We start from the raw sequence: 122,085 nt of genomic DNA on the forward strand, positions 1-122,085 counted from the left end.
AGTCTAACTCCAAGTCAGCTATCTTTTGGTTTTGATTGATGTTTTTTCCCTTATCTTGCATGTTATGGCTTGATCACTAACTAAGGGTTGTGGTTCTTTCGGTGTTTCTAGAGGTGGTGTTTTCTTGTAGTGTGGCTCTTGAGCTTCTCTCTCTTAGCAAGTCATCCATGTGTATTGCCTCTTTAAATACCATGGCTAACACCTCCCTTTGCAAGTTCGAGTTACTAGCTAAGGCCTTATAGATTTCTTCATTTTGGATTCCCTTGATAAACATGGTGGATATTGATCTCTCATTGGGTCGCTTCATCGATGGGATCCCCTTATAAAAACTTCTCACGTGAGTGACATAGTCTTGGATTTCCTTCTTGTCTTTTTGTTTGACATCCATCAACCTGATAATGAGGTTGTCTGAGTATCTAGATTTGTAAAATCTCTTAATGAAAAGGTCCTTTAGGCTATTGAAGTCATTGCATTCAGCATTGTTTAGGCTAGTAAACCAAGTTCGTCCCTTATCTCCTAGGCAAAGTCCAAAAGCTTGTGTACATTGAGTGGGGTCCATGAGGCTGTTTGCCTCACACACTTGCTCAAACTACTCAATGAAGTTATAAGGATCATTACTTGCTTAATACTTCTGAAGTTTCTTTGCAAGTATAGATATCTTGGTTTGGCTTCTAGCATTTGGGGTGATTACCAATCCAGCTAGCAATGAAGTTGCTAGGGCTGCTCCGCTTTACTCTGCAGAGGTAGTGCTATCTAACAGTTGCTTCATGAGAAGCTCACTCAATGTAAGATCTATTTCTAATGCTCTCTCCCTATTGACATTTCCTCCTACTCTTTTGCTACCTGTGATGGATAGGACTCGTCGGATCTCATTTAGCTCTATCACCTGGTGTAGCCTTTGAGCATGTTGCTCCTAGTTGTAGCTAGCTATGTGTTGCAGGGTGACTCTTTCTAGCCTCCTCTCCTTCTCGATATGAGCTATGATTTCATCTACAGATCTCTCATGGTGTGCTATTTTTGTTTGACGGTCGTATCATGATATGAGTTGTTGTATGTCAATTGGGAAATCTCCTAGGTCAAGGTCTTGGTTGTATCTGTTTGTGCTAGGACCTACCATCCATGTTGGCTGTCTCTTGAACCACTAAAATGTCAATGAGGGTGGTAAGGTCAGCTAATGATATGTCTCTAATTGTGATTCGTTCCTTTCTTCACTCGGTTATCAGGTGGTTTGAGGCTTTTCACTTCTTGGTGTTGGGTTTCTTGGTTTTTTTCCAAGGTCCCAAGGGTTTTGTAAGTCCTATTGGTGGGTTCATTTCTTATCTTAATTCCCCTTTAGTGTGTTCCTTGTTAATTACATCACTTCACAAGTTTACACTTACTCACACACTTGGATAGTGCAATGCAAGGTGACATGTGCACAATCAGACTTTCAACTTTTCTCATGCGCCTATGCCTACAATTCAATGTGCAACCTTCAATGAAATCATTCCCACTTACTTGCACACTTGGATGGTGCAATGCAAGGTGACCTATGCATAATCAAACTTTCAACTTTTCTCATGTGCCTATGCCTACAATTCAATGCGCAATCTTCAATGAAATCATTCACACAGACACCTTGCCAGTCAATTGTTCGGTATTGCTATATATCTTTTACACAAGTTGCGATCACACTTGGTATTCAATTTTGATCCTCTATATGGGGTCTTGATGGGTGGTCAGCCTAGGCAGTCAAATAGTGTCTCTATTGGAAAGTAAATTACAAGTGATCAGTTGATTTGGTCAATTATTGGGATTATTAGGATAAATTCCAATATTGGTTAGCTCTATGTTCACACTTGCAAGTTTGAAATCTAGTTAGGGTCACTTGGTAATTAGCTCATAGCCTTTGGTATGTTTGGGGGCTTGAAAGAATGACCCCTAAAAATGTATTCTAGTTCAGGTTGTCTACAAATTTAGGCATCCAAGTTGCAAGTTTTTGTTCATCTGAGTTCTAGACTCAATTGTTTGAGTGGCAAATTTGGACTGTTCGAGTGGTAGGGTCCGACTAGGACAGGGGTGCCCATTCGAGCTTGAGAGAGTGCATCCTAGTGGCCAATTCAACTGTCCAAGGGCCATCTGAGTGAGAGTTGTTTGAGGGGACTTTTCAATGTCTTACTGGACCAACTCAATCATCCTACTGGGACTGTTGTCTAAGTCCGAGGTGTGCTCCTTGAAGGTTGTTTGAGTGAGAGCCGTCTGAGGCCCCATTTGAGGCCATCCGAGGCTGCCATCTGAGGCTTGGGATGCCATTTGAGTGGCCAAAAAACACATCAAATGAAGAAAAACAATGATGAATGACTCAATAAACCACAAATGCACCCAATGATGATTCTACCTTTATTCTTCAATCAGCAACAAGGAAGGTTTTGAGCATAGCTAGAATCACCGAGAGTGATGATGTGATGGATTTTTGCTACTGTTGCTCTCTTGATCTACTGCTCTCTGTGCCAATCTCTCACTTGCTAAAATGAGCTCTTCCCCTCCTTCTTCTTCTTTTAATGCTTTCTCTTTCTTCCCTTATTGATAACCCCCCAAAATTGTGCAAATTTAAGAACACAAGTATGATCTTCATTGAGACAAATCTTATGTAGTTTGATAATTTAACCTTATAACTTCATTGTAAAATCTCAAGACAAGCATTGTAAAATGTATGACTAGATATTATAAAGTCATGACCTTAAAGTACATGTGTGTTTCTTCTCCAAATTTGGAAGGTTGAGAAGTTCCTTTATTGAAAATAAAGAAAATGAATCTTCTTGTAAGGTGCAAGTAACCATGTAAAACAAAAGTCTCAAAGAAATGAAAAGGTGGAAATGAAGAGTCGTGCAATTTGTGGGAAAAGGTGCTTTGGGGAGTTACAACTTCTCTTCCTCTCCTTTATCTAGCTTCTTACACGTATCTTCTTTTCTCTCTAGCATTGGCACAACTCTTGCTCTCTTTCCTTTCTTGTGCTTTCTTGCTTTATCTCTTCCATGGAAGTCAATTTCTTGTTAAGAGGAAGGGCGTTTCTTGCATGTTTTTGAGAGCATGGGCATTGTAGATGCCACCATGAGGCCTACTCTCTTGGTAGATTAGGTGCTATCCTTGGGCTATTCACTTACTCTCTATTTTCCTTCTAAGATATCCAAAATCTCTTTTCTTTTCTTTCCCTGCTTTTTGGTTGTTATAGAAACTTACATTTTCTTTTTTTTTTTCATTATTTCCTCAATCTTAATACATCCTACTAATGAAGAACACCATATCATTGATCTAACTAACATTCTAAATCTTTCAAAACCTAAACTATTTGACAAAGGAGATGGAATACCCTCCGATTCCCTCGCTTCCTACCTACAACAAGCAGTGTTTCGGAGGAGACCAACTCCTACTCCATTGCTCCATTTGGAGCATGCAAGCAATCAAGATTGAATCCATTTGTTCTAGCAATGAAACTAAAATGTTGTCACTATTACTAGCAACCACTGTCAAAACCCTATGGACCACTTATCAAGTCAAGTGTTTCAAGTGAGTGGCAATAGCTACCTCTCACATAGCTGTGCATGCTCTCACACAAGGATGTAATGAGCTTATCATTGAATCCAATCATTGTAGTCCTCTTTCTCAAATCCTTCGATGGCCCCACAATTCAAGGCTGCTCTAGCTCAAGAAAGCTCCATCTCCACGCTCCAAACCCCAACCTCCATAGCCACACATGCAAGAAAAGAGAAGAAAGGAAGGACAAGATGAGAAGAGGAGAAGAAGATCTCCTCCATGGTCCCTCACTCTCACACACTCACACTTACACTCTCCCTCTCTCCCACTTCCTCTCTTATGCACAAGCAAGAAGCAAGAACAAGAACAAGAAGAGAGCTAGTTTTCCCATACACCAAGAATGAGCTTATCCATTAATTTTTGGCTTTTATACATGTCCTTCTCCCCTTCGAGCCCCAATCCATTTCCATGACCAGTCATCTAGCCTTGGTTCTCTTTTCCACTCTTTTCCTATTCTTTCATATTCTCATGACTTCTTTACATGCACCTTTTCATTTACAACTTGCACAGGAGGGAGCCTAACGCTCTTTTACAAAGGACTAAAATGCACTTTATCTCTTGTGTGCCTTGTTCTTGATTCTAAAAATTTCCCAGTTCTTCTTAGTCTTCCTTTTCCATTGGGTTGTCTTCTTATGCTCCTTCTTAAGCCTACTTTGCACCTTGTGTCATTCCAAGGTTTAACAACAATATGGTTTAGATAGTTTGTCCAAGTATGGTATGATAGCATGTAAGTAACTTTCAATGCCATCGGAGCAAGGTGTAAAGTTGACTGTTGATGTTGGGGATGAGATAGAATACCCTAGTATGGTTAGGAGGATAGTACAAAGTTTGATTTGCATGACTAATGAGGCCAAACTTGAGCTGTATTGTTGGTCTTATCTATCAATTTATGCAAATTCCTAAAGAGCCTCTTCTTGATGCAGTTAGATTCATATTGAGATATGTCTTCCACTTTTTATTATGGAAATTTTAATGAGGTAAGAATATACATGTATTTGGATACATAGATGCATATTTAGTTTGTAGCATGTCTAATAGAAGATCTATCAATAGATTCATGCTTTCCCTTGGTAGTGCAATAGCTACATGGAGTAGCCAAAAGCAAACTACAATTAGTTTATCAAATTCAAGGTAGCAAAAAGTGAACTACAATTAGTTTATCAAATTCAAGGGTTGAGTATATAGATGTTGCTATGGTAGTATGTGAGGTGATATGGCTGGAGAACTTATTGGGTGATTTGGATGTATAGATAGATGGTCAAGTTATCATTCATTGTGACAACATGAGTAGCACACAATTGGTTAGGAGCCTTGTATTCCATGCTAGGACAAAAGACATTGAAGTGCATTACCACTTTGTAAGACATTGAATTGCATTACCACTTTGTCAAGGAGAAGGTACTTGCAAGTGAGATCGACTTGGTATATGTCAGCACATAGGATTAGATAGCTAACATCTTCACAAAGGCATTAGGTGAAGAGAAGCTTCAAAAGGTTCGAAGCTTACTTGGAGTTATAGAGATGTAGTTGAGCACAAGGGGGGTTGTTGAGATGGGAAGCTCAACATGTGCAAACATTGATGATGGACTACCTGGTTAGATGGGTTTGCACATCTACACAGCATATTGGTGGTTATTATGACTCTTAGATGGTCACTAACTTATCACTTATTATATTTGGTTTGTTACACCTATCTGTAGCTAGCATAGTTATAGCGCCAATCGATTACTATAGTTTATTATGCACTATTTGACTTAGTATGCCATGATAAAAATCCTAGAGACATATTGAGAAAATTAAGAAGATCAAGTAAAAGAATATGCTGGTTGAAGATTATGGTGAAGAATTCAAGAATCTACTTAATAAGTTGGATGCTGCAAATGAACCATTAAGAGAGATATACATTACTTATTTCATTAAGGGTTTGAGGGATAAAATGAGGAATCTAATTGCTAATGTGGAGATTGGTCAAAATGATACACTAGATACCATGATAAGAGTTTCTATGAAGGTGGAGAGAAGGCTTGGTACTTTTCGATCAAAAATCTGTAAAGATGATGGTTCCTCAGAATTAGATTCAAACTTAGATTCAGATTTAGGATCAAAAAGTGATAGTAAGCATAAGGATAGTGAGCCAAGTTCATGATCAAAAGACAACTCCAATGATTTGGATGATGAAGAGTCTAGCAAGAATAAGCTTAGGGAGAAGAAGAAGAAATTAGGTTCATCTAAGAGCAAGAAGAAGAAGTCAATGGAGAAAATCAAGAAAAAGATAGAGGACAATACGTTGGATAAGAAGATTAAAGAATTGGGTCTTTCTGAAACTAAGACTAAGGACAAGTACTATGACATGTGCTTGAGGAATGGTCATCATGAAACCAAACTTGGTGGTACAATCCCAATGTCCAAATGGCACAACAAGTGCCATTATTGCAGCTTAGGCCAAGAGTGGTGCAGCCAACTATAGTTAATTAGGTGATTACTAATATAATACCTCATAGACCCATTAGGGGACCTAGAAGAATGCTAGTAAGATAACTGTGGAAAAATTTTCATGCACAACAACAAACTACTCAAACAAGAGCATGCCATTACTGTGGAGGTCAAAGACATTTTGTAGGGTCAAATTGTGATCTATGGGCAAGGCACATGACTAAGAGAGGAATGCCAGTAGCAAGGACCCACAATGATAGAAGACGTGCATGAGCACCTCATCAATTTTATCCACCTACCCCAATAATAGTAGTCTTGATAGAGCTACCTAACCAAGATGGGCAAAGGCAACCTCCTAACAAAGTAGAGGCTGTTGACTATAAGAGTATCAATCAAGTGCAGTACAAAGGAAGGATAGAGGAGATGTCAAGTATCCCAAATGTTATAAGTATGCATGTTAATTTGATTGTTTTATTTGCATTAAAGTAGAGGATTTTCCCAAAGAAGCTATGGTATTAGTAGTTACTAGAAGCTAAGCTGGTTTGAAACTTGATTGGATAGAACATGAGAAAGCCAAGAAAAAGGCAATAAGTAAGTCAAGAAGCTACAAAAATTGGAAAGAAAAGTAGTACTTGAGGATTTTAATGATCATAAGATGCAAGGTACACTGAATCCTAATCAAGAGGATCATCATCCTAAAGATAGGGCTTAAGAAAAGTTTCAAGAAGGATGTTCAAAAGATTTATTTCAGGCATTAGCAACATGTTCTTTGCAATTAACCTTGGATCATTTTTTAGATTTGATATCTAGGTTCAAAGAAAAGTTACTCCTAAATATTAGACAAAAGAAGCAAGAGGTTCTCAAAGGCAATTTCTTTCAAGATCAAAAATTTCTTGAATGTCTGCTAGTAATAGCCACATAAAAGGAAGTTGTAAACTATCAGGTTCTGACTATTCAAGTTGAATATGCAGAAAAGAAGCATGATGGTGTTCTTTCTAACGGAGGTTCAAGAGTTAATATACTTCATAAATAAACATATTTGGCAATAATTAGGAGGAATTGCTACTAGCCTCATTTCAAGTTAGGATGGTAGACCAACAAGGTTACAACCATTGGGTATCCTTAAAACCAACAAATAAAAGTGGTTGACTTGAAGTTCTCAAAGTAAGTTTTGTGGTGTTAAGGATTGTTACCCCTCAGAAGACCAAGATAGAACAAATCCAAAAAATCAAAAGTGAAAGACAATCTAAATGCAAGAGAAAGACAGAGGACAAAGGTGCACTCAGGAAAATCTGAAGACATTCTAAATATAAGAGGAAGCACACAAGAATAAGTGCACCTTAATATTTTAGCAATAAGATGTGAGACAGATTGTAATTGATTTTGTAAAAGAGCATCGAGATTTCTTGTCAAAGTTTTTGGGGGAGAGAGAAAGACACAAGCATTGAGAGAAACCCACACATAGAGAGTAGAGTACTCTCATGTTCTTCACCTTTTTTTAAAAATTCAAAACCCCATAGACTAAAGTCTAGTCATAACTACATAATAGTCTAGGTCACTAACTGACTATGTCACTAACTATGTTTGAGTCTCCAACTCCTTTATTACAACACACATAGCAAATGATGACAACTAACACTATAGTTATCAAGATAGAGTTGGTGATGGTTATCATGAGCTTGAATCTTAACACTCCCCCTCAAGCTCAAACTAACTATTCTATTCCAAGTAGCTCCTTGAAATGCACAACCTTCTCTTTACCAAGTGATTTGGAAATATATTTGCTACTTGGTCTTCTGTCTTCACATGGAGTAGATCAATCTGTCTAGAAAGTACCATCTCCCTAATGAAGTGGTAATGAACCTCACATCACACTACTAAGATTGTCACAATGCAATGTGACCTTCCTATCTAAATGTATACCTGAGTCATGTAGCAATTTCAAAAGCCAAACTACTTTGCATGCTGTTAAGAGACTGCACCCTTGTATTCTACCTCTGTTATTAGATCAAACAATGGTCGATTGCTTCTTACTACTCCAGCTTATCATACTACTACCTAGGCTGAAAGTATAACCACTGATTGACCTTCTATCATAGGCACAACCAGCCCAATCTGCATCTGTATAACCCGTTAAGTCAAGTGACTTTCCATGCTCATAAAACAACCCATAATTAGTAGTACCCTTCATGTACCACATAATACTCTTGTGACTACATCTAGATATGGCTTACAAGGCTTTTGAAAAAATTGGCTAATGAGCCCCACTACATAGCTGAGATTAGGAGAGTTGATAGTGAGATAAATCAGGCTACCCACCATTTGTCTATGCATAGTGACATTCTCTATTTCATTCCCAACATCAACTACAAGTTTTACATTCTAATCCAATGGTGTTTCCATGGCTTTCCACTCCATCATGCCATATTTAAGCAACACGTCATGAGCATACTATTTTTGCAACAGTCATATACCTTGAGGTGTAGACACAACTTCAATCCCAAGGAAGTATTTTAGCTTTCCAAGATACTTCACCTTGAATTCAGCCTGTAACCATGACTTAATTTCAGCAATGCCATGATCATAATCTCCAGCGATGATCAAATCATCCACATAAATCACCAAGAAAACATAACCATTCTCTGTCTTCTTTGTAAACAAGTTATGGTCTACATGACCCATTTGAAAAACAAGATTTTGTAATAAATAAGTACTGATACAAGCATTCCATGCTCTCAGTGCTTGTTTTAGCCCATACAAGGCCTTTTTCAATTGGCATACATGTGTTGGATAGTCTAGATGTACATAGCCCTCAGGCTATTCCATATACACCTCCTCAAGCAAGTCACCATTCAAGAATGCATTTTTGACATCCATCTCCCATAACTTCCATCCCTTAGAAGTTGCTAATGCAATGACAATTCTTATGATTGCCATCTTTGCAACCGGACTGAAAATCTCCTCATAGTCTAAGCCATATTGATGTGTAAAACCCTTTTACAACCAGCTGGGCTTTATATCTTTCCAATGAGCCATCTGACTTGCATTTCACATTATAATCCCATTTACGCCAAAGTGTGTTTTTCCTTTAGACACTAACCAAATCCCATGTTTCATTTTTAGCCAGTTTGCATATTCTTCCATGGCAACACACCAGTTTTCATCTACTGCCTCACTGAACTTTGTAGGGTCTCTGCTATAACCTAACACTTTAATCATATATGCATAATATCTGACTGAATACCCACTATATGTCAGCCTATCAACTAGTTGTCTGCCCCTTTTAGTCCTTCTTAGCTGCAATTCACTCTGTGCTTACCTCTCATGAGGTGGCATATACTTGCTTTTCCTTACACCAAGCATCATAACTAATGGTATGCCCAATTCACTGTCAAGACTAACACTTCCATGTGACTCATAGCTAGCTGTAAGTGGGCTAGTTACATCATCAAAAATCTTCTCTTTGCCTTTATCTAATCTCCCTCCCACTGACATATCCATGTCAATGGTGGATGTAGAAACATGATTGTGTAGTCGTCCTGTCCAAGGACTAACATTATAAGAACCATCACCTGTAGGTCTACTCATGGTAGTACTAGCTGAAGGAAATTTTTTAGCATGAATAGGGATAGCTTGTCCACCAAAAACTATTGCATTTGAACCACCACACTATGGTGTAAGCTCATCAAACACTACATCCCTTGCTGATCAAGGTCTCTTGAGTGGATGTATTATAACACTTGTAGGCCTTTCTATCCTATGCATAGCTAAGAAAGACACTCTTTACAGCTTTCAGATCTAAATTCTTTCTCTTTTCATCAGGTACATGTACGTAAGCAATGCAACCAAACACTTTAAGGTGGTTGATATCAAGCTCGTGCCCATACAATTTCTCATACAGAGTCAAGTCATGAATTCCAACTGTAAGTATTCTATTCAGTACATAAACAAAGGCGACAACTATTTTAGCCCAATAAGCATTTTGCATGTTCTTTTCATTGAGCATTGCCTTGGTGTCTTCCATACATACACAATTCTTTCTCTCTATGCCACACCATTTTGTTATGGTGTGTAACTACATGTGAGCTGCTTTTTTATGCCATATTTTGCCAAGTATCTATCAAACTCTCTAGAGACATATTCTTCACCTTCATTAGATACCAAACATGAGATGTAACATCCAAACTCATTTTTATCATGTCTTAAAATCCTTGAATATGTCAAGTACCTCATCCTTATGCTTCAGGATATACAGCCATATATATCTACAAAAATCATTGATAAATGACATAATGCCTAGCATCACCAAAAGATGCATTATGGGCAAGACCTCATACATCCGAATGTATCAATTGCAAAGGCCAAGAACTATTTCTAATATGCAACATAAACAGAAACCTTGTTTGTTTCCCAAATTGATAGGCAAAACAGACATGTCCTAGATCAGTGTAAAACTTTGGCATACCAAGTATAACCTGCTTTTGCTGCATAGTTTTCAACCTGTGAATATTGACATGACCAATGAGTTTGTGCCAAATTTCTTCATTATCATGGGCAAACATGCTTGCTTTTAATTCACTGATAGATGTATCCAAAGTGAACATTCTACAATCTCTCATGCCTTTAGCAATCAATTTGCAACCATTTTCATATTCTTGAATAAAGCAACCATCTCTGTTGAATCTAACTTGCATATTTTGTTTTGCCATTTGTCCAATCGACAATAAATTCCTAGTAGTAGAAGATGCATATAGTCCATCATATATACTCTTCTTTTTGCCATCAGGCATTATTAGTGGAACCACACCTGTATGCTTAATATCATGTTGTGTGTCATCACTAGCGTATACATGTCTATGGGAACTTGATGCCAACTCATCAAGCCACTCACCATGCAGAGTCATATGATTGGATGCTCTTGAGTCTATATACCACTTGTCATCCTTGCCTTGCTTAATGTATTCTTAGAAATATACTGCATAGCAAACAACCTATCTCCTTGATCTTCCCGTGTACCACTAGAAGATGCATCATTTCCATGTTGTTTGCCTTTTGCTTTCATATCTTCTTGATTTTTATGAAAATCCTTTGCTATGTGTCCATATCTTCTACAATTTTGATAGTCTTTATCATGGTTAGATTGCTCACGCGACTATCAAGAGCCACCTCTACCTCTAAGTGATCTCCCACTGCCTAGAAAGACTCTAGATCCTTGCTGTCCTTGCACATTCAAGCTTTGCCATGCATTCTGTTGCTACTGTCCATATGTACTTTGAGTGTCCCCATGACCTCAAAAAGCTCCACGAGCTCTACCACCTCTAGCTTGTTGACTAGAGTAAAAGACAGTATCTCTGCTCTCTAAGAGGTACTCAAACTTGTATTCAAGCCAAGCTTAACTTCCTCAAGTAGCAGCAATGCAAGTAACTCATCCTAGAAATGGGGATCTACTCTCACATAAATTGAAGTATCAAATGCTTTTTACTCCTTGCCTAATCCATTCAATGTAACTGCAATCATGTCATCCTCTAAGACTTTGGAACCAATAGTAGCAAGCTGATTTGCTATGTTTTTTTATATCTATCGTATAATCTTGAATGCTCCTACTGTTTCTAGATATATTATTAAACTACTAATTCAGTTATATCTTCCTTGCGTGAGTAACATTACCATAATTCTTCATGAGAATATCCTAAGCATCTTTTGGGAGACTGATAGCTTGTAATTTTCATAGCCATCACATCAAAAATGCATAAAGAGAACTAGTGTAACACTTTGCTTGCTCTTTCCAATCACTGTTGATGAGCTCTCCATTAATCATGAGTTGGATTTCATTCAAGAAATTCAATCAGCCCCCGTACACAAATCCCAATAGCCTTTGCCAATCAAGAAATTTTGCATCCTCAGCTTCCACAAAGCAAAGTTTTTAAGATTTTCTCCCACAATTTAAGTGATATTGTTAGTGCATTGAGCATTTGCCATATTTGCAGCTATAGTATTCAATGTCGTATACAAGTTGTAAGTGCCTAACTCTCTACAAACCATTTAGTTGTGTATGACATTTTTAGTCCAAGAACCTATAACAGTAATCTTTGCAGTAACTAGTGTGTCTCAACTTACATACATGTCAAATACATCCCCAATCATGCAATAGAACATCTAGATGTAATAGCATGCCAAGTAGATAGCATTTGTAGCATATAATTGATGTAGATATCTTCCCAAAACTTATGACAAATAATAGTCTGTGAGCAACCAGCAAAAAATTCTCTTCATAAATTGATGAAGGAGACTTGCATCTAGGAAGTTGTGTCTTATGATTGCAAGGCAGGACCTTAAGTATCTTAGTTAAAAAAGAAATATTTTCATCTATTTCTGCAAGAAATAAATGTATCCATAAAAAGCATTAAATTCTTGCATCATTGCATGTGCAAAGAGTTAAGTTCTTCTTCACTTGTATAAATAGTATATTCAATTTCTACTTCACTTGCAAAGAGAAAAGAATTGGAGGAGATATAAGTGTTATTTTTTTTCCATAATATTGCATTTACATCCCATGGTTGCAATGTGCATGAATTAGGTTACTTGCAGCATTAAAAAATGTATCTACAATAATGAATACTTGAAAGACATACAAGCTCTGATCTGCTTGAGATAATGATGAAGATAATTAGACTATTTAAAATTGTCCAAGTAAGAAGGTCAACTTACTTAGGCGATCCCAAGGATTATTGATCAATAGGTAAACCTTAGAATGATAGTTGTGACACAACTACCAAGACGATGGAAACACTGTCTAACCTGTAAGACCACTAATTTCTCTTTCCACACTCATTGATGAGAGCATAGTTGCCCACAAACATGCAACTATTCATAGCAAACTTGCGTTTGCTATCGTGGAAAAATAAAACCCCATGATAGTGGTGATCATCCAAACTATGGTAGAGTTATTCTTATTGAACATGAGGTAGTTGATAGTGATCTCTGCAAGGAAAACAAAGGAGTGAGATAATGAGAATAGAAGGGACCCTAGATAGAACCTAGAGTGATCTAGGATGACTTAATCTGACTTATGCAAAAACCCTAAACCTAGAGGATCGGGTAGGGTTTTGTGGGGATAATAATGGGGATGGTAATGCCTACTAAAGGCCAATTGCAATTCCTATTGCAAGGATAATCAAGGGATGAAGCATAGATTACTCACCCAGGAGTAAGAGGACTTGTATCTAGGATACATTTGTCATGCAAGGGATATGGATGATAACATTGAGGATTGATTGCAAATGCATCATGGCCAATCTCATCAAGGCAAGGAAAATTCAAAGGTTGAATGCTAATCATTTAAAAGGAACTCCACCTTAGCAAGTGTTTTGAGCACCCGCCCACATTATTGGTTGTGATTGTAAATTTTAAGAGTAGTGTTTGTGAAAGGATTGTTAGACCAAAGCTCTCATAAGAATCTTGTAAAATGAATCAGGTTAGATTCTTGGACAGGTGTGTCAAGCCACTCCCAGGTGGCCACCAACCCTATCCAAGGGGGGTTCTAAATAACTGTGATGGGAATGTGGACCAAACCTGCCACGAGAGGTCTCTTCATGGATTAGTTTAATCGTAGGAGGATGCTTGGATGCCAGGGGGGCTCTGGCTATAAATTCCTTGCCTCTGGGTCCTACTCAAATGGTCTACGTGACTCGAGATGGATTCTTGAGGCCCTATTACTAGTGCAAGGGTGGAAACTTGGAGAAAATAAGAGCAATCCTTATGGATTGGGGGAATCATCCTAGGGACAAGATTTGTATCTCAGTTAAAATTTTAATATAAAGTTAAATTTTAATATAAAGTTTACTTTGAAGAAATTTACGTGAACTGTTTTCATGTCAGTACATAAGATTATGTAGAGAAACATATGACTAACGGATTAATTAAGAAAGTTGATTGTATGTGTTACCACTAATGTGCCCTTAGGTAAGTAGAAAACTAAAGTTATCAAGGGAAGCGGGTGGGTGGAACCTCTGACGGGTTTGTCCTACGGTGGGGTGGTCCCAGAGAACTAGGAGGCTTCTCAACATTCAAACCATGATGACATATTGACTATAGTTAATGCAGGATAGAACATTGGCTCGTATCATTTTAGGGGACCAGAATGAGATTTTACCCTATGGGTAGAGAGGTTGAGCGATGATGCAGCCCTCTCAGTTTCCATTCTCTTTGAACCAACTGTGATACGATTCAACTTTGGTTTAGATGCTCTACACAAAGGAGATCATTTGGAGACCGAAGACGATGCTCTCGAATGACTTGACCATTAGAAACCTAGTAAAATTCAGGTCGATCCTAACAAGGTTGATTGATATGTTTCGTTGCAAAGTAGAATCAAAAGTCTCTAACTGACAAATCTTGTGACATTCCATGGGTGTGCCAAGCAACGACTTTTAGATCAAACTACTAAAACATGTCAACAAGGACCGGACGCGTTACAGTTGGTATCAGTTACAACAAATAACACAATCAAGATAAGAATAAATCAGGTAGAGTGAAGTGATGTTTTCACTAGAAAATATTTTACTTTTACTCGCTTCTGGATTATTGTTACTTTTAGACCTATGAGGCATGGAGTAGGTTCCTCATATTTCATATCATGTTCAGAACTACTATGAATTCTTCAAGTTATCATAGAAGAACCGACATGATGGGGATCCTAGATCACCTCTACAACTCTTCATCACTGTATGGGGGAAGGTGTTGGACTTGGAGTGCAGGTTACTGTTACATAAATGCCAACCAATTTGACTATCTTCAAAACAATCTAAAGAGGCTAAAATGGTTGGAGGACTTGAAGATTATTAAGTTATTCATCTTCCATGAGGCACATGTGAACTCCATCCTACACGTCGGACGCCGGCAAGTAGAACAGACTTGATACATCTATGAGGAGGTGGTCAAAGTCTTGCCGATAGATAGAATTAAAGTAATGAGGTGATACAAACGTCATGGCTATCAAAAGTGGAGATTTCCTGAATTTTCCATGACTTACCGCTTCCTAAGAATCCATTTTCCAAACCCATATTACTATTATGTCCCCGTAATCCAATAAGGAATTATTAACATGGCACTGATGTATCTCTTGAAAGAAAAATCATCCCAGCCTATCTCTACCTATCCATGAATAATTGTACTTGAGGCGTATGCCTCTTTATGAATAAATGAGAATTTTATGATTATCTAACTTATTGCACAATATTGATGAAAAATAAACTGTGCATTGAGACCAGTTGTTGTGAAGAGATGTGTAAAAGCAATCTTAACATGAATGTTTAAATTGAACCAGATACAACCTTAAACGTAGAATCAGAACCTTGCTCCCACCGACCAACAAAGGCACAAGAGAAGAAGTTTATTCTCAAGTAAATCAAACCACCAGAATTTGATGGAAAAGGAAAGATTGTTGAAGTTAATGCCGAAGTATGGATTGAATCCATGGAGGATTACTTCAGTGCAACAGGAACAAAACCTGCAAACCAAGCTATGATTGCTAAGCTTAAACTCACCGGCGAAGCTAGGCTCTGGTGGAAGCAGTGGTGTAAAGATCAAGCAATCAAAGAAAGGATGGTAACTTGGGTTAAGCTAAAAGAATTAGTGCAGGGAAGGTATATGCCACCTGCATACAGAACTCAAAAGATGAATGAGTTCTTTAAGTTGAAACAATTGGACCTATCTCTGGAGGCGTACAACTCAAAATTTGTCTCCTTGTTAAAATATGCCCCAAAAAATGAGTATTTTCCAACAAGTCTCTAAGTTTTGTGATGGGTTAAATCCATCAATGAACACTCGATTGGAATCAATGCATCCTTCGAATTTACAAGATGCATTGATAAGAGTGGGACCCATTGCCCTAGAAGTCTAGCCAAAATCTAGGAATAATAGACCCTGGTCTTACAAAGACTAGAATCTAGGTATGTTGAAGGCTCAATTTAAAAGGCCGCAAGGACAGTGTCAAGGCCAACGCAAGAAGCCAAAGGCAAATGCAGTTAGTGACTTTGTCCCCACTCAAATAAATGACTAGAATCTACGACGTTTTTACTACAAGGAACCTAGGCACTTCAAAAGAGAATGTCCCAAACTTGGTGAAGATCGTCGTCAAGGAAAATTTAGTGGGCAAGCCAGGGCTACATGTGGTCGGGGTCGCCCAGCAATGTGAAGGGAAAAAAATTCCAACATCACCATTAAGGAAATCAGCGAAGAAGAACCCACCCACGGAAGCTAAGATTGAGAGGGCATCAGTTCATGCCACTCTCCATAAAAAGGGGCCAAACCGCCAATTTTTGATGATCCAAACTCCATCGGATTACCAAGGTAAGAAATTCAAAACCTTGATTGACTGTGGCAGTACTCATTCTTTCATTTCACCTGCTTATGCAAGAAGGTTAGGAATAGCAACTGTAGCTGCACCTTCCTTACTTGTCAAATTAGCAAATGGGTGAGAAATTACTTGCACTAGACAAACTACTATGGTGAAATTTCTACTTGGAAAAGAGTCCACATTTGTTAAGTTTGGGGTAATGGATCTAGGGGTCCATGAGTGCCTACTCATGATGGATTGGCTAGTCCCCAACAATGCTCACATCTATTGTGGAAAAGGCCAAGTTTCCTTTCAGAGTCCTAAAGGTGAGTTAGTTACAACTCAAGGAGAAGCTAGTAAACTAAAGATCCAACTAGCTAAGGCAACACGAATAACTCAAGGGATAAGGAAAGGATTATCTGTCTATCTGATCAAGTAAACAAGCCAGAACAAGTAGAGGACTCCAATGAAGAACCTCATGGTTGAAAAAGTATGCGGATGTATTCCTGGAAGAATTGACAGAATTACCACTACCTAGGGAAGTTGACCATGAGATTAAGCTGATGCCAAATGCTGCACCACTTGCAAAAAGGCCTATAAGATGTCCATTCCTAAAGCTATCGAGTTAAAAGAACAACTCAAATAGATATTGGACCAAGGGTACATACGCCCTCACAATTCTCCTTGGGGACTCCAATCTTGTTCCAGAAGAAGAAGGGCAGAACACTTCACCTTTGCATCGATTATAGAGGCCTGAACCAAGTAACCATGAAGAATAAATATCCTATCCCAAGGATAGACGAGTTACTTGATCGATTGCAGGGAGCAAAAATATTCTCCAAAATTGATTTGAGGTCAGGATACTACCAAATTCGCGTCAAGGAGGAGGATATTCCTAAGACAACATTCAATACTAGATATGGCCATTTTGAATTCATGGTAATGTCCTTTGGATTGACTAATGCCCCTGCTACATTTAATAGGCTAATGTAGGACATTTTTAGACCATATCTCGATGATTTTGTACTTGTCTTATTTGATGACACCTTGGTTTATTCCAAGGAAGAGGAGGATCATGAACCCCAAGGTCACATCGTCCTTGAGACCATGAGGACACACAAGCTATATGCTAAGAATAAAAAGTGTGCCTTTCTTAAGAGACAGATCGAATATCTTGGGTTTATTGTGTCAGAAGAAGGAATCTATGTAGACTGTACAAAGGTTAAGGATGTCCAAGAGTGGCCTCCACCAACCACTATCAAAGAAGTGCGTAGTTTTCTTGGCCTAACAAGATGGTACAGGATCTTCATTAAGGACTATGCCTTAATTGCAGCACCCCTCACAAATCTTCTAAAAAAGCAGGTTGCCATAGTGTGGACGCCCATCGAACAAACAAGTTTTGATCAACTCAAGCATAGCTTAGTGACAACACTGATTCTAAAACTCCCTGACTTGAACAAGGAATTTGAAGTTGTCACGGATGCTAGCTCACTTGCACTAGGTTGTGTACTAATGCAAGAAGGTCATCCTATAGCATATTCTTCGAGGAAGCTAAAAACCTATGAAAAGAATTATGCTACTCATGACTTGGAGTTGCTAGCAATTATTCATGCTCTCAAACTTTGGCAACACTATTTTCTTGGCAACAAGTTTTCCTTGGTCACACGGACCACAAGAGCCTCAAATGGATCTTCACCCAGGATGACCTCAATATGAGGCAACATTGCTGGATTGAAGTTCTGCAACAATATGACTTTGATATCAGGTATAGACCTGGTCACTAATTCCTTAAGTTGCAAGGCATTCCTCAATTCTCTTATTATGGAGGAACCTTCAATGGCAGAACCATTAGCGACTTTGGTGTCAATGCCTAGTAACCCTATCCTTAAATTAGCTAAGGAGGAAGCTAGCCATGACCCAAAATATCTGAAGATGATAAAGGAGATTTTGGAAAAAGAAAAAGAAACCTAAACTTAAGATTAATTATCAAGAATTCTCTGTCGATGGAGGACTTGTCTATTTTAGGACAAGACTATGCATCCCTCAAGTAAGAAACCCAAATAGAGAATACTCTGGGAAAGCACATGACTCCCCCTTTTCAGGCCATCCCACATATGTTAAGACCCTCAAAATGGTCAAAAAGAGCTATCACTGGAAAAGGCTTAAGGAAGATGTACTAAAATATGTCATGGACTGTTTGTCTTGCTAGCACATTAAGGCTAAGCATGCCAAGATACCTTGAAAGCTACAATCTCTTGACATTCCTCAAATGAAGTGGCAATTTATTAGCATGGACTTTGTTGTTGGGTGGAGCCCCAAGAGGGACACCAAGGAAAAGGGAATTATCTTGCAAGAAAATCTATCTTGTAACATCGACAAGCTTTTATTTCATTCTTTTGTTCATCAAAACAAAGAAAACAACAATTCTTCACGCAACATCATAGTAGATATCTCCCATGGATTTGATAGAATCAAGTATAATCTTCAACATCTTCATAGAATTCTTCAATATAACAAAGAAAATAAAAGAATACACCATCTTTGAATGGAAATCAATCACATATTATTCATCTTCAATGTCTTCATAGTTCTCTCTCTCAATCTCTCATATACAGTTACATTATTTTGATAGAATTGACTATCTCTGGCTCTCTCTCTCTCTCTCTCTCTCTCTCTCTCTCTATCAATAGTACATTATCTCCTCACTATAATACTCTCATAATAACTCTCAATAATCCTTATTAGGTCATGGATGCACCTCCCAAGAGGTATGTTTGATATGAAGAGTCACCAGAGCCACTACAGTGTCTTTTCATATCTCACTACTATCACTGTCACTTAGTCTTCTCTTCAGTCTCTTCAGTAGCTGCTTCTTCCATTTGTTTTAGCTCTTTTGAACTTAGATTCATCCTTTCCAAAGGTTAGAAAACTTCCCCAAATTCACACATACTTTCTACAAAACACTTACAAAAGGTCTACAGAACAGTTACAGTACAGTACCAGAGCAGCTACAATACAATTACAGTACAGAGACAGAGCAAAGACAGAGGCTCTACAGAAGGTCTACAGAGGGTTACAGAAGGTCATCAGAACCTCATAACTCATACTCAAACCATTCCATACTATCAAAAACTATCCAATAGGCTTCCAAAAGATCTCAATCTTCATCAATCATCAATCCATGCTTCATACAAAAGAAAATCAGAACAAAACAGAAGCTATACAGAGGGTATACAGAACCAATCAGAAGCTCAACAGAACCTATCAGAACATCATAGAGCTTCATATCTCCACTAAGAATCATCATGAACTTCCAAAATATAATCAATATCATCCAAAACACTCTCAAATACTTCCATTATCAACCATATATCACTCTAAATCCATCAAAAATAAATCATTCAGTCCTCAAAAACAACAAAAATCAGTCAAAAATTCAGTCTTTTTCCACTCTCAAAATATCCCCATACTTAGAAAGGAAGCATCCTCGAAACCTAAGGAAAAGAAGAATATAAGTTCATTAAGAGCTTAATTTTATCTTTCGTAGGATCTTCAATAATCTCATCAAACCACGACCCCAACTTATTACCTGTATCTTTAGAAAAAACTACTAAAGGAAAACTTCCGTTATTCATTGACTCATTTGATTAATCATTTAAAAAGCCATAACAAATTTGTAAAGGATATAAGAGGTTCTCTTTAGCTTTCCACCATAGACTTTCCATCCACCATCAATAGTTTGAAAAGAGCTCTCGAACAAAGTATTCTCAATCAACACGATCTCATCACATACAATTATTACAAAACACACACAAACACTAACACGACCATTTGAATGACACCTCCAAAAAGAGATATATATCATTAAGAATCTTTCAAAATACATTTCAAAGGCATCAATGAAGATGATTCCTTTTGAAGGCTTGGTGGTTTCGAAAACGATCCATAGAGAAGGATTCATCTACAAATGTCTTTGGAGGATTTTGAAAGAACTGCAGGCAACACATCCTTTCTAGCAAAACAAGGTATCTGCTAGGTAGACATAGGGCATGAAAATACAGGACATCCAACTGGTGGGAATCAATGTTCACATTGACATTCATACAAAGCTTTGGAATGGCCTTTTGATCATTATGGAAATGCCTATGCATGTATGCTAGATACCAAGCAAAATGAGCTGTCAATCTCACTGAAGGATCTAGAGATTGTGAATATTGGTGAGCAAAATGAAGGTAGTTCTGGTATGCTTGACTGGCAGTTGTCCAATCTCTTGGAATTATTGGCCAGTTTATCTGAGGTCCCGTAAGAGAATCAGTCGAGCTCCATCCTCGTCTTCTGGGAATCTGCTGATCAAACCCTTCGTATTCACTAACCAACTGAGGGGGTTGAGAGATAGAAGTGGTAGGAGATGGAAGTGGAATAAGTGAAAGAGGATAAAGAGATGGATAGGAAAAATCATAAAAAGGAGGAATAAGCTAAAGGAGTGGCTGAAAATTTTAGGGAATCAGTTAGGAAGGGTGTTAATTGATAAATAGGAAAGATAGAAGGTATATGGATAGATGGAGAAGGGCATGGTGGAGAAGGGGAAAATACTCTATCTTCGATAAAAGAACAATAGGTAAATATGGGAATTTGAGGAAAAGATTGAGGTTGGAAAAGAAGGGTTAAGATTACTGTTGAATTGGTTTGATAAAGGGAAAAATAGGCATCATAGGGATGAGCCATTTGTTGGTAGTACAGTAGGCTAGGAACAAAGGAACCTAAGATGGATCTTCTATGATAGGCATAAAAAAAGGTTGAATCAAATGGATGGTTTTTGGAAAGGTGAGCTAAGAGATCCACCCTTAGTTGGTTAGTGCTCAGTACATAGATAGAAGCTCTGTTCTGACGTTGATTTAGGACCACAGAATCAATCATTGAGTGCCAAGAATTATCAGGGCAAGTAGCCACTTTTGAAGAGTAACTCTGGAACATGTCATCTATCCGCAACTCCAAATAGTTGACATATAAGACAGCTTGCAAAAACACATCTCCCACATACCAGGCCATATCTACTTCATTTGGAATCAACATGTCACCTCGTAGATACATGTATGACAGCAACATGGTATCTGTCGTCACACAATCTTCAAACACCATACGGACCACTTCTATCAGTAACTAAGGAGACCAAGCCCCAAACCATCCTCTGGAAGAGGAAGATCCATCGTTGAAAGCTTCATGTAAAAGGCCAACTTTTGCAATTGATAGTGGACAAAGAAAGAATGGTCTGGAGGAACATACTCCTAGAAGTATTCAAAGGTAGACCAAAACAAATCCATCCTGGACTGCAATCTTTCCACTTTATCTTGGAACAATGGACACAAGGTAGCATATCTCTGAAGAACTGCCAAGTCCTGCTTTGAGAGAGAAGGGATCAGAGGAAGATTGGGGCTTGGAGGAACAAACCGTGACTGTGCCAGTTGGACTTGCAACTGCTTGATTTGGGAAGCTTGTGATTCCACTGTGTCATGAGCAGTCTGTAAGGCTGAGAGTTTTAAATCTAAAAGAGTTTGAAACTCTTGCGCTTCTTTGGACATCCTCTCCTTCTCCTCTCAGATTCTAGTGACCTCTAATTGAGCTTCTGTTAACTGAATTTTCAAAGAAGATATCTCTTCTCTTTGAGTCTCAATCATTTGGGTTGTTGCTCCATCTGCTTAAATAGATCTACAAGTGTGTCTTTAGCAGAGGCTAACTCTGATGTTGCCTTATGCAACTGGTCTTTGAATTGCATCAGTTCTTCATAAAAGGAAGCATACAACTGTTGAACACAGGCTGTCTCACTGAAAGTTCAATCAAACTCTTGATGTCTTTACAAAGGAATGGAATGGCATCTCCCGACACTAGACTGTTCAATGAAGGGACTGATATGTCCAAGGAACCCTCTCTATGTGCTCTGAACAGGTTGTTACATGTGAGGTACGCAGGGAGGTCACTGCCAAATGTAGTAGGAATTGTGATTGAAGGAAGAACTAAAGGAGCTTTATCTGCCACACGCTTCAAGCGCTTTCGCTGTATGACCAATGGAGGAGGGGAATCAAGATCCTCTATATCAATAGGTTTTGATTCCTCTGAAGGTGGAGGGGGATGTACTGGATCAGATGGAGGAGGTGGTAGCACACCCTTCTTTAAGCCTGAGTATGTCAAGAAAGCATACATGTAGGATCCATATGTGACGTTTGTGACATTTCCTCTGGTTACTTTGGCAAAATGTTGATCCATCTTTGTGAGCAGGTAAGTACTCCAATCAATAGCCACTCCTTTTAACACCATCCTCGAAGCTGTGAAGAGATCTTTGGACAAGTAATGGGATGGTGTTTTGGTAGGCATAAACCTATCTTGTAGAAACTGGCAGAACAACTTCCACACAAGATCAGTGATCTTGGAAAAAGAGACTCCTGAAGTGTTGATCACTTTCTTGACATCCATAATTTCCTTGGTTTGCTTCTTTAACAGCTTGAAAATCTCATTGTTGGAGAATAATTGTCTAGCTGTAACAAAGGGCTCTCCTTTGTAGGGAAGAGACAAAGCCTTCCCTAACCCTCGAGCTGTCAATGTCATGGAAGCACCATGGACCAGTCCCCGACTTCATGCTATATGAGGCAAGGAACTCATCACACAAGGATGGATCATTTGGAATCAAGGGGAATGAAGTAGCCATGAAAGTCGCAAGTCCTGCTTTCGCTATAGGCTCAAAAGTTAGTAGGGAAGAGTAATCCCTACTAACCAGCGGGACATACTGAATAGGAGGAGGAGTGTGAGGCGCCATTCAGATGGAAAACACACACACCACAACACAGACAATCAGAAAGAATGCCTGCAAAATAACCAAAGGGCTATCAAAAATAAATCAATAAACAGAAAGACACACAAACATAAACGTAACTAACCCATTTACCACCCCAAACAACCCACATCCTAGAAAAAATTTGGCATGACCTCTACACATATGCGACCGAAAACTTCATGCGATGCAACAAATAGGCATCCAAATCCCCGTATCAAGCAAGAAAGAAAGAACTACACACCGTACCCGTAATCGTAGCACATAGACAAATCATAATACCATAAAAATGTACCTCAAGACCGGACCATAACCTTGACCATCAGTGTCAGCTAAAAGACGTTTACGCACCCATCCCACGAAGCGTGTTTATTAAAAAGGGGAAAAAAGTGCAGTGAGGGGGAATTTTTTTAATGAAGGGTTCATTTTAAGAAATTATTAACAATGGGTGACATTTTATTAGGTTATAAACCTTAATAAGAAAACTGCGGTTCCTTCTTAAAATTTTAATTACAATTTATTAGGGTGAAACGGTGCTTTATCGAAACCCGAACTACGATTCCCAGACTGGGTCTCTAAATGCAAATTTCTTAATTAAAAATTAATAGTGATGTGGAGCGTTTTTTTACCAGCGCGGGCTTTTTTGTGACGGCTGGTTCATTTTTATTACAAATTAAGGTGCCTCTTAAGCGCACGTAGCGCGTGCAAAGTGAATGGCTGGTTGATTTTTAAATTATTACATTGTATGTTTAGCGCGAATGCGCATGGAAAAGGTGGGTGAATAAATAGTTCATTTTAGCTATTAATTATGGTTAAGAGTTAATGAAAATAAATAAATCTCACAAAATAAATACCTTGTAGGGGTGTGTATGCAATGGACTGAGGCGTACGAAGTAGTCCCCCAAAAGCAATGAATCCAGTCAAACAAAAACAAAGACCACTGAGACTGAAAAAAATAAAGCACCTTAGTGTTTTGGTTTTATTTTTATTTTTTTATTTTGTATTTTGTTTGTTTTGTATTTTAGGTGTGTTTGTTTTGTGTACATTGTTTGATTTGGTTTATTTATTATTATTATTATTATTATTATTATTTTGTTTTGTTAAAAATAAATAAATCAAGATATATAACACATGGATATGTTATGAAGTGTAAGAATGAATTTTTAGCCATCTTGCAAGTGTCCACAATGTATGTTAATTCAGCCATGATTTTCAGCTGATTTGTTAGGATTTAAAATGAATTTTTATGATGTGTAGTATTTAAATTAGGGTTTTTTAAACTACAAAGAATATTTTTGCCTTTTATGGAAATATTTTTAATTTAAAAATTAATGGAAAAATGATAGGGGATTTGTGGAATTTTTTGGAATTTTTAAAATTTATTTTTTTATTTTTACTAATTTTTAATGAATTTTACTCATTTTTCATGTAATTTTAAATTAATTTTTAGATTTTAAAATTTTTAAAATTTTTATGTTTTAATTTTCACTTTACAAATATTTCAAATAATTTCAGCAATATTGGCAAAATTTTCAAAAAAAATTCTCCAATTTTTTTTGCTTTTTAAATGAATTTTTGGAATTTTTTGATTTATGTTTATGTATATTTATTTATTTATTTATTTTTAAAATTTACGGATTGGAAAATAGGAGGTGGTACTCGGGCTGCGTGTAAAGAGCGATGACTGCGTGTGAACGGCGGGTCTGCAATACTCCACTACACGGACAAGTTGGAAGCACGTCCTTGCGCGTGAACGCCCGCGAGCACACCCGTACTCAGTAGGAAAAAGAACGGAAGAAAACGGGCAGGAACGGGGGCTAACTGAGTAGTTTAAGTGAATTAGGTTAGCCTAGTCTGATAAAGTTAATTAAGTTAAGTTAGTTGAATAAATCAAGTAAGTGAGTTAAATTAAGTTAGTTGGTTAAGTGAGGTCAAATCAGGTCAATTAAATCTGGTTAGTTTGGGCAGGTGAGGTAAGTCGGGGTAAGTCAAGTTTGGATTGGTTAGGTTAGTCAGGTCTAGTTAGGTTAGTCTGAGTTAGTCTAGTCTAGTGAGTTTAGTTAAGTTAGGTTAATCTAGTTTGGTTAGTCTAGTCAGGGTAGTCAGTCAAGTCTAACCAGGTGTGGTTAGACTAACTAACCATGGTTAGTTAGTGGGTGGGTCAACTTAACTGGGGTTAGAGTAGTGGGGGGGTAGTCAACTAACCAGGGGTTAAGTTAGTAGGGTTAACTAACTGTAGTTAGGTTAGTAGGTTAACTAACTGGAGTTAGGTTAGTGAGGGGGGGTCAATTAACTATGGTTAGGTTAATGGGGGGGAGGGTCAATTAACTATGGTTAGGTGAGTGGGGGTTAACTAACTAGGGGTGAGTTAGTATTAGTAACTAAGGTTAGAGATTAAGGTGAGATTAATGTTAGATTATTGTTAGATTAAGGGTAGATTAATGACTAACCAGGGTGGTGGAGGAGGAGGAGGAGGAGGAGGAGGAGGAGGAGGAGGAGGAGGAGGAGGAGGAGGAGGAGGAGGAGGGAAGAAGAGGTGGAGGTGGAGGTGGAGGTGGAGGAGGAAGAGGGGGAGGAAGGAGATGGAGGAGGAAGAGGGGGAGGAAGGAGGTGGAGGTGGAGGTGGAGGTGGAGGAGGAAGAGGGGGAGACGGTGGCGTGGCGGGCGACGGAGGAGCGGCGGGCCGCAGGCGAGGTGCTGGCAATGGGCGTCACTTCCAGCGAGCGGGCGAGGGAGAGAGAGAAGGAGTCAGGTGCAGAGGGCGGCCGAGGGAGAGAGAGGAGGAGGAGGAAGAGGTGGGGAAGAAGAAGAGAAGGGGAAGGGAAAGAAGGAGGGAGGAAGGAGGAGAGAGGAAGGAAGGAGGAAGGAGCAGGGAGGGGACGCGACGGGAAATAGGTACGTTTTTTTTTTCTTCTTCTTCTTCTTTTTTCTTTTTGTGGTTTTCTTGGTTTTTTTTCTTTTTTTTTCTCTCTCTTGCTCTCTATTTTTTTTCTTTCTTTTTGTTAATTCTTTATATATATATATATATTATATATATATATATATAGTTTTTCTTTCTTTTTTCTTTTTTTAAAAAATTGTTTTTGCTGTTTGTTGTTGTTGTTTTTTTTTTCTATTGTATATATATATATATATATAGTGGTGTTGGTGTTGGCTGTGGGTGTTGTTTTAAAAAAAAGGAAAAATAGAAAAAATAAAATGAAAAAAAGAAAATGGAGGGGCAAAAAACACACCCCTGGCTCGTGCGCATGCACGGGCAGGGATAAAAAAATTTGTAGTGACGGGGTCAAACGGGCAATGACGGTGACGCGCAAGCCAGGGATGCCACGGGGGCGTCCCGAGGCACGTAAAACCAGAAACATGCGCGTTCATGCGCGAGGCAAGAAACGCGGTCACACGGAAAAAAGGAAGAAAAATTAATAAAATCCAAACCATTTGTCGGATCAAAAATCTGTAAAAAGGAAAAATGTGTCGGGAGACGAGGGAAAAATGTTGGAAACATGCAACATGGGTTCCAGACAAAATCAGGGTGTTCACATGGAAAAAATGCAAAAAACAAGCCCAAAAACACATACGTGTATTAATATCGGAAAATTCGCGCATCGAAACGAAGTGCAAAAAGAAGGAAAAGTGTGCAGAATAAGGTTGCCAACAATCCTATCATGAGATAAAACACAGTTTTGAGCGAGATAGGATGAGTTCACATGGGAAAAACCCTAAAAATGGGCCTAAAAATGGACTCGAAAATTAATACGGGAAGAACCGTGCGTTGGAATAGCGGGCGATAAAAAGAAAAAATGTCCAAAAGAAAGGGATTCACAGGGCTAGCACATCGAAACTCAGTTTAGGAGAAACCAGGAGGGGTTTACATGGAAAAAAACACAAAAAATGTATCAAAAAACGCTCGAAAAAATTAATAACTAAAAATCCAACAGTCAAAAGAGGGGGAGGAAAAAGGAAAAAGTGGGGGAAAGGCTGGCAGGACACAACTGTCAAATCAAACTAGAATTCCGGTGAAAATAGGGCAGGTTCACATGGAAAAATGTGAAAAATAGGCACGAAAAAGATCCCAAAACCTATAAAAATTAATAACGAATAAACCGTGCATCGGAAGGACATGGAATAAAAAGGAAAAGGGTCAGGGGGAATGGGTAGGATAGGGCTGGCACATCAGATTAGGGTTCCGAAGCAATAAAGAAGCGTTCACATGGAAAATCGTCTATTTTACGGGAATTATTTCAAAAATTAATAACTTGAGAACCATCTGTCGGAATCGGGGTTGGTAAAAAGGAAAAATGGGTAGTTCAAAGGGACAAACAAGCCTGTAAGGTTGGATTAGGATTCCGGTGAATCTAGGGTACATTCACATGAAAAAATCATAAAACAAAGAATAATGGCAAACGATCAAAGAACAACCCCAAGGATAGGGTGAAATAGGACGAAAGGGTGGGGAAGGGACCCCATCAAGGTAAAATAAAATCACGGCATAGATGCATGATAAGAACAGGGTATATGCATAGGGGTATGCATCATCGACGCGCAGGGATGCGTCCCCACACTTAAGACCTTAACAGGAAGGGTAAACCGAACATCAAGGACCGGGTACCTCACATCAGACCAACCACGACGTCCCCACACTTAAGACATAACCATCACTGAGAAGCAGAAGGTGTAGGGTTAGAAAAACTTGGCCCATATTACTGAGGAGGAATGTCGACTATCGAGGTTGCGTCTGGTGTTGTTGTGCCGGCTGGAGGAGGTAACAAGGTATCTTCACAGTACTTGTCCAATGTCCTTTGTGGCAGGGACCATGCGACAGCACCCAAGGAGATGGCTGGTTGAAGGAATCACGGGAAAATTCGTCGATGAGCAAGGGATATTGTGCTCAACTCACGATCACTCAAATGGATTGAAAGAGTAGTCACTCGCCCCATGACTAAAGTCACTCGAGGAAATAATAATGAAACCCATAGCTCACACCCGGTTTAGGAATCAACAAGGGAATGGTGTGAAGAGAGTATGCCAGGGTGCACAATTGATGGTGCATCAGTGCGTCCAACCCGTCTAGCATAGGTGCAAGGAGGAAGGCCATGGAGCCTGGTAGTGCAGTGTATAGAACAGAATGACATGTCATGCGCTGATGGAAAAGACCCAACCCACGGGTGCATAGGGGAACGGGAACGTACTTGACTCCAATGGTCGCAACGTCCCTCAATCCTCACCTCTTGATAATTGATGGAAGAATACCAGTCACACTCAGCCCACCCTTTGTCTCACGCTCCATTGAAAGATACAGAGGGAATCCCTTTCTTGAAACCCATTGATATAATTCTCACGGTCACTTGTGCAAAGGTTATATGCCTTGTGCGCTTTTGATGGTGCAATTGTGCATCCCACCCTGTGCCAGCATACAGTGCAAGAAGGAAGGCTAGGGAGCATTATGGTGCAGTGCACATAAACAAATCGTGCTTTGTGCATTGAGAGGCCCATTCCATGCGTGCAACACTCTATTCACACATCTCACCTCTCATTTGATTTGAAGGGAAAGACTGGTCACTTACCCCACCCTTTGTCTCACGCTCTGATAGATACAAAGGGCAACCCATGCTCACATCCCCATCCTATTAGGATGAAAGCTCGCATCACTCAAGGGGTTAGTGATGAAGATCATGTCGGCTGTTGTTGTCATCAGGATCTTGAGACAGAGGCATACCTAGGGAGGCAACCTACCAATCTCATACTTCAATGATTTGTAAGAAGAGTCATCTGTTAAGAAGGGCAGACGGACTGATATTGCAGAGATAGTGCACCAAAGGAGGTGGCTTTAAATTACTTGCTAGAAAGATTCTATTGGTGAGTTAGCTATCCTGAACGGCAAGGTGTTACCACCTTTTCCACAGTCAGCTTCCTGCCCAAGGGTGTTTCCACCTTTTCTTGGAACGAGGCCTACTATGACAAGGAATTTCTTCTTTTTCTCCCATAACAGTTTGTTTGTTTTTTTTTTCTTTTTCATTAAGAAAGAGAATGGTAGAAATACCATATGTCAGGACCAACGTCACCACCGTTGTTGGATCAGACGAGAAGAGAACAATGTCGGGTCGAGATGTTTCTGTGAGGGGTTAGCAGAACGAGACTGCCTCATGAGGAGAATCATAAGGGCTATCGGAAGCACGACAAGAAGGACAAAGTAATGCCCAAAAGGGAGAGGGTAGGTCGACTGTGATTGTCAAGATCCCCAAGGAGGGAAGTACATCTTCAGGCGATAACCATTGATGAGGAAAGGATCATCAGAGGCATCAACGATATGTACCTGAACAGGATCGTTAGGATTGACAGCAAGTACCTTGTACGGACCCATCCACCATTGTTGAAGCTTACCAAGAAACTTGCCAATTCTCGAATCATAGGCTAGAACAAGATCACCTTCTTTGAACTCCTTGTGCTTGATGAAACTGTCATGATAGGCCTTGTGTCGCGCTTGAGTGGTTTCCATGCACTGTAGGGCCATCCGCCAGCTGTATCTCATCCAAGCATTCCAAGTGCAGGAGACGGCATTGCAGTGACCATCATCTCCCAAGAGTTCTTTAACTGCCACTCGTAAAGAGGGCAATTCCAGCTCAACAGGGAAGACGGCTTCTGTACCATACACTAACTGGAAAGGGGTCTATCCTGTAGCTGCCTTATGAGAGGTTCTGTACGCCCAAAGGGCCTCTGTAAGTTGATAATCCCAGTCGTGACGATGTGCGGCAATCGTTCTTGTCAGAATTGAGCAGAGGATACGATTGGTGACTTCAATTTGGCCGTTGCCTCTGGGGTAATAGGGAGTGGACTTGCGATGGCAGATCTTATACAGCTCTGTCAGCTCCTCCATGATTTTGTTAAGGAAATGAGTACCTCTGTCACTTACCAACTCGAGTGGACTACCAAAACAGGTGATGATATTCTTGTACATAAATAGGGCTACGCTATTACCATCATCCTGCTTCAGGGCTTTAGCTTCACATCACTTTGTGACATAATCTATACACACTAAGATGTATCTATTCTGCTTCCGTCTGGTAGGTGGATCAATGGGACCCACGAAATCAATCCCCCACTTCTCGAACGGCTTTAGGGGAAGAATGGGTTGCAGTGGCATGGCACTTGTTTTGGTGGGTTTCCCCATTCGTTGACAAGCATCACATCTCTTGCAGTAATCGTATGCATCCTTGTGGAGGGTCGGCCACCAATATCCTGCTAGCAGAGCCTTCCTGGCTGTTGCTTCTTCCGTGAAGTGTCGCTTTCAATACTATGCCAATTTCATCCCTTGCAACACATCTTCGCAATACTTCATCTTTGTCTCTCTTGTACAGTGCACCGCCTAGCAAGGTGTAGGGGGCTGATTCTAACAGAAGCTTCTTCTTCTCACGGCTTGAGATGCCAGGAGGATACTGTTGAGTTGCCAAGAGGTTGGCTATGTCTGCATACTAGGGAATAATTGTTTTAACTAGAAACAAGGAAGCATCAGGAAGGTCAGGATCATCCTGTCCCTCTTCTTCTGTTTGAGGGATCCATGACAGATGATCGGCTAGGACATGGGAATGGCCAAGCTTAGTGACTACTTCAAAATCAAACTCTTGGAATAGGAGCAACCATCTCATTAGTCATCCTTTAACATCTGCTTTGTTCATCAAGAAGGATAGGGATTCATGATCCACATAGAACTTGAAATGCGTTGACAGTAGATAGTGTCGAAACTTCTTGAGTGCAAACACCATTGCCAAGCACTCAAGCTCTGTCACTGTATAGTTTCGTTCCCTATCAGTGACATTTCGGCTTGCATAATATATTGGTTGATCTAATTTAGAGGGGCCCTTTTGACATAGGATGGCACCTAGCCCTTCAACTGATGCATCTGTGTGCACATGGAACTCCTTCGTCCAATAAGGAGATTGTAAAATAGGTGCTTGGATCAGGCACTGTTTTGGGGTATTAAAGGCTTCTTCATAGTCATCAGTCCAAAGGAAATCCACTTCTTTCCTTAGGAGCTTGTGCAGAGGAGCTGCCTTGGTTGCAAAATGTGCAATAAATCTTCTCTAATAGCCCACATGTCCAAGAAATCCTCTTAATTGCTTGAGGTTTGTTGGTGCTATTAAGGTGGCAATCTTCTCAATCTTCGCAGGGTCTATTGCAATCCCTTGTGTATAGACAATATGGCCCAAAAGAACTCCCGAGGAGATGCCAAAGACACATTTGTCGGGGTTGAGAGAAATCCCATACTCTCAGTATCTGTCAAAACATTGCTCTAGGTGTCCCCAATGCTCTCGGATCAAGCTATAGACACAAAAGTCATCAAGATACACCTCAATGAAATCATGTAGATGATTCTGGAAGGTTGCCATCATTACTCGTTGGAAGGTGGCAGGAGCATTACAGAGCCCAAATGGCATCACTCTATAAGCATAGGTCCCCCATTCTGTGGTGAAGGTTGTTTTAGATTGGTCCTCTTCTGCGATTTGGACTTGGTTATATCCGCTGAATCCATCCAAGAGGGAATAAAGCTCATGGCCTACCATTGTGCCCAATAGTTGGTATGTAAAAAGGATAGGGAAATGATCCTTCTTTGTCATCGAATTGAGCTTTCGAAAGTCGACACATATTCGAAGTTTCCCGTTCTTCTTGGGTACTACCACAATGGGCGAAACTCATTCACTATTAGCCATGGATAAATGAACTCTGCTTCAAGAAGTTTCAATAATTTGGCCTTCACCAAAGCAGAATAATTAGAATTCATACGTCTTTCTCTTTGCCTTACAGGTTTGGCATCAGATTCTAGGTCAATGTGATGATGGCATACTGTGGGATCAATCCCCTTTAGGTCTTTATATGACCAATCAAACACATCTAAGTTCTCTTTTAGTAGATCTCGCAGGACCACTAGTTCTTCTTCTGAAAGATTGAGACCCACTTTTAGGTGACGTTTAGTACCGTCAATATCCAAGAACGTTACTTGTCTTTCACCTTCCACTTCATGGATAAATGTCCCACGGATTGCTTCTACATAGAGGTCTGAATCTTTCAAGAGAGTAGAATCCTCGTCTGATGTTCCACTAGAACCAGTGTCCTCCTTCTGTACAGATGACTCATTCATTTGTTTATGTTGCTGGAAGGGTATCAGAGCTTTGTTTGCTTCTGTGTGAGTGGTGATTTCTTTTGGACTTAGGAATTCATCTTCAGAGGATGCATCCAGGAATGTCACATAGCACGGACCTGCTAGAGGTTGACGGCTCTAGCTTCTATTAGCAGGGGGCATCATCATCATCTTTTCTTTGGACTGAATGGTGCGACAGGAGTCACTAGTGAACTTAATTTTTATGCCTTTAATCCATTGCTTATACAGATTCTGCATACTTTGTGGTCCATTGATCAACCCAAATAGAACCATAGTCATTCCATCCAGTACCCGGAGATCTTCGGCCTCTGAGGTCTCTGTAGGGACATCAACAAGATCATCCTTTATTAGAGGAAATTCTTCATCTACACTTTCATAACCTGCTTCATTTTCTTCCTCATCATTTTCATCCTCTTCCTCTTTAGGCTCTGTCTCTGCTTCTGTAGAGGCTCTGTAGGAGAATAACAGATCTTCTGCCTCTGCATCTGCATCTGCTTCTGTCACAGCTTCTGACTCTGGCTCTGGCTCTGTTACTGTCTCTGTATCTGCTTTGTCTTTGTTCTGTAGTCGCTCTGTATCCGTTCTGCCTCTGTACTGTCTCTGCTCTGTAACTATACTATCTCTGTACTGTCTCTGCTCTGTCTCTGCGACTGTCATGTAACAGGGAGAGTAGTACATCCATGCTTCTATTTCACTATCAAATGTGATTTCAAAAGTTAATTCTAGTTGAGGCAAGAGGTATTCACCCATGGGGATAAGGATTTTTCTTCCCTTAGCAGTTGGCTTATAGTGCCCACTATTAGGGACTGTGCCTCTGTTTTCTTAGGACAGTTTTGCTTAACAGCCTCTTCATCTCCTGGTGTGCCATCTGTTACCTTCTTAGAGGAGTCAGTTATGGCTTCAATGGATGTGGATCCATTGCCTTTTTGCAATCCATATAGCTTTAACACCGCTTTTTGGGTCCTCTGCGTAGGGTTAGGGTTCCTTTGAACCAGTCCATCCTGGCTCTTGCTTCAAAAAGCCAAGGTCTACCCAACAACAGAGGGCATGAGGTCCCATAAGAATTTGGTTTGACCACCAGGTATGTCAGCCAATAGTCTCTTCCTGCAAGGTTTTTTTTACGTATGGGAGGATGCCCAACGGTTTGACTCTACTTTGGTCTGCCAATCTGATAAGCCACCGTGTAGGTTGAATTCCTTGCAATCCTAAGTCCTTCATTGTCGCATCCATCATTATGTTTACTGATGAGCCTCCATCAATCAATGCATCTGAAATAAAGCATCCTTCTATCAATACAATAATCTCTCGGGTTCGAGGATCTAGGAAGGCATTAGCCACATCTACTTCCTTTACAGGCTTCGGAGCCTTATTGGTCTTGGTCGTTGTTGAAGGAGCGATCCTTAGTCCATGCCTTCTTGTCAAGATGCTTTTAAATTTCTTTCGGTAGCTGGGAGACAACATCAGAAATTGTCGAAATGTTAAGTTTGGTTTAAAAGTGTCTAGGTCTTTGACCAAGTCATAATCTTTGATAGGATCCACAAGCTTCTCTAGCCTGCTAGGGAACAGGGCTACACCCATTTTCATCTTTTCGTTTTCTTCTAATCATTGCAACATTGTCACTTCCTCTATTTTTGGAAGTGCTTCTATATCATCTATCTCCTTGGCCTCTGGTCATATCTCTGGGACTGTCTCTATAGCTCTCTGTGGCGCTACAGTGCTTTGTACTGCACTGTTCTGTTCTGTACTACTCTGGCCCTCTGTTGGCAGGTTAAAATTCACAATCTTGGCAGGAGAGCTATTTTCATTCTGAACAACTGGTTTCTTTTTCTTACTGTGCATAACAACAGCAACTTCCAACTCTACCGAATTGGAGGTAGGCTCTTGTACCTTCTATTGGTTATCAGTGGCATTGGCCTTTACAGGGGCTGGACTTGGACATTCCTTTGTAGTGTGGCCTTCACCATTGCATTGACTGCATAAGGGTTTGTAATCCACAGATTGTCTAGGGTTTAGACAATTCAGGAAGATATGTCCCTTTTCCCCACACCTATAACATTTCACCTTTGATCTCGGACCACCACCAGACTGTCATCCTCTGTAACTTTGAGAGGGAAACCTCCTCGGACCGAAATTAGGACGAAATTCTCTAGGCTTTGATCCAATATCCTATGTTGTCATTTTAGATTCTAGCAAGTTGAATCTTGCATTTTCATCCTTTTGTCTTCATTCATGCATCTCTTTCAGAGAGCAAATATCCTCTGTATGGTTCTTCCGCAAACAGTAGGAACAGAAGGCTCCAAGAATGGTTGGTTTTTGGGTACATTCAGTGGCTAAATGTCCTGCTTGATGACACTTTCCGCATCATGTATTAGAGCGCATCACATCTCTTCCAGCTCCTATATGAGTGGATATATTGGTGGTATTTACCTTCAACGTCTGTAGCTGCTCTATAATCACATCCAAAAGCTCTTTCTTGATACTTGCAACTGAGTTGGATAAGTAGTCCTTCAGATTTTCACCTCCTGAAGTACTTGTAGTAGGATTTTGGGAAGCGTTTGTAATTACTGCATAAACTAGTTGGGTCGATCCAAGAGGTCCTCTGTTCTGGCTCTGATTCAGAGCTCCTGTTGAGACTTGGGGTTGTTGATTCCAGTTGGTAGGGTTCCACTGTTGTTGAGTCGCCATTGGAGGAACTGTTTGAGGCAACTGTTGCTGTGGTTGAACCATCATTTTAGGCACTGTCGTCTGTGGTGACCACAGTGGATTAGGTGCATTATAATGCGGCACTGTTTGCATCTAGAGATAGGGGTAGGGAACTATCCCTAGGATTGCATTTGGTGGGTATACCATTCCAGGCATGGGAGGAGGTAAGACTCCTCTTCCTGGAGTCATTGACAGCCTTGCTTCAACTTCGTCATACAATCTTGCACCTTCCACTACAGCTTGCAGATTGACTGGTCTTCTCAATTCCATGAACTTGCGAACTTCTAGTTGTAGGCCCATGAGAAACACTCCTTTTTGGATTCCTTCGTCCAAATGATGGTTGGTCCATCTCTTCAAGATGGATTTCATTCGCGAGACATAAGCTTCTACTCTTTCTCTAGAGGACAGACTTAAGTTCATGAACTCCTCTCACATCCGCTCTTCAAAACCTTCATGCTTGAATTTAGTGAGGAAGGCCAACTTCAGGTCGTCCCATGTACCAAAGGTTCATGCTGCTTATCTCTCATACCACTGAAATGCCGCGCCCTTGAAAGTGGCGGGGAATATTGCTAACCAATACTCAGGGGTTCTGGCATTGTTAGCCACACATGCTACCATGAACTCTACTACATGAAAATCAGGGTCTTCATTGTACTCTCCCTTAAAAACTGGCAATGGGACTACATTTGTGGCCTCTCATCAATATTTCCAGGAAAAATCTGACTAGGAAGGGGACCTTGAGTTGCCATGGGGACTTCTGTAAAGAGTGCTTTTAGGGCGTCAAAGGAGGCTTCTATTGCAAGCTCATTCTCAACTTTGATTTTTGCCTTCTCTCTTCTCACATACCTCTGGACTCGTTCTAACGCTTGCCTCTTTATTGTGTCATTCATCAGGGGGTTGGATTCAACCAGTTGGTTTGTGCTCAACAAGATAGTATCAGAGGGGGCTTCAGTCTCTGGAGGATTCTCTGGCCAACATCTCTTCTACTTCCTTCTTTTCAACATCTCTGAATTCGGCTTTCAAACCACTACAGAGGGGAAGATATTTTGTTCTGAAAGTATCAAAACTCATTCTTCTTAGGATTGTTGTTGCGTCATTATAATAATGCCAGCTTTTGAGGGTTTCAATAGTGTATGTTGTAAAAAACACTATGTCTATCAACTTCCAGTGGGTTGCTAATTGGACAAACAGAAGATTATCAGTGCACCAAGCATCCCATGTATCTTACTGTTGAGCATCCACGAACAAATTCCAACTCTTTTCCTTCTTGTTTTTGTGAACCTCAATGTATGTTGTAAAAAACACTCTGTCTACCAACTTCCAGTGGGTTGCTAATTGGACAAATAGAAGATTATCAATGCACCAAGCATCCCACATATCTTGCTGTTGAGCATCCACGAACAAATTTCAATTCTTTTCCTTCTTGTTTTTGTGAACCCCCACAAACCACGACTCCTGAAGCTTCTTCACAATCTCCCACTTGATGATGTCTAGAAACTTCTCAATGAATGCCAAATCTTCCATGGATGGTCATTCTCTCTGTTTCTTCTCTTCAGTTTGTTCCCAAACAAATTTCCACCAAGATGCAAGTTTCTGTTGCTTCAACAGGAAGAGGAAATAGTCCACCACATAGAGCATGCATCATGATGGCAATATGTTTCCGCCATTGTGGGATGAACTTCTTGTGGAGATTGGCTTTGATAATGAGAATTTCCAACTCTTCAATGGAAGAAGGAACTTTGCAAACATCCATTGAATTTTTCTCTTCTTGACAATGCCATTTCCTTCATTTTTAGCCTCTTCTGGTGCTTGTTGATGGCAAGTTTCCCCGGCTGCGCACCAAAAACATGGAGCCCCAAGAGGAACACCAAGGAAAACGGAATTCTCTTGCAAGAAAATCTATCTTGTAACATCAACAAGCTTTTATTTCATTCTTTTGATCATCAAAACAAAGAAAACATCAATTCTTCTCGTAGCATCATAGTAGATATCTCCCACGGATTTGATAGAATCAACCATAATCTTTAACATCTTCATAGAATTCTTCAGTATAAAAAAGAACATAAAATAATACACCATCTTTGAATGAAAATAAATCACATATTATTCATCTTCAATGTCTTCATAGTTTTCTCTCTCAATCTCTCATATACAGTTACACTGTTTTGATAGAATTGACTATCTCTAACTCTCTCTCTCTCTCTCTCTCTCTCTCTCTCTCTATCAATAGTACATTATCTCCTCACTATAATACTCTCATAATAACTCTCAATAATCCTTATTAGGTCGTGGATGCACCTCCCAAGAGGTATGTTTGATATGAAGAGTCACCAAAGCCACTACAGTGTCTTTTCATAGCTCACTACTATCATTGTCACTTAGTCTTCTCTTCAGTCTCTTCAGTAGCTGCTTTTTCCATTTGTTTTAGCTCTTTTGAACTTAGATTCATCATTTCCAAAGGTTAGAAAACTTCCCCAAATTCACACATACTTTCTACAAAACACTTACAAAAGGTCTACAGAACAGTTACAGTACAGTACCAGAGCAGCTACAATACAATTACAGTACAGAGACAGAGCAGAGACAGAGGCTCTACAGAAGGTCTACAGAGGGTTACAGAAGGTCATCAGAACCTCATAACTCATACTCAAACCATTCCATACTATAAAAAACTATTCAATAGGCTTCAAAAAGATCTCAATCTTCATCAATCATCAATCCATGCTTCATACAGAAGAAAATCAGAACAAAACAGAAGCTATACAGAGGGTATACAGAACCAATCAGAAGCTCAACAGAACCTATCAGAACATCATAGAGCTTCATATCTCCACTAAGAATCATCATGAACTTCCAAAACATAATCAATATCATCCAAAACACTATCAAATACTTCCATTATCAACCATACATCACTCTAAATCCATTAAAAATCAATCATTCAGTCCTCAAAAACAACAAAAATCAGTCAAAAATTCAGTCTTTTTCCACTCTCAACATTGGGTTACCTTCAGAGTTCAAGGAGGATACAATTCAATTATGGTTATAGTAGATATGCTCACCAAGGTTGCATATCTCATTCTAGTTAAGAAAAACTATAAAGCTTGAGCTATTGCTAGATATTCATTAAGGATATATTCAGACTCCATGGATTGCCTAGAAGGATCATTAGTGACCACGACTCCCTCTTCACATCTCACTTCTGGAGAGGGATATTTGAGGCCATTGGGACTCAAGAGGGATATTTGAGGCCATTGGGACTCAACTCTATTTCAGTATAGCCTATCACCCTCAAATTGATGGCCAAATGGAAAGGGTCAACCAAGTCATCGAAGATATTCTTAGAGCATATTGTTGCCGCAAACCCAAGAAATGGATCCAATATCTACCATTAGTAGAGTTCACCTATAATGCTTCTTACCAGTAAAGCATCCAAATGACACCTTTTCAAGCATTGTATGGGCATGATTGTCGTACTCCATTGAATTTTTCAAATCCTACTTTAAGGATAGAGGCTTCCGAGAAAATGCTAGAGGAAATGGATGAGCAGGTCAAGGCTATCAAGCAAGACATTAGAGCTACCAAGGATAGATAAAAAGCCTATGCAGATCTAAATCAATAAGAGCGGCTCTTCAAAGAAGGAGATATGGTTTTTATTCATAGGCGACCTAAGAAGAGCTCCTTATCATTGAGAGAGTTTAAAAAGCTAAGTCCAAGGTATTGCAAATCCTACAGGATCCTCCAATGCCTAGGGCCCAATGTCTACAAACTCCAACTCTCCGAGAATGTGAAGGTTCACAATGTATTTCATGTTATCCTGCTAAAGAAATATGTATCCAATCCTAGCGATGTACTCAATGATCAACAAGTTATAATGCCGAGCCAAGGAGTCCTTAAGCTCTGGCTAGATAGAATCCTAGACATTCGAAAGAAGTAATTGAGGAGTAGAACTCTCAGAGAGTACCTCATCCAGTGGAAGGACTATCCAGAAGAAGATGCCACATGGATTGATGATAGTACTCTCAACCAACAATACCCCCAATTCCTTTCGAGATGAGGACATATCGATCCCTTAAGGAGGGAAGGATGTAATACCCCTCCCTTTTTTTTCATATCCCACACAATCCCCTCCCAATATAATTAAAATTATTTCAAAATTTTTACTTCCCCTTGTTGATGCCTCCAAGTGGTGGGAGGGAGGGAAAGTAGAAGATGACGATGATGACAATGGAGATGATGATGATGATGAGGGGGAGGGGCACACGTGTGCCATGTCCCTCCCCCTCCCCCACTATCTCTCCCCCCAACTTGCAACGACAGCTACACAGTGGCGGCCCCGTTTTGGACTGCCCAGGTGGCGGGTGGAGAGAAGGCCACCACCACCCCTATACCACTCCTCCTCCTCCCTAGAAAGCTCTCCCCCCCCCCCCCCCTGTGGGATGAGCGGTATCCTTCTGCCCCCTATCAAACTGGGCAGAGAGAGAGAGAAAGAGAAAGAGAAAGAGAAGGAGAGAGAGAGAGAAGAAACTTCTAGAAATCCCTATCATAACAGCCCCTCACACGCCTTCCTTCCAAGTCTATTTTACCTATAGATATCACGTGCTACTCACCTGAGAGTGTGTAAGGACCATCATAGTGCTGAAAATTATGTACTGGTTTGCAGAAATTTTCCGCAATCCAGGCCAGTAGCTACCTTACAAGAGATGCGTGTGCCGGAGCAAAGAACACCTTAGGTCCGTGAGCAAGCTTTCATGCGCACATTTGTTGAAGAAGGTCTGAGATAAACAATGGCTCCAAAGTGAGGGAAGATTCAAGTGAATGCTAATCCTGCATCAAATGATGGAGCTACGGGTCAAGGAACCACAACACTTAGTAACCAGGTGCATTCAATTAATTTCACTCCAATAGAAATCATCTTAAAGGAACAATAAACACATATCGATTACATTAAGTAGAAAAAAATTTCATGCTAAAATTCATGATAGCAAGTCACCAATCATGTTGCTTTAAAAATCATGTTGGAGATTGTATTTATATTCACCTTAGCAAAAATTATGGATTGTATTGCACTTAAGGCATGTTATAGAATGTTACAATTTGCATAATAGACTTTGCATTGGTGCACACAGAAATTAGGCAATTTTGTATTGGTTTTTTTTCATGGAGCATTAAATTTTATGCACTAGCATTGGCATGCATGAGAGATAAAAGGAACTGATAGATGTTTACACTCGAGTGTGTAGAAAAATGATACGGACTGTGTAATATCCCCCGTGGTGTCCCTCCCCGGTACCCCCTTAAAAAAATTCAAAATTTTTTAAAATTTTTTTACTCTCACTTTCTCTTCCCCTACCGATTGCATGGCGGGGGAGAGAGAGAGTGTGTGTGTGAGTAAGAGGTTGAGAGCAGAGTTTTGAGCCCGGGGTGTGCCTAAAATTTGCCAAAAAGTCCAGAAATTAGGGGAAAAATATTTAACATCGAAGGCGGCGGCTGCAGCTAGGACGATTTTAAGCACCAAGTGAAAGACGACTTTTAAAAGGCGCCCGAGCGACACTTGTGGATTTTTGATAATTTTTTGGACTGCCGTAAGGGATGCCAGGAGTTACCAGTCAGTGCGGGATGCCGAGACGGACGCGCATGATTTTTCAGAGGCTGAAACAGAGTCCGAATGAGGAAGAGGCCAAAAATTAGCCAAGATTTGAAAAGATGGACATTGAGAGGACCAAAGGGGGGGTGCCCTTTGGGGACTTTAACCCCCCCCCCCCCCCCCCCCCAATTTTTATGAACATTTCGTGGAGAAAACGTGGAGAAGATGGCGTGAACAGGGCGGCGAAAAATGCGTCCCCCCTCATGGATCTTGAATTTTGGGATGTGAGCAACCCATCCAACAGAGACTGGGCCTCAACTTCTCCCTCTTGGTTGACTCTATTACCGGTCTTCGCACGAGATATGGCTGTCTGGATGAAGAGATCAGAATCTAGTCTTTCTCTCTCCCCCCTCTTTCTCTTCCCTATGGGCTGTTCATGTGTACCATCTTGAAGGAGGAATCAGGGAAGGAGAATGAAGGAAATGGTGATGGAGATTGATGGAGATGCTGAAGATTGAGGTACAACATTGGATTGAGAGCAATGGAGGCTCCATCTGCTGGTTATGCAGTCATTCAAGGCGTCTTGGGTTACGTAAAAATACGGTATGACCATTTTTATGAAGGAAATGAAGGATTTTTGATAGTTTATGATGATAATTATGTTCTTATTGGATGAAAATTTGTTTGTGTGCTGGTTGCATCATGATTAATTACTGTCCATTAGAAAATTCTGATTTTGCAATGATTTACATGCTTTATTTAATTCCCATAAACCCGAAATGTGGATTTTAAGTGGCAAAATGGTAGTTTTTCCGTTTCGGGTGGGTAAAATCTATTCCCATGGGGAAAAAATGGAAGATAAATTGAATGGTAGTACGTTGAAGTGATTGGAACAAGAAAAATCAGAAAATAGCATATTTTATTACCAAATAAATCAAGAAAATAGAGAAAATAAGGGAAAAATAGAAATACATCTTGGAAAAATAAGGAAAAATATAAGGATTGTTTGTGGATGTATGGTAGTGGCAAAACATGAGGTTTAGCTTTATTTTGCCTATCTCTTTGTCAAATTTTGTGATTTATTGCTTTTTATACATCAAAACATGACAAAACGAACCTCTACACCTATGCAATGAAAGAAATACCTAAACGTAGAGGGTTGGGATGTTTGAATGGTGTGATTTGCGTGTTGATTGTTGTTGATTTTTTGATGCATATCATGACATAGAGTTCGTTATATTTTAATTAAGAGGATAGTAGTACAAGTGTTATCTCGGTGCTATCGTTACATCGCCGCAACGAGTTAGGGAATAAGCATTTGAAAAGCCTGGTTGTGCATACCACGTGTCTCATTGAAAATTATGTTTGAGCACTTTAGGATCATCCATCTTTGCATGTGCATGTAAACCATGGTATCAGAATAAAAAGGACTAGGTGCATAGCACGTGTTTTCAATGACAAGGACCCACGCTTGAGTGTGGAAAGACATCCTAAGCCGTAGGATAGACATTTGTTTCTTGGGGGATTATTTGGTAAGGACACATGGTATCTCCTGGAGTACTTTAAAAGTGAAAGAGTGAAGTTTGTTCGTTTGGTTTATATATTGAGCAGCGCATCAAGGGGCCAATCCCTGCGATGTAGGAGAGCTGCAGTGGGGCCGCGGTGATTCCACCGAGAGGTTGCCTCCCATGTATGTGATTATCGTGGCATTGCCAATGTGTATGGGTTCTCCCTCTGTGGAGTTTATAGAAAGGGAAATGTTGGACTATAAAACTATAAACACATAGATTAGGCTTTAGGACAGTTTGTCCTTTAGCAGTAGATAGATGCTCCTGGCCCGTGAGGCCGTGAGGGTGTGTTTGCCTGTTATGAGCATGAGATCCGGCTAGTGCCATAGCTAGTGCCGGCCCATTTGAGGTCCCATCAATGGTGCATCTGCCGGGAGCTGCCAACAAGTGGTGGTTCCTGAATTTAGGGTCTTTAGGGACCAAAAAGTTGGTTTATGTCCTCTGACAAGGACCGTCAAGCCGAAATACAAAAAGCAGAACGTGCTAAGAGGGCTAGATGGCGGTTGAAGATTGTAAGTCGCTATTCTTCTCAAAGGAATGGCCTTAGTAACCCAATACTACACATAGTTTTTTAGGTGCAGAAGGAAGCGCAAGTTCTTCCTCTCCCAAGTTAACCCACTTCAAGTGGGGGTGTGATACCATTAGTCCAAACTCCTATTGTTAATCCGATTGTCGTCATGGCACAACCCATTGCAATTCCTACAGGGACGCCGTATTTGCCAGCTTTAGGAGTTCCTTTGCCCATTTTTAATGGTTAGCCGAAGAAGATGCGGAGTTTCACATTTGTGAATTCCAAAGATTAATGTTTAATTACCGCATCCAAGATGAGGGACATCTTATGATGTTCTTTAACATGACGTTAAAAGGAAGGGCTGCAGTATGGTATCATAGCATAGAGACTGGAACCATAACTAAAATCGACCAATTTTATGCAGCTTTCTGAGGAGAACATGCCCCTGAAAGAGGTGGCCAATACTGGTTACGTGTTTTGAATGTAACACGCCAAGACTCCCATGAGAATGTGAAAGCCTATGCCAAGAAGCTTAAGGAAGTATTTCGTAAGTTACAAACTTACATTCCCATTCCGCCGGCTGCCCAATTGCAATACTTTTTGCATGGATTGGATTTCAATATTCAGGTGCAATTGAGCAATGTGGCTTTGGCTGATATAGACACCGCCATCACGCGGGCATGAGTAGAGTCACGATTACAAACGGCCTACTCCTCTCGAATAAATCTTAATGCGGGTCTAGTACCTGGAAGAAATTTACCATTGATAAATGGAAGTCAAGGGATACCTATGAATAGCCCTAATGGGAGAGGAAGCATGGTTCAAAATATACATTTGCTGCCAGCTCCTCCCAGTGTGACTATGCCTATGGCTAGTCAGTTGGCTCCACCAAGTGTTGGAGGCCAAGTTTCGAACCCTAATATTATTCCTGTGAGTCAACAACCAATGCCCAATCAAATTGTTAGGCTAATGGAACGATGAATAGACGATCAAGGCTATGAGTCGAGTGCCTCTAATATCCTTGGTGAAGTTAAGGATATGATAAAGCACTATACGGACATGATTTCTGAACAATATCGGAAAATAGCTGTTGATGTCAATTTCTTGAAGAAGCAGCAGAATCTCATAGGGAGTCAACCCCCTGAAGAGGGTGGACCCTTAAGATTCAGTTGTAAGTGGTGTGGCAGACAACATTTTCCTAGAAACTGTCCAAATGTTAAATGTGATATTTGTGGGAAGTTGGGCCACTTAGCTGCTACCTGTTGGAGTAAGATTAGTTCCCTCCAACAAGGGATTAAACAACCAAGTCCAGTTAATCATAGAGCGCAAGGTAATAACCTCCAGCAAAATGATGAACCAAGACAAATACTGCAAAGGGGAAAGACCTCTATAGAAGAGTTGCCACAAGGCAATGGAGTCAGCCTTATCGAGGTTGTACGCGTCAATGGCACTGAAACCTCTAACCTAAGATCCGTGACAAGAGGCCAAAAGGCTAAAGAGGGTGATAGAGATAATGCAAAACCGGTCGAGGGAAACCCTAAGCAAGGGGGTAAGGGGACGCAAGTCCTGAATCCTAGTGTGGAAGGTGGACCTCTAAGGCCTATTGACAAAAAAGTCGATCCTAAGAAGGATGAGGAAGTGCCAAGAAAGAAGGCAAGAGCTAAAAAAGAAGCACCAAAGTCGGTCCCGAGACCAAAAGAAAGGATGGTTTGGCAAGAAAAGAGAGCTTTGGCTACCTATCATGATTTGGATTTAGCAAGTTCTCTTTGCGAAGTCAAACTAGATGTAAACTTCTTACAGTTGATTAAATTATCTCCAGGAGTATGCAAGGAATTCAAGAAGATCCTGTGTATTGGGTATATTGTAGAACCTTTGGGCATAGCACGAGTAGGGGAAGATTGGTTTGATCATGCTGAAAAGAATTGCCCTAGGGTTCCAGCATACATGGATGGAATATTAGTGGAGCATGCTATCGTAGACACTGGGTCCTCCGTCAATATCATGAGTTCAGAGTTGATGGAGAGGTTGGGTCTAGACATCCAAAAAGACAGCTCCACCCTTCTTAGTATGGTTGATGATAGCCTAAGGCAACCAGAAGGTTGCGTTACTAAAGTCCATGTTACAGTCGCAAGTGTAGAATGCTTCTTGGACTTTAGGGTGATAAGATTTGTAGGACTTCCTAGGTATCGAGTCTTGCTAGGTAGGCCTTGGATCTTACGAACAGACTCTCAAGTCGATATACATGCCGGTCGAGTGGTTCTAGGTAGAGGTGCTAATCAAGTAATAATCGATGCTTACCCTAAGTCTCCTCAGAGAAGTGAGAGAGCTCCTTTATCCTCTACTGAATTAGAAACAACAGATGATCCGTCTGGTAGTGAGACTGTTGAGATATCGAGCTCCACTCGTGATACGCCAGGGTGGCCGTTGTGTATTTATGTCACCAACTTGTCAGTTGCAGACGCGGTTGGTACACCGCCCATGAATAATAGCTACATGATAGCTATCCTTATCTACTCTAGTTCGTGGCTTAGTTAGTATGCCACCTTAGTTAGTTGAGTTTGGTTTGAGACCCATATATAGGGTTCTTCTATTTCTTTGTACTTGAGTTCTTTTGGGTTACACAACTAAGAAGAGGAAAACTGTTTTCAGCCTCCACCCTTGTGTGTCTTCCCCCATTGTGCAAGCAAGAAAGCTTCAAGCGAGACTCCTTCCTTCTCTCCCAAAATCTTGACATGGTATCAGAGCCTTGTTCGTGGTAAGGAGCTCAAGAAAGCAAGCCAAGCTCGCGGTGTTCTAGTAAGAGCAGCAGTGTTGCTTTCATCTTCTGTTTTGGGAGCAGATCTCTGCAGGTAGCACAGCCGGAAAGTGCAGGAGTGCATTGTCTCAGGTTGAGACGCCCTTCGCGGTGAAACAAGAGGGCAGTATATGCTGCGGGAAAAGGCTTTAGCCCTAGGCGACCTTGTTTTTTTTATTTGAGGCCATTTCGGGGCCTGTTTTGGAGGCGGAAGTTTTCTGCGCGCACTCAGGAAAAGGCTCAGTTTTATACTGTGCAGCCACTGTTCTACGGGTCGGTGAATAGTTACTGTAAAAATTGCATTGTATGCTTGTGCGCAGAGACATTGGGAGTTACAGAATCATCCCTGTTGCCTGTTGTTGCAAAATCGTCACTAGGAAGTGACTGTGTAGTCAAATACCACTTTCGCCAGTTTTGCAGATTTTCCCTTGTGAGGGTGAAGCTGTGGTTTTTGCAGTGACAGAATTTTTTGCAATCTTCTGTAATGGCATCTGATTCTCTTTCACAGATTGTCACTGAAAAGCTTGACAAGAACAACTTCCAAGCATGGAAGTTTAGAATGACGAATTTCCTTATGGGAAAAGGATATTGGGAATTCGTTGCAGGAAATGAAGAAGAACCAGTTCTTCCTGATGTTCCCAATCAACAGCAAATGCAGGCATTCAAAACATGGCATGAGAGGCTTGTGGGTATCTTGTCTAAAATAGTCTCTGAGAAGAAACGAGACTGGGACAGGAAGTTGTATGTGGCAGTATGGGTGTACAATATAACGTTCAAGCGAGCTACCGGCCATACTCCATTTAAATTAGTTTATGGGAAAGAATGTGTGTTACCCCTCGAAATCGAGTTGCCAATCATACGATTTGCAATTAACCACTCTTTGGGAGACGAGGATTCACTCTTTGAATGGTTTACGATCATAGCCCACCTGGATGAGCTGAAATTGCAGAGCTTATTACACCAGGAGGTAGCTAAACGTTGGATGAAGAAGTTGCACGACCTTAAAGCAAAGAAGTATACCTTTAAAAAAGGGCAATTAGTTCTGTATTACGATGCGCATAGGGAGCTGTTTCCAGGGAAGCTGGAACCTAGATGGGATGGCCCCTACAAGATTGTTAGGCTAGGGAAAAATAGGTCTACGGCTCTACTAGCTGATCTGCAGGGAGTAGAATTTAAAAATAAGGTTAATCTTAATAAGATTAAACCTTATTATTTCTAAGTATGCAAACACAGAAAAATGCATTGCAGGTCCATGCTGGGGCTGATTTGAGACCTAAAAAAGAGCTTAAAGCTAGTTGATGGGGCGGTTAATTCCTTATTTGGAGCACCCATATCTGGAACAGAGATACCATCAGGGGAAACTTATCTGTGGAGCAAAGGATACAAAGTGATTGAGCAAGAAGACGGAACCTTTGTGTGGGAGATCAAAGTCTTCTGCCATCACTGCTTATTACGACTGTTGACAAGTATCCCTATTGAGTTTAATGAAGAAGGTGGGATGGAGCCGTCAGTTCATCCTCTAAACATGTTAAATTTTGACTATCATAATTACGAGTAGAGGAGTTCATGATGGCAGGCTGTGTAAACCCATTGTGGACGTACACATTATATTTTGACGGAGCGTCCAGGGACCCTAATAAAAAAGGGAGTGTTGGAGTAGTAATCCGAGATCCCCGACATAGAGTTATGATGAAGTTAGCTACTTATCTCGGGGTAGGATTCACTAAAAACATGGCGGAGTATAAAGCCTTGATTATGGGACTGCATATTGCCAAGCAAGGTGGTATTTGGCGGTTGTTAATAAAAGGGGATTCCCAGTTGATCTTGAATTAGCTAGATGGGACATACACAGTGCGGAATCCCATCCTTTCTATGTATCATCGAACTGCCATGACCCTACTTGAGGAGTTTGATAGAGTATCTCTTCAGTTGATTCCACGTTACTGGAATCAGTTTGTAGATTCATCACTGGCAAATCTTGCTTATGAAGAAGACCTTTTCTTCAACTGTGGTCCCAGTTTGGATATTGCTATCAATAATGAGATAGGACCCGGTTGCTTGTGGGGAATGTTATCAGAGCATGCATATATATGGCAGGCGATAGTTGATATGGGTGATGCAAAGAGTAGACGAGACCCATCTATCGTTGTTATCCTGGACCCATAGGCTGATTAGACAACATGTTATGCGTACGCCTCTTGCTATATATGCAGGAGGGATGGGTCATAATCTTATGCATATAGCTTAGGGTTGTGAGCCCTATTTTTCCTCCTTGGAAAGGAGCATATTATTGTATATCTATACTATTTTGGGGAGGGATGTGTAGGTGCTATTTTGTTTGATCTCGTTAGGCCAAGAGGGCCAGTTTTATGAGGTTTTAAATGTTTTATTTCGTTAGGCCAAGAGGGCCGATCAGTTTTTTTTAGTAAAATGTTTTATTTCGTTAGGCCAAGAGGGCCGATCTGTTTTCTTTAAGTGAAAGGATTTATTTCATTAGGCCAAGAGGGCTAGTTGTCTATTTAGTACAGGTGCGGTTAATGGTTTCTTGTTTTAGTCCTATGCTAGACAGGTTTAAAGAAGAGCTTGGAAGGAGCCTATGTCGCGCGGAAACTTCTCGTGGCCCTATCCAGGTGATATCTCTCCTTTACGAGTACCGTATTTTTATGCTATATGTGTCTGTTTACTTGTAGGGGATTTTCTTTTCTTGATTGGGGACCGGCGTCCAAGGCATGAAGTCCCAGGTTTAGGTTAGGTATGTCTGAGGGAGGTCTGAGTAGTTGTTGCCTCCTGTAACGACATTGCCAGACATCGAAAGACCTGTTTTAGAAGGCAGTCCTAGTGACCCTGTTCTGTTAGCCTGCTAAGCAGCCGTTCTAGGAGTTCTTGTTAGTTGTGAGGCAGTTAGAGAAGCCTGCCAGAAGGAAAAACTGATGATAGATAGAGAGGGAAAAAAAAACCCGAATATCTCAAAGACAATAAATATATACAAAGGTGTGTAAAAAGGGGTTCTAACCCCTATACAAATAGAAAAGGAAAGAAATGAAAAATTTATAAGTAGTTGATCATCGCCTTGCGAAGGCTTGGTAGGTTCCTGGGGATGAGTCAGACCCGGGGCTGATGCCTTGTCTTCCTAGGGGTGGCGTCTTGCTGGAAAAGAAGAAAGAAAGGAAGGTTGGAGCGAAAATAAAAGTGAGCGTCAGAAAAGGATTAAGTGTCGCCTCGCGAGGGCTTGGTAGGTTCTTGGGTACCGAGACAGGACCTGAGGCTGATGCCCTGTTCTCCTTCGATCACTATGCTCAGCTCCCTCCTTTTTACATGCTCGAGTATGGGGAAATAAAAACCTAAAAGAAGAAATATGCTAAAAGAAAATATTTCTTGATCAGGCTATAGGAGTCCTCGTCTAGTAGGAGCTCCTGGTTGTGTTGTCCTTAGTTAGATAGGTAGTTCAGACCACCACTTAGGGCGACCTCTTTGATAGTTCTTTTTAGTTTGGCCGTGTTGGAGCAATCGGTTAGTGACTAGCTTCAGACCTTCTATCAGATTATGCTAGGCCTACTCCTTGTGGATTTCATGCCTTGGTTTTGTCAAGGGGTAGGGTGAGTATTGTGCTGTGTTTTAGTATGTATCTATTTTGTATCAGCTTGATGCTTCCTTTAGTTGTTTTGTGCAGATCTGTTGTGGGATTCGACGGGTTGAGTCACCCTATCCCATGGTCGCTAATGAGAGCAGAGTTTTGAGCTCGGGGTGTGCCTAAAATTTGCCAAAAAATTCAAATTTTAGGGGAAAAATATTTAACATCGAAGGCGGCGGCTGCAGCTAGGACGATTTTAAGCACCATGTGAAAGATGGCTTTTAAAAGGCGACCGAGCGACACTTGTGGATTTTTGATAATTTTTCTGACTGCCGTAAGGGATGCTAGGAGCTGCCAGTCAGTGTGGGATGCCGAGACGGACGCGCAGGCTTTTTCAGAGAGGCTGAAACGGAGTCCGGACGAGGAAGAGGCCAAAAATTGGCCAAGATTTGAAAAGGTGGACATTGAGAGGACCAAAGGGGGGGTGCCCTTTGGGGACTTAAACCCCCCCCTCAATTTTTATGAACATTTCGTGGAGAAAACGTGGAGAAGATGGCGTGAACAGGGTGGCAAAAAATGCGTCCCCCCTCATGGATCTCGAATTCCGGGATGTGAGCAACCCATCCAACAGAGACTGGGCCTCAACTTCTCCCTCTTGGCTGACTCTATTGCCGGTCTTCGCACGAGATATGACTGTCTGGATGAAGAGATCAGAATCTAGTCTTTCTCTCTCCCCCCTCTCTCTTTCCTATGGGCTGTTCATGTGTACCATCTTGAAGGAGGAATCGGGGAAGGAGAATGAAGGAAATGGTGATGGAGATTGATGGAGATGCTGAAGATTGAGGTACAACATTGGATTGAGAGCAATGTAGGCTCCGTCTGCTGGTTATGCAGTCATTCAAGGCGTCTCGGGTTATGTAAAAATATGGTATGTCCATTTTTATGAAGGAAATGAAGGATTTTTTATAGTTTATGATGATAATTATGCTCTTATTGGATGAAAGTTTGTTTGTGTGCTGGTTGCATCATGATTAATTGTTGTTCATTAGAAAATTCTGATTTTGCAATGATTTACATGCTTTATTTAATTCCCGTAAACCCAAAATGTGGATTTTAAGTGACAAAATGGTAGTTTTTCCGTTTCGGGGGGGTAAAATCTGTTCCCATGGGGAAAAAATGGAAGATAAATTGAATGGTAGTACGTTGAAGTGATTGGAACAAGAAAAATCAGAAAATAGCATATTTTATTACCAAATAAATCAAGAAAATAGAGAAAATAAGGGAAAAATAGAAATACGTCTTGGAAAAATAAGGAAAAATATAAGGATTGTTTGTGGATGTATGGTAGTGGCAAAACATGAGGTTTAGCTTTAGTTTGCCTATCTCTTTGTCAAATTTTGTGATTTATTGCTTTTTATACATCAAAACATGACAAAACGAACCTCTACACCTATGCACTGAAAGCAATACTTAAACGTAGGGGGTTGGGATGTTTGAATGGTGTGATTTGCGTGCTGATTATTGCTAATTTTCTGATGCATATCATGATATAGAGTTTGTTATATTTTAATTAAGAGGATAGTGAGAGCGGAATTTTGGTACCGAGAAGTGCTTAAAAATAGCTAAAAATTACGAATATCAAGGGAAAAATATTCAACGTCGACGGCGACGGCTCGATCTAGGACGATTTTAAGCACCAAAGTGCTTTAAAGACGCCCGAGTGACACTTGTTGATTTTTCATAATTTTTCAGACAGTCGTGCAGGTTGACACGAGTTACTGGCCAATGCGGGATGCCAAGCTGGACGCCCAGGATTTTTCAAAGCTCAATTCTGAGTTCGGACGGGGAAATGACCAAGAATTGGTCAAGATTTGAAAGGGTGGCCACAACATGGACCAAAGGGGGGGTGCCCTTTGGGGGAATTTTAACCCCCCAACCAAAAGGCATGCATTTTGAAGAATCGTGGAGAGAGAGAGATGAAGGAAACGTGAGGAAACATGGCGCCGAAATTTGCGCTAGGAAGAGAGAGAGGCATCATGCCTGCTCAATACAACCCACATCAATGATCATGGGGCTTCAATCCCCCCTGGATGCTGACTCTATCGCCATGCTTCACTCCTCCATTGACGGTCTCTGTGAAGAATTCTGATTTCAGTCTTTCTCTCTCCTCCCTCTCTCTCCCCTAAAGGCAGATTCATGTGGTGAAGAGGAAGAAGAAGAATGGATGATGGATGCTTGTCCAATGAAGAGCAGATTGCTCCGTGGTATAAGAAGATTGAAGATTGCTGATTGTGGACTGTCATGAGCATTAATGGTGGCTGGAAATCAGTCCCAAGATATGACAAATAAAAACCCGCAACCCGCAAAGAAGGGTAATCTCATTTTTACAAAGGAAATGGTGTTTTTATGCAATTTGCTTCATGAATACTTGTTCCCATGAGATGATTATGCATTATAATGTTGTTTGCAATGTCTTCCAATTGTTTATGATCAGAAAATAAAAAAATTATAAGTGTGGTGGATGAAATTAATAGTGTAAAACCCGTAAAACACGTGAAATATGGAAAAATTGGGTGTTTTTGAGATATCAATGAAAAATATAATAAGACACACCAACTAAATTTGTCCTTTTGCTATAAATGAACCTAAGGGCCATAGCCCATAACTCATTTTCAATTTCCAGTCATTTAATATTGCAAAAAATACAAGAAAAATAGGAAAAAACCACTAAAAATAGGGAAACAATGGATTTTGAGTGCCGAAAATTAAGAAAAAATAAGATTCATGTTTGTGGATGTATGAGGGGTCTAAAGTATGAGGTTTAGCCTCATTTCAGCCTTACCTTTATGTTTTAGTGAGTTTTTATGGTTTTTTATACAATAAAAATGTGAAAAATGAACCCTAAACCGATCAACGATGTACAACGGGTGAGGGGGTAGAGTGTATGAAAAGTGTGTAAATGCTGAACGAAATGATGAAAAGCTTGCTGGTTTTATGCATATCATATAGAACGGTTGTTAATTAAAGATTAAGGACCTAGTAGCACGAGGCTTTCTTGGTGCTAGGTTCATGCAACGCCGCATACGAGCGATAGTCAAAATCATTGAAAGAAATGTTTTCCACATGTGCACAAATGCTGATTTTCCTAATTGTTTGAGCACGTGGACATTCAGAATTTGCATGAAGCATGGAATTTAAAAGGTGTTAGACAATATCTCCTGGATGCATGGCAATTGCTTTCTAGTGGAACGTGACCAACGTTGAGTGAGTAAGGTTGTCCAAGCTGTAGGCTAGGCGTTGGGTCTAAGGGGGAAAGTAAAGTGAGGAAGCATGGTATATCTCCTGGAAATACGCGAATCATAAAAGAGAGGAGTTTGTGTTCGTATGTTATATATGTGTAGCGACGCATCGAGGGGCCAATCCCCAAGGTGTAGGAGAGTCGTAGTGAGGTAACGGCATTCAGCCGTTGGAGGACCTCCTATGTTTGTGCTTCGTGGTATTTGGAAATGTGCTAGGGACTCCTTCTGAGGAGTGTTAATTGGGTTAAAGTTGGACTATGAGACGTGATACAAATGCAAGATGTTTAGGAAGATGATGTATGTGCCATCCACGCTCCTGGCCGTGAGGCCGTGGGGTTGTTGAGCACATGATAGAGGTCTGGCTAGTGCATGAGTCAGTGCTGGCCCGTTTTAGGTCCCATCAGTGGTGCGTCTGTCGGGAGCTGCTTAGAAGTGGCGGTCCTCGAATCGTGGTTGTCTAGGGACCAGTTAGCAGTTTATGCCAAAGGATACTGAGATTGATCCGTTATTCATCGATAAGCATTGTCTAGCTAAAATCCAAAAGCAAGAGAGAGACGAAAGAGCTAGGCGACGTGCTGAAATTTTTAGGAGGTATTCCCTAAGCGTAGCGGTGTTGAACCCTTACTAGGGATTGGATCTAGTGGTCTTGGTGCCACAAGTAGTAAGTTAGGAGAAGGTGGAAGCTCCAGTGCTCCCCTTTCTTCCATAAGCCAGTCTACATCAAGTGCGGGAGGTGTAACCCCACCGTCCCCTATTCCTAGTGCAAATCCAATTTCCATCATGGCGCAGCCTATTGCAATTTTTGCAGGAATGATGGATTTGTCGGCTTTAGGTTACCCACTACCCATTTTTAATGGGCTAGTTGAGGAAGATGCGGAACTCCACATCATGGAATTTCAAAAGCTGATGTTTAACTGTCGCATCCAAGAAGAAGGACATTTAATGATGTTCTTCAACATGACTCTCAAAGGAAGAGCTGCCATATGGTATCATGGTTTAGAAGCGAGAACCATATTGAATATTGATTCATTTTATGGAGCTTTTCGAAGGGAGTTTGCCCCCGAAAGGGGTGGGCAATATTGGTTGCGTGTACTCAACGTAACCCGCCAAGAACCACACGAGGATATTCGTGCTTATGCAAAGAAAATAAAAGAGATTTTTCGTAAGTTGGACACCTCTATTCCTATCCCCGCAGCTGCCCAATTGCAATATTTCCTACATGGTTTGAACTTTAACATCCAGTTGTAGTTGAGTAGTGTCCCCTTGGGGGATATAGATACTGCCATTACACGAGCACAAGAGGTGGAATCCCGACTACAAGCAGCTTATGCTTCTCGAGGCAATTTGAATATGGGTCTAGCATTGGGAAATAATATGGCGATAGCCAATGGCAGTGGTAGCCAAGGGATAGCGTTGGCTAATCCTAATGGGAGAGGGAATATGATGCAGAATGTGCCTTTATTACCAGCTCCCCCTAGCATGTCGATGCCTACGGGCAGTCAAATGGCTCCAAATGGGGAAGGCCAGGCAGTTAATCCTAATACCATTCCTGCGGTTCAACAACCGGTGCCTAATCGAATTGTTGGGCCAATGGAACGACAGGGTACTGATCAAGGCTACGAGTCGAGCGCTTCCAATGTTCTTGGCGAAGTTAAGGACATGATGAAGCATTGTAGTATCGACAAATAGCCGTTGATGTCAACTTTCTTAAAAAACAACAAAATTTGATAGGAAGTAGATACCCAGATGAGGGTGCACCTTCGAGGTTTAGCTGCAAATGGTGTGGTGGGCAACACTATGTAAGAAATTGCCCAAATGTCAAGTGCGACATCTGTGGAAAATCCGGCCATTTAGCAGCCACTTGCAGGAGTAAGATTAGTTCCCTCCAGCGAGGTAGTCGGCAACCAGGGCCTGTTAATCATCATGCGCAAGGAAATGATTCCCAGCGAGAAGATGGGCCTAAACAAATACTCCAACCACCAAAGACTACAGTGGAGGAGCTGCCTAGTGGTAGTGGGGTTAGTTTGATTGAGGCTGTGCATGCTAATGACGCTGAAACCTCTAATCTGCGAGCTATCCTTACAAGAGGTCAAAAGGGTAGAGAGGCCGAGAAGGATAAGCATGTCGACGGAAACCCTAAACAGGGTGACAAAGGAACGCAAGTTCTGGATCCTGCCATGGAAGGGGGACCTCTGAAGCCCGTGGAGAGCAAAGCCGATGTTAAGAAGGATAAGAACCACCGAGAAAGAAGGTGAAAGTTAAAAAAGAGGTAGTAAAGCCAGTTCAACGACCTAAAGAGCGGATGGTTTGGCGTGAAAAGTGAGCTCTATCGAACTATCATGAATTCGATTTGGCGAGCTCTTTTTCCGAAGTCAAGCCCGATGTGAATTTTTTACAGCTTATTAAGCTTTCTCCAGGAGTACGCAAGGAATTTAGAAAGATCCTGCATACCGGGTATATCGTGGAACCCTTGGGTATTGCACGAGTTGGTGATGACTGGTTCGAGCATGCTGAGAAGCATTGCCCAAGGGTTGCAGCCTATGTTGATGGGATATTAGTAGATTATGCCATTGTCGACAGGGGATCATCTGTTAACATTATGAGTTCTGAACTGATGGAAAGGTTGGGTCTTGCAATCCAGAAAGATACCTCCACAATTCTCAGAATGGCAGATGATAGTTTGAGACAGCCGGAAGGCTGCATTACTAAGGTCCATGTCATTGTTGCAAATGTAGAGTGCCTGTTGGACTTTAGGGTAATTCATTTTGCAGGGCGTCCAAGTTACCAAGTATTACTTGGACGACCTTGGATCTTGCAAGCGGACTGCCAAGTGGATATACCTGCCCGTCGGTTAATATTCGGCAGAGGTGCCCAGCGCGTGGTGGTTGATGCCTATCCTGAGTCTCCACAGAGTGAGAGAGCTCCTCTATCTTCTACAGAATTGGAGACATTAGAGGATTTATTCGCCAGTGAGACATCATCGAGTGATGAGTCCAAAGAGGGATCCATCACGGAAGATGTCTATCAGATCACTTTGAACGAGCCAATAGAGGCCCAAGATCGAATAAGAGATGCAGATGTTATCGAGCTAGACCTTGATACACCAAATGATTCGCGGCCAATTAAATTAGGTTCTATGCTCAGTTCAGCAGAAAGGGAGGACTATGTGTCCCTAATTCAAGAATTCTGCGATATCTTTGCCTGGAGTTATGATGAGCTGAGGGGCATCCTCCCAGCCTGGTTGTTCATACAATTCTGTTGAAAGAGGGCAGCCGCCCTATATGTCAGAAAGTAAGGCGTATGCCTTTTGAATTGAGGGACGGGCTATTTGAAGAGTTACAGAAGCTTCGGAAAGCGGGTTTGTTGATTTTTCCTGTACAACACATGGAATGGTGTTCGCCAGTTGTGATCAGAAAGAAGAAAAATAATAAGATCCGATTATGTGTGGATTTTAGGGAGCTGAATAAGTAGACGGTTAAGGACTACTACCCGTTGCCATTTATTGACCAGATTTTGGATCAATTAGCGGGTAGGGAGATATATTCGTTTATGGATTGCTTTGCAGGATATAACCAGATGGCAATTGCAGAAGAGGACAAGTTGAAAACAACTTTCATTACTATCTTTGGTACTTTTTGCGTACCATGTGATGGCCTTTGGATTATGCAATGCGCCTGGTTCGTGGCAATGAACGGCAAATAAGACATTCAGTGACATATCCCCTGAAGAGTTGAAGGTGTTTATTGATGACTTAGGGGCCGCCACCGTGAGAGAAAGGCAGTTGATCATTTTAAGAAAATGCTTTGAGAGCTGCAGACAAATTTTTATCGCTCTAAACCCACGGAAGTGTGTTTTTGGTGTACCTTATGGGCTATTGCTAGGCCATGTGGTCAGTTCGGTAGGAATTGCGACGGATCCCAAGAAGGTCAAAGTCATAGTTGCCATGGGTCCACCACACACTCCGAAAGAAGTTCATAGCTTTCTGTCTTCGGTTGGCTATTACCGTAGATTCATAAATGCCTTGGCAGAAAGAACGTTGCCGCTTACAAATCTATTGTCCTTTAGCTATTTGTTTGTATGGGGTGACCCTTGTAAGGTAGCATTCGAGGATGTGAAGCAGGAGCTAGAAAAAGCTCCCGTTTTAAAAGCACCTAAAAGAGGTGAGGTGTTCTATATATTTTCAGCAGCCACCATGCATAGTATCAGTGCTGTTTAGCCCAAATTTGGGAAGAAAAGTGGTATCATCCGATAGCCTTTGCTAGTTGGAAATTGGGCATTTCAGAGATCAATTATACATACATGGAGAAGTTGTGTCTAGCGATGGTCTTTGGGACCAAGAAATTCAAGCATTATATTCTCTATGAGAAAGTTGTGCTTTATACGAATGCGGAGGGGCTTTGATTATTGATGAATAAGCTGCAGCCACCTGATCGTCTAACGAAGTGGTTAATCACTTTGCAGGAGTTTGATTATGAAATCAGGAGTAAGCCACCAAGGTTGCAAGGCATCGTGGAATGTCTTGTGGACTTTGGGGAGCTGAAAGAATCTTTGGCTGAAGGTAGTGACATGGAGTTGTTATTTAAAATAGATACGACGTCTATTCCCTCCTGGTATGCTGCAATAATGCATTATTTATCGACAGGAGAGGCTGGAACCGAACTATCTAAAGCTGAGAGAAGGAAAATTAAGCAACAGGCATTAAAGTTTGCCTTGATCACAGGTACATTATATCGACAAGGGGTTGATGACATCTATCGCCAATGTGTGATGCCTGACGAGGTGCCATTCATTTTGGAAGAGTGCCATGATTCCGCTTGCGGAGGTCATTTTGCTGGACGGCTTACATCACAAAAGGCTTTAAGAGCAGGTTACTGGTGGCCTGCCATCTTCCAGGATGTGTTTGCATATGTTAAGAGATGTGATATTTGTCAACGACATGATAGTCGAGAGAATAGGAAAAGACCACTCACCCCTATTATGGCGATACTTCCATTTGAGAAGTGGGGAATAGACTTTGTGGGTCCTATTATTCTGTCGTCGACTGCGCAAAAGAGGTATATTATTGTAGCAACAGACTACTTCACAAAGTGGTCAGAAGCACGTGCAACAAGAAAAGATGATGCTAAAGAAACTGCTAGTTTCCTTTTAGAGCAAATAATATGCCGTTTTGGTCCGTCGAAAGAATTAGTGTCGGACCGTGGAACCCATTTCCTGAATAAGGTGATCAAAAGCTTGACAGAGGCTTGGCAAATCAAGCACAATAAAATGACTCCTTATAATCCGCAGGCGAATGGGCAGGTTGAAAGTACCAACAAGCAGCTTGTGGGTATCCTATCGAAAGTCGTATCTGAAAAGAAATGCGACTGGGATAAGAAGCTGTATGTGGCAGTATGGGCATATAATACCACGTTCAAGCGAGCCACTGGCCACATGCCGTTCAAACTAGTTTATGGTGAAGAGTGCGTTTTACCCTTGGAAATTGAGTTACCGACCATTAGGTTCGCAATAAACCATTCTTTGGGTAATGAGGACGCCCTATTAGAGCAATTTACGACCTTAGCACACCTAGATGAACTTAAGTTGAAAAGCATGTTACATCAAGAGGTGGCTAAACGTCGCATGAAACAATTGCATGACCTAAAAGCGAAGAAGTACACCTTTAAGAAAGGACAACTGGTTTTATATTATGATGCGCGTAGGGAGCTGTTCCTAGGAAAGTTGGAACCTAAATGGGATGGGCCCTACAAAATTGTTAGGTTAGGGAAGAATAGGTCTACAACCCTATTAGCTGATCTACAGGGAGTAGAGTTTAACAATAAGGTTAATCTTAATAAGATTAAACCTTACTATTTCTAAGTCTGCTAATACAAAGAAAATGCATTGTAGGTCCATGCTGGGGATTATCTGAGACCTGCGGAAGAGCTTAAAAGCTGGTAGATGGGTCGGTTAATTCCTTATTTGGAGCACCCATATCTGGAGCAAAGATACCATCAGGGGAAACTCATCTTATGGAGCAAAGGGTATAAAGTGATTGAGCAAGACGACGGAACCTTTGTGTGGGAGATCAAAGTCTTTTGCCATCACTGTGTACGACTGTTGACGAGTATCCCTGTCGACTTCAATGAAGAAGGTGGGATGGAGCCGTTAGTTCATCCTCTCAATATGCTAAACTTTGACTATCATAACTACGAATAGAGCAGTTCGCGATGGCCGGCTGTGTAAACCCATTATGGACGTATACATTATATTTTGACGAAGCGTCTAGGGGCCCTAATAGAAAAGGAAGTGTGGGAGTAGTAATCCGAGATCCCCGACGTAGAGTTACGATTAAGTTAGCTGCTTATCTCGGGGTAGGATTCACTAACAATATGGCGGAGTATAAAACCTTGATTATGGGACTGTATATTGCCAAACAAGGTGGTATTCGTTGATTGTTAGTAAAAGGGGATTCCTAGTTGATCCTGAATCAGCTAGATGGGACATACACAGTGAGGAATCCCATTCTTTGTATGTATCATCGGACTGCGACGACCCTACTTGAGGAGTTTGAGAGAGTGTCTTTTCAGCTGATTCCACGTTACTGGAATCAGTTTGCGGATTCATTAGCAAATCTTGCTTATGAAGAAGAACTCTTCTTTAATTGTGGTCCTAGTTTGGGTATTGTGATCAATGATGCAACAGGACCCAATCGCTTGTGGGGAATGTTATCAGAGCATGCAATATATGGCAGACGATGGTTGATATGGGTGATGCAAAGAGTAGCCGAGACCAATCTACCGTTATTATCTAGGACCCATAGGTTGATTAGACGACATATTATGCATACGCCTCTTGCTATCTATGTAGGAGGGATGGGTCATAACCTCATGCATTTAGTTTAGGGCTAGGAGCCTGTTTTTCCTCCTTGGAAAGGAGCTTATGATTGTATATCTGGATTCTTCCAGGGAGGGATGCGTAGGTGTTATTTTGTTTAATTTCATTAGGCCAAGAGGGCCAGTGTTGCGAGGTTTTGAATATTTAATTTCATTAGGCCAAGAGGGCCGATTCAGTTTTGTAGTGAAGTGTTTTATTCCATTAGGTCAAGAGGGCTAGTTGTCTGTTTAGTGCGGGTGCAGTTAATGGTTTCTTGTTTGAGTCCTGTGCTTGACAGATTCCGTGGAGCTGGAGGGAGCCTTTGTCGCGGCATCGACGCTTCTTGTGGCCCTATCCACGTGATATCTATCCTTTATGAGTACTGTGTTTTGTTGTTATATGGGGTTGTGTACTTGTTAAGGGGGTTTTAGTTTCTTATTGGGGACGGATGTCCAAGGCATGAAGTCCCGAGATTTCGGTTTAGTATGTTTGAGGGAGGTCTGAGTAGTCATTGCCTCCTGTCAAGACATTGTCAGGCATTGGAAGACCTGTTTTAGAAGGGAGTTCTAGTGACCCTGTTCTGCTAGCCTGCTAGAGGCAGTTGTTCTAGGAGTTCTTGTTAGTTGTGAGGCAGTTAGAGAAGCCTGCCAAAAGTAGAAAAATGATGATAAAGGGAAATAAAACCCTGAATATCTTCAAGAAAATAAATAAATACAAAGGTTTGTAAAAAGGGGTTCTAACCCCTATCAAAGAAAAGAAAAGAAAGAAAAATTTATAAGCAATTGATCATTGCCTTACGAAGGCCTGGTAGGTTCCTGGGAACGAGTCAGACCCAAGGCCGATGCCTTGTCTTCCTAGGGGTGGCATCTTGCTAGCAAAAGGAAAATGAGGAAGGTTGGAGTGAAAATAAAAGTGATCGTTAAACAGGATTAAGTGTCGCCTTGCGAGGGCTTGGTAGGTTCTTGGGTACCGAGACAGGTCCTGAGGCCGATGCCCTGTTCTCCTTGGGTCACTACGCTCAGCTCCCTCCTTTTTACATGCCCAAGTATAGGAAATGGAAACCCTAAACGAAGAAATGTGCTAAAAGGAAATACTTCTTGATCAGGCTATAGGAGTCCTCGCCTAATAGGAGCTCCTAGTTGTGTTGTCCTTAGTTAGGTAGGTAGTTCAGACTACCACTTAGGACAACCTCTGTGACAGTTCTTTTTAGTTTGGCTGTGTTGGAGCAGTTGGTTAGTGACTAGCTTCCGATCTTCTATCAGATGATGCTAGGCCTACTCCTTGTGGATGTCATGCCTTGGTTTTGTCAGGGGGTAGGGTGAGCATTGTGCTGTGTTTTATTGCATATTTGTTTTGTATGAGCTTGATGCTTCCTTTGGTTGTTTATGTGCAGATACGTTCATGGGTTCGACGAGCTGAGTCGCCCTATCCTGTGGTCGCCAATGAGAGCGGAATTTTGGTGCCGAGAAGTGCTTAAAAATAGCTAAAAATTACGAATATCAAGGGAAAAATATTCAACGTCGAAGGCGGCGGCTCGATCTAGGACGATTTTAAGCGCCAAAGTGCTTTAAAGGCGCCCGAGCGACACTTGTTGATTTTTCATAATTTTTTAGACAGTCGTGCAGGTTGACATGAGTTACCGGCCAATGCGAGATGCCAAGCCGGACGCCCAAGATTTTTCAGAGCTCAATTCCAAGTCCGGACGGGGAAATGGCCAAGAATTGGTCAAGATTTGAAAGGGTGGACACAACATGGACCAAAGGGGGAGTGCCCTTTGGGGGAATTTTAACCCCCCAACCAAAAGGAATGCATTTTGAAGAATCGTGGAGAGAGAGAGATGAAGGAAACGTGAGAAAACATGGCGCCAAAATTTGCGCTAGGAAGAGAGAGAGGCATCATGCCTGCTCAATACAACCCACATCAATGATCATGGGGCTTCAATCCCCCCTGGATGCTGACTCTATCGCCGTGCTTCACTCCTCCATTGACGGTCTCTGTGAAGAATTCTGATTTCAGTCTTTCTCTCTCCTCCCTCTCTCTCCCCTAAAGGCAGATTCATGTGGTGAAGAGGAAGAAGAAGAATGGATGATGGATGCTTGTCCAATGAAGAGCGGATTGCTCCGTGGTGTAAGAAGATTGAAGATTGCTGATTGTGGACTGTCATGAGCATTAATGGTGGCTGGAAATCAGTCCCGAGATATGACAAATAAAAACCCGCAACCCGCAAAGAAGGGTAATCTCATTTTTACAAAGGAAATGGTGTTTTTATGCAATTTGCTTCATGAATAATTGTTCCCATGAGATGATTATGCATTATAATGTTGTTTGCAATGTCTTCCAATTGTTTATGATCAGAAAATAAAAAAATTATAAGTGTGGTGGATGAAATTAATAGTGTAAAACCCGTAAAACACGCGAAATATAGAAAAATTGGGTGTTTTTGAGATATCAATGAAAAATATAATAAGACACACCAACTAAATTTGTCCTTTTTCTGCAAATGAACCTAAGAGCCACAGCCCATAACTCATTTTGAATTTCCAGTCATTTAATATTGCAAAAAATACAAGAAAAATAGGAAAAAACCACTAAAAATAGGGAAAAAATAGATTTTGAGTGCCGAAAATTAAGAAAAAATAAGATTCATGTTTGTGGATGTGTGGGGGGTCTGAAGTATGATTTTTAGCCTCATTTCAGCCTTACCTTTATGTTTTAGTGAGTTTTTATGGTTTTTTATACAATAAAAATGTGGAAAATGAACCCTAAACCGATCAACGATGCACAACCTAAACGGGTGAGGGGGTAGAGTGTATGAAAAGTGTGTAAATGCTGAATGAAATGATGAAAAGCTTACTGGTTTTTATGCATATCATATAGAGCAGTTGTTAATTAAAGATTAAGGACCCAGTAGCACGAGGGTTTCTCGGTGCTAGGTTCATGCAACGCCGCATACGAGCAATAGTTAAAATCATTGAAAGAAATGTTTTTCACATGTGTAAAAATGATGATTTTTCTAATTGTTTGAGCACGTGGACATTCACAATTTGCATGAAGCATGGAATTTAAAAGGTGTCAGACAATATCTCCTGGATGCATAGCAATTGCTTTCTAGTGGAACGTGACCAACGTTGAGTGAGTAAGGTTGTCAAGTTGTAGGCTAGGCTTTGGGTCTAAGGGGGAAAGTAAAGTGAGGAAGCATGGTATATCTCCTGAAAATACACGAATCATAAAAGAGAGGAGTTTGTGTTCGTATGTTATATATGTTTAGCGACACATTGAGGGGCCAATCCCCAAGGTGTAGGAGAGTCGCAGTGAGGTAGCGGCATTCAGCCGTTGGAGGACCTCCTATATTTGTGCTTCGTGCTATTTGGAAATGTGCTAGGGACTCCCTCTGAGGAGTGTTAATTGGGTTAAAGTTGGACTACGAGACGTGATACAAACGCAAGATGTTTAGGAAGATGATGTATATGTCATCCACGCTCCTGGCCGCGAGGCTGTGGGGTTGTTGAGCACATGATAGAGGTCTGGCTAGTGCATGAGCCAGTGCCGGACCGTTTTAGGTCCCATCAGATAGTAGCACGAGTGCTGTCTCGGTGCTATCCTTACATCGCCACAATGAGTTAGGGAATAAGCATTTGAAAAGCCTGGTTGTGCACACCACGTGTCTCATTGAAAATTATGTTTGAGCACTTTAGGATCATCCACCTTTGCATGTGCATGTAAACCATGGTATCGGAATAAAAAGAAATGGATGCATAGCACCTATTTTCAATGACAATGACCCATGCTTGAGTGTGGAAAGGCATCCCAAGCTGTAGGATAGATATTCGTTTCTTGGGGGATTATTTGGTAAGGACACATGGTATCTCCTGGAGTACTTTAAAAGTGAAAGAGTGGAGTTTGTTCGTTTGGTTTATATGTTGAGCAGCGCATTAAGGGGCCAATCCCTGCGATGTAGGAGAGCTGCAGTGGGGCCGCGGTGATTCCACCGAGAGGTTGCCTCCCATGTATGTGATTATCGTGGCATTGCCAATGTGTATGGGTTCTCCCTCTGTGGAGTTTATAGAAAGGAAAACGTTGGACTATAAAACTATAAACACATAGATTGGGCTTTAGAACGGTTTGTCCTTTAGCAGATAGACGCTCCTGGCCCGCGAGGCCGTGAGGGTGTGTTTGTCTGTTATGAGCATAAGGTCCAGCTAGTGCCATAGCTAGTTCCGGCCCATTTGAGGTCCCATCAGAGGTAGAGAAAGGGGGCATGCGTCCCCCCCCAGGTGGAGGGTGGTGCCGTCTCCCTCCCTTTACCACCTCTCCCCCCACTTTATAAGAGCACTCTCTCCCCTGGTGGTCAGAACGGTGGCCTCCTCCTCCTCGGCTTCAGCAGCAACAAGGTCCCCCCCTCCGTCTGGACAGTGCCCCCCCTCTGACTGTAGCACGCTCCGCCATCATCCTGGACAGCCCCCCTCCTTTGTTGTTGGTATCAGCCCTCTCCATGTCAACCTCTAGCCCCCCGTGGCCTCCAGTAGGCACCGCCCCCCCTAGCCGTGACAGAAGGAGGGAGAGAGGGGAGAAGGAGAGAAGAAGATGAAGAAGAGAGAGAGAGGGGAGACGGAGAGAAGAAGAAGAAGAAGAGAGAGAGAGAGAAGGAGAAGAGGAAGAAGAAGAAGAGAGAGAGAGGGAGAGAGTGAAGGAGAAGAAGAGAAGAAGAAGAAGAAGAGGGAGAGAGGGAGAGAGTGAAGGAGAAGAAGAGAAGAAGAAGAAGAAGAGGGAGAGAGACTAGGAGAAGAAGAGAAGAAAAGAAGAAGAAGAGGGAGAGAGAGAGAAGGAGAAGAAGAGAAGAAGAAGAATAGGGAGAGAGAGAGAAGGAGAAGGAGAAGAAGAAGAAGAAGAAGGAGAGAGAGAGAGAGAGAAGAGGGAGAGAAAGAAGGAGAAGAAGAGAAGAAAAAGAAGAGGGAGAGAGAGAGAGGTGAAGAAGAAGAAGAAGAAGAAGAAGAAGAAGAGAAGAAGAGGGAAGGAGAAGAAGAGCTGAAGAAGAAGATCTTGGCGGCGTTCTCCATGGTGGCAGCAAAGCCGAGTATTGTGACGAGACTCGATCATAAGTGGAGCCAGAGACACGAGAGATGCAAATGGAGAGGCAAGCATCAACTATGCCCCTACTCCTGCGAATCAAGTCCAGGTTCCTCAAACTCTTGTTTTCTCTAGATGTTTATATCATCACACTTAAAATATGTAGACTCATTAATGTTGCGCAACAACATTCTATCTAGGGAAAAATTCCCATGAAGACCTAGTCGATGCTAAGGTCATTGGAAAGGGCGGATCACCAGTCCATAACTCGAAAAGCACGAGTTGAGTTGGCATTCGACTATGTAGCTTCTTGTTCCTTACAAGTAATGGCAAACTTAGGGGAAACCCCAATTCCCAAGGTATCGGATCTTACGGGTTGCAATCGACCTAAGGAAGAATGCTGAGGGTATTCAGGAAAGGAACTTCACCTTAACAGGAATGTTGTACAAACCACCAAACTTGTCTATGTTTGAAAAAATAGGACAATATTAGCCTTTATTAAATCAGGATCAAGGGGAAGACCACTTAGATCATTTAAAGGATCTAGAAGGAGTTTATTAAATTGACCTTGTGAAGTCCTAACCCAAGGGGGAGAGGAGACTTTATGGTAGTTGATTTATGCTAAGCATGTTGCTTGGAACTGTTGAAATGGTTTTAACAAAGGTTAATCTTGTTAAAGATGGAAAAAGTGATTGCTAGGCAGAGTGGTTACTTGCTGGAGTAGGAAAGGATGTTTTCCTAGTTAAAGGATGTTAGGTTGGTTGTTTCAGCTTGATTGTTTCCAAAAGGATACTTAAGGATTGGTTGTGGTTTTGGATGAATATCCAAGTGATTATATTTTCAGGAACTGTAAGGATAAATTGCCATGGCAACAAAAGGGATGCTTTCCCTAGTAAATGTTATTAGGTTGGTTGCTTCAACTGTGAATGATTTCCTAAAGGGATAATTAAGGAAGGATGACGCTAGCTACCCCCCGCGAACCGCCAAACCCTAACCAAGGGGGTTATGAATCCGCACCGGGAATGTGGACTGAACCCATCACGAGAGGTCTCTCCGTGGAAATTACTTGGCGTAGGAGAATGCTTGGGTGCTAGGGGTGCTCTGGCTGTAAATCCCAATGCCTCTGAACCCTACACAAGTGTTCTACGTGACTCGAGATAGGATCTCGAGGCCTTGATACTAGTTACAAGGCAAAATCTTGGTAGGATAAACCTTCGGGTTTTTATTTCCGGGATATGGAAGGATTATTTCTGCGGAGGCAGAAAGGGACACTTAATCCTCCTGTATGGGCGGGAGACAAACATTAATCGGAAGTTAAGTTAAGGAAGTGTTTGATCTTGTTTTATATTGTCTTTGTTTCTATGCCCTAAATTACGTAAAGGAACCTGTGATAAACAGGTTAATTAAGGAAGCTGCTTTTATGTGTCAAACATAATGTGGTAGGTAATTAGATAACTAAAACAACCCCTGAGGGAAGCGTGGTGGATATGACTGTCGGGTCCATCCTACGGCAGGGTGGTCTCAGTTAGCCGAGAGTTTTCCTCAAAAGAAATGTTAACGAGAAATGTTAGGAAAAATTGAACGATGACCTTAGACAATGTTGGCTAGAACCCTGATTCAAACCGTTTTAGGGGATCAGAATGGGACTAAGCCCTACTGGTAGAGAGGTCGAGCGATGCATCCCTCTTGTTTCTCATGCTCTTTGAACCAAGTGTAGTATGAGTCTACTTTGGTCCAGTTGTATCTGCGCAAAGTGGAGCAGTTGTAGACCGACGCTAGAAGGTTGTTAGGAAGACCCGACTACTAGGAACCCAGACTTTAGGTCAATCCTAGTGGGAACGGCCGGATAAGTTCCATTGCGAGGCAGACTCGAGAGACCCTAGTTGGAAAACCCTGTGTCATTCCTTGGGACTGCCGGGTGGCATCTTCCAGATTGACCTCTCAATGGACTGCTAAGATGTGTCCCGCATTTGAGGGGCGGGCACATTACAGATTATCAAGGATTAATGTTTTACATAAAAAATATCATGAAGGAGACTTGCATCTAGGAAGTTGCATCTTATGATTGCAAGGCAGGATCCTAAGCATCTTAGTTTAAAAAGAAACATTTTCATCCATTTTTGCAAGAAATAAATGCATCCATAAAAAGCATTAATTCTTGCTTCATTGCATGTGCAAAGAGTTAAGTTCTTCTTCGCTTGCATAAATAGTGTATTCAATTTCTAATTCACTTGCAAAGAGGAAAGAATTGAAGGAGACAAAATTATTCTTTCTTTTTTCCACAAAATTGTGTTTACACCCCATGATTGCAATGTGCATGAATTAGGTTACTTGTGTTCATTGAAGCATTAAAAAATGTGTCTACAATAATAAATACTTGAAAGACATACAAGCTCCGATCTGCTTGAGATAATGTCACAAATAATTAGACTATTTAAAAATTTTCAAGTAAGAAGGTTAACTCACTTAGGCTATCCCAAGGATTCTTGATCAATAAGTAAACCTTAGAGCAATAGTTCTAACCCAGCTATCAAGATGATGGAAACACTATCTAAGGAACGACCCATAAGACCACTGATTTCTCTTTCCACACTTGTTGCCATAGCATAGTTTCCCACATACATGTGACTATTCATAGAAAACTAGGGTTTATCGTGGAAAAATAAAATCCCATGACAGTGGTGATCATCCAAACTACGGTAGAGTTATTCTTATCGTACATGAGGAAGTTGATAGTGATCTCTCCAAGGAAAACAAAGAAGTGAGATAATGAGAATAGAAGGGACCCTAGATAGAGCCTAGAGTGATCTAGGATGACTTAATCTAACTTACACGAAAACTCTAAACCTAGAGGATTGGGTAGGGTTTTTTGGGGATAATATTGGGGATGGTAATGCTTAGTAAAGACCAATTGCAATTCCTATTGCAAGGATAATCAAGGGATAAAGTGTAGATTACTCATCCAAGAGTAAGAGGACTTGTACCTAGAATACCTTAGTCACACAACGGATATGGATGATAACAACGAGGATTTGATGCATATGCATCATGGCCAATCTCATCAAGGCAAGGAAAATTCAAAGGTTGAATGCTAAGCATTCAAAAGGAACTCCACCTTAGCATGTGTTTTGAGCACCTACCCACATTATTGGTTGTGATTGTAAATTTTAGGAGTAGTGTTTGTGAAAGGATTGTTAGACCAAAGCTCTCATAAGAATCTTGTAAAATGAATTAGGTTAAATTCCTGGAGGGGCGCATCAAGCCACACCCAGTAGTTGGCCACCAACCCTATGCAAGGGGGGTTCTAAATAACTGTGATGGGAATGTGGACCGAACCCACCATGAGAGGTCTCTTCGTGGATTAATTTAATCATAGGAGGATGCTTGGATGCTAAGGGGGGATCTCGCTGTAAATTCCCTGCCTCCGAGTCCTACTCAAATGGTCTATGTGACTCGAGATGGATTCTCGAGGCCCTATTTACTAGTGTAAGGATAGAAACTTGGAGGAAATAAGACACATCTTTATGGATTGCGAGAATTGTCCTAGGGACAGGATTTGTATCTCAATTGAAATTTTAATAGAAAGTTTACTTTCAAGAAAATTGTCTACATTTTTTTCATGTCAGTGCATAAGATTACGTAAAGAAACATATGACTAACGGGTTAATTAGGGAAGTTGCTTGTATGTGTTACCAGTAATGTGCCCTTAGGTAAGTAGAAAACTAAAGCTATCAAGGGAAGTGGGTGGGTGAAACCTCCGACAAGTTTGAGGGTGGTCCCAAAGAACTGGGAGGCTTCTCAACATTCAAACCACAATGACGTATTGATCGTACTTAATGTAGTATAGAGCACTGGCTCATATCGTTTTAGGGGACCAGAAAGGGATTTTACCCTATGGATAGGGAGGTCGAGTGGTGCATCCCTCTTATTTTCCATTCTCTTTAAACGAGGTGTGATATGAATCCGCTTTGTTTTAGATGCTCTATGCAAAGGAGATCATCTGACATTAGAAGGTTGTAGAATGATTTGACCATTAGAAACCCAGTAAGATTTAGGTCGACCCTAACAAGGTTGGCCGATATGTTTCATTGCAGAGTAGACTTGAAAGTTGCTAACTGAAAAATCTTGTGACATCCCGTGGGAGTGCCAGGGTTGGCCGATATGTTTCATTGCGGAGTAGACTTGAAAGTCGCTAACTGACAAATCTTGTGAAATCCCGTGGGAGTGCCAGGCAGCGTCTTTTAGATCAGACTCCCGATGGACTACTAAAATGTGTCAATTGGCCATCACAGGTTACATATACATCAAGAAAAGATGAGACATATCCTTTCCATTGACTGTAACCAACCAAGACCCTACTGTCATGAATCGCGTGGTGGGGGGACTTGCTCAAGATGTTGCGCCGAACACACATAGAATGCACAAGGAGAAGCTCACTCAAGACACACACTTTACAATGTACACAAAGTATAGATAAGATAGAACATAAAGGAAAGGCCTACTAAGTCAAACAATGCATAACCGACTACACTAGTCGACTGGCGCTATAACTATGCCAGTTGTAAATAGGTGTAACAACCTGAATATAATAAGTAATGAGTTAGTGGCTATGTGAGAGTCATAATGACCACCAATGTGCTAAGTGTAGATGTGTGGACCCATCTAACTAGGTGATCCATCATTAATGTCCACATGTGTTGAGCTTGTCATCTCAACACTCCCCCTCAAGCTCAACTGCATCTCTGCAACTCCAAGTAAGCTTCGAAACTTTTGAAGCTTCTCTGTACCCAATGCCTTTGTGAAGATGTCAGCTATCTGATCCTGTGTGCTGACATACACCAAGTCAATCTCACCTGCTAGTATCTTCTCTCTCACAAAGTGGTAGTGTACCTCAATATGTTTTGTCCTGGCATGGAACATAGGGTTCCTAGCCAACTGTATACTGCTCATGTTGTCATAATAAATGACAACTGGACCTTCCACCTACACATCTAAATTAGCCAATAACTTTTGCAGCCATACTACCTCACATGCTGCAACAGCAGCACCTCTATACTCAGCCTTTGTACTCGACAAAGCAACTGTAGATTGCTTTTTGCTGCTCCAAGTAACTGCTGCACTACCAAGAGAGAACATGTATCCACTGGTAGATCTTCTATCAGACATACTACCAGCCCAATCTGCATCTGTGTATCCAAACACCTGTACATCTGTACCTGCCTCATAGAAAAGTCCATAATGTAATGTGAACTTCACATATCTCAATATGCGTCTGACTGCATCCAAATGTGGCTTTCTAGGTACTTACATAAACTGACTCACAAGACTAATAGCGTAGCTCAAGTCTGGCCTTGTAATGGTCATGTAGATCAAACTCTCCACTATTCTCCTAAACATAATAGGGTCTTCTATCTCATCCCCAACATCAGCACTCAACTTTAGATTATGCTCCAATGAGACTAAAAGTGGTTTTCATGCTGTCATACTATACTTGGACAACATATCCAAGCCATACTGTCTTTGGGACAGCCATATACCATCATCACATCTGATCACCTCAATGCCAAGGAAATACCTTATCTCACCTAAATCCTTCATCTCAAACTTCTTCTTCAAAGAGTCCTTGACTTCAACAATCCCACTATCACTATCACCTGTAATAACATCCACATAGATGACTATGATGACCAAACCTGCATCTCCCTTTCTCACATAAAGTGAGTGATCAACATCAGAAACATAAAGGATAATATTGAAAAGATACTCTCTAATCTTGTCAGACCATGCTCTAGGTGACTGCTTGAGCCCATAGAGCACCTTCTTCAACCTGCACACATACATGGGATGCTCTAAATCTTCATAACCTGCTGGCTGATCCATGTACACTTCTTCCTGCAAATCACCATGCAAAAAGGCATTCTTCACATCCATTTGCTACAACCTCCAACCTTTAGCTATTGCCAAAGAAATCACACATCTGACAGTTGCCATCCTAGCAACTGGACTGAAGGTTTCTTCATAATCTATGCCATATGTCTGGGCATAGCCTTTTGCAATCAGCCTAGCTTTGTACCTACTAATAGAACCATCTGCATTGTGCTTAATCTTATAAACCCACTTACATCCAATAACTTTCTTGCCCTTCGGCAATGATACTAGATCCCAAGTCTTATTGGCCTCTAATGCACCCATCTCCCCATCCATTGCTGCATCCCAATGAGTATGACCAACAGCATCCTCAAAATAAGTGGGCTCAACATCCTCAACTAGTTTCACCATATAAGCATAATGGTGAGCTGCATAACCTTCAAAACCAAATCTTTTAATAGGGTATCTGACGTTGCTAGATCTGCGTACCACCGGATCACTCAATGGAGCCTTTGCATTATTATGAGCTCTTTGTACACCTGGTGTCCTGACAGAAGGAATACCAAGCTCATCATCCAAGCTCTCTGAGCCACTGGATTCTCCATCAAGGACTGCATCAATGCCATCTGACACTTTCTTCTTTCCTTTGTCTTTACCTGTAGTGATACTAGATGCACTTGAAGATGTAGAGCTACTCCTTAGTCTCCCAGACCAAGGACTACCAGATGATGTCTCTGGTCCACTAAGAGTTCGTGATTCTTTCTTTTCAGCCTACACATGAGTGTCATGATCATCATCATCATCCAATGCATCACCACTAGATGCATACCAACTGCTCATTTCATCAAAGATGACATCCCTGCTCACTTTGAACTTACATGTGACAGGGTTATAATAGTGATACCCTTTCTGCTCTAAAGAGTATCCAATAAAGATACATTTTTCTGCCTTTGGATCAAGCTTCTTTCGTAGCTCATCTGGCACATGAACATATGCAACACAGCCAAATATATTCAAGTGTGATACATCAGGCTTCTTGCCAGTAAAGCATTCTTCAGGAGCCATCCCATGAACTGCAATTGTGGGAGTTCTATTCATAATATAAACAGCAGTATGAATAGCCTCAGACAAAGAATGCTTAGGCATATTCTTTTCAGCCATCAAGGCGCGTGCAACTTCTGCAATATGCCTATTTTTCCTTTCTGCAACCCCATTTTGCGGTGGGGTATACATGCATGTGAACTGTCTCTTTATCCCATGAGACCTCAGAAAATCACTGAACTCATTCAAGAGGTACTCTCCCCTCCATCTGACCTCAAGCACTTTACTTTCAAGCCTGTTTCTCTTTCAGTTGCAGCCTTGAAAGTTCTAAAGTGCTCAAATGCTTCACTCTTTTTCTTCATAAAATATACCCACAACTTTCTAGAACAATCATCAATGAATGTGACAAAGTATGAACTGCCTCCAAGAGATACATTTTGTATAGGCCCCCAAATATCTGTATGCACAACATCAAGGATATTTTTGCTTACATCTCTGTCATGTGAAAAGGGTTGTCTTGCATGCTTACCAAACTGACATGCTTCGCATACCTTATGAAATTTTACAACTCTAAATGTAGGCAAACCTGTAACCAACCCTTTGGACTGCATTAATTTCAACCTTTGTACATTTGCATGTCCAATGCGTTTGTGCCAAATTTCAATATTTGCAATAACACCTTTTCCTTTAGCATACATAACAACATTCATAGTAGGAATTCCAACATCCAGAGTAAACATACGTCCAACTCTACTTCCCTTACCAACCTGCACTTATCATTGAAGTTTTCTACAAAGCAGCCCTTTGCATTAAATGTGACTTGCAGCCCTTGCTCTACCATTTGATCGACTGATACCAAGTTCTTTGTAATAGATGGCACATGTAATACATCTGAAAGACTCTTTGTCTTGCCATCATGCAAGGACAAGGGAACTTTTCCAATGTGTGAAATTGGGTGGCATGAATCATTATCCGTCTACACATAACCTGTATTTTGCAAATCCTGCATCTCTCCAAACCATTCTGCATGGCTGGTCATATGATTGGATGCACCTGAATCAACATACCAAACATCATCATGTGTTCCCTTTCCTATAACAGCATTCAGCATATGCTGCATAACAAACAGACATTTATTTTTGTCTTCATTCTGTCGTGAAGACGATGCGTAGTTTCCTTGCTGCAACTTACCACTGCAAATATCATCTTTCTTAGCATAACATTGGGCTGCAATATGACTTGTTTTGCCACAGTAGTGACACACAATACCAGAGTTGTTAGAACCTCTGTTCTGTCATCCACCTCTTCCTCTAAAGCTCCCCCTGCCTCTAAAGTTACCACGACCTCTTGAAACCTGCATATCACCAAATTGCTGATTCAATCTGTTTTGTTGGTTGTCACTACCATGTCCTGTACCACGACCTCTTAAAGAGGATCTACCACGTCCCCTTCCTGAACTCGAGTAAAATTCTTGGACCTGTTCACCATTTCTTTCAGAGGAATCACCCCGCATATTGATCTCTTCAGTAATCATGAGAGAGATCAGCTCATCAAAATCTGGAAATGGCTTCCGTACATATACTGAAGTAACAAATGATTTCCATGCTTTCTCATTGTTAAGGCCACTCAGAGTGAATGAAACCAAATCATCATCATCCGGCATTGCATCAATCATTGCTAAAGCATCTGCAATGCTCCTCACCTTCAACACATACTCATTGACAGACATTTTCCCTTTCTTCAAGGCATTCAACTCTTGCTTGAGTTGAATCTTTTGTGCCTTTGTATTTACTGAAAACATACTCTAAAAAATCATCCAAGCTGCATGTGAAGTTTCTGCATTCCTGATATGTCCCAGCGTAGTATTATCAATTACTCCAGATAGCCAGTACATCACTTTTTTTTCTTTCGCATTCCACTCTTTCCATGCTTTTAACTCATCTGCAGTCGGAGGGATACCCAGCTCTGGCTCCTTTTCTTCACCTGAGACAAACTCATAAAGGCCCTTTCCAATGAGGAAGTTTGTCACACGGAACTTCCATGAAGGATAGTTATTCTTTCGAGCTTCTCAATAATGGGGTTTCAACTGTTCTCTGCCATTATCACAAACAAGGATATAGCACAGCAAACTAGTCTTCTGCAATCTTCCACAACACGTGCACAGTAATACAGCAAGCAACCTTTTTCACTGATTGCTCAATAGTACATGTAATCTGCAACCTGTTTACAGATAAACCATATGTTTTCTTTCTGCAAACACCTCAAAAATTATAGATTTGCAATCTGTAACCTATGCACCCACTTTCGGTCAATACAACCGAAATCACAGTATACCCTGAAACTGCTGTCCGCAACCTTGCGGCTCTAAAACGAGGCTTGAAACGGCCTTAGATGCCCAAAATAACTGCGGATAAGCCCTAAAGGTCTTAGCTACATAATATACAGTGCTCTGCTCGCACACCAAATCTCACAGCAATCTAAGATTTTTTGTTCGATCCTGCTTCCGGTACCTCCGCAGGCACTATCTAAGAGAAAGAGTGGAAGAATGGGAGAGCTTCTTACCCATGGCTTGCTTGCTCGAACCTTGCTTCTTCTCCTTCACTTCAGCCTTCGAAATCAGCCTCTCTTAGTGGCGTGGCTCTGATACCATGTCACGAATCGCGTGGTGGGGGGACTTGCTCAAGATGTTGCGCCAAACACACATAGAATGCACAAGGAGAAGCTCACTCAAGAGACAAGAAGAGAGATGGAGGCCAAAACATTTGCTGGTTTCTTCTTCTTCTTCTTCCACACACTTTACAATGTACACAAAGTATAGATAAGATACAACATAAAGAAAAGTGGCCTACTAAGTCAAACAATGCATAACCGACTACACTAGTCGACTGGCGCTATAATTATGCCAGCTGCTGTAAATAGGTGTAACAACTTGAATATAATAAGTAATGAGTTAGTGGCCATGTGAGAGTCATAATGACCACCGACGTGCTAAGTGTAGACGTGTGGACCCATCTAACCAGGCGGTCCATCATTAATGTCCGCACGTGTTGAACTTGTCATCTTAAGACCTACTGTAACTAGCAATAAATCTATCTATACTTTGAGCATTTACATTTCATAACCTTCATAAACCATCCCACAATCATGTGGCATCATCCAAGAATTCATGGCCAACAACTCAAGCTTCAATGAGTTCAACTTATCAAGTACAAGCTAGAGTTTATGATAGCACCTTGTTTGTCATATACATTAAACAAATGCACCTCCTTTCACTCTCAAGATACTCACATATATCCTACTGCTACTATGCTCTTGTCAAACATCCATTGATGTTTAAGTATGCCAATGCCAATCATTTGATGGTGGCTGGAAAATACTAATAATTATAGGCAAAAAAATAGGTGCAAATATGAGAGTGTCATGCTTTTCAACTGATGTCATGCTGGTCACTGTAGGCTCATTCAAAGGCTCCAATACATGTCAATAGGTCCACTTGGAATGCCTCAATAGGCCTTAAGCAAGACACACTCAAATTTTCAACTGTTGGCTATGGCTTTCTTTTCTTGTAGATCCACTTCAATCTTCTTCTCTTTAAGCTTCAACTTCTGTGACTCCAATGCCAAGCTCGTAGGCTCACAATTTCATTGCTTCATGGATTTAATACCATGTCAAAGTTTTAGGGGGGAGAGAAAGACACAGACATTGAGAGAAACCCACACATAGAGAGTAGATTACTCTCATGCTCTTCACCTTTTTTTATTATTCAGAACTCCATAGACTAAAGCCTAGTCACACACTAAATAATAGTCTAGGTCACTAACTAACTATGTCACTAACTATGGTTGAGTTTCCAACTCATTTATTACAACACACATGGTAGATGATGAGAGCTAAGACTATAGTTGTCAAGGTAGAGTCGGTGATGGTGAACATGAGCTTGAATCTCAACATCTCTCATGTGCGAGTTGTGAAGAATGAAAGGCATAGGCTAAGGCCATGCTAATAGGAAGGAGGAGGAAAAAGAGCAAAGGAATGGACAAAGGCGAGACTAAAAAGGGGGATGGTTGCCCAATGAGGAGATATGGCATGTATAAAAGTCAAAAAGTAAATGGAGAAGATTATTCTTGGTGTGTGGCCAAACTTGCTCTCTTCTTACTTCTTGCTCTTGCTTCCTTGTTGTCTATGAGAGAGAGTGTGAGAGAGAGCAAGGGACCTTGGAGAAGCTCTTCTTCTCCTCTCTTTATCTTTATCTTCTCCTCTCCTTTCTCATGCACATAGCTATTGAGGTCAAAGATTGGAGCTTCGAGATGGATCTTGTTTGAGAGCACATATTGGATCATGGAGCTACCGGCACGACGGATTCGTGGGAGGAGGAAACTCGATCGAATTCAAATGTAAGCTCACTACATTTGTGTGTGGGAGAGTATGCAAAGCTATGTGAGAGGTAGGCATAGCTCTCGGCTTGAAATGTTTGAAGCAATAAGGGGTCTATGGGTCTTGACAGTGTGCTTATGAGTGTGCCAACATTTTGGTTTTGTTGTTGGGACCCACATATTCAAGCTTGAGTGCTTATGTGCTCCAAATTAAGTGATAGAGTAGGAGTTCATCTTCGGAATGATGCTTAGTTTCAGGTAGGAAGCGAGGGAGTCAAATGCCATTTGATCTCTCTTGTGGATTGGTTTAGGTTTAGGAAGCTTTGTGTGCATTGATTAGAGTAGGAGAAGTGTATTTTGATTAGGATTGAGACATTGAGGTTTAGAAAATAAGGAAAAAAGAAGAAAAAGACAAGTCTTTATATAACTAGGAATTAGGGGAATAGAGAAAGAAAGGAAAAATATTTTTAATATCTGTGAAAGAATAAGGATGGAGAAGAGAAACAGAGAAACAAAGGATGAGAAAGGGGGAAGAGAGAGCTTTTTTGCACACATTGAGAAATTGAGAGAGAGATAGAGAGCTATAGGTTAAGAGGTAGTTGTAGTAGCAAACCTTGGTATCATCACTTTTGAGTTTTCCATGTATGCACTGAGTCTTTATTGATGTTTGTTGCATTATGCTAGAACCTTGGGTGTAGTGGCAAGTAATGCATTGAATCATTAGAGTTAATTTTTGTAATAAATCCCCCCCCAAATATAATTTTTCATTAAAATTTCTTACTTCCCCCCATGTTGATGCCACCAATTGGTGGGAGGGAGGGGAACCAGAAGATGACGATGAAGATGATGTGGGAGGAGGGGCACACGTGTGCCACCTTCCTCCCCCTCCCCCACTATCCCTCTCCTAACTCACAACGATAGCCTACATGGTGGTGGGCCATTTTGGACTACCCAGGTGGAGGGTGAGGAGAAGGCTAGTGTCACCCCTCGATACCACTCCTCCTCCTCCCTATAAAGACCCCCCCCCCCCCCCCCCGGGGATGAAGATGATACCCTGCCCACTCCCCTGTCGAGCTACACACAAAGAGAGAGTGTAATGTGTCCGCTCGTCCTCTTGTGGGACACGTCTTAGCAACCCATCGGGAAGAGAGTCTAGAAAGCGCCACCTGGCACTCCCAAGGAATGTCATAGGGTTTGCGATCTAGGTCTTCCCGAGTCTGGCCCGAGTGGAAGTGTCCGGCCATTCCCACTTAGGATCGACCTGAAGTTAGGGTTTCTTTCCTATCAGCAAAGTCTCTAGGAAGTAGCTGGCGTCGAGCTCTAGATGACCCACTTTGCATAGGAACAACAGAGTCAAAGCACATTTATGCTGAACTTGGTTCATGGAGAATGGGAAATGAGAGAGATGCAAAGTTCAATCTCTCTGTCCATAAGGCATAGTCCTATTCTGCTCCCCTAAAACAACATAAATCGGGATTCTAACTCTACTGACTCTAGGGTCTTCACAGTATCGTTTTCACGTCTTTTGAGAACAGTTCCCAGCTAACCGGGACCACCCTTCCGTAGGACGGTGGACCCACATCACGTCCACCGTACTTTCCTCAGTTTGCTTAGTTATCTAATTACCTACCACATTATGTTTGACATGCAAAAGCAGCTTCCTTAATTAGTCAATTTAAACACAAGTTCCTTCACGTAACTTAGACACTGACACAAAAACAATGTCAAGCAAGTTCCTTTTTCAAATATCTGATCTTTATTTATCATAGTCCCGGAATACATCAAGTATCATGCCTGAAGGCTATCCTAGCAATCAACAGGATTGTTGCTCCAAGTTCTGCTCGTAGACTAGTACACGGGCCTTGAGATCCCATCTCGAGTCACGTCGGCCTCTTATGCGGGATCCGGAGGCAAGGAATTTACAGCCAGAGCCTCCCCTGGCACCCAAGCGTCCTCCCGCTCCAAGCAGCACCCACGGAGAGACCCCTCACGGTGGGTTTGGTCCATATACCCGGCACGGCTAACAACCCCCTTGGATAGGGCTAGGTAGGCAGTCGGAGGTAACTAAACCTGTCTCTCCCTCTAGGCTTTTAACCTAAAGCATTAAGTGTTTCACCTTGAATTAGTTCCTTGAGCAAAGAAGTTCAAACAGTGTACCTAAGTGTACAATCACGATCATTACAGTGGTCATTCGTACGACCAACTGCTAAGGTGTGATTCCTTTCTCCCGATGCTCCCAGCATTCGATCCTAGATCATTCGTGACTTGGCGAGATTCCAAGGGCTTGGCAAGCTAGGTTGCATGTTTCCCCCTTTTTTTGGTTTAGGGTTTGTACCCTACCGACCCTAATTATCCTTACCTTAGGTCTCCTTGCAAGATAGATCATGGACAACCCCGCTATCCTTGGTTGGTCAACTTGCTGGTTATCTCCTAGATCCCTTGTAGTACCTATGTACCTTTATCTTTGATCTTAATTGATCAAGATTTCCTATCCCCTTGACCATGGTTGGTCAAGATGGTTCTGTTTAGAACAGTTCCTACTCCGTCTTAAGTATAATCTTCTTAAGTCCTCTTAATAATACTCATAGACGCTTAAGCTTTTACCTATCCCTCTTGAAGTCACCAAGGACTTTGACATGGAATTCATGGATCTCAGTTCCATTTGGTAAATTACAAACAACGTTGAATTTTCCCAACAACTTTAATGCACGCGACGTAATGCCATGCCTTCATTTCAATGGTTACAATTTTGATATAATCCATATGTTATTTTATGCCACACATGCGAAGGTACTTTCTAGGCATGCAATCTTAACATTATACTCTATGTAATTATTTACACGATCTATAACCTTCTTGAATGATCTAACTTTCTGTGATCATTGTATGAGTCTAACTGCACTTTAATCTTTCTGCAGTTTTTTTACATCCATCTTACGATATGGAGATGCACTTTGTTTCTTCAATGTCCTCTGAAATGCATTTTAAGCAAGAACTTGTGCAAGGAACAATGCACTTTATGCAAGAATTCTTGCAAGACGTTTTTGGTAATTTACGATGCAACTATCTAATCAATTTCACCTATTATGATGTCATCTTACAACGAAAATTATCTTGCTCGTTACATACATCACAACTAAGTTCATACCTATGAAATTATCAAACACGCAATTAATGTGATGCATGTGAATATGATTTTTTCACTGTGATAATTATAACCTACAATTTAATAATAGAGCAACCAAGGTTTGGAGTGATGCCATGATTCCCGTGGTATTGATGCCTGATGAACCGTTCGCGGTTGCGGTGCCACCTTGATTTGAACCTCTATCCACACTTGCAGGGTTTCCGGCCATCTTTGTGGAACTACGTTTCAGGGCCATACTCGAAGACGCATGTACGAGTGATAGAGTTCTCACACTCTCCTATGAAAAATTCTCGCCGCCTTTCCTTGAGTGGAGGAAGAGATAACGAAGGGGAGGGGTGTATTTTCGGCAATATAGAGGGGTGTGTGACCTCTCTTTAAGGAGGGGGAAGAAGAAGCTTCCCTTTCTCTCACTCTCTCCTCTCTCTCTTCTCTCTCTCTCTCTCTCTCTCTCCTTCTTCTTCTTCTTATTCTTCTCTCTCTCCCTCTTCTTCTTCTTCTTCTTCTTCTTCTCTCTCTCTCTCTTCTTCTTTTTCTTCTTCTCTTCTTCTCCTTCTCTCTCTCCCTCTTCTTCTTCTTCTTCTTCTTCTTCTTCTTCTTCTTCTTCTTCTTCTCCTTCTCCTTCTCTCTCTCCCTCCTCCTCTTCTTCTTCTTCTTCTTCTTCTTCTTCTTCTCTCTCTCCCTCAGCGATGATCACAAGGGGAGGGGGGGTTTTCTGATGACGAGGGAGGGGGGAAGGCTGTCTGTTGACGAGGGAGGAGAGGGGCTACTGCTGTCGGATGGGGGGTGCTGCCTGTCAAGCCGAGGGAGGGGGCTATTGTCGATGACCACCAGGGGGAGCGCTACTTTATATGGTGGAGGGGGGTGGTAAGGGGGGGGAAAGACAGCCGTCTAATGGCCGTCACCCCTCCACCTGGGGGCTGCATGCCCTCGTATCTTCCTCTTTACTCACACACACACTCTCTCTCTCCCCGCCGTGCAATCGGCAAGGGGAGAGAGTATTTTTTAAAAAAAAATTTTAAAGGGGGGTTCTCATGGGGGGGAGGCACGAGGGGGGGGGGGCATGGGGGATATTATATCCTCTCCCCCTTAGAGGAATCGAGATATCCTCATCTCGAGAAGACCTAGGGGTATTATTGGTTGAGAGTATTTTTGTCCATCCAGGTGGCATCCTCTTTTGGATAATCTTTGCACTGGATGATGTATTCTCTCAAGGTCCTTGATCTCAAATGCCTCTCCCTAACATCTAGTATTCTATCAGGCCATAGCTCAAGGACTCCTTGGCTAGGCATTACAATCTGTTGATCATCAAGTACATGATTCGAATTAGGTAGGTATTTTTTCAATAGGCTAACATGGAATACATTATGAATCTTTAGAGTTGTGGGCAGCTGTAGTCTGTAAGCATTAGACCCTAGGCACTTGGTGATCTTATAAGGTCTACAATACCTCGGACTTAGCTTCTTGTACTCTCCCAAGGACAATGAACTCTTTTTAGGGCATACATGGATGAAGACCATATCACCTTCAACGAAGGATCTGCCTTGCCATTTCAAGTCAGCATAGGCCTTCTGTCTATCCTTGGTAGCTTGAATGTCTTGTCTTAGTGATTTGATTTGATCATCCATGTCTTCCAACATCTGCCTTGAAGTTTCTACCCTCAAAGTTGGATCCAAGAAGTTCAAAGGGGTACATCAATCATGCCCATACAATGCTTGGAAAGGTGTCATCTGAATACTCTGTTGGTAAGAAGCATTGTAGGCAAACTCAACCAGTGGTAAGTATTAAATCCACTTTTTGGGTTCTCGACAGCAGTAAGCCCTAAGCATATCTTCAATGACTTGATTGAATCGTTCTGTTTGACCATCAGTTTGGGGATGGTAAGCTGTACTGAAACAGATTTGAGTTCCAATGGCCCCAAAGATAGCCCTCCAGAAGTGTGATGTGAAAAGAGAGTCACGATCACTAATGATTCTTATGGGTAACCCATGAAGCTTGAATATTTCCTTGATGAATAATCTTACGATGTCTGAAGCTTTATAGTTCGTCTTGATAGGGATGAGATGTCATACCTTGGTGAGCATATTTACTACAACCATAATAGAGTTATATCCTCCCTGAACTTGGGGTAGTCCAACAATGAAGTCCATACTAATGAACTCCCATTTCATTTGTGGAATGTCAAGTGGTTGCAATTTCCCATGCATTTTGACATGTTTAGCCTTAATGCGTTGACAAGACAAACATTCTGTGACATATTTGAGTACGTCTCCCTTGAGCCTTTCCTAATAATAGCTCTTTCTGACCGCATTAAGGGTCTTGGCACAATCATGATGTCCCGAGAAAGGAGAGTCATGGGCTTCCCACAGTATCTTTTGCTTGAGAGTTTGGCTTGTAGGGATACATAATCTTGTCCTAAAGTAGACAAGCCCACTACTAGCAAAGAATTCTTGATACTTCGTCTTTAGCTTCGAGTCTTGATCCTTGATGGGGATCTCCCTTAGCATCTTCTGATAGACTGGGTCATGATATGCCCCTTCTTTTGCTAGCTCAAGAATCGGGTTGTTTGGCATTGATACCTTTGTGGCTAGTGACCTTGTTGTTGATGGATCTTGCAAAATGAGAGAATTTAGAATTGCCTTGCGACTGAGTGCATTGGAAACCACATTCTCTTTTCCAGGCCTATATTTGATTTCAAAATCATATTCTTCTAGTACTTCGATCCATCGACGTTGCCTCATTTTGAGCTCATTTTGAGTGAAAATCCATTTAAGACTCTTGTGGTCCATTACTAAGGAAAATTTGTTACCTAGCAAGTAATGTCTCCAAAGTTTGAGAGCATGGATGACAACCAACAGCTCCAGGTCATGGGTAGCATAATTCCTTTCATGGCTCTTCAATTTTCTTGAAGAATATGCTACGGGATAACCTTCTTGCATAAGTACACATCCTAAAGCAAGCATCAGTTACCACTTCAAACTCCTTACTAAGATCAGGAAGTTTTAGAATGGGTGCTAATACTAAGCTTTGCTTTAGTTTGTCAAAGTTGGTCTGTTCAGCAGGTGACCATACAATTGCTACTTGCTTCTTTAGTAGATTAGTCAGAGGGGCTGCAATCAAAGCATAATCTTTGATGAAAATCCTGTACCACCCTGTCAACCCAAGAAAACTATGTATTTCTTTGATAGAAGTTGGTGTTGGCCATTCTAGAATGTCTCTGACCTTAGCTGGATCTATTGAAATTCCTTCTGCTGATACAATGACTCCCAGATATTCAATCTATCGCTTGAAAAATGCACACTTCTTCTTCTTGGCATAAAGCTTGTGTGCTCTCATTGTTTCAAGAACAATGAGAAGCTGGGGTTCATGATCCTTTTCCTGTTTTGAGTAGACTAGGGTATCGTCAAAAAAGATGAGTATGAAGTCATCAAGATAGGGCCTAAAGATATCTTGCATTAACCTGTTGAAGGTAACAGGGGCATTCGTTAGCCCGAATGACATCACTAGGAATTCGAAGTGTCCATACCTTGTATTGAATGTAGTCTTCGGGATATCTTCTTCTTTGATTCTTATGTGATAATATCCAGATCTGAGATCTATCTTTGAGAAGATATTCACCCCTTGAAGACGGTCAAGTAATTTATCTATTCTTGGAATGGGGTATTTATTTTTTATGGTTGCTTGATTCAACCCTCTGTAGTCAATGCATAGGCGAAGCGTTCCATCTTTCTTCTTTTGGAACAACACTGGAGCTCCCCATGGTGAACTGCTAGGATGGATGTAGCTTTGGTCTAACAGTTGCTTGAGTTTCTCTTTCAGTTCGATAGCTTTCGGAATGGACATCTTATATGGCCTCTTTGTGACTGGTGCAGTTCTCGGCACAAGTTTGATTTCGTATTCGACTTCCCTTTGGGGAGGAAGTTCCATCAGATCTTCAGGGAATACGTCTGCGTATTCGTTTAACCATGAAGGCTCTTCTCCAAATTCCCGATTCTGATTTAGCTTATTTAGTTTAATCAGATAGACAGGTAGGCCTTTTTTAACACCTTTTATTATCTATGTTGCTTTTGCCAATTGTATTTTTGGCTTACCAGCCTTACCTTGAGTCGTGACTAGTTCCCCTTCAGAATTGCGAAAGCAGACTTGGCCCTTCCCACAGTGGATGTGGGCATCATTGGGTATTAGCCAATCCATGCCGAGTGAGCATTCGTGGACACCTAGGTTCATTACCCTGAATCTCACAAAAGTTGGCTTCCCACCCAGTAGGAATTTCACCTTAGCAGTTTGCCTAGTACAAGTAATCTCACGACCATTTGCTAATTCCACAAGTAAAGTAGGTGCATCTATTGTGGCTATCCCTAATCTTTTTGCACAGATTGGTGAAATGAAGGAGTGTGTACTGCCATAGTTAGTCAAGGTTTTGAAGCTTTTACCTTGATATTCTGATGGAGTTTGGATCACCGAGAATTGGCGATTTGAACCCTTCTTGTGAAGAGTGGCGTAAACCGTTGCCCTCTCAATGTCAGCATCCATGGATGGATCTTCTTCATTGTCCAGCTCCTTATTGGAAACACTGGAGGTTCTCCCTCTGGCCATAACGGTGGTTCCTTGGCCATGAGCAGCTCTATTTTGACCTTGGAATTTCCCTTGGCAATGGCCTCTGCCAAGCTTGGGACACTCCCTCTTGAAGTGTCCGGGCTCGTTGCAATGGAAGCAATGTGGGTTGCGATCATTGCTTTGTGTTGGAACAAAGTTGTTGACTACATTGGCCCTAGCTTTCTTTCTTTGGCCCTGATTATGACCGTGCACTCTCTTAGTCTGAGCCTTAGACATACCCTTATTCTGAGCTTTGTAAGGCCAAATCCTATTGTACCTTGGTTTGGTTTGTACCTCCTGTATTATTGGAGCAGCTCGAATGAGTGCATCTTGTAGGTCCGTTGGGCGCATTGATTCCAATCAAGTGTTTATGGGTGGATTCAACCCAACACAGAATTTTGACACCTGTTGTGTCATATCCATTGGGCACGTGCATACTTTAGGAGTGAAACGAACTTCGAATAATATGCTTCCAGGGATAATCCTAGCTGCTTCAAGTCATAGAATTCATTCATCTTTTGTGTGCAGTAGGCATGTGGCAGATACCTCCCTCACACAGCTTCCTTAAGCTTATCCCAAGTGACTATCCCCTCCGAGATCGCTTGGTCTTTGCACCACTATTTCCACCAAAGTCTCACTTTGCCTGTAAGCTTAAGTTTGGCGAGCATGGCTTGGTTAGCAGGTGCAGTTTCTACTGTCTCAAAATAGTCCTCCATGGACTCAATCCAGATCTCGACGTCAGCTTGAACAGTCCTTCCCTTGCCATCAAACTCAGGTGGCTTAATTTGTTTGAGAAGGAACTTCTTCTCTTGAACCACAGTTGGACTTAGTGCAGGAGTTGGGTTTGGAACCTGCGGTTGGGGTTGCATCTGAACAATAAGATTCTTTATGTTAACATCTTATCATACGTTCCCATATTACGTTAATATGACTAGCACAACTTTTTAGCTAGGTGATTTAATCACTTAACACCTTAGCTAACATTTACGATCAAGATAGACAATTGTAAAAAGTCTTATTTATTCATAAAGGCATATTTCCTTTGAGTATATTTATTTTGGATAAGTAGGGCAGGCTGATTGATACATCAATTTGGGAAAAATAGGATTGTGTTACAATCGGCTTTGGGGACGTAATAATAATATGGAGTGGGTCCATGGATTTTCAGGAAATGGTAAGTCATAGGAAGCTTGGGGTATCCATTCCTTTGATACCCGTTCTTCTCATAGCGCCCTAACACTTTGATTCTATTAGCAGAGATCACCTGGGTTACTTCTTCATAGACATACTTATTTTGCTTGACTTGCCGACCGCCAACGTGCAAAGTTACGTTTACGCGAGCTTCGATAAATATGAACAGCTTTGCGATCTTTAAATCCTCCATCCACTTGATTCTCTTCAAGTTGGTCTGAAGGTACGCGAGTCAATGGGCTGCTATGTATTATATTCTTGAGTCTCCCATCCATCTCCGTTCCGCATACAAGGGTGAAGGATTATAGATGCGGTCCAGAATATTCATCATACCAAGCCTCTGATGATAATTCGAAGCATGCATTCTAGTCATGAACATGACCTGGAACACCAAGAACTTGCTCCATGCTTCGTGGCTCTGCAACCCAGCATCCATAAGTGAGTAAAGAAATGTTTTCAATAGAAAACACTGCTCTATTCTACTCACCTTTCCCTGTTTATCCCCTTATTCCTTTTATTTTCCTCCATTGAGTTCCCTTTATTATATTCTACTCGTCCTCTTGTGGGACACGTCTTAGCAGCCCATCAGGAAGAGAATCTAGAAAGCGCCACCTGGCACTCGCAAGGAATGTCATAGGGTTTGCGATCTAGGTCTTCCCAAGTCTGCCCCGAGCGGAAGTGTCCGGCCGTTCCCACTTAGGACCGACCTGAAGTCAAGGTTTCTTTCCTATCAGCAAAGTCTCTAGGAAGTAGCTAGCGTCGAGCTCCACATGACCCACTTTACGTAGGAACAACAGAGTCGAAGCGGATTTATGCTGCACTTGGTTCATGGAGAATGGGAAATGAGAGGGATGCGAAGCTCAACCTCTCTGTCCATAAGGCATAGTCCTATTCCGCTCCCCTAAAACAACATAAATCGGGATTCTAACTCTACTGACTCTAGGGTCTTCACAGTATCGTTTTCACATCTTTTGAGAAAAGTTCCCAGTTAACCGGGTAACCCCTAGATCCCTTGTAGTACCTATGTATCTTAATCTTTGATCTTAATTGATCAAGATTGTCTATCCCCTTGACCATGGTTGGTCAAGATGGTTCTGTTTAGAAAAATTCCAACTTCGTCTTAAGTATAATCTTCTTAAGCCCTCTTAATAATACTCATAGGCACTTAAGCTTTTACCTATCCCTCTTGAAGTCACCAAGGACTTTGACATGGGATTCATGGATCTCAGTTCCATTTAGTAAATTACAAACAATGTTGAATTTTCCCAACTTTAACGCACACGGCGTAATGCCATGCCTTCATTTCAATGCTTACAATTTTGATATAATCCATACGTTATTTTATGCCACACATGCAAAGGTCCTTTCTAGGCATGCAATCTTAACATTATCCTCTACGTAGGAAATTATCAAACACACAATTAATGTGATGCATGTGAATATGATTTTTTTACCGTGATGATTATAACCTATGATTTAATAATAGAGTAACCTGGGTTTGGAGTGATGCTATGATTCCCATGGTATTGATGCTGCCTGATGAACCATTCGCGGTTGCGGTGCCACCTTGATTCAAACCTCCATCCACACTTGCACGGTTTCCGGCCATCTTTGTGGAACTACGCTTCGGGGCCATACTCAAAGACGCATGTACGAGTGATAGAGTTCTCGCACTCTCCTATGCAAAAATCTCGCTGCCTTTCCTTGAGTGGAGGAAGAGATAATGAAGGGGAGGGGTGTATTTTTGGCAATATAGAGGGGTGTGTGATGTCTCTTTAAGGAGGGGGAAGAAGAAGCTTCCCTCTCTCTCTCTCTCCTATCTCTCTCTTCTCTCTCTCTCTCTCTCTCCTTCTTCTTCTTCTTCTCTTCTTCTCTTCTTCTCCTTCTCTCTCTCTCTCTCTCTCTCTCTCTCTCTCTCTCTCCTTCTTCTTCTTCTTCTTCTTCTCTTCTTCTCCTTCTCTCTCTCCCTCTACTTCTTCTTCTTCTTCTTCTTCTTCTTCTTCTTCTTCTTCTTCTTCTTCTTCTTCTCCTTCTCTCTCTCCCTCTTCTTCTTCTTCTTCTTCTTCTTCTTCTTCTTCTTCTTCTCCTTCTCTCTTTCCCTCAGCGATGATTTCTCCTTCTCTCTCTCCCTCTTCTTCTTCTTCTTCTTCTTCTTCTTCTTCTTCTTCTTCTTCTCCTTCTCTCTTTCCCTCAGCGATGATCACCGAGGGGGGTTTCTAACAATGAGGGGGGGGGGGAAGGCTCTCCGTTGATGAGGGAGGAGAGGGGCTGCTGCCATCGGAGGAGGGCGCTTCCTTCGAGCCGAGGGAGGGGGCTACTGTCGGTGACCACCAGGGGGGAGCGCTGCCTTATATGGTGGAGGGGGGTGGTAAGGGGGGGGGGGGGGGGGGAAGACGGCCGTCTAACGGCTTCCACCCCTCCACCTGGGGGCTGCATGCCCCCCTATCTTCCTCTTTACTCACTCACTCTCTCTCTCTCTCTCTGCCCGTCATGTAGTCGGCAGGGGGAGAGAGGGAGAGAGTAAAAAAAAAAATTAAAATTTTTAAGGGGGGGTCCTCATGGGGGGGAGGCACGGGGGATATTACAAAGAGAGAGAGAGAAGAAGAAGAAGAAGAAGAAGAAGAAGAAGAAGAAGAAGAAGAAGAAGAAGCAGCAGCTTCTAGAAGTTTCCAAACTACCCCCTCCCCCTTGAGAGGGGTTCCCATGCACTATCTTTCATAAGGAGCAAGCCATCTACCAAGGATGCATGCGCAAGGAGCAGATTCAAGTTACCTTGATCATAGATTGTTTGAGTCTTTGTCCTTAGTAGGAAAGGTAACCTAGGATGGCTCCCAAGTGAAGATTGCCTTGCACCGATGGAAATCCCACAAACACCAACGGAGTTATTGGTCAAGGCGATATAACAAAAAACAAATCGAATTCAGGTGTAGATAATACATCCCTGAATAACCAGGTGCTATTGATAATCTTTCCTACTTGGCAAACAATAGATAAAGGAGAAAGATCCGTTTTGAAAAAGATCGTACTTCCTTGCATTGAAATGGTCTATTGAATTGATCATGTTTTTCCTACATAGAATTGATTAAATTGGTGTATGTTATTAGAGTTATTTCTGCAGAAGAGCTACATGTATTTCATAGGTAATTCACACTCATAAAATCACACAACTATCCACACACAAAGAGTAGACATATGTGTAAGTAACTCATAGGAAGATCTTGATTCTCTTGATATCATATATATAATTTTGATTGTAATGCACATAGGACATTTTCTCCATCATAATCTATACTAAAGCTAGCTTGTAAGAGGAAAATTTGTTAGGTCAACCTTTTGACGATAACAAACTAAGAATTCAACCACAAGATAGTGAAAAGCATTACAGTGGAAGCTAGAGGGGATCTGAAATTCGTAATGGATTCTCGAGAGGGTAGAGCCACCCTCAAACGGTCCTTGAAGATCTTAGATTGGATTATCCAAGATCTTGCTGAAAACTCAAACCATGAGCCATAGAACCTAGAAAAAATTTACCATTTAGAATCTAATGGGTGTTGCTAATTGGATGTAAGACCAATTGCGTAAATTCTCATTCTTATTATATAAGAATGAGGGATGAAACAAGGGTATTCCCTACCCCCATAGTGGGGCATTGCAGTTGATACCAAGGCAAGAAAAAATTGAAGGTTGAATGCTAAGCGTTCAAAACGGAACTCCACCTGAGTAGGTGTTCTAAGCACTTGCCCACATTATTGTTTGTGCTTGTAATTTTAGGAGCACTATTTGTGGAAGGATTGTTTGACCAAAGCTCTCATAAGAATCTTGTATAAAGAATCCGGTTAAAATCTTGGAGGGCGCGCCAAGACACCTCTAGTTGGTGGCCGCCAACCCTATCCAAGGGGGTTCTAAATAACCATGATGGGAATGTGGACCGAACCCACCACAAGAGGTCTCCCGTGGGTTAGTTTGATTGTAGGAGGATGCTTGGGTGCCACGGGGGGCTTTGGTTGTAAATTCCCTGCCTCCGGGTCCTACTCAAATGATCTATGTGACTGAAGATGGATTCTTGAGGCCCTATTACTAGTGCAAGGGTGGAAACTTGGAGGATAATAAGAAGCATCCTTACGGATTGTAGGAATCATCCTATGGATGGGATTTGTATCTCATTTGAAATTTTAATTTAAAGTTTACTTTTCAAGAAATTTGTTTGAACTGTTTGCATGTTAATGCATAAAATTACGTAAAGAAACATGTGACTAATGTGTTAATGAAGGAAGCTTCTTGAATGTGTTACCACTAATGTGCTCTCAAGTAAGTAGAAAACTAAAGCTATCAAGGGAAGCAAGTGGGCGAAACCTCTGATGGGTTTGTCCTATGGTAGGGCCATCCCAAAGAACTGGGAGGCTTCTCAACGTTCAAACCACAATGACATATTGAGCTTAGATAATGTAGGGTAGAACACTAGCTCACATCGTTTTAGGGGACTAAAATGGGACTTTACCCTGTGGGTAGAGAGGTCAACCAATGCATCCCTCTCGTTTCCCATTCTCTTTGAACCAACTAGTGCAATATGAGTCGGCCTTGGTTCAAATGCTCTGCACTCGCAAAGGAGATCGTTTGAAGACTGATGACACTAGAAGGTTGTGGAATGACTTGACCATTAGAAACCCAGTAAGATTCAAGTCAATCCTAACGGGGTTAACTGATATGTTTCGTTGCAGAGTAGACTCGAGAGTTACTAAATGACAAATCATGTGTCATTCTATGGGAGTAGCAGGCAATTTTTTTTAGATATGGACTACTAAAACACGTCAAGGTCCCGGACACGTTACAATTTTGTGCCACTCTATGTTTTCCCTATGTCGCTTGGATGGCGACTATAGGCCTCAAATGGCCAAATTTTCACCAGGCTCAAATGTTTGAGTTACTTAAGTCCACTTGGACGTCTGACTTACAAGAGTCCACTTGGGTTCAAACCATTCTTTTAGGCCTCAAATTGTCGACTCTTACACCTCGAATAGCCGACTCGAACACTTGCATGGGCACCCCTTGTCAAAGTCTAAGTTTGACCACTTGAACAATCATTTATTTTAAGAGTCCACTTGGATGACCAAATCTAAGACTCGAATGGCTAAGTCTGGGACTCGAATGACTACGGGCAGCATAAGCATTCAATCTTTCCTTAGGAGACAAGGGGGATGGACTTGGTTTACCAGCCTGAACCCAATAATTTCAATGATCTAAAGAATCTCTTCATCAAGTTATTCTCAGAGGTAGGATACTTTAATAACCTCATTATTAAGCTAATGATGTCAGCCAAAAAGACAAAGACCACATACGAGACTATGCCACTCATGTGAAGAGTCTCCACAAGAGGATACTTGTGTAACTGAGTGACACAATGAGAGAGATGTATCCACTGTATTCATTAATGGGATCCACAATGAAGAACTCTATAAGGCCTTAATGAGCAACTTGAAGTTGCAATGGGATATACTAGTGCTATATGAGTGGACGACTTGTTCAAAAGAAGCTGTAGGACTATGCCTATGCTATAAGTGAACAATGCATTTAGAAATGCTAAGAGAACCACAAAACTTAGCAAACAATCAGCCCCTAGTGAGCAAGATAAAGGAAAGAGTGTCGACCAAACCCAAGTGATATCTGATAGAGTTGATCAAACTATATGAGTCAATACAAAGGCCATTGTGACCTCACATACACAGTGCGCATTATGGAGGGAGCCACCTACTCTGATTTGAGTGCCCCGATCCTAGATCCTGATCTTATGCCAACTACAAAAGATTCGGGCATGACAATATTCGCTACCAATTGCCAAGATGATTTCCATACCAGCAATCCTATGCTTAGCCATACTATCCAGGAGTTAGGTAGCCTTGCTTTGGAAAAGTAGCCCCTTTAGCTATTCTTGCATCTAATGATTTGAAGCTAGCTGAGCCAAGGATCAATACTAATTCCAGAAGAATCCCTAGACCACCAAGACCTATAGTGACCCATTCACTAAGCGATGCTCTAGTGCACTTTATAGAGGAGTCATTGGAGGAAAACTTGTACGTGAACCCTTACATCTCTTATGATGAAGAGGGTAATCCCATATTGATGGTGCCAGTCATAGCTTTAGGTAGGGGGAGAGGTGGAGGCCTAGGAGGAGATCAAAACCATGAACCCATAGCATGTTGGATGTGTGGTCATCCAAGGCATATCTCATCCTGCTCCCCTAAAAAGATAGAGAGAAGGCCGACTTGAGGTGTCCCAAATGTGGAGTCAACACAATTATTTCTTGATTTTCCTAGGTGAAAACCCTCCACTAGTTCAACAATCATACCATATGTGCCGTTCAAACTCTTTTCTGTCGAGTCACCAAACAACAATTCCGCACCCATTCCCATAAATGTCATGATGTGAGCCCAAACAAAGCATGCTGCTATTTCATTACCTAGACCTAGCAACCTAGATATATCCTCTATAGAAAAGAAGATCCATCAAAGGAGAAGAAAGAGGAAAAAGGAAAGAATAAAGCTCAAGATAGAGAGGAGACCACATTAACAAAGGGAAAGCAGGTTATTGATGTATACATACATATAAACATCTTCTCCTAAGACAAGGGAGTAGGGAACTGCTATGGTTGGAAAGTACCCTAAACCCAACCAACAGCTAAAGGTTGTGGATAAGGTCAAAGAATGGATAAAAGAAGCACAAGCTTACTTGCAAGATGCTGAACCTATCATGGAGGACAAGTTCGATGAATAGACCACCAGTCTCTCACACATACTTGAGAACAGGAGAGGCAACATCATTGCATGCATAGACAAGACATGGATGCTATGAATAGATAGCCTACCCAAGAGCATTGGCAAGAAGTTCATGAAGCAAAGGAGGGAAAAATGGTTGACAATTTTCTCACCACACTTATATCAATGCTTGTAATGTTGCCACTAGGAGAATTGCTTAGGCAAAACCCTACATTGTGGCATGTGTTGAAGCAATGTGTAGAATGAACCGATAGACATGAACCGCAAGACTTACTCAACCATGATGTTGTGATGCATATACTAAGCCTAACATTGAATCCAATGTCTAAGTCCCCACAAGTGAATGCCTTTTGGGAAGGCACTCAAATGCATGCAGTCTTACTTGTCATTTCCCTAGGAGATACAACGTGGAAGGGGATAGTAGACACATGAGTAGGAGTTAATGTACTTAGCCATGCAGACTTCATGCGTGGAAAAACCCACTGGTGGAAACTCCACAACTCAATGTCACTCTAGAAAATGGGATAAAAGTTAAACCCTTTGGAGTCTTGAAGGATTGGCCTTTAAGGATAGTGGGAATTCAATTCTTTGCAAACTTCATAGTCATGAAGGGAGTGGATTATGATATCTTGCTAGGTGGACTTTAGATGAGAAATGCCCAAGTGATAGAGGATTAGAGTAATGGCTTGATATTCTTAAGTAATAAATCAGAATAAGTCCAAGTAGAGATGGACAGTTGGAAGACCTGATCAATGGACCTAGATGCCATCTTTGCCATGCTAAAGGGCAACTCAAAGTCTAGAAGCAAATATGGACCCCTAACTAAGTACATTCCTTCCCTTGAGGATGAGTGCAATTGGATGAATATGTTGACAACCATTGATTTTCCATTCTCAAATGATGAGGATGAATATAGGTAAACTGTAGACTCAACTAGCAAATCCAACAAAGCCACAACTTCTAACCTACCCATAGCACCCCTATGCATGATGACCAAGAGTTCCATTAGCCGTCTGATACCAATCACCTATCATGTCCCAACTAAAAAATTGAAACTCCATAGAATCCTTGAGTACTTGTCAAGTGAGATAACTAGCAACCCAGCTACAAACCTAAAGGCCCTCAAGGATCCCAGGGAAATCAATGAGTGGCAATGGACTAAGGTGCATGACTTAAACATGTCATACAATTGGGCTCTCATTACAAGTGAGAAAAAACTTGAGAATAGTAACCCTAAAAACAACATACAGTGTGAGTATGAGGACTTGATGATACGTACATCAATTTGAGGAAAGAAAAGAGAAAGTGGAGACCATAGAATATGACACAAACGAAAGAGTAATCAAGCAAATTAGAGCAGACTCTAAACCCCAAGAGATCAATGCTTTTAGATTGAACAATGGAGTTTCCAAGGTAGATTGCAATCGAACTTGGCTAGAATACCTAGAGGTTACTCATGAGAAAGTGGAATTATTTCATCCTGGTGCCACATCATTATTTGGAGTGGAGTTAGCCTTAAAACTAGAACCACCAGGGAGATAGCCTCTTCCACTAAGGATTGTGAGTAAAACTCCAAGTTAGAGATAAGCTCTAATAATGACCCTGAGATGCCTTGATCATCTAGGAACAAAGGCATCAAGGGGGACCTCCTAGTTTGCCTAGAACCAAAGAAGGAAATAGTCAAAGTTTGTAAAAGCTGACCAACAAAAGAAACCCTAGGATTCACCCAAGTGCTTCACGAAGTTTAAGAAGGATGATCAAATAGTTGTGTTAATAGGAGCCAAGTGAAAAGGGTAGGCAAGTAAACCTATCGAAGGACCAGTTAGAGTTAAGAAAGTCAATTTGGCAAGGGAAGGGAGCAAGATCTAACTAAAGAGGAAGAGACTAATCTCATAAACCTCTTAAGGGAATTTCTTTGACGTGTTTGCATGGTCCTTAGACAAGCTAAAAGGAATAGATCCAAGTATTGTGACTCATAATATTCCCATGACGTGCGATGTAGTACCAATTAAGTAACAACCATATTCAATGAATCCTAATCATGCACATGTAGTGAAGAAAGAGATTGATAAGCAACTAAATGTAAGATTCATTTACAAGATAGAGCACACAAACTGGGTATCACCCATAGTGATTGTCATGAAAATGAATGGAAAGATTTGAGTATGCGTGAACTATAAAAAGATCAATGCAAATACAAAGAGAGACAACTACCCATTACCACACACTAAGCACATGCTAGAGAGAGTGGTAGGAAAGAAAGCCTATAGTTTCCTAGATGGCTTCTTAGGCTATAACCAAGTGCAAGTCCATCCGGACGTCAAGCACAAGACATAATTCACTACCAAATGGGGGGTGTTTCCCTACATCATGCCATTTGGGTGGACCAATGCCCCTACTACCTTCCAGTGCCTCATGTGTGCCATCTTCAAGGACATGCTTAGAAAATGGTTGGAAGTATTTGCCGATGAATTGTGCATCCATACCAACTAGGAAGAGCACTTAGAAAAGCTATGAATAATCTTTGAATGGTATAGGCAATACAATCTCTCATTGAACCCCTTAAAGTGCCAGTTCTAGGTGAAGCACGATTGTATTTTAGGGCATGTTATGTGAAGGAATGGGATAGCCACAAATTCCTTGAAAGTCAGAGTAATTGTAGAGCTTTTCCCTCTAACCAACTTCAAGGGAGTTCAATGCTCCTTAGGCCACACAAGGTACTACCGCGATTTGTGTTGAACTATGCATTGATTGCTAAACCCTTGTACAAGCTCATGATAGTATTCAAGTGAACCAAAGAATGTCAGCAAGCTGATGAAAGACTTAAATAGGCTCTAAATTTAGCTCAAAGTGGAAACATCATGTATCAACTTGTCCAATCCAACTAAACCAAAGCAACCAATAAGCTTGAAACCATTGTAGCAATGATGATTCATTCTTGAAGTGACTTCCAACATGGCCATGGACACAAGGATGACTTAGTAACATGCATTTAACAATTTGAGTCAACTTTCAGCTTGTTTGCTAGAAGTTACAATCTCTTGGACCTAGGCCTACTTGATGAACAAAAAAAGTATGTTCCTTGCCATGTTCTTAGGAAGAGGATGAATTCATCTTCATTAAGGCCTCCACCATTGCAAAAGAGATGATTGCCAATGAAATCTCATGAGAACAGGCCTTAAGCCAATGATTAATCACATCATTCAAGAAAAGAAAAATTTCCATGTGACAATAGGAACTTACTGAGATCCCATAATTAGTTGAATCTAAGTTTAATTTCCTATGCAAGTGGTATAATTTTGCATTCAATGGATTCAAGAGGATTATCAAATCATGACCAATTTAGAGCAACAACGTGCCATCAAGACCTCCAAGTGTGACCAGACATATATGAGTGTGGCCACAACTTCATTTAGGGTATTAGCCATGATAAGAGATCACCCATTAGATGAGAATATCATGCTACATCTATATTTGGATAGGATCCTAATAAATGAGGAACTCCACATTGCAAGTTGAACCAACTTGGGTGACCTCTTGACCAACATATTGGCATATATCATACAAGTAGGAATTTTTCCACAAGATATGGATTGTCATGTAATATTAGAATATGACCCAAAGTTTTATGACTGCCTCTTGAATCAGTAAGGCACACCAAGAACGCATTGAAGGCCCTTATATATTTACTTCCACAATCCTAGGAAGGATTTGCATCATTCCCAAAGGGGTGAGGGTAAAGTAGAAGGTGAATGAAAAATTGAAATAGAAACCAAACTTCAAAAAGAAAAGAATGAATGGAATTTTCTTCTTCTTTTAGTAAATATGCTTCATGAAGTTATTGCATGAAATGTATGGATTGATTGATGTGGAGATTCTCATTTCGTGATTCATAACTTTCATCATCTGATAGGGTTCTTTCTAGTCAATTTATCTTCTATGCAAGAAATATCATTTAAAGACAACTTAATTTGGGTTGTTTTGTGGTGACAAGAACACAAATGGCATGGAAACTAGATAAAACCAATAGGTTTCCATTCTCAAAGGAGAAACACAGAAAAGACGGCTTAGCCATGGAGATATGCACCTTCAACTAGCTAAAATACTGCAACATCTACAACTTGGGGGAGCTAGTGACATCGAAAGAGAGAGTCAAGCGGTGGATAATAGAACAATGCAATATTGCCAAGTACCTCAAGAAGGTGGGCCAGGACATAGATTGCAACAAATGCACTAAGTTTCTAAAGACCTTTGATGCTTAGAGAAATAAGGGTATGGTAACAATAAGACACAGAGATGCCACTAGAAGGGTGGAAGTTGAACTTCACTCAAAAATCATGGAGAAGTCTTTGGGACTAGTGGTGGACAAGCTAGTGAAGAGGTCGAAGAGAGACATTTATGAGTTACTCGGAATGGAAAATAAGAAAGTCTACACAAACGATGGAATTAGCTTGGTTGATATTCCCAAGCCCACCATCAGACTACAAGCAAAGATGGTCCACACCCTCTTCTTAAGCCAAAGATATAACACTCTCATGAACAAAATAGGATTACGCTTGTTGGAAGGCCTTGTAGTAAATGCAATGGATGAGGTGAACTAGAATGCCTACATCCAAAAAATGATCCATGAATCAACAAAGGTGCTAGCAATAGCACCAAGGGCTATAGGGGGAGAGTCTCTGACTATAACAACGGAATCAAAGAGAAAAAAACCAACTTCCAAGGTGTCAATCATAGGGTTCAGAGGGTGTTGAAAGCCATAATCCAAGAAGCCTTAGGGGAGGTAAAAAGAGAAGAGGTAGTGGAGGAAACCCCTAAGAAATCACTAATCTGAGAGGAGCATTGCTCCCCCACTCCAGTGAGCCCTTCCATCCCATTCTCACCAGGGAATTTGGGGGAGGAAGAATTCAATAGAGATTAGTAAACAAAAAGTAGAACAAGTTGCTAAGGAGAAATAAGCCAATCAACCCACTTAGTAGCAAGGAACCTCAAGTGAAAGGACAATCAGTGAAATAGTAAGGCTCAAAGCCATCAAGCCAAGGAGAAAGAGAAGAAGGATTGTGTTGAAAATACCTATCAAGAAAATAAGGTCCACTGTAGAAGAAAACAGAGAATTGCTGAGGGTTGAAGAGGAATCCAAGAAACTTGAAGAGCAAGAAGCAAGAAGAGAGCAAGTTTGGCTACACACCATGAATGAGCTCAAGATAAAACACGTACACTAAGTAGCTGTCAAAATCGACTGAAATTATCTTTACCCAAAGACTTGGTAAAGATATCTACTACTTGCTCATCAGTCTTCACATGCATAAGATCCACTATGCCTGCTGCAAGAACCATCTCACGGATGAAATGGTAGTGTACCTCAATATGCTTCATTCTGGCAGTATGGTAAACTGGATTTGTTGCCAAAAGTACACTACTAAGATTGTCACAAAATAAAGTCACTAGAGCATACACCTGCATATCCAAATCAGTCATCAACTTAAGCAACCATGCAATTTCACATGCTGCCAAAGCAGCACCCCTGTACTCTTCCTCAGTACTAGACAATGCAACAATTGGTTGCTTCTTGCTACTCCAACTGATCATCCCACTTCCAAAGCTGAAGGCATAACCACTCGTAGACCTACAATCATATGAGCATTCTGCCCCATCTGCATTTGTGTAACTAATGGATTTCAGGGCCTTATCCTTCTTGTAGAACAGCCCATGTTCTACAATGGAATTTAGATACCGCATAATCCGTCCATATAATAGCATGCAAGTGTGACTTTCCAGGCTTCTGTATGAACTAACTTATGAGCCCAATAGCATAACTCAAATCAGGTCTTGTGATGGTCAAGTAGATCAAGCTTCCAACCATCTACATGTACATAGTGACGTCATCAATTTTAGCTCTAGTGTTTATGTCTAACTTAACATTCTAATCCAGAGGTGTATCAAGAGGTTTACATTTAGCCATGCCATATTTTTTCAGCATTTCCATGGCATAATGTTTTTGCATCAATCATAAACCATTATCTACCTTTATCACCTCAATACCCAAGAAGAATTTCAGCTCACCTAAATCCTTTATATCAAATTCTAATTTTAGCATACTCATGACATTCTATATTCCAAAGTCATCATCACCTATGATTATCAGATTATCCACATAAATAACCACTACTACCAATCCTCTGTCAGCATTTTTCGTGAACAGATTATGATCAGCCTTGCCAACCATAAACCCCAAACTCTACAAGTAACTACTGATCCTTGCATGCCATGCTCTAGGAGCCTTTTTCAGCCCATACAAAGCTTTCTTCAGCTTACAAACATAGTGCAAAAACTCAAGGTGTGCATACCCTTCAGGCTGATCCATGTAAACATCCTCTTCCAAGTCACCATTGAGAAAATCATTCTTAACATCCATCTGTTGCAATTTCCAGCCTTTGGTAGCAACCAATGCAATCATTGTTCATATGGTTGCTATCTTGGCAACATGGCTAGAAGTTTCTTTGTAGTCTAGACTATACTGTTAAGCACATCCTTTGGCGACCAGCCTCGGTTTGTACCTTTCTACACTGCCATTCGACTTGCATTTAATCTTATAAACCCATTTGCATAGCCAATAGTCTTTTTCCCATCTAGCATTGAAACAAGATCCCAAGTGGTATTTTTAGCCAAGGCAGTCATTTCCTCATCCATGGCTGTGCACCAATTCTTATCCATAACTGCTTCAACATAAGTGGCAAGTTCCTTAACTTCCATAACCTTTGTCATATGAGCATAATGAGATAGAGAATGTCACAATGTACAAGAAAATGGTGGGTAGCTTGATCTATGTTACTATTATGCCTCCTAACCTTAGTTACTCAGTGGGTTGATTAGTCAATTTATGCAGAAGCCACACAAGCTTCACTTGGATGTAGTCAAGAGGATTATATGGTATGTTAAGGGTACTTTTGATTGTGGATTGTTTTATAAGTATGGAAAGCTACTTTAGTTGACATGATATACAGATGCTAATTGGGATGGTTGTGCATATGATAGCCAATTAACCAGTGGTTTTGCTTTTAGTCTTGGTAGTAGTATGATCAATTGGAGCAGTAAAAGGGGGCCTACTCCCTAGCATAGAGGCAGAGTATGGAGGTGCAACCTTAGTTCCATATGAAGCAATTTGGCTCTTGAAATGACTGAATGATTTGACTATATATATGGACATGAAAGTTACATTGTTTTGTGATAATATGAGTAGTGTGCTTCTTGCTAGCAATCTAGTTTACCATGCCAAATCAGGGAGATGGTTATTGTAGGGAAGATAGACTTGATTCATGTGAAGACTTGTAAAATTCCCACCACAGCGCTTCATATCAAGAAATGAATTTGGGCTTGAGGCATTTTAAAAATTAGTTGTTGAGCTATCACATAGGTGACCATACATAATTTTCTTGATGTCGAGTCTTGCATTAAATCAATTTCACAATCCGACATGAGAAGATGCCTCAATGTTCCCAGCCAACAAAAAGCAAAGACGCCTTATAAATAACATTATGACAGCTTGATCATATAAATTTTTTCGCTTTATATTTAATTTGGCATTATCAATTCCATTTAATGTGTCGAGGATCACATTGATTTGGTAACTGCAAGACAATTTGCAAAAGCCTCAATTGGTAGATAAAGAACACACAAGAACGAGCATAATATTGAGTAAGTTAAGTATCAAAGAGTATGACATGACTTTATATACTAGAAAAGTCAAGAAGTAACTAGGCCAAAAACCACAAGAAGAAGTGGTTTTGAAGAAAAAATGTGTTTTTGAACAAATGTGCCAAAATATATGATGTTTTTGACGCTTGGCGAGAGAGAAAGCATTAAAAAATCATCCCCATGCCACCATCCAACATGTAAGCAATCCAAATGAATATTTAATAAAGCTCAATTGGCTCTTAACAGGTAGCCAAATGAAACAGTTGACTGCATACTCCCCCTCATGCCTATAAATACACCCCCTCTCCTTCACAAAAGAAGAAAGAAGGAAGACCTCCTAATGATGGAAAAATTTCTCTACTTATCTTATCCATTGAGGCTTTGAGCCTTGAAAGAGGAAAATACCCCCCTCCCTCTTCTACCTCATTTTCATTTTCTCTACCCCCTGTTATGCCTTCGTCCCATACGATCAAATTGTTAGGTGAAACACTGGTAAACTTTTTTGGAACCACCACAAAATCTCCTTGAACTACCACACTACAAGGATATGGAGGTATAGCGACGGTGATTTCCGATGCAAAATAGTGGCATCACTATACGATCAAATTGTTGGGTGAAACACTGGTGAACTTTTTTGGAACCACCACAAAATCTCCTTGAACTACCACACTACAAGGATATGGAGGTATAGCGATGGTGATTTCTGATGCAAAATAGTGGCATCGCTATTTGCGTCGCTATTAGCATCACAAATGCGACACTAATAGCGGCACAAATAGCGACGGTACTCAGACGAAAAAAACGCGGGCCGAAACCCGAGCGCGTTATTTTGCGTGCATACACGAAAGAGAGAGCAAAAGGGAGAGCAAACATCTTGCATTTTAGAGGGAGAGGGAGAGAAAGAGAGAAAGAGAGAGAAATAAAGCTTCTCACCGCCACCACTGCCGTTCGCGAAGAAAAGGAGGAGGTGTACGGAGGGCGAAGAGGAGCCGTCGTTGCAAAGAGGAACCGCCAAACCCTTCTTCGAGCCTTTACGGTGGGTGCATTGTTCCTTCTTGCTTTGCCTTTGTGTTTTCTCTTTCTCTTTTACTTGTTTTTGTTAAAATTCATGTGTATTGAGAGAGGGAGAGGAAATGACAGAGAAGAGAGGAAGAGGGAGAGGGAGAGAGAGGAAATGAGAGAGGGAGAGGAAAAGAGAGAGGGAGGGAGAGGAAATGAGAGAGGGAGGGAGAGGAAGAGAGGAAAACATTAAACATAATAGGGAACGAGAAAAAGAGAGAGGGAGGGAGAGGGAGGAAGAGGAAATGAAAGAGGAAGAGGGAGAGGAAAGAGAGGGAAACATTAAACATAATAGGAAAAAACAGGGAGAGGAAGAGAGAAAAGGAAATGAGAGAGGGAGAGGAAGACAGAAAAAACATTAAACATAATAGGGAAAGAGAGGGAGAGGAAGAGAGGGAGGGAGGGAGAGGAAAGAGAGAGAAACATTAAACATAATAGGGAAAGAGAGAGGGAGAGGAAGAGAGAGAAAATATTAAACATAATAGGAAAAGAGAGAAAGAGAGAAAGAGGGTGAGGGAGGGAGAGAAAATGAGAGAGGGAGAGGAAGGAAAAAACATTAAACATAATAGGGAAAGAGAGAACGAGAGGGAGAGGGAGAGGGAGAGGGAGAGGGAGAGGGAGAGGGAGGGAGAGGAAATGAGAGAGGGAGAGGAAGAGAGAAAATGAAATGAGAGGAGGGAGAAGAGAGAGAAAAAACATTAAACATAATAGAGAAAGAGAGAAAGAGAGAGTGAGGGTGAGAGAGGGAGAAGAAATGAGAGAGGGAGAGAATATGAGAGAGAGAGAGAGGAAGAGAGAAAATGAAATGAGAGAGAGAGAGGAGAGAGAAAAATCATTAAACATAATAGGAAAAGAGAGAAAGAGAGGGAGAGGATGAGGGAGGGAGAGGAAATGAGAGAGGGAGAGGAAGAGGGAGAGGGAGGGAGAGGAAAGAGAGGGAAACATTAAACATAATAGGGAAAGAGAGTGGGAGAGGAGAGAAAAAAAACATTAAACATAATAGGGAAAGAGAGAAACAGAGGGAGAGGGAGAGGGAGAGGGAGGGAGAGGAAATGAGAGAGGGAGAGGAAGAGATAAAAGGAAATGAGAGAGGGAGAGGAGATAAGAGAAAAAACATTAAACATAATAGGGAAAGAGAGAAAGAGAGGGTGAGGGTGAGGGAGGGAGAGGAAATGAGAGAGGAAGAGGAAGGAAAAAATATTTAAAAAATAAAAAAAGAGAGAAAGAGAGGGTGAGGATGAGGGAAGGAGAGGAAATGAGACAGGGAGAGGAAGAGAGAAAAGGAAATGAGAGAGGGAAAGGAGAGAGAAAAAGAGAGAAAAAACATTAAACATAATAGGGAAAGAGAGAAAGAGAGGGAGAGGGTGAGGGAGAGAGAGGAAATGAGAGAGGGAGAGGAAGAGGGAGAGGGAGGGAGAGGAAAGAGAGGGAAACATTAAACATGATAGGAAAAGAGAGAGGGAGAGGAACAGAGAAAAAATATTAAACATAATAGGGAAAGAGAGAAAGAGAGGGAGAGGGAGAGGGAGGGAGAGAGAAGGAGGGGAGAGGTTGTTGTTTTCTTGTTTGTTGTAGTAGTAGTTTTTTTTCTTTTTTTGTTTATTGTTGTTTAGTTTTCTTGTTTTTTTGTAGTAGTAGTAGTAGTTTTTTCTTCTTTTCTTGTTTATTGTAGTAGTAGTAGTAGTAGTAGTAGTAGTAGTAGTTGTTGTTGTTGTTGTTGTTGCTGTTTTTTTTCTTCTTTTCTTGTTTATTATAGTGGTAGTGGTAGTGGTAGTCATGGTTGTGGTCGTAGTAGTAGTAGTTATTGTTGTTGTTGTTTTTCTTCTTCTTTTATTTATTATAGTGGTAGTGGTAGTGGTAGTCGTGGTCATGGTCGTGGCCATAATCGTAATCATAGTCATAGTCGTAGTCATGGTCGTGGTTGTGGTCGTGATCATAGTCGTAGTTGTTGTAGTCGTGGTTGTAGTAGTAGTAGTGGTTTTCTTGTTTGTTGTTGTTGTAGTAATGGTTTTTTTTGTTTTCTTTTTTATTATTGTCTAGTTTTCTTATTTGTTGTTGTTGTAGTAGTAGTGGTAGTAATAGTAGTTTTTCTTTTCTTTTCTTGTTTGTTGTTGTTGTTGTTGTTGTTGTTGTTGTTGTTGTAGTAGTAGTAGTAGTAGTAGTAGTAGTAGTAGTAGTAGTAGTAGTAGTAGTAGTAGTAGTAGTAGTAGTAGTAGTAGTAGTTGTTGTTGTTGTAGTTGTTGTAGTTGTAGTAGTAGTTGTTGTTGTTGTTGTTGTTGTTGTTGTTGTTGTTGTAGTTGTAGTTGTAGTTGTTGTTGTTGTTGAGAGAGATATATGTTTTGTTAAAGAAAATGAGAGAGGGGGAGGAAGAGAAAAAAGAAGAAGGAACGAGAGAGAGAGAGAGAATAAACATACAACATAATAAAGAAAGAGAGATGGAAGGAGATGAGATAATGAATGGATAAAAAACAAAGAGAGAGTAGTGGCGAGGTTCGGTGCAACACCATGAGATGGAAAACACTCCGACATACGTTAATTTGTGGGTGGGTGGATGGAGACTTTACATGCGTTAATTTTTACTGAGTTACAAGAGAATAAATCCCTTCTTAAACAATTTAAGAAAGAAAAAAAGAATGATAACAAAAATAAATTGTTTGTTGTAACATAGACAAAATGAAAAATGATGAAGATCTTGATGTTCAAGATCGTGAGGCGTATCTTAATCAGAATGTCCCATATCCTTGCTCTCAATACAAGCTGGCAATTAGACAAAAACGTCGATTGTCTATAGAACACGTATGTCGCTTCAGCGAGTTTCAATCTGAGATCATTGATTAGGTGATATTGGATTTTCGGAAAATGGTAGGAAATTTTAATATCAATCATGCATTGTACTGGCAAGCTAATCGAATACCATATACAAAAAGATTGGGTGTGGCTGGCAAATTTTCTATCAAGGGAGGTGATGTCTCGTCCCAAGGAGTGCACCCTTTGCATCCAATTAGAAGAGTTCGTGGGCGTGCGATGGATGGAGTGCGTGAGCCAATCCACCACTTGGAAGGTACTACCCAATCTATACCGTCAATACCAGAGGAGACAGATAACCTTCCAAACTTACCTACAATCTTAGAGCCTGAGATGGAGGCAATGATCGATGCATTGATCCCATGGATATCGAGACTTCCGATCTGCTTAGAAAGGAAGCATCCATACCATTATATGATGGGTGCCGAGTATCTCGCTTGAAGACACTGCTTGCACTCCTAAGTGTGCAAGCAAAATATAGGTGGAGCGATGGGAGTGGGACTGAGTTGTTCAGGTACCTTGTATGTACGCTTCGTTGATTTCTTTTCGGCACTATCATTAAAAATATTTGTGCTTTTTTAAGGTGTTTTATGATTTTTTTCAAGTTACTGAAGTATTATATATTGCCACCTGCAAATACCATGCCTGAGTCTTGTAATGATGCACGATATGTTTTACGAAGGCTTGGCATGGACTACAACAGCATCCATACATGTATCAACTATTGCATACTGTTTTGAGGAGAATATAAGACTATGGAGACATGTCCAAAGTGTGGTTCTCACAGGTATCAACAGGACTTGCAAGGGCAAACCATCCCTCAAAAAGTTCTTAGACACTTTCCGCTTATTCCCCGCATAAACCACATGTTTCGTACGTCCGACATGGCGAGCTTGACAACGTGGCATGCGCAGAATAGGTCCACAGATGGAGTTCAATGAATATCAGCAGATTCATACACATGGAGCCACATTGACTTTACCTTCTTAGGCTTTGCTCGAGAGCCAAGGAATCTTCGGCTTGGTCTTGCAATGGATGATGTGAACCCATTCGGTCTGCAATCAACTTCTTACAGTGTGTGGCCTATAGTCCTTGTCAACTACAATATCCCTCCATGGCTTTCTACGAAGAAAGGACATCTCATCCTTAGCTTACTTGTCCCCGGCCACTACAAAGTCAAAAATATGGACGTGTATCTTCATCCATTAGTCGACGAGCTTAAGATTTTGTGGGAGGAAGGGGTCACTGGGCAAGATATAAGCAAGCACGATGGTCGCAATCCGCCAATATTCGAGCCATTCTCATGTGGACGATGCATGACTTTCCGGGATTCGGAGAGTGCTCAGGTAAATAGGCTTTTATTCTCGTTGGTAATATCTATCATAGCTCGTTCAAGTTTGTATTCATGGGGTAGAGGTGTTGGGACAGGTCTGGTTACCTCAGGTTATTATGCATGTCCATTGTGCGGACCACAGTTAGACTCCCAAAGGTCACAAACTATGAAGAAGATGGTATATCAAGGACACATCACTTTCTTGCCAGAGGGTCATGAACTCAGGGAAGGTTTTCTTGGATGACCTCCAACACGTATGAATGCCACAAGCTGGTACAAGCTGAAAATGGTCCATGCAGAGTCACATCCAAACGGAATGCAATGGTTCTTATTTTTCTACGAGTTACCATATTGGACCCACTTATAGATCAACCACTTGTTGGATCCCATGCATATTTTTAAGAACGTGGATAGCTTGATATGGGACCACATCACAAGAAAGAGAGACACTATAGGGGCACGAATGGATTTGAAGGAGGTAGGTAAGATGGAGGTGCTTTGGCCGTAGCCGAGTGTTGATGGTCGCGTGCAGCTACCTCGCACTCCTTTGGTTTTTTCCACTAAAGAAGAGCGCATTACTCCTATTGAATTCGCGAGGCGGGGAGCAATGGAGACGGTCTGTCTCTTTGAGAAATACATGTCTACCAGCATGCTCATGATACAAATCCACCTTCTTGTGCATCTTGTAGATGAAGTAGAGATTGCTGGACCTGTCCATACGCAATGGATGTTCTTCTTGGAGTACTTCATGAAAACCTTGAAAGGCTTTGTGCGACAACAAGCTCGGCCAGAAGGTAGCATGGCTGAAGGTTGGTTGGTGTCTGAGGCGCAAGTGCATATTTCACAATGGCTACCAACGGTGGATCCAGACAACAATATGCTATGGTCACTGAAGGACGATGATAGTTTGATTGGAGATGTGGTGGTTGGAAATGGGGTAGAAAAAAGAATGGATATTGTAATGGAGGAGAAAGTGAATCGCTTTTGTATGTTGCACCATGCCTCTATGGAGACGTGGCTCACCAGGTATCAGTAAGCTAGGCAAGATCAAAAGGAAGTGCATCTGAATTTCGAAGTAGTATGCGCCATCAACTGATTTGATATCTCGAGGGCATGGAGGAGATGCCATAGTTTATGTCAACGCGATGGTTACATGGAGCTTTGACCACAGCGTCTCGCGAAGGGACGGAGGTCTCAACCGAGGAGTGGGAATTCTCGAGGGGATATAGTCCAAAGGTGATGACATGTGTAGGATTTATCGTATCTATATTTTATATGCGATAAATAATTTGAGTGTTTCAATGTACAGTACAAAATATAAAGTGCAGCGTGGTCGCGCGGATGGCATTTTTGCGTGGAGCGTATTGACAAAATGCGCTCCACAACAGACTATGGTATCATGGCAAGGTTGGAGCAAGAGATCCGACGACGAGCAACGTATCCAAACATGATTATAGATGAGAGAGAGTATTTTGGGAACTTGCAAAGTATTGTTACGGTGGATTACCATAGCTTCTCCATGATACTATTCGATGTTGCAACGGTTCAAAGTGGTACTTAAAGGAGTTGAAGCAACAATTCGACGAGCTCCATCTGAATTTCTCAAAATAGATTCTGAAAAAAAATGGACGGATTTACGCGACACCTTTGTGTTGCCGGCCCATTGTGAACAGGTGCATGAACTCATTTGTTTGTTAATTGTATTATGACATAGTACATGTCACAATAGTTTAATCTCTCTTGTACGTATTTATGAACAGGTAATCTTCTATCCAAACCCTCGACAACCTCGATGGTGGCATGTTATACCTTCAGCTCCCCAAAGTGTAAGAGTATATGATCAAAGCAATGTTTCGAGCATAGATGAGGACAATATGCAAATAGAGGAGTCGATATTGCAAGGGGTGGAGGCCACCGAAAGCTTGGAGCATGTAGAGGAGCCAACATCAAGTAACAATGATGGAAATATAAGAGTCCAAGAATTCTTTGAGAACGAGGTGGACTCATCCTTTTGTGGTGGCATGTCTATCAACCTTCCAGTTTATGCTGAGTTGTGTCAGGAGATTGACATGGGACCATAGGATACTTCATACTTGGAGCATCCACTTACTCAATTCGTTGACTAATCGCTTATAAGGGTACATAAGATATGCATGTTAAGTAATATCATTTTTTAAAGATTTATATTATTGTGCTTTGCATCATTTAAATTGATTATGCTAACATCATTTTTTGTTTGTGCAGGTGACCTTTGTGGATACTTAGATCATCAGGATGAGTCAAGGGATGAGCGATGAGGAGTTGCAGGATATCTTCACGCGCATGTCTCCAAATCAGATGGCGAGATTTAGAGACATGGCGGACCAGGAGCTGTCTCGGGCTGCTCTATTAGATCTACTTCAGCACGATCAGATGCTTCAGCTTCGAGCAGACGAGGTTGATGCTCCAGACTTGGGCCAGAGGGAGGGAGTGCTTCAGGGTCAAGGGGATGCTGTAGAGATACAGAGGCAGTGAGCCTGCGGTCGGCTTGGGATACAAGTACTACTCCTCGCTCTCATGGCGGTTCTAGAGAGCGTGGCTTAGGTGGTTGCTGTGGAGGCACGGATGCAGTGTCTCCGTCTCGTCGTTCTGTTGGAGTTACGTCACCCTCCAGGATTTGTCACACCTGTGGGGATGTCTACTCCAGTTACTCCGGCTTTTTCTCAGCCGTCCGTGTGGCACCCCTATGGGTGCTACACCGATAGATACTACCCCAATCGGTATATCAGATGTACAGGGGTCTCCTGGATATGCCTAGGAGCGTGGTCGTAGGTGGGAGAGAACCCATCTTAAGCATACCCTAGAGAGGTATCCCTATCTTGTAGATAATAGGTCAGGAGCCATCATCGTGAATGATGAGGGGAGGAGGGTGATGGCTCGCATGAGAGAGTTGTGCCAACAAGTTTTTCGGCACAACGTCTTGGATCATTGGAAAAACATACCGGAGGGGAGCAAGGACTACATAGTAGCATCCTTGCATGAGGAGTTTCCGGTTCCAGCCACAACAGATAGGTGTTCTACGGGCTAGATGATGGAGTGCATGCATGTATATATGTCACACAGACGATCGAACACACGCAAGGCACTCAAGAGTAGAGCTGCAAAGCCCGAGTGGCTAGACGTGGAGGATTGGCACCGACTGAGGGAGGAGGCTATAGATTCTCCAGAACGTTGGAGTCAACAGCGTGAGGCAACGAGGGCACGAGTAGAGGCTAGAGTGGTCCATCATCTTGGGAGTGGCGGCCACATATTTGAAGAACTTTGTAAGTTTTTTTTTAATTTTTCTTGCTTATTTTTTTGCAATATCCTTCATACTGATAATCGTATTTCTAACAGTTAGTATTTTGTTTCCTTTGCAGCACTCCATTACAAATCGCGATCCGATCGGCCTTGAGACTCGATATGCAAAGAGGCCTGGTCTCACTGCATTAATCGATGGATTGTATAGATGCGGCGGCCCTGTAAGTCACTCATCTTTCTTGTCCGTAGTTACTATATTTAATTAGAATGCATTATTATATAGTGGACTGATGTGTAGTTGTTTCTTTTTTTGCAGAGTCCATTCGATGCTTCTTTGCGGTGGGACGAGCTCTCCAATGGCGAGGATGTATAGCTCGCCCTTGAATCCCTGGAGATCACACACCCTTCTTTTTTTATCACCTAATCTGTGTAGACATTTTCTATGTAGTAGTGATATCTTGCCATGATTGTACCAATCGCTTTCATTATGCGATCATGTATTTATTTATGTATCAGTTTTATGATTTAAGTACACTTTGTCTTTATTTACACGAGCATTGTACACAGTGTAGAAACTATTTTGTATGGCCCAAATAAAGCACAAAGTGCTATATGTGATAGGGCAGCAAGCTGCTCTGCTACAAATTTTTTTTTCCCTGTTACCATCGCTATTAGCGTCACAAATTTACCCTACGCGAGTCGTTATTAGCGTCGCAAAGCATCGTTATCAGCATCATTATTTGCGTCGATAATAATGACGCTGATACCGACTGTTCTATGGCATTGCCAATAACGATTTTTTTGCAACGACGTTGGCAAATTTTTTTATTTACATTTTTATCACTTTTAATGTCGGTTTAAGGCCTATATCTTATAGTGCCATGTCAATTTCGCTAGACATTCGATGGCTCCGTGAGGTCACAGAAATTCAAAAAGCACATTTAAAGCAAGGAAAGCAAGGAATGTAGCCGATGGAGAAAGTGGCATAGTAGAAATTGCCAAGATCCTCATCACAGCAAACTTGAGAGAGATAATATCTCTTTGGTTTAGAAAAAAATAATATTTTATAAGCTTATCATTTTATTTGGCTTTAAATGATTATAGCCACATTCTAATAAAAATGCATATGAACTGTCACTTAGGAAAAATAACCTAAGTAATATCATGATTAAATATTCAATGAAAAGACTCTTTTACTTAGAAAATGATTGTATACATGTCATTAAGAAAATATTTTTAATGGTTTATTTCACGATATTTATTATTATTTAGTTAAAGACGCATGTGATCATAATAACAGAAAAATGGTAGACGTTGTCAAAGAGTTTACTGTTTATAATATAAATCATGGGATTCTTATGAACACAGAAGAACTTCACTGGGAGTTATATGAGGAATTTGCATACAAAATTCAGACATTGTTATCTAATAACCAACTTAGTTACATAAGTTCTTTTGTATTTAGCATATAATTTTTTGTTATACCATGTATATTGATAAAAAATAAGTCTATGGGAACCTACAACTTGGTCAACTGGAAGTAATTGACAGTCTGCAGGATAAATCACATTGATTCAGGAGCAAAAATATGGTCAGAACTCAAAAAAAATGCCAAAAGTTGCCAAAAGTCCACTAAGTTCACAGGGGACCTGAAGTAATAAACTTAAGTGACCAGCAAGTGACCTGGGTAGGTAAAAAAGTGACTTGGGCTTGAGCAGGGAGCAGCCCGCATTTTTCCGCGCAAAATGCGGGCTGCACAGTCTGAGCACAACTGGAGAAAGCTAAAGCTATGGTGCATGCTTTGGAGCATGCAAACTGAAGATCAACAGGCCCAGAAGCTGAAGATGTAAACACGGTGAGAGCTCCACTTCTCTACCCATTTGGTCTGACGAAAATGCATGTTGAAACAGTCTATAAAAGGAGGAAATCTGAGAGAAAAGTATTCAGCCTACTCTTATGCACGACTTCTCTCATTTTGTCTACCTCGTTCCTGGTCCAATGAAGCCCGACTTGTACCCAAGTACTTGAGTGACTTGGGGCCAAGCAAAGGATGAGGATTTTGAAGGTAAAGGGGCTGCTATGGGCTGAAAAAACTAGTCAAAAACAGGGCAGCCCACTGTTATTGTCCATTTTTATGAGCAAACAAGAGATTTATGTGGTTGTAATGAAAGGAAATGACATCTTTTCATCAGGACTTTGTTCATTAATGATTAGAGGAGCTTCTTCATGAGTTTATGCACTCATTTTGAGCTTGATTATGGGCTGAAATTTTCTGTTTTAAAACAGGGCTGAAGCTAAAATTATGCTTCTTCAATTCATTTCATGTATCATTGGCCCAAATCTTGAATGTATTTGAGTCTATCAACAAAATACTTGTTCCAAAGGGTTGAAATCCATCTATGTACTTGAAATAAAAGCCATTAGAACTTGCATTTGATATTCATAATTGAATTGAGAATCTGAAAATATCCTTTATGATATGATGTATGTATCCAGAGGCATTTGATGTAATCAAGATAGAGTTATTTCTTCCGTTCATGTATGCTAAATACATAGAGAAAAAGCTTGAATTCTTCTTCCGTACCTAAATCATTTCTAAATCCCAGATCTTATTAAACCCCAATCTATTAAAACATGGTGGATATGCAAAGGAAATAATAGGGGCTTCAAAAAGTGTAAAAACTTTAAGGCAATAGTGCCAGGTTACATGAGGATTTTACAAGCTTATGAGAGGAACATTAGAGCAAGGTTATACAAGGCTTCAAAAAGGTCTATCAATGTAGTGTGAATAGAAGGACTGGTGAGGCTTGTCCTTCTGCTTTTGATGGTCTTCTTCTTCTGCTTCTTCATTTCCATGGTAGTCTTCTTCTTTTAGAGCTACAAGATAGGCCTTTTGATGCCTCATTTTGGCATGATAGAATTTCTCAGTATGTCGAGTCTTTTTGCAAAAGTCACAAATTATCCTGCTTGCCTTTGTATTTGTTATTGATATACAACACTTGTTCTTCCTTAGAGGTACTTGGATCTTCTTTATTTTTTATATTCTTTTCTTCTTCTAACAAAGAGGCTTGAATATCAACAAGTTTAAGATTTGGCATGTTGATTAAAGTAGTGGAGAAATTATCATAATTTAGATGTAGACTTTTTAATAAGACACCAATGCATACATCTTTATCCATTTTAATGTTGATTCCTACAAGCTAGGTTAAGAGACTTTCCATGTAATTCAGAAGTGCTACAAGAGGTGTTAGATTTCATGTCTACTCTTAATAATTTAATTAATAAACCATACTTTGAAGACTTTGACTGTGCACAAAACAGAGCATCCAATCTTTTCCAAATGTCATGGGACATGTCACATGTATCCACATGGTGGATATAGCTCTCATCTAGTTCAAAAGTTATAATGGCTTGAGACTGGTTGTCACTTTTTTACTAGGAAATTGCAAGATTTGCGTCCCATGGTTTCTTCATTTGTCCACTAGTGATGGCCCATAGGCCCTTCTTCATTAGGATAAGCTTTATGTGTGTTTTCCAGGTATGAAACCGGACTCCTTTGAAGCGACATGTTAGAGACTCTTTGCCTATGCTAGAATGACTAGAATAGCAACAAATCACCACAAAAAATCTTAGAGATTAAATCAATAAATGAGTTGAAAATGATTATGTCAAAGGACACAAGAAGCATTAGTGTTAACAACACTAAAACGATACTAGCTTGTTCTTGAATCTTCAAGTCTTCAAGGTAAATATTGAATCCTATCCTTGCTAATTTGAAGTAATGGAGTAGCAACAAATAATTAATAATATATAAGCAAGAAATTTGAGCTTACTAGATACTATTTAGTTGAACCTTTGGTATTAGATCTTTATGTTGGAGCACTTGCTTGCCGATTTGTTGTGTTTTCCTTGCTAAATATTGAGTGTTATGTAGATTAGAGTGGCATTGATAACCTTGAGCTGAAGAAAGTAAGAGATTGAAATAAAAGATGAGCTTGAAGCTTAAATGATATGGTGATGTAGGGTTTGCAGGCATGCTGATTGGTTTTTTCCCAATTTCAATGTGTAGAAGCAATCAATGCAGGAGCTGTCTGGTAGCTAGAAGGCCTATGAGGTGGGCTTCAAAATAACCTGGATGCCATGAGAAAGGGGATTCATGGGCTTCCCAAAGTATCTTCTGCTTAAGAGTTTGGCTTGCAAGGATACATAATCTTGTCCTAAAGTAGACAAGTCCACTACTGATGGAGAATTCTTGATACTTCGTCTTTAGCTTCGGGTCTTGATCCTTGATGGGTATCTCCCTTAGCATCTTCTGATAGACTGGGTCATGATATGCCCCTTATTTTGCTAGCTCAAGAATTGGGTTGTTTGGTATTGATACCTTTGTGGCTAGAGACCTTGCTGTTGATGGATCTTGCAAAATGAGAGAATTTAGAAATGCCTTGCGACTGAGTGCATCGGCAACCACATTCTCTTTTCCAGGCATATATTTGATTTCAAAATCATATTCTTCCAACACTTCGATCCATCGACGTTGCCTCATATTGAGCTCATTCTAAGTGAAAATCCATTTAAGACTCTTGTGGTCTGTTACTAAGGAAAATTTGTTACCTAGCAAGTAATGTCTCCAAAGTTTGAGAGCATGGATGATAGCCAACAACTCCAGGTCATGGGTAGCATAATTCCTTTCATGGCTCTTCAATTTTCTTGAAGAATATGCTATGAGATGACCTTCTTGCATAAGTACACATCCTAAAGCAAGTGAGCTAGCATCAGTTACTACTTCAAACTCCTTATTAAGATCAGGAAGTTTCAAGATGGGTGCTGATACTAAGCTCTGCTTTAGTTTGTCAAAGTTGGTCTGTTCAGTAGGTGACCATACAATTGCTACTTGCTTCTTTAGTAGATCAGTCAGAGGTACTGCAATCAAAGCATAATCTTTGATGAAAATCCTGTACCACCCTGTCAACCCAAGAAAACTACGTATTTCTTTGACAGAATGTGGCATTGGTCATTCCAGAATGTCTCTGATCTTAGCTGGATCTATTGAAATTCCTTCTGCTGATACAATGAATCCCAGATATTCAATCTGTCACTTGAAAAATACACACTTCTTCTTCTTGGCATAAAGCTTGTGTGCTCTCATTGTTTCAAGAACAATGCGAAGCTGGGGTTCATGATCATTTTCCTGTTTTGAGTAGACTAGTTTATCGTCAAAAAAGACAAGTACGAAGTCATCAAGAAAGGGCCTAAAGATATCTTGCATTAACCTGTTGAAGGTAGCAGGGAATTTTGTCAGCCCGAATGACATCACTAGGAATTCGAAGTGTCCATACCTTGTACTAAATGTGGACTTCCGGATATCTTCTTCTTTGATTCTTATGTGATAATATCCAGATCTGAGATCTATCTTTGAGAAGATCTTTGCCCCTTGAAGACGGTCAAGTAATTCATATATTCTTGGAATGGGGCATTTATTTTTTATGGTTGCTTGATTCAACCTTCTGTAGTCAATGCATAGGCGAAGCGTTCCATCTTTCTTCTTTTGGAACAGCACTGGAGCTCCCCATGGTGAATTGCTAGGATGGATGTAGCCTTGATCTAACAGTTGCTTGAGTTTCTCTTTCAGTTCGATAGCTTTCGGAATGGACATCTTATATGGCCTCTTTGCAGCCGGTGCAGCTCCTGGCACAAGTTTGATTTCGTGGTCGACTTTCCTTTGGGGAGGAAGTTCCGTCAGATCTTCAGGAAATACGTCTGCGTATTCCTTTAACCAGAAAGGTTCTTCTCCAGATTCTAGATTCTAATCTAGCTTATTCAATTTAATCAGATAGGCAGGTTGGCCCTTTTGAACACCTTTTATTATCCGTGTTGCTTTTGCCAACTATATTTTTGGCTTACCAGCCTCACCTTGAGTCGTAACTAGTTCCCCTTCAGAATTTCGGAAGGAGACTTGTCCCTTCCCACAATGGATGTGGGCATCATTGGGTATTAGCCAATCCATTCCGAGTAAACATTCGTGGACACCTAGGTTCATTACCCTGAATCTCACAAAAGTTGGCTTCCCACCCAGTAGGAATTTCACCTTAGCAGTTTGCCTAATACAAGTGACCTCACGACCATTTGTTGATTCCATAAGTAAAGTAGGTGCATCTATTGTGGCTATACCTAATCTTTTTGCACAGATTGGTGAAATGAAGGAATGTGTACTGCCATAGTCAATCAAGGTTTTGAAGCTTTTACCTTGATATTCTGATGGAGTTTGAATCACTAAGAATTGGCAATTTGGACCCTTCTTGTGAAGAGTGGCGTAAAGCGTTGCCCTCTCAATATCAACATCCATGGATGGATCTTCTTCATTGTCTAGCTCCCTGTTGGAAACATTGGAGGTCCTCCCTCTGGCCATAACAGTGGTTCCTTGGCCATGAGTGGCTCTATTTTGACCTTGAAATTGCCCTTAACAATGTCCTCTGCCAAGCTTGGGACACTCCCTCTTGAAGTTTCCAGGCTCGTTGCAATGGAAGCAACGTGGGTTGCAATCATTGCTTTGTGTTGGAACAAAGTTGTTGACAGCATTGGCCCTACCTTTCTTTCTTTGGCCCTGGTTCTAACCTTGTGCTCTCTTAGGCTGAGCCTTAGACATGCCCTTATTATGATCTTTGTAAGGCCAAATCTCATTGTTCCTTGGTTTGGTCTGCACCTTCTGTATTATTGGAGCAGCTCGAATGAGTGTATCTTGTAGGTCCGTTGAGCGCATCGATTCTAATCTAGTGTTTATGGGTGGATTCAACCCAACACAAAATTTTGACACATGTTGTGTCACATCCATTGGGGATGCATACTTTAGGAGTGAAACGAACTTCGAATAATATGCTTCTAGGGATAATCCTAGCTGCTTCAAGTCATAAAATTCATTCATCTTTTGTGTGCAATAGGCAGGTGGCAGATACCTCCCTCGCACAGCTTCCTTAAGCTTATCCCAAGTGACTGTCCCCTCCGAGATCTCTTGGTCTTTGCACCACTGTTTCCACCAAAGTCTCGCTTCGCTTGTAAACTTGAGTTTGCCGAGCATGGCTTGGTTAGCAAGTGCAGTTCCTGCTGCCTCAAAGTAGTTCTCCATGGATTCAATCCAGATCTCGGCGTCAACTTGAAGAGTCCTTCCCTTGCCATCAAACTCAGGTGGCTTAGTTTTTTTGAGAAGGAATTTCTTCTCTTGAACCACAGCTAGAGTTATATAGGAGTCAGATTTGAAACCTGCGCTTGGGGTTGCGTATGAACAATAGGATTCTTTATGTCAACATCCTATCATGCATTCCCATATTATGTTAATATGACTAGCGCAGCTTTGTAGCTAAGTGATTTAATCACTTAGCACCTCAGTTAACATTTATGATCAAGATAAATAATTGTAAAAAGTCTTACTTATTCATGAATTAGGCATAACCCCTTGAGTACATTTATTTTTGATAGGTAGGACAGGCTGATTGATACATTAGTTTGGGAAAAATAGGATTGTGTTACAATCGGCTACAGGGATGGAATAATAATATGGAGTGGGAATATGGATTTTCAGGAAACGGTAAGTCATAGGAAGCTTGGGTATCCCTTCCTTTGATACACGTTCTTCTCATAGCACCCTCATACTTTGATTCTGTCAGCAGAGATTACCCGGGTCACTTCTTCATAGACATACTTGTTTTGCTTGACTTGCCGACCGCTAACGAGCAAAGTTGCGTTTACGCGAGCTTCGACAAAGATGAACAGCTTCATGTCTTTAAATCTTCCATCCACTTGATTCTCTTCAAGTTGGTCTAAAGGTACATGAGTCGGTGGCCTACTATGTAGTATATTCCTGAGTCTCCCGTCCATCTCCGTTCCGCATATAAGGGTGAAGGATTATAGATGCGGTCCAGAATATCCATCATGCCAAGCCTCTGACGATAATTCGAAGCATGCATTGCAGTAATGAACATGACCTGGAACACCAAGAACTTGCTCCATGCTTCGTGACTCTGCAACCCAGCATCCATAAGTGAGTAAATAAATGTTTTCAAGAGAAAACATTGCTCTATTCTACTCATCTTCCCCTGTTTATTCCCTTATTCCCTTTATTTTCCTCCATTAAGTTCCCTTATAATCCTTAGATCTCGTTGGTTCGCTCTGATACCAACTGTAACATGTCTGGTCGTCCACCTGTGGGACATGTCTTAGCAGCCCATCGAGAAGAGAGTCTAGAAAGCGCCACGTGGCACTCATAAGGAATGTCATATGGTTTGCCATCTAGGTCTTCTCAAGTCTGCCCCAAGCAGAAGTATCTGGCCATTCCCACTTAGGATCGACCTGAATTCAGGGTTTCTTTCTTATCAGCAAAGTCCTTAGGAAGTAACCAGCGTCGAGCTCCAGATGACCCTTTTTGAGTAGGAACAACACAGTCGAAGTGGATTTATGCTGCACTTGGTTCATGGAGAATGGGAAACGAGAGGAATGCGAAGCTCCACCTCTTTGCCCATAAGGCATAGTCCCATTACGCTCCCCTAAAATAACATAAATCGGGGTTTCAACTCTATTGAATCTAGGGTCTTCACAGTATTGTTTTCACGTCTTTTGAGAAAAGTTCCCAGCTAATCGGGACCATCCTGCCGTAGGACGAACCCAAGTCATGTCCACCGCACTTTCCTCAATTTTCTTAGTTATCTAATTACCTACCACATTATATTTGACATGCAAAAGCATCTTCCTTAATTAATCAATTTAAACACAGGTTCCTTCACGTAACTTAGGCACTGACACAAAAATAATGTCAAGTAAGTTCCTTTTTCAAATATCTAATCTTTATTTATCAGTCCTGAAATACATCAAGTATCATGCACGAAGGCTAACCCAGAAATCAACAGGATTGCTGCTCCAAGTTTCGCCCGTAGACTAGTTCATGGGCCTCGAGATCCCATCTCGAGTCACGTCGGCCTCTTGTGCGAGATTCAGAGGCAAGGAATTTACAGCCAGAGCCTCCCCTAGCACCCAAGCATCCTCCCACTCCAAGCAGCACCCACGGAGAGACCTCTCCAAGCAGCACCCACGGAGAGATCTCTCGTCCATATACACGACGTGGCTAACAACCCCGTTGGATAGGGGCAGGCAGACAGTCAGAGGTAATTGAACCTGCCTCTCCCTCCAGGCTTTTAACCTGAAGCATTAAATGTTTTGCTTTGAATTAGTTCCTTGAGAAAAGAAGTTCAAACAATGTACCTAAGTGTACAATCACAATCATTTCAGTGGTCGTTCGTACGACCAACTGCTAAGGTGTGATTCCTTCTTCCCGAATTCTCCTAACATTCGGTCTTGGGTCGTTTGCAACTTGGCAAGATTCCAGGGGCTTGGCAAGCTAGGTTGCTTGTTTTCCCTTTTTTTTTGGGTTAGGGTTTGTGCCCTACCAACCCTAATTATCCTTACCTTAGGTCTCCTTGTAAGATAGATCATAGACAACCCCGTCATCCTCGGTTGGTCAACTTGTTGGTTATCCCTTAGATCCCTTGAAGTACCTATGTACCTTTATCTTTGATCTTAATTGATCAAGATTGTCTATCTCCTTGACCATGGTTGGTCAAGATGGTTCTGTTTAGAACAGTTCCTACTCCGTCTTAAGTATAATCTTCTTAAGCCTCTTAATAATGCTCACAAGCGCTTAAGCTTTTGCCTATCCCTCTTGAAGTCACCAAGGACTTTGACATGGGTCCCATTTGGTAAATTACAAACAACATTGAATTTTCCCAATGACTTTAATGCACACAACGTAATGCCATGCCTTCATTTTCAATGCTTACAATTTTGATATAATCCATGCGTTATTTTATGCCACACATGCGAAGGTACTTTCTATGCATGCAATCTTAACATTATCCTCTAAGTAATTATTTACACGATCTATAACCTTCTTGAGTGATTTAACTTTATATTATCATTGTATAAGTCTAGCTGCACTTTAATCTTTTCTGCAGATTATTGCATGTACCTTAGAATCCATCTCACGATACAGAGATGCACTTTGTTTCTTTCAATGTCCTCTGAAATGCATTTTAAGCAAGAACTTGTGCAAGGAGCAATGCACTTTATGCAAGAATTCATGCATGATTTTTTTCGTAATTTATGATGCAATTACCTAATAAATTACACCTATTATGATGTCATCCTACAACGAAATTTATCTTGTTTGTTACAAACATCACAACAATTATCAATTGTGCAATTAATGTGATGCATGTGAATATGATTTTCACCATGATAATTATAACCTATGATTTAACAATAGAGCAACCTGGGTTTGGAGTGATGTCTTGATTCCAACGGTATTCATGCCTGATAAACCGTTCGCGGTTGCGGTGCCGTCTTGATTCGAGGAACCTCCATTCACACTTGCAGGGTTTCCGGCCATCTTTGTGGAACTACACTTCGGGCCCATTCTTGAAGACGCGTGCACGAGAGGTAGAATTCTTGCACTCTCCTATGAAAAATTATCGCCGCCTCTCCTTGAGTGGAGAAAGGATAATGAAGGGGAAGGGGCGTATTTTCGGAAATATCAAGAGGGGTGTGTGACCTTTCTTTAAGGGGGAAAGAAGAAGCTTCTAGAAGCTTCTCTCTCTCTCTCTCTCTCTCTCTCTCTCTCTCTCTCTCTCTCTCTCTCTCTCTCTCTCTCTCCGACCGATAGGAACTTCACCAAACATGGCAACAAGGAGCAGAAGATGAGCACACAACCAGTGTCCGACGAGCAGCTGGGCGAAAAGGTGGCCAGCGCTCTCTGTCTCGGGTGACAGGAAAGATCTCCGAGTCTTTCAAGCCACAAATATTACAGGTCTCTTAACCTGCAGGCGTCTGGACAAGGAACTCGAGGCTGGGAACGATAGCAAGGCCCTGGCCATCATCTCTACTTCTATAGGCGCTCGCAATGGCGTCAGGGCTTTTGGCTCCGCAAGACAGGTCCCACAGGGGTTATATTCTCTTGCAGATTTGCGACTGAATAATATAGAGACAAACTGTCTTTTGTCTCCTGTGGACTGTACACTTGGAGAAGTTCGAAGGAATCTACAAATTGCTGCAGCCTTGGGTGGCTTGGTTATGTGGCAGACATTGCAGTTAAATCAAATTCAAGTGCTTGGCATCTTACTTGCCCTTACTCTGGCCTCGGGCATAGATCTGCATGAGGTAGGACATTTCTTGATTGCTTATCTATTGGGAGTTCTTCCAAAGGGTTACACATTGTCAAGCTTAGAGGCATTGCAGAAGGAAGGCTCTTGGAATGTGCAAGCTGGGACAGCATTTGTGGATGTGCAGTTTCAGGAGGAGGTGAAAAGTGGGAAACTTTCTTCATTGAAGGTGGTCTCTCTGACATTCAACAGGTCTGTCGAGGGGGCTTTTTCCCCGTGAGGCGACATGCCCCTCGAGCTCCATAACGTGGAGCTTCTAATCAGCCAGGCTATCAAGGAGGCGAAGAAAGATTTCAAGAAGGATGCGGATAATGCCTTGAACCAAGAAACCCGCCGGCTCCATGAGAGGATCAGACGACTGGAGGAGATGGTGAAGACACTCACGGAAGAGAAGAGGGATCTCAAAACCGACCTGGACAAGCTACAAACGGAAGTGTCACATCTACGGGAGGCAAGAGAGGACGTGGATCTCAAAGCGGATCTCCGAGAGGCTATCACGAAGGAATGCCGAGAGGACCTCCAGGTATGCATTAAAACCGAAGTTGAGGCTTCGAGAGAGGGATGGGAGGAAAAAATCAAAGCAAACATGAAGAATTAGAAGGGAATAAGGAGGGGTGGATTGAGGTAGTGAAGAAGAACATTAAGAAGGAGGTCCAGGAAGAAAATAAAAAGGAGGAGGTAGTCCGAGTTCAGGAGACCTTAGAGGAGGAGAGGCTCAGAAACGCGCGTAGATTGAACGTGCGTATTACCGGGCTCCCCGAAGGGGCCTCTCCGGAGGAGGACACACGCGGACTATGCACCCGACTAGGGTACATGAGCATGCCCTTTACTCAGGCATGGCGTGCAGGACGAGATACTACCAAGGTCAGAGCTTTGATATTACATATGAGCACACCGGAGGATAGAGCCACTTTCTTTCGGAAGCGGATTTTGCTCCGAGGGATGACTAGGGCTCCCATCTTCATGGATGAGGACCTGACTCAGATGCAGATTGCACACAGACGAGCATGCATGCCACAGATACTCCAAGCACGTAGAGAAGGCCGTAAGGCCTTCTATCGAGATGGCCGGATTTTTATAGATGGACGCCCCACCAAATAGGGGGGCAGCCTATGAGACGGGGCAGAGGACTGTACAGGAGACCCCAATACGTGTGGCAGTTTGGAACTGCAACGGCTCCCTATGGTCACGACCGGACAGATTTGAGGAGATTTTACCCGACCATGATGTTATATGCCTCACAGAGACACATGAGAGCCCAGAGAGAGGGCTTCCAGGCATTACAGGATTTGAGTGGGTATCTGCATACCGGGCTACTACTAGACAGAGCACATCTAGGGGCTCAGGAGGGGTGGCAGTTCTATTCCATCAGGGGATACAGAGACATATCCAGTTAGTGAGACGAGATGAGGAGGCCAGTTACATATGGATCAGAGTGCAGATATCAGATGAGAGATGGATCTATATGGCAGTATGCTACTTTTCACCACGAGGGTCCAGATATGCTACTACGTAGGGTGATATTCAGGCCAGAGATTCCCCCTCCCCTTATTCACAGCTCTCAGAGGACATTATTCTGTATTCTAGTTTGGGTGAGGTCTTCCTTATGGGGGACTTCAACGGGCGCACACAGAGCCGACAGTGTGAGAGTTTTGATATGGAGCAGCCAGAGATCATGAGAGCATTAGACCTTGAGGAGTTGGGGATCAGTAGGGAGTCAGCAGATACTGGGCCAGACGCCACAGGGTATGGAGGGCATTTACTTGAGCTTGGTAGTAGACATCATCTCGTTATTTATAACGGGATGGCACGATGGCCATATTCAGGAGGTCTTACATGCTTCCCACATGGGGAGGGGGGTGAGAGTACTGTAGATTATCTGCTCGAACCGATCGATGGGATGCATACTATCGAGTCCTTCATCCTTGGGAGACTTCCACTCAGTGCCGATCACACCTTTCTCAGTTTCTCACTCCTCACCTCATTACCATCACCACCTGCAGATATCATACCCCACATGCATACTACCATACACTTCACTCATGAGCTCTCACATGTTCACTCACAGCATCTGGAGGAGCACATCACGTCACTTGATCCATACGCACCCCTTGATACACTGACCATTGATATCACACGCATTCTGCATTATTCTACTACACTCACTTTTCCACATCAGACATACACGCACCCCCCTCGAACTGGTACCATGCCACAGAACAGGTGGTATGATGATGAGTGCAGAGATCTACGTCGACAGCTATGCGATTTGGAGGTCAGAGGAGAGATCACACACAAACAGGCGTAGAGACGCATGCACCGCTTGACCCGCCGTAAAAAGCGGGAATGGAAGGAGGAGAGATATTGGGATATATACCACCTTCTTATGAGCAGAGATTGTGCAGAGGCATGGAGGCAGATTAGAGAACCACGCTCACCCACACCGATACATGACCCTACAGTATGGCATGGATACGCACAGAGTTTATATCATGTACCCGCACAGCCGCTGATACCCACACCATGTACACCGAGACCGAGTATTTCATCCTTTTTCACCACTAGTATGGTGAAACATACTATCTCACGGTTACAGCATGGCCGCGCTCGAGACCAGTTTGATCTTCAAGTAGAGTATATTATATATGGCAGAGACACATTGGCTCCACTCATTGCTCACCTCTTCAACCGTGCATTGTCTGAGGGGTTCCCTGACTTGTGGACAGAGCACACCATTGTACCTATCCACAAGTCAGGGGATCCTGTGGATCCTAACACATATAGGACCATCATGATTTGGCCAGTTTTGTCCAAAATTTATGGCACGGTGATGGAGGAGGAGCTCAGCACACTGGCAGAGAGAGAGTGCATGTGCACACCCGGACAGGCAGGGTTCAGACGGGCATTTTCTACCATAGACCACATCTTCACTCTCCGTTGTCTGATCGACCAGACACGAGTGAAGAAACAGAGATTGTACTATTGCTTTGTGGATTTCCGCAAAGCCTTTGACATGGTTTCGAGAGAGAGGCTTTTCAGACGCCTACTTGATCTGGGGGTGGATGATGACATGATGTGGGGTATTTATGCACTATATGAGCGGGTTACTGGCAAAGTCAGATGTCCGGGAGGTATATCAGATCCCCTTGTGAGCACCATTGGTGTGAAACAAGGATGCCCACTCTCACCAACTCTATTTGGGCTATACATTGATGAGATAGCAGAGTTTATTCAACAGCGAGCCGGTGGAGGTATAGATCTCAGTGGAGCCATAGTTCATATCTTACTATATGCAGATGACATTGTGTTGGTCTCAGACTCAGCTCAGGGATTACAGCAGCATTTATTAGCATTGGATGATTTTTGCATACAGAGAGGCATGACAGTGAACCTTGGTAAAACCAAGGTTCTTATATTCCATACATCAGCTCAGATACGCAGACAGAGTATTTTCATGGCAGCAG

General features: G+C 41.4%; 2 protein-coding genes across 2 annotated transcripts; both read left to right on the top strand.

The window, feature by feature from the left end:
* The first annotated feature begins 15,480 nt into the window (after positions 1–15,480).
* On the top strand, positions 15,481–118,841 carry LOC148039829 (uncharacterized). Its single transcript, XM_087662347.1, has 2 exons — positions 15,481–15,650; positions 118,286–118,841. The coding sequence occupies exons 1-2, from the start codon at positions 15,481–15,483 to the stop codon at positions 118,839–118,841; spliced, it is 726 nt and encodes a 241-aa protein (XP_087518473.1).
* A 341-nt stretch (positions 118,842–119,182) lies between these two features.
* Positions 119,183–119,722, top strand: LOC148039830 (uncharacterized). Its single transcript, XM_087662351.1, has one exon. The coding sequence runs from the start codon at positions 119,183–119,185 to the stop codon at positions 119,720–119,722; it is 540 nt and encodes a 179-aa protein (XP_087518477.1).
* The last annotated feature ends 2,363 nt before the right edge of the window (positions 119,723–122,085 follow it).

Source organism: Lygodium microphyllum, chromosome 2 (assembly GCF_053477565.2).
Source record: "Lygodium microphyllum isolate KBCC chromosome 2, Lygodium_microphyllum_v1.1.10, whole genome shotgun sequence".
Taxonomy (NCBI): Eukaryota; Viridiplantae; Streptophyta; class Polypodiopsida; order Schizaeales; family Lygodiaceae; genus Lygodium; species Lygodium microphyllum.

What these genes read in the sequence shown, in the direction of transcription:
- LOC148039829 (XM_087662347.1), top strand. Translation starts at nt 15,481, where the DNA reads ATGGAGGATTACTTCAGTGCAACAGGAACAAAACCTGCAAACCAAGCT. An exon ending in AAAGAATTAGTGCAGGGAAG is followed by an intron (nt 15,651 to 118,285) that starts GTATATGCCACC and finishes CTTAACCTGCAG; the next exon opens with GCGTCTGGACAAGGAACTCG.
- LOC148039830 (XM_087662351.1), top strand. Translation starts at nt 119,183, where the DNA reads ATGGGAGGAAAAAATCAAAGCAAACATGAAGAATTAGAAGGGAATAAG.